Consider the following 144,179-nt stretch of genomic DNA (forward strand, 5'->3'; position numbering starts at 1 on the left):
TAAATGTTATTTTATCAGAGCAATTACTTGTAATCCTACTCATGATTAATTTCATTATTTTGCTCAATAAACTTTCAATTGTTAAACCTTTTATGCAATATGTCTGTGGTGTTATATTACGTCTGTGGTGTTACTTCAAAACGTATCCGACATTTCTTTCCTTCAGAGCCATTTAATCTTATAATTTAATGTTTTTAGACTGTAAAATGGTTTTAATATTTTAGAAGAAAGACTATAAAGGTAGCACAGACCATTTTCCCAGCCTTTTTTATGTATATACAATAATAAATAAAAAAGAAACAACTCTTCTTTGGCAAAAATAGGGGACAAGATGAACAATTAAACATTTATTTCAAAAAATTATATTTAAAATATCAATGAAACAGAGTCCTTAAAAGTAATTTATTTATTTATTAATTATTACCTAAAGTTGCATATGCCTGTTTATTTAGAATAAATCAAAATGTTACTTCAAATATTGGTAACACCATAGACATAATGGTTGTTTCACCAGTGTTTGATTCAAATTATTAAAAAATCTAAATGTTATTAAGCTTCAATTTTAATTGATATAGAATATTAAACTAATTTTAAATGCATAGCAATACATTTTATTAAAAGAAAACAAACAAGGATTTTTACAATTTCGGCCTCTCATTTGCCACCCCAATTGAAGAATGACCCATATCATACAGCATTCAGAAAAATGCTGCACCCCTATAGTTCCTACGTCTATGGCCCAATGTCGCTACTATGAGCATTTACTACTTTTAAAAAATAAGTGTCAGGAAGCGGGTCGGGTACAATATTTTCTTTCTTTTTTTTTGTGGTCCGAGTTGCGGGCAGGTTAGTTGAAAACTTCGGTCGGGTGCGGGTTGTTTATACATTGACCCGCGCATCACTGGTTCACACCTAAGAAGACAATAATGACCCGCATAATGAGCTTGCATAATGAGCCTTTGTGTGTCACACAAGAAAGAATGTGAGGACAAAATATATATAATCCAAATATAAATTAATGTCAAAAGCACATTTTTAGTAGGCTACATAGTCATACCTGGGAACAAATCCTTATTTTACATCTACCTTGTAAATATATTTTTTGCTATTTTATTTAAAAAAAATTCACATGTAAATCAACAACAATTACAATTTGAACAATATTTCAAGTGTAATCTTTCTTTTTTTAAAGTATACATTTTATCATGCATATTTCAAAGTTAAGGATTCATTAGTTTGATATAGCCTAACTTTACATTGGAACAAACTGTATAACATCTTAGTTTATGAGTTTATTTTTGACAAAACATACTATATATTTAACATATGAGCAGAAACTGGCTAACGAAAGCATATTTGATGTCTATTTTACAGTAAAAACATAGTCTATCCAAAACTAGTCACAACTAGTAGCAACAGCGCGCATATATGCCGTTCATTCATCACACACAGAAACACGATTCATAAACAGTTTTTTTGCGGTTTACAGATACTATTCCATATCGCGATAAGAACAAAGCATATAAGAATAAAAAAAACTTACTACTAATCCTCAACTGGATCCATTGCTCCTCGAAGTGAAACCAGCACTTCTGAGGTAAGTTTCCCAGGATTATTCCTCACAGCCTCGCAAGATGACAGTACATTCATCTGATTAAACTTTGTGTTTTATCGAGCTGATGTGGCCGGTTTGCATGTTTGCATGTATTGCCTCAGATCATTTGCGTTTGCATAGCGCGCGCTCTCCGTGGCCGTGGTCACATTAAAAGATAACGAGCTATAATGAGCTGAAATGAGAACTCGCTCTTTTTATATAGATTATATAAACATAGAATATTTGTTTTAGTTTTGAATTAGATCATTTATTCGTTGAGTTTTGTTTAAAGGAGCATTTCACCCATGGGAACATTAATCTTTATTGAAAGTGGGTCATATATGTAGTCGAAATGTAATATTATTTTTGAATTTGGTGCCTTCTTGACCGAGAAAAGACAGAAAGTAACTTTAGGGCGCGTTTGTATGAAAGACACCAACTCCCACAATGCACCACATTGCAAAGCTCCGCAAGCCACTCCCACTTATCCAGAACGGCGCGTATGAGGTATCCGCCTATCAGAGAAATCACTCTTCCGTCTACAAAGCTAGCTAAGCACCAGAGCTTGAAATTAATTTCTCACAAACATTAAAGTTAGTTGGCGAACTCATTAGTGAATTACTCCTCGTTTGTATTTCTTTCGAAATGGTGAATTATTGCATGGTACCGGGATGTTCAGTCAGAACATATGCGGTGCGGAACTATGGTGGTTCACAACACAAACGTCCGTGTCCTCGTCTGAGATTTCGTCCAGGAGAAATTGGCACGTTGAAATTCTTTGCAGCAGACGGACTCTATCTCTGTGTCCGTATACGCACAGGCACCACTAGTCCGCCCCAGCTCGAGCCAGTCCGGGCTTCTCGTCCGTGACAGGCAGGTCTTCTGCCTCGGCTGCACTCTGCAGAAGCCGCCGGCGCCTCCTGTTCCTCCATCAGCCTCAGCTGCTCTTCGCTATATTTTATTTCGATTGTAAGTGGACACATAAAAAAGTAGACATTTAACAGCTTATTTTTTCATATTTCTTAAGTCTGTATGACCAAAATGACAGAGTATTTTAAGTATATTTTGCTGCTATATAAAAAAAAGCGAGCAAAACGTGCCGGCGCGTTTGCCGAACACAGAGGGTTAATGGTACAGAAATCAAAACCAGAATGGTTTATAAGAGCTGTCAACATTTATTTAACACTTAACATCATCAGCAGTGAGTCAGGTATGCACAAATCAATCAATCTTTACAATAAAGACATTTGAATATAGTTTTTTCACTATCCACAAAAGAGAAAAAAAATAGCCCTCTCAGTAATGTATCAGCATTTTTCAATGAACGTATAAATACAGGCCTCGATGAGGTAAAACTTAGACTCAAGATCTACTGGAACCCCTGTGAGTAATTTAAGCAAATAACTAAGTGCCACTGTAATAAGCTTGCGGAATACACAGAACTATTGTAGGCACAGCTAACAATAACAAGAACAACTGACATGACAAAATACCAAATCAAAATCAAATTTCCAATCAGCCATTGCTTTCTTGTATGCACTAGTGGCATCATGGATTGTGTCACCAATTACCTCTGTTTGAATAACAGAGAGGAGCGTTGCACCACATTTTGGATATGTTAAGTGCAAAGTGTAGTAGTATGCCATTAACACCAACCTCCCGTTTGAGAAATCTTCCTGCGGGAGTGGGTGGTAGACCCGTAATCTACGCGCTGCCTCGGCAAACGCGAGATCCGAGCCACTAGATTCCATATTGCAATGCAGACCTTTATTTGGGACAATTCTTATGGGACAAACAACACCAAATTTGACAGACAGTTTGACACAGAGTGCTTCCTGAAGAGCAAAAAAAAAGCTAACTCTGTTTGGGTTGTATATCCTCTTAATTACAGTTTTTTTCAGTCGCTAACAAGCGTTTGTCCAGCCAGTTGTCACATTTTCAAAACTCTAAACACAATTAGCACAGCATCGGTCTTTTGTGGCCATACCATTCACACATTTCATGTCGTTTTCAAACAATATGCAGTCAGTGAACACATTTCCATAATGCTTACATTTTCTTAACAGACAAGCTATACCTCCCAACAAAACTATGGATTTTTTTTGTAGTATTTACGAATGTTAACACACAACATCCCAAAATAGCAAAAACAATATTCCAAACCTTAGATACAGTATAAAAACCTCTGCTTCTGCAATGATCAGTTCAAAAACAATATATCTCAGCTGATAACAAACAAACAATTGAATAATTGACACAGAGCTTATTTATGTTGGGTAAATTGGGCCAACCAGAGCTGATTCCAGTCTGGCTTAGACTGGCTTAGAGTGGCAGGGGTTATTTTTTTCTATTACATTGACACTTATACAGTAAAAGAAGGACTGTGAGGAGTGATGTTTTTGGAAACAGAAAGAGAAAAAGACAAACACTGTAATGTCTGGAAGAGGAAGAGTAAGAGCAAGGGGCCCAGTGAGAAGAGCAGGCCCAGTGAGAGATGCAGTGAGAGATGCAGTGAGAGATGCAGTGAGAGATGCAGTGAGCCAGTGGACCCTATAATACCGAGCGCATCCTTGCCTTTCTCAATGATCTCCACCAGCACCTGGGTCCAGAGCAGGATCAGGAGGGTGAAAACATGAGGACCTTTGTAATTACCTGGGACAATGTGGCTTTCCATCATTCGCAAGCAATAACAACATGGTTTGAAGTCCACCCAAGACTGGTAAGTCTCTTCCTTCCACCCTATTCACCTTTCCTCAACCCCAGAGAGGAGTTATTTTCTGCATGGAGGTGGACGGTTTATGACCATCAACCACATGACCAGATGTCCCTCCTTGAAGCCATGGATGCTGGTGCAGGGACATCACAGTTCATGATTGCCAAGGGTGGATCCAACATACCAAGTGGTTTTATCCCAGGTGCATCGCCTTGGATAATATCAGATGTGATGTTGATGAAAACATGTGGCCTAACCCTGAAGATCGCAGAGATTAGATACAGTAATTTTGTGCTTTTTGCTGTTGTTGTTTTTTTTGTTCAGAATGCTCTTATGTGTTTCATGGATATTTTGTTCACTGTAAGCAATACTGTAAAACTTTTTCTGTTCTATCATACCGTGTTTCTACTGTACCTCCTGTAGTAAAGAGTAAAAGGAAAAAAACTGATTTGCTTTTTACTGGAATGCTTTTGAATGAGAACATTACTGTACATGTGGACATACAGTTCCCAACCAAGACATTTAGTGTAAAAACGGTGGATTGCATGGTTTGCATGCAAATACCTGTAAAACTGAAACATAAAAGTCTATGCAGTTTTTGTAATGTCAAGAATAGCCAGTATTCTGAAACCTGGTGTACTTTGATTGACTGCATGTACCTTGTGAAAAGAAATCAAGTGTTATTCTTTGACAGAATAATTTCATTTTGAGTCAGATTTCCAGTGTTTTGGTAAAGTTAGTGTGTGCAGAGAAAGATGTGTTCTATTTTGAAATGAAGAGTTAGTATATATTTAACAAAATGTGTTTTTGAGAAGAAAATTAATCATTTGGCCAATTGTGTTTTGTAGGTGTGAGTCTGTGTTAAGAGTTTAGAAAAAATATCTGAAGTATGGGTAAGCGCTTGTTAGCGATTGAAAAAAACTGTAATAAGAAATTAACAACTCTCTCAACTTCCTCAGCGAGCTCCCTCTAAAAAAAACCACGATTCTAGTCTCTGCTCTGCCTCAGCGCGAACGGAACCCGAACCGCCTGGTACAGATGTCTGTCCCTCTTCTCTTGAGAAGAGAGCAGACGAGAATGGAGTTTTCTCAAGGTGAAAAACTCACAGTGTCATCAAGTATCAATATCTTAGACACGGATGCACACACTTACTGAAGCGTTTTCACAAGCCATGATTACCTTTTTGAAGTTTCAGGTTGAAGCGTACAAACAAAACAGTCCCTGAAGACGAAAAGATGTTGACATGTTCTCCAGGCTCCCCTTATATACTTCCGGGTCGCATGGTGATGATGTTATAGGCTGTCGCTGGCCAATTATCGTGATTAGACAAGCGTTTCAGACACCGGTTCACACGAGGGCGTTCCCCTAGCGCTTTGACACAGTGTGATTCTCCTTTCGAAAGGGAACCGATTGTTGGTGAGTGTGATGGCATTGGCTTTATTGGGTGTTCGACACATAGATCAAGCATAGCGGTCTGACGTTTCAACTTCTGGTTCAACCAATGGTAGGACGTAAGTTAGTTCAAGGCTGGATCCTCTTACAAATTTTTACGACGTTTGGAAGTCTGGAGAAATTTGTCTTTAGTAAACTCTCTCTCGTTACTTATTGAAGTTAAACTTTGACTCCTGGTCTTTATTGAGCACATTGGTCTCGTTATGGTGTCTAACTGTAATTCTCCAACATTAGGTTTGGTAACACTTCGGGCCCTATTTTAACGATCTGAAACACAAGTGTCAAAGCGCAAAGCGCAAGTAACTTTGTGGGCAGGTCTTGGGCGCTGTTGCTATTTTCCCGGCGGGATAAATGCCTCTTGCGCCCGGCGCAAATCTAAAATGGGTTGATCTGAAGTAGCTTCATTATTCATAGGTGTGGTTTGGGCGTAACGTGAACTAAACCAATCAGAGAGTCCTCTCACATTCCCTTTAAGAGCAGGCGCGCTTGTTCCATGGCGGATTGCTATTATAACAGCGGGTTTGCCAGCGCACGCCAGGAGCGATTCACAGCCGAGGAGACCGACGTTCTCGTCAGGGCCGTAAAAAACACAGAGAAGTGACATTGGGGATGTTTTTTTTTTTTTTATCTAGATAGATTTTTTTCACATCTTCATGGACACAACAGTGATTTCCCTCGTGTGTTAATGTTTTTCCTTGTAATAATGTATGATTTGCAAAAATGAAAACTGCTGCATGTTTATATTAGAGAATCAAAGTGTATGCGTGTTAACACGCTACATTATGGCCAAGCACGCGCCCTTAAAATACCATATCACTAACGCGCAACGCGCCACTGTCTTTAGACTGGGTTTTTCCTGGTCAGTGGCGGAATTGCTTTCTAAAACTGAAAAATAGCACCAGGGAACTTTTGCGCCGGAACACGCCTCCTCTTTTCGCTGAACCGCCCCCGCGAGCGCAAGTTCATTCCCTAATTTACCGACGTGCGTCTGTGGAGGGAAAAGTCCGCTGTGCACGGGTGCAAAATAGGAATGATACATGCGTTGGTGTACAAAGTCAATTGCGCTGTGTGCAAGATAGGGCCCTTTATTTCGATAGTCGACTTTAGACATTCTACTAACTATAAGTAATTTTGCAACTACATGTCAACTAACTGTCATTAGTGTATTAGTAGACTGTCTGCTTAATATCTGCCAGCACTCTTTTTTTTTTTTGGTCCCCTAACAGATATTATACAGACTAAAAGTAACTTGGCAACTACAAGTCAACTTATTCTCCTAACCCGAACACCTAACCCTAACCTAACAGTCTACTGACAGTCTACTACAGCCTACTAATACTCTAATGAGAGTTAGTCGACATGAAGTTGCAAAGTTACTTATAGTTAGTAGAATGTCTAGTGGACTATCGAAATAAGGTGGAACCTCTTATTAAGAGGTTAATAAAACCTCTTATTAAGAAACCACAATTAGATCCAAATAACCTAGCAAATTACAAATCTTCCATTAAATCTTCCATTTATGTCTAAAATACTAGAAAAAGTTGTGTCCGCTCAATTGTGCTCTTTCTTGCAAGAAAACGATATCTATGAAAAATTTCAGTCAGGATTCAGGCCACATCATAGCACAGAAACTGCGCTCGTTAAAATTACAAATGATTTACTTTTAGCTTCTGACCAAGGCTGTATCTCAATACTAGTTTTACTCGATCTTAGTGCTGCGTTCGACACTATAGATCATAAAATACTCTTAGATCGACTTCAAAATTACACTGGTGTTCAGGGACAGGCATTAAGCTGGTTTAGATCGTATCTATCAGACAGTTACCATTTTGTCCATTTAAATGGGGAAAAATCAAAGATAACGTCAGTAAACTATGGAGTGCCGCAAGGATCTGTATTAGGCCCTCTGCTATTCTCAATTTATATGCTGCCACTTGGTAATATTATAAGAAAACATGGAATAAGTTTCCACTGTTATGCTGATGACACTCAATTATATATTTCATCACGACCAGATGATAACACTAAGTTATCTAAAATGACAGTGTGTTAAAGATATAAAATATTGGATGACGTGTCATTTTCTTCTATTAAATTCAGATAAAACGGAGGTATTACTGATTGGTCCAAAAAACTGCCCACAAAACCTCTTACAATACAACCTTAATCTAGAAGGATGTCCTGTTACTTTATCCTCTACAGTAAAAGACCTGGGTGTTATACTAGACCGCAACTTGTCTTTTGAAAAGCATATTTTAAATGTCACAAGAACAGCCTTTTTCCACCTTAGAAACATTGCTAGGCTACGTAACATGCTATCTGTTTCTACATTTACATTTACATTTATTCATTTAGCTGACGCTTTTATCCAAAGCGATTTACAATTGCCATATTTGTCAGAGGTCGCACGCCTCTGGAGCAACTAGGGGTTAAGTGTCTTGCTCAGGGACACATTGGTGTCTCACAGTGGATTCGAACCCTGGTCTCTCACACCAAAGGCATGTGTCTTATCCATTGTGCCATCACCACCCGTATCTCCACCCGTATCACCCGTAACTAGCTTTTCTGATGCAGAAAAGCTAGTTCATGCATTCATGACCTCGAGACGAGATTACTGTAATGCTTTATTAGCTGGTTGTCCTGCATCCTCCGTAAACAAGCTACAGTTAGTCCAAAATGCAGCTGCTAGAGTTCTTACTAGGTCAAGAAAATATGATCATATAACACCAATTTTATCATCTCTACACTGGTTACCTATTAAGTTCCGTATCAATTACAAAGTATTGCTACTGACTTATAAAACCCTAAATGGTTTAGCTCCTGTGTATTTAAGGGATCTTCTATCGCTCTACAATCCATCGCGCTCTTTAAGATCACTAAATTTGAGGCTTCTGGTCGTACCTAGCATAACTAAGTGCACTAAAGGAGGGAGGGCGTTTTCACATCTAGCTCCTAAACTCTGGAATAGCCTTCCTGATATTGTCCGAGGCTCAGACTCGCTCTCCCAGTTTAAAACTAGATTAAAGACGCATCTCTTTAGCCAGGGGCGGAGTGGGGGACTAAAATCCACCGGGAAAATTCTGACCACACTGGCCCACCACCAGTCCAACGCATCCCATACAATAACACTAACAAAATATAAATACTATATATATATATATATATATATACATATATATATTTTTTTTTTTTTTTTTTTTTTATCTGGGTGAAGGCTACGTCTTTGTGTGGAATTCCTCCATCTGTTCTAATGGCATTCAAGTCTACAGATATAGGAAGGACTAAACGGAAATATTTAACCTGATCACTAGACAAATTGACAATAATGTGTAGGTTTAAAGCTTTTATGTGGGTTCTATTAATAAACAGATGCTGAAATATAACATCATATAGACATTGTAAATACAGGCCTAAACAGGCCATTTAACTGTTATCCATGTCAATCTGTAAATATTAACATGTTTTTGTATAAATCAAAGTAATAGCATTGTATACATTTTGAAAAAGTAACTATGGATAGTGCTAATGCAGTACAACAAGCCAGTCAACCTCTGGAAAACCAGGCACTTTCAATAAATGTTTAAAGAAATATAGATATTTAAGTGCAGTATATGGGTATCAGACCCATAGAGCACTCCAAAAGTTGCCTGAATAAATGTAGAAAAGTATAGACAATGCCAACCTAATAACACACGTAATTAAATAAATGGAAAAACAGGAAGTTTGAATAGGTTTATAGATAACTATTTAATTATATAGATAGTTCCAAAGAGTTCCACAAACCATCTATCCGGAATTTTGAGTAGCCTAGGTTTATAGTGAACTATAGACCTCTGATTATAAACAGAGATACAGAGAGATGTGTCCTTTTCTCAGGGGCACAGATAGTAGTGTCTTTACCACAGGGCCACAGAGTAAGTGTCCTTTGGTGAGGGGATCAAAGAGTAGTGTCCTTTCCTGAGGGGCACAGAGCAAGTGTCCTTTCCTGAGGGGCACAGAGCAAGTGTCCTTTCCTGAGGGGCAAAGAGCAAGTGTCCTTTCCTGAGGGGCAAAGAGTAGTGTCATTTCCTGAGGGGCACAGAGCAAGTGTCCTTTCCTGAGGGGCAAAGAGTAGTGTCCTTTCCTGAGGGGCACAGAGCAAGTGTCCTTTCCTGAGGGGCACAGAGCAAGTGTCCTTTCCTGAGGGGCACAGAGCAAGTGTCCTTTCCTGAGGGGCAAAGAGTAAGTGTCCTTGGGGCACAAAGAGCAAGTGTCCTTTGCTGAGGGGCACAGATCAAGTGTCCTTTCCTGAGGGGCACAGAGCAAGTGTCCTTTCCTGAGGGGCACAGAGCAAGTGTCCTTTCCTGAGGGGCAAAGAGCAAGTGTCCTTTCCTGAGGGGCAAAGAGTAAGTGTCCTTGGGGCACAAAGAGCAAGTGTCCTTTCCTGAGGGGCACAGATCAAGTGTCCTTTCCTGAGGGGCACAGAGCAAGTGTCCTTTCCTGAGGGGCACAGAGCAAGTGTCCTTTCCTGAGGGGCAAAAAGTAAGTGTCCTTTCCTGAGGGGCACAGAGCAAGTGTCCTTTCCTGAGGGGCACAGAGCAAGTGTCCTTTCCTGAGGGGCACAGAGCAAGTGTCCTTTCCTGAGGGGCAAAGAGTAAGTGTCCTTGGGGCACAAAGAGCAAGTGTCCTTTCCTGAGGGGCACAGAGTAAGTATCCTTTCCTGAGGGGCACAGAGAGTAGAGTCCTCCTTCTGAGATGAGTAGGGTAAAAAGTGGAGGCCTTTCAGTATTTCATAAGTCATACCTTAAAACATGAGCTGTCGTCTCAGAAGGTTATTGGTCTCTGCAACCTTGTTTATCACCTTGTCAGTGTCCAAGGACATCAGAATGTTTTTCTCTGTTGCCATGACCATAAATGCTTCCAAGTGCTCTTGGGCGATAGTGCTTCTAAGTCTGTTCTTCACAAATTTAAGAGTAGAAAAACTTCTCTCACAGGCCACTTGAGTAGTGGATAATGTCAAAAGAAATTTGTAGGCCAGTCCAATTACATGGTATGAATTTGTCAGTAAATTGTATTGCGCCAAGATAAGGTAAACATAAATGGCACAATTCTTACACATAGAACAGTTAACATTGACCAATTCTGGTCCTTCTGCATCACATGGTTCTTCTTCATCACCATCCTCTGTGCCTTCAGGTGAATCATTTTCTCTTGAGGTCCGCACCTTGTACTCCTCTATGGGGGACAACTTTAGTCTTTCCCACTGCGTGGCTTGCCAGCTCAGTCTGTAAGATTTCAGTAGTGGCTCTGGCATCAAATTTAATTAAGCAACTGCTGAGGTTTTGCATTGCTGATCCTGGAAGTCCTTTATCTCTTACCTCAGGAAAGTTTTTTGGATCAAGGCAGGCAAAATCTGAGCAAAGCTTGCCACTTATAGCAAAGCGCTCTTGGATACTTTGAGTGACCGTGTCCATAATGACATTGTGTATGGTCACCTCAAAGTCCTTCTCAGCTGCTAAGGGCTCATCTTCTGCCAGCTCTCCTGGCATGATCTTCTTTTTCTTAAACCGTTTTTCAGGTAGTGCTACCTCTACCTCTATCTCACAGTCCTCCTTCTCCAGCAGCTCACCATTAGCCCACACCACAAACTTGCCTGCAGCTTCTTTTATGCAACTAAAGTCTCGTACACACTTCTTCAGCCCATCCTCTGTTCCCACTACGAGGCGGTGTGCGGTCAGGAGATCCATTCCACTTGTCTGGAGGTATTTGGACAGGGGTGAGGTGTGCTCAAAAATCCGTAGGAAGATTTGAGCTGTGAGAATTGTCTCAAATTTTAGGAGACCCTCAATGTATCCTTTGGCCTTGGCTCTAGCAGTAGGCTTCATGCTTCCCTCTAGTTGAATTGCTGTTAAAGTCAAGACTAGATCTACATACATGGCATTGTCAGACCTTCCAAAAGACCCGAACACCTTTGTGAGAGCAGCATCTTTTGCCCACCACCTTGTCTGTCCTATTGGAGAGAGAATTCTGTGTCGCTTGTCTGTGCTGGTTTCTTCCCACTTCTTCATCCGTTTGTAAGATTCCCTTATAAAAACAGCAATGTCGTTAAGGAGAGTGAAAAGCGATGCACTCTGAATTACACTGCCTGTTGTGTCTGCTAAAACTAGGTTTAGGACATGTGCATAGCACCAGACATGGATTTGTTTAGGGGCTTCCTCTGATAGAAAGGAAGAGAAGCCTTTGTAACTGCCCTGCATATTGGCTGCCCCATCTGTAGTGCTCCCTACACAACATGACACATCAAGATTAAGTCTTGTGAGTGTTTCTTTCAGGAGATCGAGAAAATACTGCCCAGTAGAAGCCTCACAATCAACCAGAGCGACCAACTACTCATGGACCACATCTGTGACATACCTGAGAATCACAGAGCATTGGTCTTTGGATGTGATGTCTTGAGTGGTGTCAATCTGGACAGAAAACACAACAATATATTGCAATATCGATTTTTTTTCCCACCCCTAATATATATATAAATTAGTTGCATATGAATAATCCACACTTATGTTACACTAAGACAGTATATCTTTCCAGTAATGTCTCATTCTCCATATGTTGCAATCATTACATTTCCCTATCATATTTCACTAATGAACATCTGCATTTTATTTAGCATATTTACTGCATTAAATCCTCTGTTGTACCTATAACATTGTGCAATGTGTGCACACCTGTACTTGTTGTCGTGATTTCTCCTAGCATTGTCTGATCAACATCATCGCTGGGCTGAGTCTGACTGAATTCTGAGACTGTGTGGAAAAAACAGAACAGGCACACATACAAATTAATTTTTTTACAGCATAACAATAATTGCGTTTTCCCCTGATAGTATAAGCTGCGTGTTAGGGGATATAAAATTCACCCACCTACCAAAAAAAAAAAAAAAAAAAAAAAAACTTTTTTTGAAAGGTCTGGCTGTGCTGCACATGAATTGCAGATTTAACACTAACATTTTTGGATGCACTACTGGTGTAAAGAATATGTATGTGTTCCAATACATTGTTAATGTATTATAATATTTTCCAAAAAAATACAACTCGTTTGACTCTAAAAATATGCAATTTGTCATTTTGTCATTGCAAATTTGCAATTAACAAAAAAATACATAAAATGTTATTTATGTATTTTTTTGTTAATTCGGTCACAAGTAATTTACAAGTGATTAGTAAATGAATAACTAGCCTAATTATTTACAAAACATTCCTATCCTATGCATTCATATATGATAAGTGATATGTTGAACATGTTTTGTAGATTCAGTAATAATTTACAATTGTCATTGAGGGTATAGACAGCTGTCTTCTCTGAAACACCTGGAATCTTTAACCACTCTGTGTGTGCACCTTAATTATGTGGGCAAAACATACAAAATGCAACATAATTTATTTAAACATTTATGAAATCCATTCATGTTTTGTGAATGATTTAGTTAATCATTACTAATCACCTGTAAATTACTCGTAACGGAATTTACAAAACATACAAATTGTTAGCATATCACTTGCTAACAAATTATTCATTTATGAATGTTTTGTATATTTTTATAGTTTATCATAAACTAACCACTTATAAATAATTATTTTTATGTATTATAAAGTGTATATACTGTATTATAAAGTGTTACCAATTATAAACGGGCGAGGTCATTATAGTATGAATACAATACACAAACACTACCTACCTACCACTAATTAAATTAGTCATTATTATTACCAACATTTTACTAGCAGCTTGTGCTAGTTCACGGGCGGCTAGCATTAGCAATAACGTAAGTTACGTTAATGCTTGAGGCCACCGTTTTTCTGGTGAATACCTGCAACACTCTTTGTTGACGACGCCTGATTACGGAATAAATCCGTAATTTTTGTGCACTTTGAGGCATCCTCCTCCAGCATCCGCTTCTTCTTTATTCTGCCCTTTTCGGCCCCTCCATTCTCCTTTCTCTTCTTGCCTTCCATGGTGTTTGTTATCTTTAAAATAGCAATCAACCACGCTAATCCTTTCTGATTCTGAGTCTCTTCTCGCTCTGTCTGGCGCATGTGTCATGGGCCATGCCATTAGACAAGGGGGCAGGGGGCGCTCATTATCTCCCTACGTTTCTGTAAATAGACTTGACCTGCAATCGGTTCATTGGATAAACGTCTTCCCCATTTACATGAGGTTCTGTAAAGAATATGACGGGAGAGGAGAGGAGATGCGTGTGTAGGGCTACAGTGCTGGACGGCGCCCTCCTGCTCCGGCCACTCACGGCCGTTATAATAACTTATATGGGCCGCTCATGAATAATCTATCGACCTTCTGGCCGGCCGGCCGACCGGGAGAAGTCCCGACCGTCCCGATTGCCACTCCGCCCCTGTCTTTAGCCAAGCATTCACATAATGCATCTCATACCTTTTATACTACAGTTAAATCAGATCAAATGCATTCATATTATCAACAGCAGCTACGCTAATTATTTCCCATCTGCCCTTTTTTGTTGTTATCTCGGGGCGCCTGTCCCGAGATAACTCAAATAGAGTTCGTCAGCTCCAGTTATGTATCCAGCCTCTCATGGAGACTTCAGATGCCCCAACGCCTGTGAAGAGACGACTCGACGCCTGTGAAGAGACGACCCAACGCCGGCGATATGTTATGCCCTAAATTTATACATGATTAACTAACTGTATTTTTGTATGTACATTTCTGAAATGCATTTTCTGTAAAGCTGCTTTGAAACAATATGTATTGTGAAAAGCGCTATACAAATAAATTTGAATTGAATTGAATAAGTAACTTGGCAACTACAAGTCAACTTATTCTTCTAACCCGAACATGCACCTAACCCTAACCTAACAGTCTACTAACAGTCTACTACAGCCTACTAATACTCTAATGAGAGTTAGTCGACATGAAGTTGCAAAGTTACGTATAGTTAGTAGAATGTCTAGTGGACTATCGAAATAAGCTGGAACCTTAGGTGTGTATTTTTTTTTCATTTAAATGAACCATTGTGAAATGGTGAGGTTTTTCTGATTTTCCACTTGAAGGGTGTAGTTTTGATTAACTGATTGTTTTCTGATTCTACTTGCATCAATATTTATATGGAGAAAGGTTTCATTTTCTAACTATAGGTAGTCTAAGTAATGATATATTAATGTTAAGTTATTTACAAATCGGTTGGTTTATATGAAGTATTAGTTGTAACACAAAGAGAGCTTCTCTAAAGTGTACAAATCATTTTTAAACACGAATTATTAATTTAATTGAAAGTATTTGAACATTTGCATCATCCTATTAATATGACCAACTTCAAAAATGTTAATGTTCATATATATTTTATTACATTCACAATCATATCCATAAAAAGATTCCTATAATATCTAGAAAAATATACAAATAGATACTGTACCTGTCATTAAAACATCATAAAATAATGTCAGATTTTTCAACTGTTATTAATGATTGACCATAAATAGCTTTGTACCTTAAAAAAGCCTCCATACATTTGATTGCTACATCATCTACTTCTGGATCAAACTTGTTTGCCAAAAGATGGTGTTGCCTCACAATCCATTTCAAGTCCCCAGCTCCATAGACACACACTGACCGTCTGTACATCCCAGTACATGGTGGGTAGGCAGCCCCACTCTTTAGATCTCCTTCATGGTAGCTCCACTTCACTAGACGAGCAATTGAGTTCATGTCTGATTGCTCGTACTTTCTGTTTGGAGGGTTGGATCCTGGTACAGAATGCATCCGCTGTAATGTAGCCCACATGTGCTCATCTGGACTGTATGTATCTTTCTCCCATTCCATGAAATCTTGAATCTCTTCGCTTTTGAAGATGTGATCCACAAACTCTCTTGAAACCACAAAGTAAGCATTCCCTGAGAACATAGGGCTATGTATTGGCGGGGGTGACTTTGTAACATCGGTCCGAGTCACAACATTCGTAACATTGTGATGATACTGCCAGCGCACCTTTTTGGAATTTACAGTCTCGGACTCCAAACTGTTCTTTCCGTTCAGGAGTTTTAGAGACTGAATCATTTCTCCATTGGTTTTAATGGGGAAATCATTGCCACAGGTGTTGAGCAGATACCTCCACTGGACAGGTGACGTGAGCAGATCCTGCATGCAGTTGATGTCTGCTTGAACTCGAGACCAGGAGGCGTAGATCACATTCTCCAGTTTGCTGGCCACAAACACGTTGGTCAGGCAGGACACAATGGCCCTAACTGCTTCTTTAAAGATCTCAGATGACTTCTGGTCCACATGAACACAGTACACATTGTCAGGAGTGTAAATGGCCCTTAAGAGCCTTTCAAACATCTCAATCTTCTCGTGGATCACCATTGAGTAAGCAATGGGGAAATCTTTCTCCTCTTTACTGAGAGAAAGCATCAGAAACCCTCTGTCTCGGATGTAGGATGGACAATCCTTGGTTGCGTTGAGATAGAATGATTCGGATAGCAGGGATGTCTTCTTTTTTTTTTAGGCCAAAAGCTTCCCGAAAATGTCCTTGTCCACTCCGTCCATGTCTCCTTGGATAATAGCAGAACAAGCCAGTAGTTCTCCAACATCCTGCTTTAGTAAGTGATTCAAGACCAGCTCTTTCTTATGAGGACAATTTGCCATTCGTTCTAAATAGATCAGCAAAAAGAGGGACACTGAAATGGAGATTATTTTCAGAATCCTCCGATTTTTTAATCTCATATTCAATTCTTTAAAAATTAGATTTGTCCAAAAACAACTGCCAGTACCAGTGAGGTATAAAGCATCTTGTGACAAGACAGCAAATCTTGTACAAAGGGGAAGGGTGGACTTCTGGGATAAAGATTAATAGTTATTGCACAGAGGCGATGTGAATATCACCAACCAGGAGGGTGTGTATTAAGGTATTGTGTATCACGTCTGGTCGCTTTGAAGAAGCTGTTTGTTTTGTTTTATTACCAGATCTGTAGCCTGTATGACATGGATTTAATATTCCTTAACTTCAAAGGCTTTTATTTTATCACTCTATTGTATAGTAATCTATATACTATATCTATATTACAGTTTTTTACGATCGCTATGTCGGTTTTTTCAATACATTTAACAATTTTCCTAAACTCTTAATGCACCAACACACCTAAAACACACAATTGGCAAAACGGTTAATTTCATGCTCAAAATCACACATTGTAAACTAAACTCCAAAACTATTTTTTAAAATACAATAATACATTAACAAAATACATTATGTCTAACAAAACACTGCAAACATGTTTCAAAATCAAATAATTATTCAAAACACTAACACATTTTGTCAGGAACATTTAGTCAATCAAAACACAATGACAAAAAAACACTAACATCAGCTGAATTTACAGAAACTGCATTATGTTATGTGTCAGGTCTGCCCTTATACAATAGACAGTATATTGTATTGATCATAGATGTGTTTTGCACTGTAGTTTCTTTTGAAGGCTCTCTACATTTTTGTTTTGTTGGGTTCAGTTACAGTAATACATGCATTTTGTTTCTTTTGCTGCAGAAATTCAATACAAAAAAAGAATGACCATCTCAGAGTAGCTTTATGTACAGTTTATGAAGAAAAAAAAAGACAGAGACAGAATTGCTGCAGTAAAGACTTTATTTGCACAAGGACATTACTGCAAGATATACCTCTCCATTGTCCTGGTCCTTGCCCCACTCCTCTCCCTTGTCCTGGTACTCGTCTTCCTCTCACTCGTGCAGGCTTTTCTTTCTTTCTTTCTTTTTCTTTCTTTCTTTCTTTCTTTCTTTCTTTCTTTCTTTCTTTCTTTCTTTCTTTCTTTCTTTCTTTCTTTCTTTCTTTCTTTTGCTCTATATTGTTCCTTTTCCACACAAGATCAGCCCAAAGAGTCCTCTTTTATAACATATGGTCATGCGATTGAGAGAAACTCAACACCTGAGTGTGCTTCCTAGATGGGAATCATAACTTCAATAAGCTGTTTCTCAGTAGCAATGGAATAAAATACAGGGAATATTTGTGTTTCAATTCACAATATGAACAGCTGTTCACTTTGACTTTAGCCAATATAAGTTATGTTTAGAACATGATGTTATCTGTTCTGACATGCAGTGTGAAAGCATTTGTAAATTTGGCAGTAAAATTACATTGTTTTGGTATTGGTTGAGCTTGTGTGTAAAAGAAGTTCAAGCATTTTAAATTTGTGTTAACTATATGCATTTTGTGTCAAAGCTACAAGAAATGTGTTACTTGTATAGCCTACAAAGACGGATGTTGTGCTAACCGTGTTAAGAGTTTAGGAAACTTGTTAAATGTATTGAAAAAACTGTCATAGCGATTGTAAAAAACTGTAAATCAAGATGCATTTACTAGATACGTAAAACAGTCTTGTTTTATATTAAGTGAGTTTTCGCTTAAGAAGCAAAATTATCTGCCAGTGAGTATGAAAAAATAATCTTGTTTCCGATTTAATTAAGTTTTTTTTTTTTTTTGCAGATAATTTTGCTTCCTTTAAGCAAAAACTCACATAAATTAGATTTTTTTTCTCCATAAAACAAGACATGATATCTTATGCCACTTGTTTAGAAAATTCATCTTGATGTAAAAATTTTTAGATATTTGAACTAGAGAATACTAAGTAAGAGTGTTTGAAGCTGTGTTTGAAATTGTAATTGTGTTAAACACATTGTGCTCATAGAAAACACATTAAAGTTGTTTGCGCTACATGTACACATAGACAAGTGGAGTTTATTCTTCAAAACACATGACTGCTTTACTGTAAGTGGTGTATGCAATAAATTGGTTGAAGGTTGTAGGGTTATAACTTTTTACAACTTCATGTTGCTGTACTTTAATTTGATGACTGTTTGCCTAGAAACAAAGAAATTAACTTTCACTTTTTGGAAAAGGTTACCAAGAAAAAAATAAAATAATAATTGGCATTTGGAACTTTATATTTAATATGGATATTGGATGTATTATGATACAATCTAGCTCACAAATGTTCTAATACTTGTACAGTGTACTGTACATCACTGCTTGTTGTTGTTTTTCAACTTAGAGGAACAAGGGACTTTTTCAATAATTTTAAGCACAAGTTTATCGATTTATGATACAATCAATATTTTATTTGAAAAAGTCAAAAATGTACAAGCCTATTATAGATGTTATGCATGCTAGACCATGTGTCTTGTGTGAAATTGGAATAACTGTAAACTGGTTACAGTTACATGCGTTATGTTGAATTTGTTTGTTTCGTACATGGAACACTGCTATTTCCCATAAAACCACATACAGTTACAGGAGCATGGAATTGCCAAGTGGCTACAATGTGATTCACAATTGCATTATCATTTTTGAAGTGGCTTCTAGTTGATTAATTGTGTAATTGGCATGATCAAGTTTTACTTGACAAATAATGTTATATTAAAATATAACTGAAATCAATTTCAGAATAAATATTTTGTAATATTTTTCTGAAATCATTATGACCTGTAGATTAAGTGAGGTCTTATGTTTCAGCAAATCTGTGTCCAGGATAGGTAAAACTAAAGACTTGTGAATGAATGGAGCAGTAGGCACGTCATCTGAGACCTTTCACTGTCTTGGCAAACTACACTTTTTTTGTACGAGGAAGCAGTAGGCAACTGACTAGAAAGGTAATAGCTAACCCTGCACCCTTTGACTAAGATCAGACTGGCGAATTTGTTTCCGTGAAGATCCACATAAACCATGCGGCGTGTGACTCCATTTGAAATTGGGTCCCTAAATGAACGAATAATTAACATTATGGAATTCCCAGAATAATCAAATATCTAAATCAACAAAGAAATCTAAAATTTTTAATAATCTCATTCTAAACTTTATAGTTATTTGAAATTGGATAAGTGTTTTATTGAAGGGAACCCTATATGTGTGTGTGACACAGGGCGTACAGTGTTTATTAGTGAGCGCTGAGAAGCGGGCACACTTTTTACACTTAAAACACCCTGGGTGTTTATTGATGGGAGCCCTAACATTCTATTGAATTAATAGAAAATCATCTAATTTCACTACCTACTGTAACTAGTCTTCGTTTTTATATTGCAAGTCTCATTTACTTCAAATATTTAAGTTTGACTGCATTACTTCAAAGATATAAGTAGATTCTACTAATTTGTTGACATATTTGAATGTGTGAATAAATTGAAGTTGAATGAACTCAAATGATGAAGTTTATCTCCTGACCACGCCTCCCCCACACTGGGTTTGATGCTGTGGATTCAGGTAATAACACAATTTTGAGTGTGAATTCAAGGAGCTGTTGATAAGAAGTTGGCAAATTTGCTTTAGCCAGTTCTACTGATGTTATTTTCTGCCATTTACCTTTTCATAGTTTTTTTGTTTTCCTCGAGGGACTGTTTGTGAAAAAAGTTTGTTTAAAGGACAGGACATTTTTATCCAATTAGTTAGCTAGTTTTCTCCCTCGACAGCAGATATTTTTTTGCCTGGGGTGTAAATTTGTACAAGATCAGAACAACTTCCTTTTTCACATCAGGCATGTACTGTATGTACATTTAAATCCATTTATTCCCCCCAAAATATACATTTATCCCATCCTCACACTAAAACTCCAGATCAGCAGTACAGTATTTGATGTGGGTTTACATAGACCTGTTCGGAGGCTGATTACTTTATTGACTGCATACTGCACAATTAAAATGTAAACCATGAAGTGCCCTTTATAAGTGCCCTTATAAAGACTAAAACTTCAATGTTTGCTCTTCACAGAAAAGCAACAGCTGCCGTTGACGAGCATTGCTGTTGTTAAAGCTGCCGTTGATGAGCAGCAATAATGTTTGAACTGGACTTTTTTTAAAGTTATGCTGTGAACTTTTCCTTCGAAGCAGAGACCAGGAGATGTTGGGAAATCTTTCAAGCAGAAGTTATTCTTTATTGAGGACTTTGCTGTGCGTTGCTGTAGTCATCCAACTCAAGTCTAGTCTAAAACAGTATACATTGTAATTTATATACATTATAAAGACGACCTGAAGCTACCACTTCAGTGGTGGAAGTTACTGCATAACCTGCTCTTCTGTTACCTTCAATTACTTGAGCTGAACCATCAACAAAATACTCAAATTCTGAATTCTCTGAGGGAGTTTCTTTTACTTCACTCGTAGGTGTGTATGTAAGCGTAACACAATCGTGAGTCATTTCTCCTTCATCCAGGAGGATGGGTTCGTGACTGGCGCACGCTGTAAAACAATGTTCGGGGCTGTGAGGGTAGTTAACCAATTTCCCCAATGGGAGGAGGTGACAGGAGTGACTTTTGCTAGATTCATTTGTGTGGACACTGCATGAGGGCATTTCACGTTTACAGTCTGACCTAACACCATTACTGATGAAGCATGTGCTGTAGGATAACATTTTAGGCTGTGAGTTTACTTACCCCAAAGGAAAACTGAGACAGTCACTTTCTTTTTGTTCTATTAAACAAAAACAAGTCTTTCATCTTTGTTGTAATTTACTGGGGAAATTAAGCACTCACAGCCCAAATGGTTAACACCTCAACAAGCTGCCCCACGAGTTTAATGACGAGGGAAGGGGCTGTTTCAGAGTAGAAGCTGAGCTAACATTGTTAACTTGGCAAAAGTTATTTTTGTTTTTACTACACTCTTTTCTCCAATGTCCATACTTACCACAGTAATAACAACTGCCCTCTCTCTTAGGACATTTGCGTTTCTGTTGATTCTCTGTGTTGACCTTAACCCTCTGGGGTCTGAGGTGTTTTCTGGGTCCTGGAGGTGTTCTGACATGCTCTAACATTTGTGTTTATTTCTGTTACTTGTGACATTTTCATGGCTAAAGTCTTATTACACTGCATTCAGCACAAACTCTGCTACAATAATATGTCAGCAGCATCTATGTAAAATCTTGTAGTTTTGAGATAATAACATTTATGCGTGGTTTGTGAAAATGACAAAAAAATAAGGTCATGAATCCCAAACTGATTATTTCTTCACAAGACTTTAGAAAATTGTATCACGTAGCCTAGAATATTTGCTCCAAAACTATGTGAAAATCATCCTGAATACTCATTCAGATAAAACAATATAATTTAAAATAAGTAAGACTTTAAAATTAAGATTTAAAATTTGTAAGACATGTCTTGTGTAAGAAAGCTTTATGCGAGTATGCGTAAACCACCCATGAATATTGAGTGTTTCACAACTGAGAAAGACAAAGACCCTCCCATAATGGCCCTATTAGGAGCTCTCAGGCACTATGAGGAATCTTGAACAAAGAATGAGGAGATTTTAAAAAAGAATGGCTTTTTGATTGTTTGGATATATTTACAACACAACATAATCCAAAGGTACACAACAAATGGAAAAAAAAGCACATTATTTAACACACTGAACTAAAGACAGAGACTTAACCAGTCACACATTTGTGCCATTCCTAAAACATAGTCATAGGCATATCTCATGTTGAAGTCAGCAGGACCGGTACCAAAAAAAAAAAAAAGCTGTTAACATGCTGATATCAAGAGAAACTAGGGCTGCACGATTTTGGGAATAGCCTACATTTTAGATTTGTTCTGGTTAAAATTGCTTTTTAAAATTACAAACAAAATAAACACACATATAAATAATGAACACCAGGTTTGTTGTGCTTTGTAGGTGCAGGGCTGCATACAATAATAATAACAATAGTGTAGCAGGCATCGTTAAAAAGGAACACTTCAGTAACACTACATTAGAGAAAAATATATTGATTATCATATGTTACTTCAAATGTTTACAATCGATATGACGTTATGAAATGAGATTGGAGTAAAAACATGAAACCTATGTTTGGTGCGTTTTGCGGATCGGCAGTTAAAATCCCATTTTTTTCTCATACTAATGACACATGTACGTTTGTTTGTGTGGAAAGCCCGCTTTTATTAATCAACTGTACACTGTAAAAAAATGTATCTTAAAAAAACGGTCAATGACTCAGCTACGGCTGCCAAACAAAAACCGTAAAAAAAAGTAAAATATCCTAATTTAAATTAAGTGCAAAAAACTTTTAAATAAATGTTCCTTAAAGGGGAACTGAAACGAAATAGGAAGTTAGGGTCATATAACACACGTGTTATCATTGTTATTTGTGGTAGGACAATTAAAACTTTTGAAGTAGTTACAAGGGGGAAAACAGATATCGTAATTTGTTGTTTTGTTACTAGGGCGCGGCCATTTTGATTTTCGACGATCCGTGACGTCACTGGAATGGTAGGCTACCTTGACAGCTCCAGCAAAATGGCATCTCAAGAGGATCACAGATCGAGAGGAGGGTCGTATTGCATTGCACCTGGGTGCCACCATGAGTTATACAGGACAAAGGCAGCAGGCCAAAACATACATTACCATCGTTTACCTCTAAGGAGAAAGGCAGTCCTACAATCTTGGCTAGCAGCCTTAAAACGGGCTAGCCCCCCTACAGCCCCTGGGTTTAGGGTCTGTAGTGCCCACTTCCAAACATCTGACTATGAGGAGAGCTACACTTTTGATTCGAGTGGTAGACTGACGAAGACCAAGTCGAACAGACTCAAGCCTGAGGCAACACCGTCTGTTTTTGACTTCTCTAGCTACAATGCAGGGCAAACCGACAGACCGTCACAGGGCACCATCACATCTAGCACTGTTAGCCGCAGGGAAAGAGCGCTAAAACGCATAAGTCAGGCGGAGAACAGAGAGGTAGGTTTAGCTGTAATCCATGATGCTAAATTAAGTCAAAAACTAGTTAGGGTTAGGTTAGGCTAATCAAGGTTAAAAATGATGATCTGTCTCTCTCAAGCAAATATAACACATCCGATAATACCAAGGACCGAACCTGCTTGCAAAATGACTGTGGCATAAATGTGACCACGGCAGGTCCTGTAAACAATTTCCACTCACCTCTTAGTTGTAATCGTGATGTTCACCTTCACCGTAGGTCATTTTGCAAAATTAATACGACATCGAGGTAATATCCAATGTAAGCAATATCAATCGAACTGTATTGAGAGACGCGGCGGAACGCGCGCACACACGGAACTGTCCTCTTTTTCCTGGACATCTAAAACCTGGTGTTCATCTGGACATTTCTAGATCACCCAAACTGTAATTTGCTTTACAGTCGGAATTCATGCACGTCTTTTGTTTCAATCGGACTGAATTCATTACATTGATGAATCTGAATGTAGTGTTTACATGAACGCTAAACACGTGATCGGGTTGATGTGCGTTTTCATTGCTTAGGTCCCGCATTCTCGCGCGCCACCATTGGTTGGTCATGTACGTAACGCAAACATTTGTTAAACTGCATCATATATATATATATATTAGGGCTGTCAAAAGATTAATCACACCAAAATAAAAGTTTGTGTTTACATAATATATGTGTGTGTGCTGTGTATAATTATTTTGTATAAATACACACACTAGTGTGTCACTTCTCCACTAGTGATTGATTAGAGAGACGTGATGGCCCCAGAATGGTTGGCAAGCCGTCTGTCTCTGTCACATCTTCTTAGTTTGCTGTTTGCTATCGTATTTTTTATCAGCACATATTGTCAAGATGTCTCTGCTTTGCTCGTTTATGATCGCCTTACACTTTTCAACATTCGAATAACTGTGGATATATTGTCTGAAAGACATGATTTGGGAGACCACTGGACTTCGAAACCTCCTCCTTTGCTGTCGGATATACCGGACTACCTGCGCCGTTCACCTGCTGCTGTTCTCCCCCGCAAGAAACGTTACAGGAGACGGGGGAAACGTGGAGGTGCGCTGGTTCGACTCAAGGCTTACCTGACGTCCACCTGTGTGACGTGTCCTGATGGTTGCTATGTTCCTGCTGTTACTGGGCGTCGGCTGACGATGAGAGATCGCTGGCTGCGTCCGGTTTTCCCTGCCCCACGGATTATCTCCGAGGCCCATCTGCTGACGGTACCATCTTCTCCCAGACGGGCTTGGAACTACCGAGGTGGTGGTGTGGTTTTTTCGAATCTGCGCCCATTAGACCGTGTGGCGCCCGCGCCCGCACCCGCACCCACAGCCAGCGAGGATCAAACTCTTTGTTTGGCTTTGTTTAATGTTAGATCGCTTGCCAACAAGACATTTCTCATCAATAACTTCTTCACTTCTCGGGACTTGGATCTTATGTTCTTAACGGAAACTTGGCTCCATGATGGCGATCTCACATCTTTTTCCGAACTTCTTCCTCCCCGATGTGGCTTCTTCAGCTCCCCTCGGATCACAGGTAGAGGTGGAGGACTAGCCTCTGTGTTTAAGTGTTCTCTTCAATGTCGAGAGATTCCGTTTGATAGCTACTCCAGCTTTGAACTGCAGATGTTTGAGTTAAATTGCCGAGTGACTGTTCTATGTGCTGTGGTATATCGACCTCCAAAGTTTAACAAGAATTTTATTCAGGATTTTGCTGATTTTGTGGCTGGGATTGTGTTAAAATACGATCGCTTCTTAATTGTTGGTGATTTTAATATACATGTATGCTGCAAATCCAGTCCGATGTCCAGGGATTTTATTAATCTTATTGATTCTTTTAATCTTATGCAGTCTGTTACTGGTCCGACTCACGAAAAAGGTCATACTTTGGACCTTATACTGTCATATGGTTTAGATGTTGCTGTTACTGAAATATGTGACTCCGGTTTGTCGGATCATCTGCCCATTGTTTTTACTATAGTTGTCCACTGCTCTGACACTTCGATTGTTGCTCCTGCACGCAGTGTGCGTTCCATTAACCCTCAAACTGCCTTGCAGTTTTCTGTTGCTTTTAAAGACTCAGTGCTATACAATCTGGAAGATTTTATTTTTGATGTGGATGAAATCACAAACCTCTTTGATTCTACCTGTACTGAAATACTTGATCTCGTTGCCCCACTAAGGGAACAACGCACTAAAACGCTATCTGAACCTTGGTTAAATGACCATACCTGCTCTCTCAGACGTGCCTGTAGAACAGCTGAGAGAAAGTGGAAAAAGGACAAACTTCAAGTGTCATTTCAAATTTTAAAGGAAACATTACATAAATACCAGGGAGCGGTTAAATCCTCAAAAACTAAATTCTTATCTCAACTGGTTGCTAATAATAACCAGAGGCCTCAGGTCCTCTTTAAAGTGTTTAACTCTCTTGTTAACCCCTGTGAAACTGACTGTGTTGTGCCATCCACTTCGTTGTGTGAAAAATTCTTGAATTATTTCATAGATAAGATTGCTGGCCTGAGTTTTTCATCACCTGCATTTAATAGTGACCCCTCGGTTCCACCTTTACACCAAGCTGTCTTCCATCAGTTTGAGCCAGTCACATTACATGTTCTCACTGACATAATCAAGCAGCTCCGTCCTACAAACTGCCTGCTGGATAGTATCCCTGCTCAGTTACTTAAAGATGTTTTCAATACTGTTGGTTCCTGTATTTTATGTTTGGTTAATGGATCTCTCAACTCAGGGTGTGTTCCAGCAGCTTTTAAACATGCAATCGTGCAACCTCTCTTAAAAAAGAAAAATCTGGATCATTCAGTTCTTTCTAATTTTAGACCCATTTCTAAACTTCCTTTTTTATCTAAAGTCCTGGAGAAGGTAGTTTTTAATCAACTGCAATCATTTCTGGATGAATTTTGTATTTACGAAAAGTTCCAGTCTGGTTTTAAACCCCGCCACAGCACCGAAACCGCTCTTCTAAGAGTATATAATGACCTCCTCTTAGCAGTTGATTTAGGAAAATCAGCTGTTTTAGTCCTTTTAGATTTGACTTCTGCCTTCGATACTGTAAATCACTCTATCCTCTTATCCAGACTCGAACAAAGTGTTGGCATTACGGGTACAGCCCTGAAATGGTTTAAATCATATTTGACAGATAGGAGTTTTTCTGTCCACCTTGGGAATTGCTCTTCATCTGCTGCCCCTCTTTCTTGCGGGGTTCCCCAGGGTTCCATTCTGGGACCCATGCTCTTTTCCCTGTACATGCTGCCCTTAGGGTCTATTTTTAAAAAACATAATATTTCTTTCCACTGTTTTGCAGATGATGTACAAATCTATTTGCCAGTAAAAACCAATGACAAGAACAATATCCAACCTCTGTTAGACTGCTTGAGTGATCTCAAAATTTGGTTGGATCAGAATTTTCTATGTCTTAATGATAATAAGACTGAAATTGTTGTGTTTGGCCGGGCGGGTCATTTTAGTGAATGTGCAGATGCTCTTGGAACTCTAGGTTCCCATATTCGTCCTTTTACCAAAAATTTGGGTGTAATTTTTGACAGTGCTTTTAAATTCGATAAACAAATTAGTTCAGTTGTTAAAACTAGCTTCTTCCACTTGAGACTTCTGGCTAAAGTTAAGCAATATATGCTACGCAAAGACTTTGAAAGAGTCATACATGCTTTTATCACGTCGCGATTAGATTATTGTAACTCGTTGTATGTCGGATTGGAGCAGTCATCACTTCGTCGGCTACAGCTAGTGCAGAACGCAGCAGCTCGACTTTTAACCAAGATTAAAAAACGTGACCACATTACACCGGTATTGGCCTCACTTCACTGGCTTCCTGTTTGTTTTAGAATTAAATTTAAAATAGCATTAATTGTTTTTAAAATCTTAAATGGGTTATCACCTCCATATTTAACGGAGCTTATACATGTCCACACACCTGCCAAAGTACTCAGGTCTTCCGATCAGATGTTCCTCGATGTGCCCAGATCTAGGCTAAAAAATAAAGGTGACCGAGCGTTTTCAGTGGCTGCTCCGAACATCTGGAATAGTCTACCCATTTACATAAGGAAAGCTCAGACTATCGAAACATTCAAGTCTTTGCTTAAGACGCATTATTATGTTTTGGCTTTCAATTCTAGTTGAGCTTTGACATCTTAAACTGTGGGTTATTTTATTTGTACTTTGTGTGTTATTGTCTGTATGATAATTTGTTCTAAAGTCTTTGATGGATCTTGTTAAGCACTTTGGTCAATTACGATTGTTTTTAAATGTGCTATATAAATAAAATTGAACTGAACTGAACTGAACACACAATCAAGTATATATTTAAGAAATATTTGCATTTATATACTATATATACATTTATATAATTTATATTATATATAAATATCAATATTTTATATATAAATATAATATTTTTTTCTTAAATATATACATGATTGTGTGTGTATTTATACAAAATAATTATACACAGTACACACACATATATTATGTAAACATAAAATGGATATACCATGAAATTAGTCATGTTAGAATGTCAGTGCTGGAACTGTACAAGTTAACACTAAAAACAGCATTTACAACCTTGAAACTATATATATATATATATATATATATATATATATATATATATATATATATATATATATACTGTACAAGTATATATATATATATATATACTGTACAAGTTAACACTAAAAACAGCATTTACAACCTTGAAACTATATATATATATATATATATATATATATATATATATATATCAAGGTTGTAAATGCTGTTTTTAGTGTTAACTTGTACAGTTCCAGCACTGACATTCTAACATGACTAATTTCATGGTATATCCATTTTATGTTTACATAATATATGTGTGAGTACTGTGTATAATTATTTTGTATAAATACACACACATTGATTTATAAGGTTCCCTTTTAATAATTTAATATTTGTGTGCATTTAAATAAAATATTGGCTACATGTCTTATTTAAAATAATAATTTTGTTTTACTGTGATCATTCTATTGAAACACATAGCTGTGGCCACACTGTAGCTACCCTTCTAACTTTTGTACACTTCTAACAACTTAATAACACACGCAATATCAGCACTCCCCATCAACAGTCTTGTTGCTGTATGTTGTCCAGACTAGCAAACTAATTTCTTTATTTTACTAGTTTATTTATTTATTTTTAATCTTTATTTTACTAGTTTATTTTGTATCAATAAAGTTATATCAAATTAGATATCTTTCAACAGTCTTGTTGCTGTATGTTGTCCAGACTAGCAAACTAATTTCTTTATTTTACTAGTTTATTTTTTATCAATAAAGTTTTATCAAATTAGATATCTTTCCTCCTCTACTACTTTCTCCTAATACACACTTTGACTATAATGTCTGCACTTATTCTCTAGTTATAAATAGTATTGATGACTGATGCGATGGTAATGTCTCGTCTGTAACGTTAGCTTGAATGTTATTCCTCACTACGTAAATCGCGTTGGATAAAAAGCGTACTAAATGAATACATTTTTATGTTAATGTAAATGTAGATTACAGAAAATGACAGCATCAAACGATCACACGTGAACATTATCTACAATACATCACGATTATACCCTGTTAACAACAAAGTTTCTCAGAACAGGAATTTGTTGATAATGATAACGTGACTGAGGCTACATGACTCGCGTAAAAAAAAAAAACATGACTCGTGTTAGCCAAAGGCTACATTTTTATTTACACATCGTATAACATCACATACTCAAACCCCTGATAAAACGCAGAGGGGAACAGATTTCTGACATAATTGACAGCACATGATGGAATCGGAACCCTATGCCTTCTCCCTAAATGTCCTCTTGCCCAAAGGGTGAACTGCCTGTACGCTGTCAACCTAAACAGTCTGAGAATAGTAAACATGCCATGTTAACCTAGCTTCGATGTCGCCAAATCCTAAAGCCTAAAATATTGGAGGTACATACCTGCTACTTATGGGACGCTCCAGCGTGTCTGCCCTGACGTCCTTTAGAGACATCATAGCAACCTCCAGCACATCTCTCTCACCACATAGCAGTTGAAAGGTTCTCGCGAATGTTATGCATTGTAACTTGGCCATTACGTGATCCAGGTTTGCCTCCTGGCAGCAAATAGACTCCGGAGCGGTCTCCATGGAGCTACAACGCCCGCACTGACACCAGTCGTTCCGACCCACTCGCTCCTGACCCCAAACAACTTCTGGTTCATCATCATCTAACATGCCTTCCTGGAAACCAGGCGCAATCGGCATCTCCCTAACTGGTTCGAATGCGTAGCCAACTGGATTGGCAGGCACAGGTAGTATGTCTCTGTCCATACTGTCATATTCAGTCAGTTCAGTCATAGCATAGCCTACAGTGCTACCATGCCAATGACGTCATCGAACATGGCTGCGCTCCGATAACAACAAATGTAAATTTCAGTAATGGGAAAAACTTCATATATGTTTAGTTTTTTATATTATTTTTGAATTAATTTGTTTACTATTTTAATAACCAACATGTTATCGAATTATATATTTTTATTTCAGTTCCCCTTTAAATGTTTTACAGAAAAACACTGTTATTTTACAGCTATTATCTGAATTATTACGATCAAACACCTTCACTGTAAAAATAAATCTTAAAATGAATGTAAAAAATCGTAATTGAAATAAGTGCAAAATAATTTTACAGAAATCTTCATTAAAACTTTTAACAGAAACAGTTAATTCACATATATTTCCTGATTGTTTTACAAAAAAAAAACAGTTTTCTCTTGCAGTAAACTACATGATTTACTGTGACTACACGTCACTGCATCAGCAACTACACAGTTACTGTCAGTTAAATAAAGCAACACACAGCATTTCATCAATGTTCCCATTCAGTCGGTCAACTCGATACAACACATTACTATAGGACATCGCGCTCTAGCGCCATCTGCTGAAGACACCTTTATTCACGCCTGAAAGGCCAATGACGCATGACGACGTGGGCGGGGCTACCTGTCCACAGCATACAAATGCAGTCGAATGCGTCATTCCCTTTGTTCTTCAGCTCTTCACCATGCTGCTAGAACGCCATCACACCAAAGTTTCGTAGGAAAAACCTGTAGGTGATTCCTGTCGAAAAGTAAACAGAGAAAAGTGTGTAAAGCAATAAGTTTAGCATTGCTAACAAAAAGCTGATACAAAAATGGCTAAAAATAAGAATTCGCGCCCATGTCCAATGACATGTGGCTACTTGTTGTCCGAAAAAGATACTCACGAGCACTGTCTGGTGTGTTTGGGGATTGTCCACGCCAAGCTGGCTCTCTCCAACCCCGCAGCATGTGTACACTGCCGGCAGCTTCGTCGTTCTACACTTAAGCGGCGTGTAGCATTTGTTGAGCGAGTGCTCGATGGTATAGCGGACAGGCAAGGCTTCTGTCCTCTGGTGCTGTTCCCGATTCGGCACTAGCCGTCTTTGAAGAAGCCACAGGGACTTGGGGCGACCGTATGGAAGCCGGGGAAGTCATAGATGATTTTGACAATGTGCCCGGGGTAGCCCCGGGGTTTAATCAGGAACTGGAGTGTCGAGAGGAGGACTCTGTCTCGCTGGAAGCGGTCGAGGAATTCTTTGATGATAACTTCCAACTGGGGCAGGTCGCGTCTTCCCCCTCACCTTCTGGGGCGACGGGTGGAAGTGAGTTCATGGAGGAGCCCTTCATTGAACTATATCGGAGGGCAGCGGCAAAGCTGTCGGTGGAATGGCCAGCCCCTCCCCCGGTTCAGAAAAACTCGCGCTTCGGTGGGTTCTATTTGTTGCAGGTACAAACGGTGGTAAGGACGCGTCTGCCGCTTTACCCCGACTGTTTGGCAGAGCTTACAGCTTCATGGTCAAAACCCATGTCTCCTCTTTCTTCGGTGCCAGGGATGGGTAAGTTCACCGACCTCGAAGGAGCACAAGAAGCAGGGTTAATGTCAGCCCCTCCAATGGAGCATTCGCTTGCGACATACCTGGCTCCAATGCAAAACAGCGGTATCACAGGCATCCCCACGCTTCCGTCAGGACCGTGTAGGTTCTCGTACAGGCAACTTAGCAGGATTTATGGTGATCAGGCCGGCACAGCTAGAACCTTGAGTACTATGTCCTTGCTACAAACTTATAAGGCTATTTGCTTGGGTGAACTCAGTGGGGCCATGTCAGAGGGAAGACCAGTTGACGAGGTCATTGGGGAGGTGCGATCCACGGCTGACTACATACTACGTACAACACGTTGTGCGTTAGTATCCTTGGGTCATGCGATGACCAGTACAGTGGTGGCTCAGCGTCACCTATGGTTGACTCTGGCGAACTTGCCGGAATGTGATCGGAATGCGTTCCTCGGCGCAACGATCTCCACGACGGGTCTATTCGGAGAGGGTCTCGACGCGTTTCAAGTGCGTTTTGAGAACTCTAAGAAACAGGTGGAATCGCTCAGGGGTTCAATGCCTAGAAGATATAATAGACCAACACAGTCAGCTGCACAGCCGAGTTTTAGGGAGTCTTCTCGACCACCACCAGCTAAGAGGCCCGCTGCAGCAACAGCGCCTAGGCCCAACGCTTGGGAGGCTGGGCGAGCGCACACACATCCCAAACAGCAGGTAGGATCAGGAAAGAGAGGCCCGCCTCCAGAAAAAGGGAAGTTTTTCTCCACAGGAAGGAGGAGACGGACAAATTCCTAGCTCGCAATCGAGGGAGGATCATCGGCCTGGAGGCAGCCGCCTTCTTCTCTCAGTAAAAAAGAAACCCTGCAAAAGAGTGGGTTAACCTTTGAGTTCAATTTCAATAAAGAAAAGTTTTTTTCAGCATACAAAGCCTCATGTGTTGATTTGTCAAAACAATCATACGATGCCTCATGTATTGATTTGTCAGAACAATCAAAATGTTTTAGAATCACCAGAAATGAACCATGTATTGTCAAAAGGGGTAAATGCAGAGATATGCCATATCCAGCAATGCTCAGTAAGAGAGGTGGGGGTTTCCCCAATCATGCCGGGGATCATCGCGGTAAGCCTGGACCGGTGGCGCGCATGCGCACCAACACCATGGGTTCTTCGCACGATTCAGTGCGGCTACCGGCTGCAGTTCCTCTCACGCCCGATTCTGGATTTACGGCAGTTAAACAAGCACCTCTGACGTTACAAGTTCAAAATGTTGACAGTTCGTCATCTGCTATCCTCCCTGCATCCCCGGGAATGGTACACATCGGTGGATTTGACCAATGCATACTTTCATGTCACAATTCACCCGGATCACAGAACATTTCTGAGGTTCTTCTTCGAGGGGATTGCATACGAGTTTCTGGTCCTGCCGTTCGGGTTATCCCTAGCGCTGTGCACATTCACGATGTGTGCAGAAGCGGCACTGACTCCGCTGCGTCATCAAGGCATGAGGGTATTCGCCTATTTGGACGATCTACTCCTGGCCACGGACAACAGGGAACAAGCAGTTTCGCAAACACAAGCCCTTGTGACGGATTTCATATCTCGGTTTAGAGATATATTCAATAAAGAACACAGCTATGCTGTCACTTCAAAGAGCCAAAATTTTCGCAGCTGCCTGGGTCTTTTTCGACTGGGAAGGCGAATACGTTTTCATACAGTGTTGAGGCTGCTGGGGTTGATGGCCTCAATAATAGCAGATGCGTCACTACATGGGTGGGGAGCTCTATGTCAGGGGAACTCCGTAAAAGGGGAATGGTTGTCAGCACTGAAAGAGCGTCATATAAATTACTTGGAGTTGCAGGCAGTTTTTCTGGCACTGAAACACTTTGTGCAGCGTCTACGTGGCAAACATGTGTTAGTCAGAACAGACAGTAATGTCGTACATAAACAGATAAGGGGGCACCCGCTCTCTTCCATTGCTGCAACTGACTCAGACACTCCTAATATGGGCCAGCGAACACTTGGCGTCGCTCAGAGCAGTGCATGTGCCGGGCCGCCTGAATGGCGGAGCAGGTCAGGGAATGGCGTTTGCACCCGAGGATAGTGGCACAGATTTGGGATCGTTTCGGCAGGGCCCAAGGTCGATCTGTTTGCGTCCAGGGAAAACACGCACTGTCCACTGTTCTTTTCGATAACAGACAGCAGCGCCCCGCTGGGGGTAGACGCGCTGTCTCATTCATGGCCCAAAACTCCGCTGTACGCGTTTCCGCCGGTAGACCTGATACAGCCCACTCTGGACAGAGTACGCCAGGAGGGTCTGTCACTAAGAGCGTGTAGAGCGTGCATAATACCACATACTGCATGTACTGTACCTGGGTCCAGCCACTCTTTGTTGCACTGATCCCCGTCTAGAAGGCCATGGGCACAACTGGAGAAGGCAGGGGTGTCATGGTCATGGATGTCCTGGATGTGGTTGACTAAACTTTTCCATTTGGCCTCCATGACCGCTGGGTTGCCGTCTGGGGTTGAGGCTGCAGTCCAATAGAGGTGATTCACTATAGCAGGCCTCCACAACTGTAGTTGGTCACACTCTTTTGAAGCTGCATCCAATGCCTTCCCCAGACCTTTTTTAGAACAAATGGTATTAATTGATATGCACTAACAAAAACTGCTTCAAGGTTCCAACAAGGGATACATACTTTTGGCAATGTGCCACACATCAAAATAATGTCGTGTCCCTTCAGGGCTCAGCTCCTCTCTCACCCATTTGGCAACCTAAGGAGAAATAAACAAACTTTTGTGGATGATTGACCTGTGTGGACCACAAACATCCAGCTTCAGTGTAATTCCGATATTTACATTCTATACTGCATTTTTATTGTAAATACCTGGCGATGACGGTCCGTGATCAGCGTTGCCAAATGCAGGTCCTTTCCCCTCAGCAGGCCAACACTGCGCTTGAGCCCTTCAAGCTCACACCATGAGCTGTTGGGGACCTCTGAGCTCTGCAACATGACATAACAGTGTAAGTGTAGAATGCTGGTGTTGTTGAAAGAGGCGTGAATGAACCGACGCGTTGCTGGTCCAGGCATTATGATACAGTACTCTAGTTAGGCAATACACAATAAAGCTCTATGCATCATTGTACTAGTGGAAAGATGTTATATTAAGATACAATCAGTTTACCAAATTGCAGAGTTATTTCTTTGTCTAATAACATCAGGTTTACCTGAACAAGCTGAACATCCACCACCTTGTTTACTCTGTCCTCTATCAGAGAGTAGGATCCATACTTCGCGCAGTGCCCAGGAGAATCTGACCTGGAATTAATTACAAATTTGAATTATGTTTCAAGTTTTTAATAACCAAGGTCTGTAAAGACAATCCACTATGCCATCTGCAAATGCCAACTAAAGCCACCCTACATGATAACAAATAACAAAATCAAAACGTGCAACTGGTCTATGAGCTCTCACACTGGTTTACCTGCAGTCACCAGCAAGAACTAGCCTGCCATCCATTGCCCGTAGGTCACTACAATTTTTTGCTTGATCGTTTTGCCAGGCCTGAACGATTACAGGGATGGTGTAGCGGCGCTGATGGCGAAAGAAACTGCTCGCACTGATGCACTGCAGGCCAAACAGAGTCAACATTCTTAATGTCTGGGTGGCCAAACATCCAGTGAAATGAATGGCCCCACTTAACAGGAGGTTGCAGGTCGGCATGTTCCTGTGGAGCATTGGCTGGTTTTGCCAGAAACGGTGGTAGCCACATGATGCACAGACCTAGATATGTAAAAAAAAAAAAAAGAGTAATCAACAGTATATCAGGATTCAATATAGATTAAGTACTGTACATTACTGGTCAAAGGTTTCATGTTTTCAATGAAACACACATGACCAATACAGTATAACACTCAAATATGATGCCATCACAAACCAACAGACTAAAGCCAGCCTGGTACATACATTGTAAATTAACTGGCAAGACAGTCAGAGCTATCAGATTGTAATTATATATTCTGATTTTCTAATCAGATGGCCTGCTGCGTAAACAAAACCGTACCTGCTTGATCTTAACAAAAGTTCCTTCCTGCTGCATGATGCTACTATCTGACCTCTCACAACAGGCCGGACAGATGACAAAAAGGCCCATCAGCTCCTCTTGGCAAACAATGAATTTGTCAATGCCACTACAACAACAAAAAATTATTTTATTAATTTGGGGGGTCATTCAAACTACAGTAAACAAAAAAAAATTGCATTCAAAATGGTCTATGTTGGTTTTAAATTATCTCACTTGTGGTGGGGGTCACACGTGTAAGGTGGCTCCTCATCAAACAAGTCCTCCTCATCCTCCTCATGCATCGGCTCTTCGGGCACCCACGATGAGTCACTGATGACAGAGGCATTATCATCAACTTCCTCTGTCTGTTCAGGACTAGCGAGGGGAGTGGAGGTTTGTGGGCTGAATGATGTCTGTGTGCCCACGCTGACCATCTTGGGCTTCAGGTTAACCTGCACAGCTGTGGAGAGGCAGTTAACATACCCAAACATGTGACAGTAATGGCATTAATTTAATCAATGTGTATGGAAATGTCCTGCTTGCATAGATACTGGCAATGTTTTAGACAGAATATCTACCCCTTAAAATACCCAAGATTTACCGCGAGACCATCGGGGGGGCTTCAAATAACACTGTCCCAGCGTCAGAAGTGGAGGAGGGCAAGGGCTGATCCCCAGTATCGACACTCTCCACAGTGTCTACACTGTCCACTGTCTCCTGCTGTGGGTACACAAGGGTACACGAGCACATTGCAGGTGTACATGGAAACATTTAATCATTTATTTTCAACTTGGAAGTACTGCAAATTATTTACTTATCATCTTTGAAATTCCAAGACGATAAGAAAATATTCCCAGTCATTTCATAAGTCCATCAATAAAATGGGACGTGTGTGCTACAACTAGTTTCCCAGTGGAAACAATAACCTATGGCACAGCTGTACCAAAATCAAAACAGTGTGAGTGGGTGAGAAAAAGGCTAAGAGGGTTCACAAGAGAAAAAAGGTTGCGAACCACTGACTTAGATTACAGTACAGTGGACCCTGATATGCGCTACTCAATGTTTTAAAAAATACATAAAACACATTCAGAACATATTTGATGATGTTGAAGGTTACTGTTAAATGTTTACACCAATACTAGTGGTAATAAATGTCTAGAGTACATGTGGTGCATAAACTCTATGAGGTAGTGAATTTACTGAGAGGTAGCTAAACTCTGAAGTGAGAAGTGGATAAACTGTTTATGACATTTCAGAGGTGGGCAAACTGCGTTTACTTGCGTTTAGCCTCCACTAACGTTACAGCCCTGGCGACACGGTCAAAAATATGTGAAAGAGAACCGTAGCAGTCTAACAAAATGCAAACACACTATTGTGAAAGCCGCTTGATGATCATCACCACTGATCCAAACACTAGCCATGAAGCTTTCATGGCGATATGGACATTTACTTCAGGGCAATTTTGTTTTGGCTCATATTCGTGAATCACGAAATATGCTCTTCTAATATCAGAGTGATCATGCTTGTAGTGGAGGCTGTCAAAGGGAACACGGTATGCAAAATACACACAGAGCTAGCTAACACGCAGCTTGTAAACATTAACGTTAGCATGATGCTTACCGTGGCAATATCTCGCTTGCGGCAGACGGTGTCTCTCGACCTCGGGACAGGGCAAGCAGAGAGGTTTGCATTCACAGACGGCACGGCGGTAGGAATTAATTTAGCCATCCTCTCACTCTTTAAACCAAGTGAGACCATCTTGGCATCCCCTGAGTGGTAATCCTCCTCCTTGAAATGCGCGCTGCATATTCTCGAGTAGGCGGTGACAGAGCTAGCTGAAAAATCTGCCCGCCTAATCTTGACAAATTGCACCCAGCTTCGGAAGATCCCTTTGTCCTTGGGGAAACAATGGACCCTATGTCCAGTTTTGCTGGAGTTCTTGCACCCGCCACAAACACAGTAATAAACCATTTTGTCTATTTATTATCTAACGTTACTCTTTCTCTAAGCTATCTGTTATGCTATGCTATGCTATCTCTCACTATCTATCTATGCTATGCTATCTCTCACTATCTATCTATCTATGCTATGCTATCTCTCACTATCTATCTATGCTATCCCTCACTATCTATCTATGTTATGCTATGATATCTATCTATCTATATCCATATATTTACTTATTTATCTGACACTTTCACTCTTTCACTAGCTGCTAAGATACTCTCACTACTTGTCTCACTCTCTCTCAATGGTATCAAGGCGGGCCGCGGGCTTTCGTCAAAAGCGAGTACCTCAAGTGACGTCATGCAATGCATTGTGGGAGAAATAAGAATCATCGCTAACCTGTTGCTAACCGCTATAATATCACCTACTTTTCCTTAGTATATTTCTTTTTTGTAATACCCTACAACGTTAAATACAACGGATAACGGTTTAAATGTTTATTACCAACTAGAACATTGCCACTTAAAAAAAAAAAAAAAACTACACCATGGGCTTTAAATGTTTATAACGATATAGGGCCCTATCTTGCACCCAGCGCAATTGACTTTGTACACCGACGCATGTATCATTCCTATTTTGCACCCGCGCACAGCGGACTATTCCCTCCACAGACGCACGTCGGTAAATTAGGGAATTAACTTGTGCTCTCAGTCGCGGTTCAGTGCAAACGCTCCCTGGTGCTATTTTCCAGTTTTAGAAAGCAATTCCGCCACTGACCAGGAAAAACCTAGTCTAAAGACAGTTCTACCAGAAAGACTCAGGAGAATTGATTTTGTAACATAACCATTTATTTAGAAGCTCAGCAAGCATCAGGTTCTTTGGCGTAGGCCCCGTTCGTAACTCGCATTCAGAGGGTACGGAATCTGCGTGTCCCGCCTGAAGACGAAGGCAGGGACGCAGCCCACCCCCAAAGATAGGTGGAATAAGGATCCACCGGAACAGGGCCCACCCCCAAAGACGGTTTAACCCTCTGGGGTCTGAGGTGTTTTCTGGGTCCTGGAGGTGTTCTGACATGCTCTAACATCTGTGTTTATTTCTGTTACGTGTGACATTTTCATGGCTAATGTCTTATTACACTGCATTCAGCACAAACTCTGCTACAATAATATGTCAGCAGCATGTATGTAAAAGTTTGTAGTTTTGAGATAATAACATTTATGCGTGGTTTGTGAAAATGACCAAAAAAAAAGTCACTGAAATAATGTCATGAAACCCAAACTGATTATTTCTTCGCAAGGCTTTTGAAAATTGTATCACGTAGCATAGAATATTTGCTCCAAAACTATGTGAAAATCATCCTGAATACTCATTCAGATAAGACAATATATTGATTTAAAATTTGTATGACATGTCTTGTGTAAGAAAGCTTTATGTGAGTAGGCGTTAACCACCCCGTTTCACACCTGAGAGAGACAAAGAGCCTCCCATAATGGCCCTATTAGGAGCTCTCAGGCGCTATCATTACATTACCTTGCACAAAGAATGAGGAGATTTAAAAAAGAATGGCTTTTTGATTGTTTGAATTTATTTACAACACAACATAATCCAAAGATACACAACAAATGGCAAAAAAAGCACATTATTTAACACACTGAACTAAAGACAGAGACTTAACCAGTCACACACCTTTCCTTTCCTGAAACATAGTACATACCTGTTATTTCCAAGGTGTTTGATTTTTCACTTTACCTCCTCATGCTCATGTTGAAGTCAGCAGGACGGGTATGCTACCTAAAATATATATATATAAAAAAGCTGTTAACATGCTGATATCAAGAAGAAACTAGGGCTGCATGATTGTGGGAATACATTTTAGATGTCTGGTGAAAAATCCTTTTTAAAATGTACAAAATACACACACACACACAAATATACATATATACATATATATATTTGTTGTGCCTTGTAGGCATATACCTGCAGGGCTGAATAAAATAATAATAACAATAGAATAGCAAGCATCGTTAAAAAGGAACACTTCAGTAACACTACACTAGAGAAAAACATATTGATTATCATATGTTACTTCAAATGTTTACAATCGATATGACGTTATGAAATGAGATTGGAGTAAAATCATGGTGCGTTTTGCTTTTCAAACGCACGTCGCGCGACTGACTCAAACTCTCACAGCGTGTGCAGGGAACATTCACTGAAGCATCATTCAATGGCAATGTGAAGTTTATGCAACAATAACACTAACTAATATAATTCAGAATTATTTCTTACCTTAAAATCGTTCATCAGCAGAGGACTGATGAAGTTTGCCGCTTTGTTGTTGAGGTAATGGGCGCGTTCGCGCAACGCATGGACAATTTGCATCTCTATATGTTTTGCGCGTGTGGGTGTGGTCACATTAAAACTAGTGAGGAAGGGTTAGAGAAACTGAATATCTTGTTGGTTTTATACAAATTACTTAAACAGAGAATATTTGTTTTCGTTTTGAATCAGATCATTTAAAACTACACACTTAAATGATTATAAATATATAGAGCTCACAAATGTGTGACAAGTATTCGCTGAGTTTTGTTTATGTTTAGAGACGTGCTCAAGAAAAAAAAGTTCACGAGACGGAGAGGCAGAAAGCACACCGTGTTTAATTTCTTTATTTTACTTTATTTTGTTTTGATTGTAAGTGGACAATACAAAAGTAGACATCTCACAGATTCTTTTTTCATTTTTATTAAGTCTGTATGACCCTACCTGACAGAGTATTTTAAGGTCTATTCAGCTGCTATGTGAAAAAAATCGCGCAAATCACGCCGGCGTGATTGCCGACCCCAGAGGGTTAAGAATTAAACTCACCGGTCGTGAATCCTGAAGTTCCTAACAAAGATAGAAAAAAAGAAGAAAATATGTTAGATTTAGACGTGTACTATTTTGGGTTATAACACGAAAAACCACTAGCCGTCGTAGGTCCTGACACGATTTTCGCAGCTACCGTGACAACGGACATATGGCTACTGCTATCTAAAGATGGTACGCATGGATCGAAGCCATCTTTAGATAGAACGCATAGGCCACAGGCCATCTTTTAGTAGGACACATGGGCCACAGGCCATCTTTTGATAGAACACATGGGCCACATGCCATCTTTTGATAGGACACATGGGCCACAGGCCATCTTTTGATAGAACACATGGGCCACAGGCCATCTTTTGATAGAACACATGGGCTACAGGCCATCTTTTGATAGGACACATGGGCCACAGGCCATCTTTTGATAGAACACATGGGCCACATGCCATCTTTTGATAGAACACATGGGCCACAGGCCATCTTTTGATAGAACACATGGGCTACAGGCCATCTTTTGATAGGACACATGGGCCACAGGCCATCTTTTGATAGAACACATGGGCCACATGCCATCTTTTGATAGAACACATGGGCCACAAGGCCATCTTTTGATAGGACACATGGGCCACAGGCCATCTTTTGATAGGACACATAACCACTAAACGGACCTGGGCCGGGCTCATTCTTTCCAACGGCCCAATACCGGAACAGGTTGGAATTACGGATCAGAGACAGATCTGGGCCAGCACTGGCCCAGTACAGTTATTAATGCCATGAGGTGTGGTGCGGATCTGGCCCAGATCCGCGAGTCATATTTCACATCTGGGGCTCATCTGGCCCTGGTCTGTGATTCACTTAGGCTATCAGACAATTAAGGCTCAAAAACCACACAATTTGTAATTTTCAAAATATTTGATAATTATAATTGATTATAATATAATTATTTTTATTTAAAAAAGGCAAAAGAGAACACAGCATGAACAACCATCTGTAGACGTGAATCCAGATGCACAAAAACAAACAAACAATACAATCAAGTGAGAAAAAAAATAATATGGTTAAAGATCAATGTTAACCAAGTAAAACCTAATGTAAACACTGCACATATTTACTGCTCATTAGTTGGGTGCCACCCCGGCAGTCACAAGCCAGATTAAACCATCTGCTTGATTTAACAGCATCTCCGTCTCCGTGTCGGTGGCTTTGTCAGACATGCGATTCTTCCTCACTGCTCCTGTAAAACGTACAAAAAGCACACAAAGCAAAGAAACAAAGAGTAAATATTAGATTTAATATTCAAAGATTACATTACTTTATTACATGACATAAAATGCTTCCACACATAAATAATAATAAATGTGATTATGTGACTAAAATGAATGAGAGAGTGGTGATATAGCCTAGGTAAAGACTGAGTGAGAGGCATACTTACGAGCCATTATGGCCTTGGTTGCCATCTCACTTAATTTTTTTATTTTTTTTTTATTGTCCTTTATTGATTTGGCTATAGGCTACTGTCGGCAAAAATCCAGCAATCAGGCGCTGTTTGACAGTGTGTCATGATCAGTGACAGTGATCACCGATTCCTATTCACATTAGTTGTGGATGTTTAAAACTAAAAGAACATACTACCGGCTAACCGTAGCCTAGCTAGCTTGTCTGACATGTTTTAGGTTGTCAGAATGTCAGTGTAAACTTTTGTCAACTTTTTGTTTAATATAAATATTTAACAGACTATAACATCAACACGAGTTTACTTTTATAATGCACTTACTACATTTTACTTGTATAATAGACTTACCAATAATCACAAAGCCGGTGCAGCCTGCAGTCTTCCACTCGTATGCCTGTCAGATAGAGTTGCGGGTTTATGAAGAAAAAAAAGCGTTCCGTTAGTTGAGGCGCGTCCGGTCTGCGCAGCTCTCGCGAATCCAGGCCCACACCCGCCGGACGGACTCAATTCAGATGTGGCGCGTCTGGTCTGCGCAGCTGCCCCGGATTGGCGCCGCACCCGCCGGACGGACTGTCACAGTCGAAGCTACACACAAGTCTGGCGCAGAGTTGGTGCAGATCTGCATAGTGAGTGCGACTGCTACGCGAATCTACTGATTCGAAAACGGATCTGGCACAGATGTAAATGCTGTCTGGGCCATCTTTTGATAGAACACATGGGCCACAGGCCATCTTTTGATAGAACACATGGGCCACATGCCATCTTTTGATAGAACACATGGGCCACATGCCATCTTTTGATAGAACACATGGGCCACAGGCCATCTTTTGATAGAACACATGGGCCACAGGCCATCTTTTGATAGGACACATGGGCCACATGCCATCTTTTGATAGAACACATGGGCCACAGGCCATCTTTTGATAGAACACATGGGCCACATGCCATCTTTTGATAGAACACATGGGCCACAGGCCATCTTTTGATAGAACACATGGGCCACATGCCATCTTTTGATAGAACACATGGGCCACAGGCCATCTTTTGATAGGACACATGGGCCACAGGCCATCTTTTGATAGAACACATGGGCCACATGCTATCTTTTAATAGAACACATGGGCCACAGGCCATCTTTTGATAGGACACATGGGCCACAGGCCATCTTTTGATAGGACACATGGGCCACAGGCCATCTTTTGATAGGACACATGGGCCACAGGCCATCTTTTGATAGGACGCATGGCCACGGGCCATCTTTTGGTAGGACACATGGGCCACAGGCCATTTTTGATAGACACAAGGCCACGGGACATAATTTGATAGGACGCAAGGGCCACAGGCCACCTTTGATATGCCGTATGCTACAGGCCGTCTTTGATGAAGCGTGTGGCCGCGGGTCATCTTTGTTTGGACACTTGAATTATTGCGTGTAACAGCCGTTTAAACATACACATGGGCCGCGGGCCATCTTGGTTTAGTAGCTAGACCATACTATCATAAAAGTGCCAAGCTGCTTTGGCAAAAACACCACCAACAGTAGATAAATAGAAATTTACCTAGATCATGACTGGAGAGCTTGCTGGGCTTTGAGGATAGATTTTAAATCTGGTCTTATGTAGGACTTGAATGCTGAGGAGGACCATCTGCCCAGGATCTTGATTGCTGGAGTAGGAACGCCACGTTCAGCTACTGTAGTGGCTGCCCCGGTCCTGAAGGAATGCAGCTTTTGCGGACAGCAATACGTCCTGAACCAGCTTAAGAAAGAGGTGCTCCGTTAGGTATGATAAATAGGGGAGAGTGATCTGAGAAACTAGGCGGATTTTGAGGGATTAAATCCTAGATGAGAAGGAACTGGATTTATTGCTAATTTTAGAATTGTAATGTAATGGTTGTATATTTTGTATAATTATTATATATAATTTGGATCTACAGCTGTCCACCTCCGAGGAGATGGATGTGCTGAGCATCGAGTTGAGGGAATTGAAGATTCTCCATCTCAATCTCCTGTGTACAATGAGTTTGGAGTTTATAACTTCGTAAATGGGGCTGCTGGGCGGAGTGGAAGAATCTGCCGAATATATCTCCAAGGGTCCTGCAGATAATAGAGAGAGGTTACAGGATCCAGTTTCATTCTCCTCCACCTCGTTACAACGGGGTGCTACTCGCGTTAGTACATCCCGAGCAGGCTCTGGTAATGGAGCAAGAAGTAGTCTCTATAAGCGAAGGGAGCTATAGAGCTGGTGTACTCGCCCGACAGAGAAGCTGGGTTTTACAGCCGCTACTTTATTGTTCCGAAAAAGGATGAGAGGTTGAAATGTGTTTCTGTGTTAGAAATACTTTATGTAATGGGTATTTTCATTATTAAATGTACTAAGGATGCTTAGGTCAAAGGCCATATATACTTAACCAAAAAGTGCTTAACACAGTAGAACTAACAGTCATATGATTTGCTTAGATCATTACAAACCAATCACCAGAACAAATCACAATGAAGAAGTTGAAAAGAAATTGAGTGACATTGATTTTTACTCAACTGTAGGATATAAATGTAGATGGATCTTTCTATTCCGGAGACTCACTTGGTTGTTGTGACCAGTGATCTCCCGGCCGTGAATAAAACTTAATTTCTACAAAGAGCAACTTGGGAGTCTTGTCAGGTATATGCTGCGCAGCTGAGAAACAGATTCTACGCTCAAAAGACAACAACAGAACATCTACGTGTGATTGAGGTAGTAATAGAAGTACTAAAGATTCTACGCTCAAAAGACAACAGAACATCTATGTGTGATTGAGGTAGTGATAGTAGCTTATTGACGGGACGCCGTCACTTTACTTCAGGGAAGTATTGTATTGTGTTGCAAGTATTCAGGTAATTCAGGGAATTACCTCGAGATTCTGTAGTTATTATTTTAACAACTGCAAGTTGTTTAAATTGTCCGTGGTGAAGAAGTCAGATTAAGTAGGTTGTATTCGTATTAAGAATTTCCACGACACGTCCCATTTTAGATCTTTGTCTGTTGTATCGTGCAGTCATGAAACTCAAGTTCAAGATGCTCACACTCAAACAGATTGTGACTCAAATCAGATCTGAGGACTGGTTTGTCACAATAGATTTAAACAATCTGTATTATAAAAAATGCTATATAAATAAAGGTCTGACTTTCAACGTTGTGTTGCAACCGACACTAGGGGTCCCCATTCTAAATGCCACAACTACTAAACTGTGTCACGAGGCGGTGCAGATATAGGCAAGCCTCCATGTGCCCAGCAGGTGCAGCTACGCTAACTTGCAACCTTCCAATGCCCAAGATAAATGATCATATCAGGGGGACCCCCTCACCTCTTGGAAGAGATCACTCCAGCCATAGGGCCTCTTATGAGTTTTCAAAATAATTTGGTTGTTACACCTGGTGGTTAACATTGGGAAGCGTTTTCATTCTCTATCAAAAAAGAAACTACGTAGACCAAAACAAATAAAATATAACATAAATTTTATAACATAAAATATATCATATAAGTTCACCATTAGGGAACCCCTACATACGGAGCACTAGCCAGATTACAAGGGCTCACCAACAGACAGTGTCATGGTTTGTCGCTATCGTGGCCAAGTACACTTTCAGGGCAGATAGGTGCCTCTCGAGACCCTGCTGGAGAAAGGAAAGCACAGACCCAATGTCACATCTCCATGGGTTTTCACCTTGGGAAGAACACCACCATGTAGTGAAGAGGCGCCACTTCAAAACATACAGCTGTATGTAGTAGAGGGGGCTCTTGCCTAAGTAATCGTGTCTATCACAGCTGTTTATCACGTGCCTATCACGCCAGGAAGGGGGCAACGCCATCAGCATAAGCTCTGAGTACCAAGTCTCGTTGGGCCAGTTCAACACTGTGACGGGATGGATTATGCTCTATCACGGCTGAAATTTCTGTCAATGGAGTATGAGCTTCTAATATTATGGGTCCTAGTAAAAACACTTTATATTCACTTTATATTCACTATAGAACATTGTTTCCTATGTCATGTATACACAAAATGTATTTAATGATACTTATGCTGATATGCATTATTTGGTTGTGTGCACCGATTAAATAGATGGCGCTGCAGAGAGAACAACTGTTAAAAACCCATCTATGAATTCCATCTACCATTTATCCATATAATAAGTGTATACTCACTCTGAGGCATTACCCAATAGCATCTCAAGACACAGTGTGAGTTCCCTTTCGAAAGAAAACTACATTCACAATACCGACACATAATGTAGGAATACGGCTGTTATGATTCTTATACTAAAACCAAACAAAGACCCAATGCACCCTTCTGGTTACCGGATTATTGGATCAAGTGTTGCCGATAAGTATGCGTCTAATGAACTCAGCAGCTTGGGTAAGTTAGGTAGGTCATTCCACCAGCAGAGAACAGTCCAGGTGAAGTTTCTTGAAAGTGATTTTGGGCCTCTTTGAGATGGCATCCAGAGATGGTTCACTTGCAGAACGCAAGCTTCTGGATGGCATTTAGGTTTGGAGTTAGCCTGAACTGGAACCTGAACCACATGTTCATTTTCTCGTATTTGAGGCGTGGTTTACGAATGCCCAGAGCCTTTTATTTGGTGCTATGAATGTCTATCAAATGCGCCTGTACGTAGCTTATAGCCAATTGTTTAAATTATACCAGATGACGTACGTAGAGCGACAGAAATTTGACGAGGAAGAAGACGATGGGTCATAGATTTAAGTGTACACGATGGCGTTCAATGACTATTTCCGTTTGTGCAAGACAATGAGGGATGAAGGTAAATCTGCAGTGCACATGTTGATATAAACAAACTGCATCGTTGTGTCGCATAGACGTCGTCATTGTCTTGGTGCTCCCTCCCCGTTCTGTGATTGGTTCCCTCGCTGAGGCGAAAATCTGGTCCATGGAATCCAGGCTGCCTAGCAGTGTGAATAAAATCGCGCTGCGCGCAAGGCAGCATGGGGAAACCCAGGCTAGTCTGGAGTAATGAGTTTAGGTAAAAAGGAGCACAGCCAGTGGTTGTTCTGTAGGCAAGCATTAGTGCCTTGACTTTGACGTGAGTGGCAATTGGCAACCAGTGCAATTTTGTGAGGAGAGGGGTGACGTGCTCTCTTCCCCTTAATAAAAGACCACTCTAGCTGCAGCATTCTGGATCAGTTGCAGAGGTTTGACAGTGCAAGCTGGAAGGCCTGCCAAAAGAGCATTACAATAGTCCAGCTTGGACAGAACAAGAGCTTGATCATGGAGTTGTGTAGCATGTTCCGATGGGAAGGGCCTGATCCTCCTGGTGTTGTACAAGGCAAATCTGCAGGACCGAGCAGTTCTAGCAATGTGGTCTGTAAAGCTCGGGCCCCCAGGCCCATGTCTCCACCTTGGCCTGTCAGCCTGTCGCCATCGCCTAAGCAGCCCGTCTGCCCAGAAACTCCGCTGGGCTCCCTCGTCACTCCAGGTCAGCCCCCGGCAGTCAACACCCAGCTTCCGCCACGGACTTCTGGGATTCCGGCTGTGCCTACACCTTGCACCCCTACCGCGTCATCGGGCTCCTCCCTTCCTCCGACCTCCCGGTCGTCCTTGCTTGCCACATCATCATCAACCGAGTCCACGTCGCTGCAGACCCTTGATCCAGCAGCTCAGCCCCAGGCTTCCAGGCCTGCGATGTTGCCCAGGTCCGTCAGCCTCTCTGCTCCGCCGGTTCCTCTACTCACCATGGTTCTGCCTCCGCCGATCGGTCCCAGGGTTCCATCCACCCCCTCAGTAAGGACTCCACCCTGGATCCTCCCACCGTCAATGCCACCATGGTGCCTGTGGCCAACTATCCCAGGCTTTTATCCGTCACAAGCTTCACGCCCTCCACCAAAGCCTCCATCCTCTTTCCTCCTGCTGAACCTTTTGAAGGGGGAGCTTATGTCATGTATACGTTTGTATTAGTACTCATTAGTTGCCATGGTGTCTGATTAGTCCAGCTGTTCCTGTTTAGTATCCTCATTTACCATGTGTGTATATATAAATATATATACACTTCCTTTTCTGTTCAGTCCCTTGTCGGTTCTTGTTTTTGTGAACGTGGTTATCATCTTCTGAGTGTGTTACTAGATTGAAGACATTGTAATTCTCATCATTTTCTTTGTTGTGCGCCTTACTTAAAGGTATAGCGGAGGATCTTTCCTAATTTTAGAAAAGACCCGCCCTCTCCAATTTTTAAAAAAAATGCACATGCGCAACACTCTATTTGCTCCCGAGAGGGAACGCCTACTAGCAGTGATTTTATATGGATTTCTCCAAATAGCATGACAAACTTTACCTGTCTAGTAGAATCTTCGTGACTGCGGCATCAGTGGGAAGCCCAACCTGTGCGACTGCGGCATCAGTGGGAAGCCCAACCTGTGCTTTTAGCGCACGCCAGCGTGTGAACGGCCTTACGTAAACATATCACCAGAATGATTGACACTTAGGTGGACCAATAGTATAGGCTACCCACCCGGAAAAAGAAAATCCTCCGCTATACCTTTAAAGGGATACTCCACTTTTTTTGGAAATAGGCTCATTTTACAACTCCCCCAGAGTTAAACAGTTGAGTTTTACCGTTTTCGAATCCATTCAGCCGAACTCCGGGTCTGACGGTACCACTTTTAGCATAGCTTAGCATAGATCATTGATTCTGATAAATCCAGTAGCATTTCTTTCAAAATGACCAACGAGTTTCAATATTTTTCCTATTTAAAACTTGACTCTTCTGTAGTTAAACCGTGTACTAAGATCGACGGAAAATGAAAAGTTGCGATTTTCCAAGCCTATATGGCTAGTAGGGGTGGAGCCGAACCCGAATACGGTATTCGGAAAGGCACAAAGAAGCTCGTATTAGCTTCGTATTTATTTCTGTTTTGAACCATCATTTATTATAAATTCTAATTGTTTATACTACTAAATACAGCTTACTCAACATCTCAGATTAACCTGACATTGCTAGCTTCCGTTATTGTCAGCACAACACGCTAACTCGCTAGCCTTTTAACGCACCACCCGTGCGCTCAGTTATTTATTTTTCTCTCGCGCGCCCGCGCCTTTGAGTTCATAAAAGCCCAGGTGAGTAAGAATCAGTCAACAAACACGGTGAGTAATGTCTTCTCCTGTTATTGTCACCTGCACTTCATGTCACATGTTTACCATAGCCTTCTCTGTCGGCAATATAGGATTTATATGTGATAAATGCAAGGAGACAGTCAGGCTGACAGAGAAGATTTCAGAACTAGAGACACGCATCCAAACTTTAATCGAGAATAGTAAGAAGAGTGCTAGAGCTTTAGATACTATTTTGGATGCGCCTAGCCTAGTTAATTCTTTACATGAGTCGGTTCCGGCTGAAGTAGAGCCCGTGCAGCAGGGCAGATGGGTGACAGTGAGAGATCGCTCTAGTCGCGGATCAAAAAAACACTTTTCCGTTCCGATAACAAATCGATTTGCCCCGCTCAGTGAAACACCCACTGAGAATTATTCTGATTGTGCCCTAGTTATTGGCGATTCTATTACACGGAACGTGAAAATAGAGACACCAGCCACCATAGTCACATGTTTGCCGGGAGCCAGAGCGCCTGACATCAAAGCAAATTTGAAAGTGCTGGCTAATGCTAAACGTAAATTCTCTAAGATTATTATTCACGTCGGCACTAATGATGTTCGACTCCGCCAGTCGGAGATCACCAAAATTAATATTAAAGAGGTGTGTGAACTTGCAAGTACGATGTCAAGCACTGTAATTTGCTCTGGCCCCCTTCCTGTTCGCAGGAGTGATGAGATAGTTAGTAGATTGTGTTCACTCAATGGCTGGCTGTCTGGGTGGTGTCCACGAAATAATATAGAATTCATAGACAATTGGAAAAGTTTTTGGGGCAAACCTGACCTGTTGAAAAGAGATGGTATTCATCCCTCCTGGGATGGTGCTGCTCTTCTCTCTAGTAATTTGGCTCATAGTCTTAGAGATAAAACATGACAATCTGGGCCTCAGGTCAGGAAGCAGACAGACTGGCTTAACCGACCGTCTGCTAGCGGCCTCACGTCACCAAGGTCAGATCCAAAATAAATCCAAAATACGTTCAAACCCATCTAAGGTTAAAATTTTTTATCGATCTTCAACAAATAAAAAAACAGATATAATCTAAATGAGCAAATGATAAAGCTGGGGTTTCTGAATGTTCGATCTCTTACTTCAAAAGCGCTAATAGTTAATGATATGATTACAGATTATAACCTAGATGTGCTGTGTTTAACAGAAACCTGGCTAAAACCAAACGATTACATTGCTTTAAATGAGTCAACCCCACAAGATTACGGTTATAAACATGAACCTCGTCTGAAACGCAAAGGAGGAGGTGTTGCTGTAATTTATAGTAATATTTTCAAAACCACTAAGAAATCTAGTTGTAAATATAATTATTTTGAAGTGTTGGTGCTTAATGTAAAAATATATAGTGTAAACGATAAATCATGTTTGAAAATTCTGCTGGCTACTGTATACAGGCCACCTGGGTACCATACAGACTTTATCAAAGAATTTGCGGACTTTCTATCAGAATTAGTATTGGCTGCAGATAAAGTACTAATTGTTGGTGACTTTAATATACACAGATAATGAAAAAGATGCATTGGGATTGGCATTTAAAGACATTATAAACTCAATTGGAGTTAGACAACACGTGTCAGGACCGACTCATTGTCGTAATCATACTCTAGATCTAATAGTATCACATGGAATAGATGTTGATGCCGTTGAAATACTGCAACAGAGCGATGACATCTCAGATCACTATCTAGTCTCGTGTAAATTACATTTAGCCAAGGCTGCAAAGCCGACTCCGTGTTATAAATATGTTAGACCCAACACTTCTGCCACTAAAGATTGCTTTATCAATAATCTTCCTAATCAGTTTCATCATCTCAGCATCCCGGATAGCTTAGAAGAACTTGATATTGCAACAGAAACTTTTAACTCTCTCTTTTCCATCACTTTAGACACAGTTGCTCCGCTGCGCTTAAAGAAGATTAAAGAACATAGTCCAACGCCGTGGCACAACGAGCACACTCAGGCCCTTAAGAGAGCAGCCAGAAAAATGGAGCGCAACTGGAAGAAAACAAAACTAGAGGTGTTTCGGATTTCATGGAAGGAGAGCTCGATTGCTTACAGGCTTTAAAAGCTGCTAGATCTGCTTATTTTTCAACCCTATTAGAAGAAAATAAACATAATCCTAGGTATTTATTTGAAACAGTGGCTAAACTAACGAAAAAGAAAGCTTCAAGCCCAGAAGTTTCCAAGCAACACAGCAGTAATGACTTTATGAACTTCTTCACTTATAAGATCGATAATATCAGGGACAAAATTATAACTATGCAACCGTCTAATACAGTATCGCATCAGGAAGTGCATTGTAGTCTCCCTGAGGGAAAATTTTATTTATTCGTTTCTATAGGAGAGGAAGAATTTTGCAAACTCGTCAAATCATCTAAATCGACAATGTGCATGTTAGACCCTATACCGACTAAGCTGCTGAAAGAGATGCTTCCAGATGTCATAGATCCTCTTCTTAATATCATTAATTCATCTTTGTCTCTAGGATACGTACCAAAAACCTTTAAGCTAGCTATGATTAAACCGCTTGTTAAAAAACAGCAACTTGATCCTACAAAACTAGTCAATTACAGGCCGATCTCTAATCTGCCATTTCTGTCAAAGATATTAGAAAAAGCAGTATCCTCACAACTGTGTTCCTTTCTTGAAAGAAATGATATCTGCGAGGATTTTCAGTCCGGATTTAGACCGTACCATAGTACCGAGACAGCTCTCGTTAGAGTCACAAATGATTTGCTCTTATCATCCGATCGTGGTTGTATCTCTCTATTAGTATTACTGGATCTTAGTGCTGCATTTGACACCTTTGACCACAACATCCTTTTAAATAGACTCGAACATTATGTTGGCATTAGTGGAATTGCACTAGCATGGTTTAAATCATACTTATCTGACCGTTATCAGTTTGTAGCAGTAAATGAAGAGATGTCTTATCAATCACAAGTTCAGTATGGTGTACCACAAGGCTCAGTACTAGGACCGCTGCTGTTCACTCTGTATATGCTACCATTAGGAGATATCATTAGGAAACATGGAATTAGCTTTCACTGTTATGCCGACGATACTCAGCTGTATATTTCTTCAAAACCTAACGAAACCTACCAATTCACAAAATTAACGGAATGCATAGCTGATATAAAAAATTGGATGACTAGTAATTTCCTACTACTAAATTCAGAAAAAACAGAGATTCTAATTATTAGGTTAGGAACCTGGGTGTGCTCTTTGATACCAATCTTTCATTTGAAAGCCATGTGTCTAGTATCTGTAAAACCGCTTTCTTCCATCTTAAAAATATATCTAAATTACGTCATATGCTCTCAATGAATAATGCAGAACAGTTAGTTCATGCATTTATGACCTCAAGGCTAGATTATTGTAGTGCTCTACTGGGTGGTTGCCCTGCACGCTTAATAAACAAACTACAGCTAGTTCAAAATGCAGCAACTCGAGTTCTTATTAGAACCAGGAAGTATGACCATGTTAGCCCTGTTCTGTCAACAATGCATTGGATGCCTATTAAACATCGTATAAATTTTAAAATATTGCTGATCACTTACAAAGCACTAAATGGTTTAGCTCCGCAGTACTTGAGCGAGCTCTTAACGCATTATAGTCCTTCACGTCTATTGCGATCTCAAAATTCCGGCCAGTTAATAATACCTAGAATATCAAAATCGACTGCTGGCGGTAGATCCTTTTCCTACTTAGCACCAAAACTTTGGAACAGTCTTCCTACCATTGTCCGGGAAGCAGACACACTCTGTCAGTTCAAATCTAGACTAAAAACACATCTCTTCGGCCTAGCATACACATAACACATTATAGACTTATATAATTAGGCTGCATAGTTTAGAACAGCCGGGACCGGGAACACTTCCCGTAATCCTGATGTACTTGGTACATCATAAGAAGGATGGCGTCTACGCTAATATTAGTCTCTCTGTCTATCCCGAGGTTTACTGCTGTCCACCGGAACCAGGCCGTATCCAGATCTGATGAAGGACCAGCGCCAGGACACGACGACGACGACGCTGACCTGAAGTGTCAACCAGTCTCCCCTCCTCTCCACTCCGACTTCAACCAACCGGAACTGGTCAAATACTCTGATTCATTCTGAACTTCATACACTGTTCACTCATTGGCCAGAGGAGAACTGGCCCCCGACTGAGCCTGGGTTCTCCCAAGGTTTTTTTCTCCCTTCTGTCACCTGATGGAGTTTTGGTTCCTTGCCGCTGTTGCCTTACCTTCTGGCTTGCTTAGTTGGGGACATTTAATATTCAACAATATTATAGATCTGCCTTAAAGGTGGACGATGATGAAATTATTTTTTTTGTATTTTCATGTTATCACTGTGAAGCTGCTTTGATACAATCTGTATTGTAAAAAGCGCTATATAAATAAAGATGACTTGACTTGATTTGACTTGACAAGCTCTCGAAACTCCACCCTCTGTGCCGGGAGAAGCAGCTCATTTGCATTTAAAGGCACACACACAAAATGATGCATTTTTAATGACCCTCAAAAAAGGACAACTTTAACACGCTGTAAAAAATTATCTGTGGTGTATTTTGAGCTAAAACTTCACATACACACTCTGGGGACAACAGAGACATATTTTACATATTATATACCACCGCTTTAACAGCTATTCATTCAAAAATATTTTTCACATCAAATCTAAACGCTGAATATTTATCTTGGTGTGAACAGGTCTGGGAACATAGATCCATGTTTTCATTATGCACCATATACATCTGGGGAGTTATAGGACTCTGGAAACATAGGAATGACTCCCAAAAATGCAGCAGGTAAAGATATTGATTTGACAAATGGATCTACAATTATTTAATAGGGTTGTTGTGTGACACTAGCTCTCGGACAGTTAGCAATTAACTACCTCCTACCGTTTTCTGGTCTAAAACTGTGGTTCCTTTGCTAAAACCAGTTTCCTGTCAGTCATCTTTCTCTAAGTGTTTATAGGTGGTAGCTTAGCTGGCATTTTCATTTAGCAGCTAAAAGGCAGAAGAGGAACAATTCTTGTAATGGCACGAGAGCTTAAAAGTTGGTCCTTTTGGCGGGCAGTATTGGCCGAGTTTGTTGGGATGACCATTTTTGTTTTTATTGGTATAGCCTCTGCCATTGGAAACAGGCATAACAGATTTCCTGACCAAGAGGTTAAAGTAGCTTTAGCTTTTGGTCTGGCGATTGCCACACTGGCTCAGAGTTTGGGGCATATCAGTGGAGCCCACTTGAACCCAGCTATTACTTTAGGACTTTTGGTTAGCTGTCAGATCAGTTTCTTCAGGGCCTTCATGTATGTCATTGCCCAGATGTTGGGAGCTGTGCTGGCAAGTGGCATTATGTTCAAAGTTAGCCCTGACCCTGAAACAACACTGGGGCTCAATATGGTAAGTTGCTTTATACAGAATATTACATTTCAACCACTAATACTACATTCAAAATTGTATTACATTGTTAGTTGTCATATGGGAATATTTTAGTAACTATAAGTTACAAAAAAAGTTTTTTTTTTAATCTAGCTGTGATTTTGTATGTTGATTTCAAACTCAAAATTGTCTTAAGCTAGAATATTTTAATTATTGTTTCCTCCTTTCAGTTTCTTTCTTTCTTTCTTTTTATTTGGGTCTGCTAAAGGGTTCTATAGAGTCTTAACTTATAAACTATAAGTTAACGTGCATTTAAAATATTAGGAAAATGATTAACGTAATACATTACATAATACATTTTCATAAGCTGTCAACCCAATAAACAATGTAAATATTTTCCAGGTAATATTTTAACAATTTGCTTCAGTGCCATAACAAAATAGCACAATTTTTGCTCTTTCATTTTTATTTCATGATTGTTTTACTGTTTAAATTTAACTATACAAATTCTACAATATTTAATGGTATAGGCTCCCTTTGTAACCCTTTTCCCCATGTAGAGTGACTACACTCCCTGCTAATGGGGTAAATGTTTTAGATGAGCTGTCTTTTTCTTCTGACAGTAATGGTACAAATGTTCAAATTTCAATCATATGTTAGGAGGTATTCTTGAAATCACAAGTATTATCTTGTCTTATGATTGTAATATGACAGTAGTAGTAGCATGTTGAACTTTTTGCATCATTACAAGCTAATCCAAAATGTATTTGTTTATTTGTCTTGTAGCTGAGTAACGGTGTGTCACAGGGACAGGGATTTGCCATTGAGCTCTTTGCAACCTTTCAGCTGGTCCTCTGTGTCTTGGCCACAACAGACAAACACCGGACGGATGTCACAGGCTCTGCACCCCTAGCCATCGGACTATCAGTCGGTTTAGGGCACCTGGTAGCAGTAAGCACTTGATAATTGACTTTTCATCAAGCAAACGTAAATGATACGCAATGTTCTTAGATCAGTAGATTTCAACACGATTCTGCATGCATAACCTTATAAGCTCATCATTCTCATCCGCAGATCAGTTACACCGGCTGCGGCATCAACCCTGCTCGATCTTTTGGACCAGCCGTTATTCTTGAATCCTTTAAAAACCACTGGGTACGTTCGTACCTCATTTTATCAACAAGGTTGTTGTCAGAACAAATTGCAATTGCTGTTTGAGTAAAAACTAAAATGAATGGCAACTTAAATGCTTTGCTGAGGGTAGAGAATAGTCATTGTATGATTTGCTTATATTTGACATAGTATTACTTCTTCAAAAGCATTCATAAGGCAGAAAATAAAACGTTTGGCTCTTTTAGATAACTTGTTCTTTTGCGTACTATGTGTAAAATAAAAATTTGATCAACTGTAACAATTATTTCCTTGTAGATATACTGGATCGCACCCATGGTCGGTGGGGCGGCTGCTGCTCTTGTGTATGACTTCTTGCTCTACCCAAAAAAGGAAGCGTTTGGCAAGCGTATGAAGGTCCTGAAGGGGACGGCTGATCCGGACGCCTCGGCGACAGAACCGCTAATCGAACCCCGAACCGCCAGATCTGGGTCTGGTCAGTGGCCTAGGCCCTGAAACGTGTCTTTAACCTTCATTAAATGTCTACATACATTACCAAAATATACAACATCATTTCTCTTGTTGTTGTTGTCCAAATGATCGTTTTGTCGGCTTCTTCTAGTGTCTTACTCTGTGTACCAGCATCGTTCTGGCTAAATTGTACTTGCACGGCTACTTCCAACACTTCTAGCATCTCAGGGATCTCCTGTAACAGCATTCAGCGCACTTACACACTTATTCTTGGGGCAGGCCGATTGTTTTTGCTTCACGGGCTGGCAGTTGATTGAATAAATTAATCTTGTTTTCAGCATTAACGTGACTTATCTTGACTTTTGAGTTTGCCATAATTTTTCTATCTATAATTTCCTATCAATTCTTATGTAATCAGTCTTAAATAGTAACTTGCTGGCAGCCCTATACTGTAAACATACAGTTTTGGTCATGAGTTTACATAAACCTTGCAGAATCTGCACAAAATAATAATAATAATCATTTTAACAAAATAAGAGGGAGTATAAAAATTACTTGTTTTAGTAGTTCCATGAATAAGCTATTTCACATAATAGATATTACATATAGTCCACAAGACAAAATAGTAAATTCATTTACAAAATGTTCATAAGTTTACACACACTTGATTCTTAATACTGCATGTCTCTTTACCTGGATGATCCATGATCTGCGTAGTTGTCAAGATTCCCTTAATTGTCCTGAGCAGTTAAACACTGTTCGAAAGATCCTCTAAGATGTGTTCGTCTTCTTTGGTTTTCCAGCATCTTCTGCATATTTGAACCCTTTCCAACATTAGACAAAATAAGTACAACTTACTCTGATCATCCTGTTGCTACCCTTCTTATTTAGTTAAAATTATTAACCTTTTGCGGATTATTATGACCACAACTCCTCTCTCAGACATTGCAGCATTGTTAGATTGTGGTTGTTGAAGACCTCCATGTAATACCCAGAATATTTCTTCTATGTTTGAAAATGTCTGGACTGTGAACAGTATGATTTTAAGGCGCCATTTTACAAATTAGACAATTAGACAAGAACCACGTTATGTCAAATTGAAAGTACAGAAGTTTCTGTGGCACTAGCATATCACATTTGTTCCCCAACCCTATCCCCATCTGCCATTGATTGAACAGATGGTCCAGTCAGGCTGTTTGGTTAGAGGATGTTGTTATGCCGGCCTAACTGGGATAATCAAACAAACACAGCAAAGCTTCGAAGAAGTTAAAAAGCCACAGTTTCAACACATTTCAAAAGTCTCGCCTTCTGAATGCTTAACTCCAGCTGTCTCTTGATATTACGCTGGGAAAGAGGAAAGTGTTTTAACATGTAAAGAATTAAGCATTTGCAAATCTGTAGCAATATGTGCTCAACATTGCACTGAGAGGTTTATGAGAACACTTCTGCAAAGCAGTTAACAAGTATAACCAAACCGAGCCGATGTCAACTTCTGTATCACCTCCAGACTAACCGACGCTAAAGCTGTCACACTAGTCAGCATTTTGTGGACTGCCACGAATTACAAAGAATTGAACAAAACTCTTTGTTGGACAATGCCACAAACTGAATGTCTCGGGCTGTTTGCTCTACTAACTGTCGACATAATTGAAATGAATATATCCACTAGCACATTTTGAAAGGAATTATTTAGTTTCCTTTTTGGCGCAGTCAGATGTATTGCATGCATAGATGCTGCTCACGTGGGCATATATCGTTTTAATGAGCACAGCAAAACATCAGATATCTACAATAAATATATTTTAGGGAGAGCATTTCACTTATGATGAATAATCATCAATGCTTAGCATCGGTTTTTAAAACCACTGAGCAAAACTTCTTGGCCGGCATTCAAATGTTAATCATAACTTGTGGCTCGGTTTCATTGGAAAACTATGATTTCTGTTTTATTGTCTTATGAGGTAGATAAAAATGAACACCGTGAAGGAGATCTGACTTATTAGACATGCAGATGGCTGTTTAAAAAATCTGTTTTAATCTTCTTTCAAATTATTTTTGACAATATCTGTATATCTGGTAATCAAGTGTAGTGAAAAATGGTTTCCAACGATTGTAAACAGCACGATCTAATGGACAGGTGATGACCAAGGCATTCGACTACCTGCTCCCTTTACTCAAAATACTTTTTGGGGCCTCAGCCATAAAACATGTTGCATATTTGCACACGTAGTCTCTTTGGCAAGTGTTGCAAGTAATTGTAAAGCAATCCTGATGAATATTTGTGCAGAATCTGTCATGGAATGCAAATACTTGTTTGTGAAACTCTAAGTTATTAGCCAAAAAATTATTAATTTAAGTGAAATTATTCTTGTGGTAAATTACCATTTTTGGATATGTTCTGGTTTTTGTTTGACAGACACAGACTATCCATCTTTCCATCCATTTTCCAAACCGTTTGTCCTCTGCAGGGATGCTGGAGCTTATCCAGTCATTTCAAAAACCATGAAGTGATAATGGGATTTTTAGTTATTTTTTAAACATTTTTAAACTTGCCCACTCAAAGATAAGAAAAAAGAATAATAATAATAGTCATTCTGCAACTGAAGAAAAATTGTAAACCAAATGTGTTATGAAAATGTGCTGTCTTACGAGCTTTTAACTTCCCCTGCAACCTAAACACAGAGAAGAGTTTATACTGGTGGCTTTGCTGAGGGTGGAGTGACACTTTTGAACAACATTTATCAAGTGACAGAACTGCAACACCCAAACGTTCAGTTATCAGTTTCCTCACATTGTGCTGATGAGGCATCAACAAGCACACACTGTAGATCTCCTCCAGCACAGTTTGCATTGCTTGACAAAAGCGAAATGCAAAGCAAACTCAGTCTCAGGGGGACTGTGAGTCGAGGGAGGGAATTTCAACTTCACAATGTAGAGGATTTCCATCTTTTATCCATCCAAATGCTATGCAAATTTCATACATAAATATAGTGGGAATCTGTGGGTAAAAAATAATAAAAAATAGACCCCCACCCCCCAGTGAGTCCCACTAACCCTAAAGGTGTCTTGAGCAATGCGAGCATGAGCCGCAATCTATAGGAGAGAAGAATGGGATCGGGAAAAGGTGGATTCAAACCTCCATCCTTACTCTCCACACCACTATTCATGTAACACACTCTTTTTTATTTTCCTTTCTTTTTGTTGCCAAGAGTGTAATTTCAGGGTTTGTTTGTTTTTACAGAAATAAAATAAAAATGCATAAAAAAATCTGACTTGTTATCTGACTTTGTCTTTTCTGTTTCCGTTGCAGGAGGTCTGGGAGCTGAGTAAACATGGATTACAGAACAACCAGGCAAACTCCTCTCTTGACAGATTTAAGTTAACTGGATACCCAGCAAGCAATAGCCGTCATTTTTTGATTTTACAGCAGCTTTTGATGTAATAGATCATAGTCTTCTCATAGCCAAACTCAAAGCATATGGTTTTTCACACTCAGCACTAACTTGGGTGCATAGTTATCTTTCCAATAGGACGCAACAGGTTTATTTTAATGGTAGTCTATCTTATTGCTTAACAACATCATGCGGCATAGCACAAGGAAGTTGCCTGGGTCCACTTTTATTTTCAATATTTATAAACGATTTTCCATATATTTTTAGAAAGGCTAGTGTTGTTATGTATGCTGATGATGCTACTTTGTTCAATGCAGCATCAACATTGCCTGAACTCAATGAGAATCTTCAGCATGAGTTAAATACAGTAATGGACTGGGTGAAAAAGAATAAATTGGTACTGAATATTTCCAAAACTAAATGTATGATATTTTGCAATAGATACATGTTTCCAAGTATCACCCCACTTAATCTGCATATAGAGAGCAATGTGGCCGAGCAGGTTACCAGATTCACACTGCTGGGTGTTAGACTAGATCATTTATTATCTTGGTCAGACCAGATTGACCACATTGTCAGTAAGAAGGGCAGGGGTATTGCTATGTCCAGAAAATGCTCTGTATATTGTCCAACTGCTACATTGAAAAACGTCGTCCAAAGTCTCGTTCTGTCTCACTTATATTACTGTCCAGTAGTTTGGAGTAGTGCGGCCCAAAAACATCTAAGAAAACTTCAAATTGCACAGAATAGAGCAGCCAGAGTAGTTCTGCACTGTTCTTTTCGCGCCAGTGTGCGGGAGATGCATATTAAACTATCTTGGTTGACAGTAGATGCAAAAGTAAAATATAATCTTCTGTTGCTCATGCATAAGGTCATGGCTGATGAAGCATATAACTTTATAAAAGAAAAAATATTGTTTAGTGGATATGGTCATGAGCATGTGACACGCTCAGTCAGCAACAAGATAATGATTACTCCTAGTCCAAGATGTAATTTTATGAAGAAAACTATTGTATACAGAGGGGCTGTAGAGTGGAACTCACTTCCATCCAGCGTCAGGGAACTCAAAAATAAATGTTCTTTTAAGAAAACAATAAAACAGAGATTACAGGTGTGATAGTAGGCCTACTACCTATTTTATTTTCGCATGTTTTGTTTTAATTGTTTTGAATTGCATGTTGAATAGATGTTGCTTTTTGCATAACTGCATAATTTGTACTCTTTTCAAATGTGTCATGGTAGCTAATATATATCGTATAGCTTTTATAGATTTTATTGATGTATTGATTAATTGAATTTTGTATTTTTTTGTATTGTGATTTCAGTGGACCCCAGGAAGATTAGCGACCACCATAGTGGGAGCTAATGGGGATCCAAATAAAACAATAAAACAATAAAACAATTTCACCGCCTCGGTTAACTAAAGACGCGATATAGTCCGGCTATGAGTAAACTGCTTCTAGCCAAAATAATCTTGAATTTAGTTACATGTCGTTTTTGCCAAAATAACTTGTATGATATTCCAATTCCATCATGTAAGCAAAGTCAACAGTGATTACAAGGTGTTTGGTTTCATTTCTTTGACATGTTATATGCGTAGCCTGTGTGTCTATTCTTGGGCTATGGTTAGACTTCTATTACATTTTCACTGACAGCCCACATTTTGCCTTGTTTTAGCCTAGACCTCAGGGCTGTGTTTGGATGCCTATTAGACGTCTTTTAAACGCAAAATTGCTTGCTGGGTATTAGTATTAGCTCTTAATGTTGAAGAAATTGATCTGCAGATCAGTATAATATTTTATTTTTAAGTAATATTAAATATATACATCATAAATATATAATTCTTGAAATTAGATGTTTAAAGTCCTATCTCTGTTGCCATTATTGGAAATTATACCTTCTTATACCCTAGTGAAAAAAAAGTATACTTTATTGTATTTGAAATATATTCCCTTTTTCAATAGTACATTGCAAATATACACAAAAAAAATATACTATCTTTAAATATATTAAAAGTATATTAGCATCATGCTTTTTATCTATTTTTATAATACAACTTTTAACACACTTTAAAATAATAGTACTTTAGTATATTTTCTAAAAATATATTTAAAAGCAAGCACACTTTTAACATATTTCTAACAAGTGCACTATAAGTACATTGGTAATAAATATATGCTTAAATACACTTTTAAAAAATATGCTAAAAACAAGCATACTTTTAATGTATTTCTAACAAGTGCACTATAAGTACATTGGTAATAAATCTATGCTTAAATACACTTTTAAGAAATATGCTAAAAACAAGCATACTTTTAATATATTTCTAACAAGTGCACTATAAGTACATTGGTAATAAATCTATGCTTAAATACACTTTTAAGAAATATGCTAAAAACAAGCATACTTTTAATATATTTCTAACAAGTGCACTATAAGTACATTGGTAATAAATCTATGCTTAAATACACTTTTAAAAAATATGCTAAAAACAAGCATACTTTTAATGTATTTCTAACAAGTGCACTATAAGTACATTGGTAATAAATATATGCTTAATTACACTTTTAAGAAATATGCTGAAAACAAGCATACTTTTAATGTATTTCTAACAAGTGCACTATAAGTACATTGGTAATAAATATGCTTAATTACACTTTTAAGAAATATGCTGAAAACAAGCATACTTTTAATATATTCCTAACAAGTGTGTAACCCACCCAATTAATTGAGGCTGTGTTTTCATGTATTTTCATGTATGATTTTATATTTTTCCTTGCCTAATGCATGAAATGTTCAGACATATGTTTTATTATAATTTATTTATTTTATTATTTTGTTTTTGCTGAGGGCCGAAACTAATAAAGAATTGCGTCGATGGGTGCTGACGTCACATTCGCGCCAGCTCGTTGAACAGAGAGATATGTGAGCCACATGTGTGGCTATCGTTTATCTTATCCATCGTCGTCAATATTCTTCTAATTTTATGTCTGAACTGTTTTATTGCATTAGGTAAGTCACAATTGTTTCATATTTTCATAAATAATGTTTAAGTTTGTGTTTGTTCATATAAGAAAATGTGGATGGTTAATGCTGTTCGTAATCGAGTATAAACTGGGCAATACAACACATGTAAAGTGTTTATGCTGTATTAGTATACTTGTTAAACCTGTTTACACATTTATGTTATGGGAATAATGTATTAAGTTTAAGAGTTATATGAATGTTTTATATGCATTTCGTGATGGGTGCTGACGTCACATTCGCGCCAGCTCATTGAACAGAGAGATATGTGAGCCACGTGTGGCTATCGTTTATCTTATCCATCGTCGTCAATATTTTTCTGATTTGATGTCTGAACTGTTTTATTGCATTAGTTGGCTTGTTTCAACGCTCCGTGGTCGTGTTGGATTCGCGCAGTGAGGCAGAAACGCGCTGGATTCCTATGTGGAAGAATCGAGTCATCTTGGCGACTCTTTCACGAGGAAAAAGATTCGATTTGTTCATCGTTCATCCCTGCAAAGTCTGTAGGCATTCACCTTCAAACGAACTGAATTGAACTGAGTCAATTACATTTCCATCTACACAAATTTAACTGAGTCAATTACACTTCTATCCAAATGAACTGAACTGAGTCATATTCGCACGAACTGAACTGAGTCCATCACACTGAACTGAGTCAATTGCATTGCACTCAGACTTCATCACACTTACAAGGTTGAATTTAATTATTTTATTTTCATTTTATTTGATTGTCATTGATTGAATGGTATAGATATCTCATGTGATGTGTACAAAGTGATGCGTGCCTATGAAGTGAACAGCGAAGTGAGATTTCAGTGTACTGTTCAGTGAACTGATTGTTTCATTCATTAATTTCATTATTATTCATTAATTCATATTTCTGATTTTATTTCATTCCTTTGGTTCAATAATTTTTATTTTTATTTATCTGTCTAGTTAGGATTTTAGACACCAGTTAGTTTAAATAAGTGCAGTCACACATTATAATTTTTTAATATATTTTTTTATTAATGCAAGGTGTGACACCCCGAACCCAGGACTCCATATACTTTAAGTTGTGATTATAAGTATTTGGTGAGCTCAGACCCTAAGTAGATATTTTTCCTCCTTTTATTTTATGGTGTTATCCTATTAATGGGTTACAAGTGCACTATAAGTACATTTGTAATAAATATATGCTTAAATACACTTTTTAATGTGCATTTGTTATTGAAGACAAAGTGTGCTATTTGTAGTATTTGGATTAAGCCAAAGGTATTACGGAGAATATAATTTTTACTCAAACATAATAGACTTGTATATTGCTCGTAATGATTTTGTAATGTACTTGTAACACAGATAAAGTACACTTTATTATCACTAATCAAGTATGTATCTAGTCCCTACACAGGCATATACTTAAAGTATACTAAGTATACTTGAAGTTGTTCCAATTTAGTACACAAAAGTACACTAAATACACTTAAAGTTATGCTTTACTACAATTTAAATACAACTAAAATATACTTAGTACAAAATTAGTTGTTTCAAAATAGCACACTTAAAGTTAACTAATCCTTAACACACTTGAAGTATACTTATAATTAGTGTGGCTGCAAGTATACTTATTATTTATTTTTAATATATTTATGGTATATTTCTTGTATGTTTCGAAGACACTTGTAATTAATTTGTAATGTACTTGTAACACAAATAAAGTACACTTTAATACACTAATCAAGTATGTAACTAGTCCTTACACAGGCATATACTTAAAGTATACTAAATATACTTAAAGTTGTTCCAATTTAGTACACAAAAGTACACTAAATACATTTAAAGTTATGCTTTACTACAACTTAATTACTACTAAAATATACTTAGTACAAAATTAGTTGTTTCAAAATAGCACACTTTAAGTTAACTAATCATTAATACACTTGAAGTATACTAATAATTAGTCTGGCTTCAAGTATACTTAACATATTTTTTTTTCACTAGGGTATATATATATATATATTTTTAATCAATTTAAAGGTAATGTATCTTGCAACAAAAAAAAGTGAGTGTTTCCATTTTTGATTGTACTGTTTACATTAAGTCTGTATTAAATAAAATTTTTAACATTTTAAACCAGCGGAGCTTCCCACACAGAGAAGATCTCCTGCTCTGCTTTTTCTATGTTTATCATGTGACAAATGTGTTTGACCATTGCGCTTGCTCATGACGCTGTGTTCTGAAAACATGCGCTCAAGTTAAAATAAGTAAAAAAAAAGAAAAAAAAGAGAGGCTTGATTTTTTCCAGAACGTGTGATCTTTACTGAAGCACACAGAAGACCAGTGGCCCACCTGATCAAAAGTTATCCATTTTCCAAAGATTTATTAAATAATTGTATCTACAATAATAATAATACTGAATGTATACTTTTTTATTTAGTTAAAAGAATGATTAAATGCTAGTTTTCATGGTCAATCACAGGCGATCTAGTTTTCCCTCTCCCATATCATAATGCTTATCAAAATTAAAATTAAACTGGCTTTAATTCGTCAGTTTCTGTTCGTTCGACAATGTTATCTTAAGATCCAAGTTCCAAATGTAAGAACTGTGCGTTTGTGGAGTTGAATTTGGAAATGGCGAAGTAAATATCAATCAATTAAATCAATCAAAGCCTAGCTATCCCAAATGTGCTTCAAGAAACCAAGGCTAGCAATGAATCCAGGCGATTCCTTTAATGGGATCTGACAGAGACAACTGACTATAAGGTCCCTCGTCTCAGACTAATGCTCAGGGGTGTATATATATGGTGGGGGTTCTGTCAATTTTTAAATTAAATGGATTATCAAACTTAAAACAACACAAAGAACATCATTTTTCAGGTATATGTTGCCAAAATAATTTATTTCATGAAGTGAGAAAAATATATAAATCCAGAAGTTTCGTACAGACAAATGTGTAAATTTTACCCTTATTAAATGTAATATTAAAAAAAAAATTAAAAAAAAATTAATAAACACAAACTTTATGATAAACTGTTTGCATATTTTCTCTTGTCAAGTTGGTTAATTTTATATAATTTTAAACCAGATTACAAAACTACCACAAGCATTATTAGGCTGTCTGTTTAGACCCGTTTCTGTTCCACGAATAATAATTAAGTTAAATAAATGAACTGATACTGTATTCCAAATGAGTAAAACAGTTCAAAGATGTATAACTGTAACGGTCACCAGCTGGAGTGCCCTTGAGAGCCACCAGAGGGCACTCCATATCAGACTATCACTCCCTCACAAACTACATTTCCCAGAACTCACTGCCCGGACTCATCATCACTGATTGCATTCACCTGTGTCTCATTACCCTGTTAGTAGGGTTGCCAACCGTTCCGTATAATACGGAATCGTCCCGCATTTGACACATAAAAGTCTTGTTCCGTATCGAACCGATACGGAACGCACTTTGTTCCGTATTTTTGAGAATCAATTCAGTGCAAATCCATGACAGACACACACATAGCTTCTAATATATGTCAGACTATGAACGAAGACATTTGTAGGTTATGATAAGAAAAAAAACGACGGTGCGTGCGGTAGATACTAATTTCTCCCCCTGTTTGTCTATGATCAGCATAGCGTTTTTAACATCATCAGAGAATGCCCTTTTAATTGGACGTTTCAGTCACTGTGAGTCATGTATCGTAGCAACGATGACGACAAGTGACAACAGCGGGAAATGTAAAAATGACTACCTTCCAGCAGCCGGCGAAAAAGAAAACAGCTGTTCCTCACTGTTCCTTATTTCCATTTCAGAAAGTTGGCAACCCTACCTGTTAGTCTCAGCCTATTTATACCATGTTCACTCATTCACTCTCTGCGAAGTTGTGTATGTTGTTGCACTGCATTTCCGAGCGTTTTTCCTGGTTTCATGTCTCTTGGTTTTTGGATTTCTTGCCTGTTCCGTAGATTACTCTTTTATCTCTGACCCCTGTTTTGTTTGTTTGTTTGTTTGTTTGGACTGCCTACCTTTTGTTTGTTTGTTTTGACCTATTGCCTGTATATTGGATTACGTGTCTGGATTGCCCCTTAATTAAAGTCCAAATCAATAGATGTATTGCTCAATATTGGCAACCGGTGTTTGTGAGTGCAACTCCCCAGATCTGAAGCCCAGAGAACCTGTGGTCAATCCTCAAATCCTGACCGCCTCCGAGCGCTACTGAGGGAAGAGCGGATCGCTGTCGGTCAGGGTCAGGCCCAGAAGCTGATATCCAGCACGCCAGAGCCTATGAAGAAGGCTCAACACTGTAAACATTGTCTCTTTGCATATATTGAATGTTTTTGACAATAAAAAGCCTTTGAAACTTATTAAATGCTTATCATTGTTTTCCAGCATACCATGGAAACATGTGGAAAAAAAATCTACTTTTTAAAATACTTTTTGTAGAGCTCTGTAACGTTATCATGTATTTCCTGTTGCTTCATTGGAATGCCAGAAGCTTGAACGCTAATGGACAGGATTTAAAAAATAATATAAATATATATGTATATTTTGCGAATATGAATAAATCTCATGATGTCATCTGTATACAAGAAACATGGTGGTTATGCAAGTCTTAGGTTTTAAGATGAGTAGTTATGAGGTAATAAGGAAAGGGATTATGGTAAAGTGGTGGAGGATGTGCAATATTCATTAAAGAGAGTTTGATAAACAGACGTAAATAATAAAAGTAATACAGAATGAGTATAGAATGGATACACAGAGGACAACCAGAGTATTAAAGTTATCCGTGTTCAGAACTAACAATGGATATTTTGAAAAGGGCCATGGAGAAATGTCAAACAAAAATGATTATGTGGTGATTTTAATGCTCACAGTGGTATTTGGGGTTAGCAGTGTTTCTGCATCAGTAGCTTGTAAATGTACAGTATGTTGACAGTATCTAAATATAGAATAGACAGTGGTCATTTTCCAGTGACCTGTGATATAAATATATGTAATTATTATGGTGCTAAGTGGGCATATAATAATGCAGACTGGGAGAAACTCTGAATGCTATGTGAACATTTCACTCATCTTTCAGTAGAGGGTAGTGTTGATAACAGTTATTTAGCAAAGTGGTGAATGGCTTTCATTTAGCAGCTTCTCAGTCTATCCCACCATCATGGTGTAAGCTCTCGGCATTATGCTAGTGTTGTTCTGCTACCATTGTGGGATTTCCCATTTATCCGAAGTGTTTTGAGTTTTTGTTGATTTGTGTTGACAGCTTACATGAAAGGATACATGTAATGGAAGACAATAGAAAGGCAGCTATTACAAATAAAGAAAAGGTCATTTCCGTTAACGCTAAAACACAACACAATGAAGTGCAACATTCAAAATACAGGTAAAACACCTGTAAAAATTAATACGGAAAATTCCATCAAATTAATACAGTGCCCTATTTTTATGGATTTTTTTTATAGTGCGGGAACCGGCAAACGTTCAAGCAAAAGTCCAGGCCTGGTCCTCTCTCGTCCTTCACTGTCGTCACTCCTGTTATCCCAGGTCACACTAGCTCCTCCGTGAGGAACTCGAGGCCACCGCTGTCACTCTCGCGCCGTACCCGCGGCTCTCGGCCCCGTCATAATGATAGTTGGCTATGTGTTTGGATTCCTGAACATGAATAGATGGAAATGAGGTGGTTGATAAACTGGCTAAGTTATCACCAAAATTGCAAACAGTAAAAATGAATATCCCATTAAAGGTGCAGTGTGTAATTTTTAGCGACATCTAGTGGTGAGGTTGTGAATTGTAACCAAGAGAAGTTACGGTGGCCGACAGGAAGTGATGTCGTCGTCTGAGACAACAGAGTAGCCAGTTAAGCAATGAGGTTTCTTTACAAAGATAAATTAGGTTTACATAATTATTCAGTAAAATGATTTGTTATTGCGAATATTATTGTTATTTGTTCATCATTGTGTCAGTGTTTTATTCGCTGATTTTAGCAAGCTCCTTTGCACGAAGAACAACACATTGGTGTGTGTAGAGAGAAACGGCTCGTTCTAAGGTAATAAAAACATAACGGTTCATTATGTCTTTATACACCACTGAAAACATTATGTATATGATATTGCATTTCTGTCAACATATCCTCTTAAATATTACACAATCCACCTTTAAGTAAAGCTGTGGGGAAGCGCTTATAAAGAGATAAACGGTGAAAAATGGCCAGAACACTGGGAAATAAAGGATACAAGTAAACATAATATCCAGAAACCGGTTGGTTGGTAAAGTGGTGGGGCAGGAACCAAAAGGAAGAGGCAGTCATTACTCGGTTAAGGATTTATGGGCACACCGGACTAAATCAGACACTCAGGTAAACAACCAATATGGCAAATTGTGATTAAATGGGATCAGGGGCCGTATTCACAAAGAATTTTAAGGCTAAAAGTAGCTCTTAACTGGCGAATTTAGGAGCAACTCCTAAAAATAATGGGCGTGTCACTCCTAACTTTAGGACTCCTAATTTTTTTCACTAAGAGTAATTCACGAAGCATTTTAGCCCTAAAAGTAGCACCTAAGTCTGGGACAGCTTAAAATAAGTCGAGAGGACTCCTAACTCACTAAGACCTATTCACAACGGGTCTTAAAATCGCCGCGCGACGCAGTGTATTGGAGACACTCAATGACACGGAGTTATTACAAAGATACCGCCTTAACCGTGAGGGAATACTGATTGTTGTGGATCTTGTGAGGGATGCAATAACAGCGCCAACTAATCGCAACTACCCAATCAGTGCCGAATTGAAATGTTTGATAACACTTCGCTACCTGGCAACGGGGAAAATGCAATTGAGTAATACACTCTGTAGACCCCATATTATTCGACAGTTCTTTTTCGACAAAGTTTTCCTTTGGACATTCGCCAACTCCAAAGAAACAAAGCCAGCTTTATGGATATTGCCGGTGTGCCCGGAGTGGTCGGTGCTACACATATTAAAATAATGCACCACGTCAGGATGAGGACATGTTTGTGAATAGAAAGAAAACCCACTCAATACCCAGATTGTGTTCGATGCAAACTTCACAATTCTCGATGTTTTATCCCAGTGCCGAATTTCCCTTTTATTACGTTTTTTTTTTTTTCAGCACCAACTGGGCCAGCAGTAGTAACTGATCCTGCGTCCAGTTGGGCTTTCTTTTCCGTTTTGGCGAGTTCATAATCTACCGTCATTCAACTATTACATTACTTTAATAGGAGCAACATTTCCTTGCTTTAACTAGTCTATTTAGGCTAATAGGATGTAAATTAACCAAGCAAGTGTTAATGCAAGTGTCGTTTTTCATTATTAGGCAAGTAGCGGTTTTCATTAGGGTATTAGGCTACCTTGATTTAATTTAATTTAATTCACAACTTTTCTCTCTCTCTCTCTCTCTGCCTTTTTAGAATTACACTTCACTGGGGCCTGCACAAACATGTCATTATATATGCATTTCGATGACATTACTATTATTATTTTGTGTAGGACACAGACATATTTAGATGTCGTAATTCCATGATTTGGTGCATCTGTGTTATGGTTCATTCGCATGATGGCCCTGTCATCTAGCAACCAATCACCGTGATCATTGCGAGGAAGCTCGTGCATGAGAATTGACGTCATCCATAGCAACGAAGACTCACTCTTAGTTTAGGAGTTGTCATTTTTCCTTACTAAGAGTAGGTCTGAAAGGCGTTGTGAATAACTTTTAAGAGAACACTCCTAGCTAAAATCTTTTAGTGCGATTTAGGAGTACTCCTAGTGTTAAGATAAAATTCTTTGTGAATACGGCCCCAGATTAACATGTGTTGTTGGAGTGTATAGGGCAAAAATAAAAAAGATCATCAAAATATTACTGTTAAAAGCCTCTTAGAAGGTAATTTAAAGACTACTTGGATAATAGAGAGAACTTTCTTTCTTTCTTTCTTTCTTTCTTTCTTTCTTTCTTTCTTTCTTTCTTTCTTTCTTTCTTTCTTTCTTTCTTTCTTTCTTTCTCCTTCTCCTTCTTCACACTCCAGTCTGGTAGGTGGCGGTAACGCGCCTCTAAAGCTGGTTGCCAACCGCCAATCAAATCAGAGGAAGAAGAAGACGACTTCACCACTAGCGCCCGCCCCTTAGCTTACGTCAGTGACAGACTTCCCCGAGCTGAGGTTAGTAGTTCACAGTGCTTCTCATATTTGCACTATTATAAATGTTCAGGGTCATTTCTGTATTGTTTTTTAACTTTTCAACTGGTACAGCGCTATTTGTGCGTGGTTTCTGGCGGCCTTCGGATAATTTGTCCTCAATTGTCTTTATTTATTTATCACGTATTCGACCGTATTCGTCATCACATATTTGTTTTTTCATACATTACGTTTTTCGTATATAATTACGTTTTCATATCACTTTTTAAAATAAATCCAAAATGGATAAACAGTATGAATATGCACCTTTTTCCTGGCGAGCATACTGTGTTTTAAATTATGGGAGGCACTTTCATTTTGGGGAAGTTCCACTTAAAAAGACTGAAACCAATCAGTGCAAATCATACGTTTGCGCTACAAATATTATTATCTGTCAGTTTGACTGAATTAACTGTTTTTTTCAGACGTCAAGAGAATAACGTTACTTTTGGTATTTTAATGTGACATGATATAACAAGAATATCTATGGCAAGAGCTCTTTTCAGTCGCTGCTATTTGTTCGGTAACACTTTACAATAAGTTGTTATTAATTAACATGAATAAAGAATGGACAAAACTTGTGCAGCTTTTATTATTCTTAGTTACAATTTACAATTGCATTAAAATCAAAAGTTGAATTTGTTAACATTAGTTTGCACTGTAAACTATTAACAAACTACTGTATTTTTATTAACTAGCATTAACAAAGATTAATAAATAATGTAAATGTATTATTAATCTCATTGTGCCCAGTTTTTGTAAATTATTATTATTATTGTGTTCATAGAGTGAATGCTTCGCTGATTGTTTACAGTTCACTGGAGTTACTTTAGGATAGGAGTGCTGCGGTAATGACTTATTTTTGTGGGCCAACCTGGAAGTTATCATCACCCTGGTTCCCTCGACATTGGCTTTTTTTTGATTATTGCAGAAAATAAGGTATAGATGACTTAACAAAAGCTTATGATTCTTATGTTTTGTGACTTACCACTTTTATTAATTTTGGAGCGTAAATACAATTGGCAGAAGTCAAAACCCTAGGCTAAAGGTAGGCTATGAACTGCACCACAGTCACACTTCAACATCACCGTCACTTTTCAGTCTTTTTTTTTTTTAAATCCCTGAAAGTTATAATAGTTTGCAAGATCACAGTTATAAACACAAGAGGCTGTGGAAGCAGATTATAGTGAGTAGAAGAGTTTTACCTGTTCAGAGAGGCTAGACCCTTTTTACAGTAAAATCTTGAAAATAGGCTTTCCTATTCATTGAACATTATCATTTACATTATTTGAATTAGGGACGGGCGTTTAAAAAAAATATTGCATTAGAATAAAGGGCTTAATGCGTTAAAGGGCTCAAACAACAAATATTTGTTTATTTAAATGACGTTTAACAAGAAAGACGTTTTTTATAAAAAAATTGTCAACATGTAAATACACAACACAGCGGACACTGGTAAACACACAACACAGCTGACACAGGTAAACACACAACACAGCTGACACAGGTAAACACACAACACAGCTGACACAGGTAAACACAACACAGCGGACACAGGTAAACACACAACACAGCTGACACAGGTAAACACACAACACAGCTGACACAGGTAAACACACAACACAGCGGACACAGGTAAACACACACAGCTGACACAGGTAAATACACAACACAGCGGACACAGGTAAACACACAACACAGCTGACACAGGTAAACACACAACACAGCTGACACAGGTAAACACACAACACAGCGGACACAGGTAAACACACACAGCTGACACAGGTAAACACACAACACAGCGGACACAGGTAAACACACAACACAGCTGACACAGGTAAACACACAACACAGCTGACACAGGTAAACACACAACACAGCGGACACAGGTAAACACACACAGCTGACACAGGTAAATACACAACACAGCTGACACAGGTTAACACACAACACAGCTGACACAGGTAAACACACAACACAGCGGACACAGGTAAACACACAACACAGCTGACACAGGTAAACACACAACACAGCGGACACAGGTAAACACACAACACAGCTGACACAGGTAAACACACAACACAGCGGACACAGGTAAATACACAACACAGCTGACACAGGTAAATACAGAACACAGCTGACACAGGTAAACACACAACACAGCGGACACAGGTAAACACACAACACAGATGACACAGGTCAAAACACAACACAGCTGACACAGGTAAATACACAACACAGCTGACACAGGTAAATACACAACACAGCTGACACAGGTAAATACAGAACACAGCTGACACAGGTAAACACACAACACAGCGGACACAGGTAAACACAACACAGCGGACACAGGTAAACACACAACACAGCTGACACAGGTAAACACACAACACAGCGGACACAGGTAAACACACAACACAGCGGACACAGGTAAATACACAACACAGCTGACACAGGTAAATACAGAACACAGCGGACACAGGTAAACACACAACACAGCTGACACAGGTAAACACACAACACAGCTGACACAGGTAAACACACAACACAGCTGACACAGGTAAACACACAACACAGCTGACACAGGTAAACACACAACACAGCTGACACAGGTAAATACACAACACAGCTGACACAGGTAAATACAGAACACAGCTGACACAGGTAAACACACAACACAGCGGACACAGGTAAACACACAACACAGATGACACAGGTCAAAACACAACACAGCTGACACAGGTAAATACACAACACAGCTGACACAGGTAAATACAGAACACAGCTGACACAGGTAAACACACAACACAGCGGACACAGGTAAACACAACACAGCGGACACAGCTGACACAGGTAAACACACAACACAGGTAAACAAAACACAGCGGACACAGCTGACACAGGTAAACACACAACACAGCTGACACAGGTAAACACACAACACAGCGGACACAGGTAAACACACAACACAGCTGACACAGGTAAACACACAACACAGCGGACACAGGTAAACACACAACACAGCGGACACAGGTAAATACACAACACAGCTGACACAGGTAAATACAGAACACAGCGGACACAGGTAAACACACAACACAGCTGACACAGGTAAACACACAACACAGCTGACACAGGTAAACACACAACACAGCTGACACAGGTAAACACACAACACAGCTGACACAGGTAAATACAGAACACAGCGGACACAGGTAAATACAGAACGCAGCCGACACAGGTAAACACACAACACAGCTGACACAGGTAAACACACAACACAGCTGACACAGGTAAACACACAACACAGCTGACACAGGTAAATACAGAACACAGCGGACACAGGTAAACACACAAAACAGCTGACACAGGTAAACACACAACACAGCTGACACAGGTAAACACACAACACAGCTGACACAGGTAAATACAGAACACAGCGGACACAGGTAAACACACAACACAGCGGACACAGGTAAACACACAACACAGCTGACACAGGTAAATACAGAACACAGCGGACACAGGTAAACACACAAAACAGCTGACACAGGTAAATACAAAACACAGCTGACACAGGTAAACACAGAACACAGCTGACACAGGTAAATACACAACACAACTGACACAGGTAAACACACAACACAGCTGACAGGTAAACTCACAACACAGCTGACACAGGTAAACACACAACACAGCTGACACAGGTAAACTCACAACACAGCTGACACAGGTAAACACACAACACAGCTGACACAGGTAAATACACAACACAGCTGACACAGGTAAATACAGAACACAGCGGACACAGGTAAACACACAACACAGCGGACACAGGTAAACACACAACACAGCTGACACAGGTAAATACAGAACACAGCGGACACAGGTAAACACACAACACAGCTGACACAGGTAAACACACAACACAGCGGACACAGGTAAACACACAACACAGCTGACACAGGTAAACACACAACACAGCGGACACAGGTAAATACACAACACAGCGGACACAGGTAAATACACAACACAGCTGACACAGGTAAACACACAACATAGCTGACACAGGTAAACACACAACACAGCTGACACAGGTAAACACACAACACAGCGGACACAGCTAAACACACAACACAGCTGACACAGGTAAACACACAACACAGCTGACACAGGTAAACACACAACACAGCTGACACAGGTAAACACACAACACAGCTGACACAGGTAAACACACAACACAGCTGACACAGGTAAACACACAACACAGCTGACACAGGTAAACACACAACACAGCGGACACAGGTAAACACAACACAGCGGACACCGGTAAACACACAACACAGCTGACACAGGTAAACACACAACACAGCGGACACAGGTAAACACACAACACAGCGGACACAGGTAAACACAACACAGCGGACACCGGTAAACACACAACACAGCTGACACAGGTAAACACACAACACAGCGGACACAGGTAAACACACAACACAGCGGACACAGGTAAACACACAACACAGCTGACACAGGTAAACATACAACACAGCGGACACAGGTAAATACACAACACAGCTGACAGGTAAACACACAACACAGCTGACACAGGTAAACACACAACACAGCTGACACAGGTAAACACACAACACAGCGGACACAGGTAAACACACACAACACAGCGGACACAGGTAAACACATAACACAGCGGACACAGGTAAACACACAACACAGCTGACACAGGTAAATACACAACACAGCGGACACAGGTAAACACACAACACAGCTGACACAGGTAAACACACAACACAGCGGACACAGGTAAACACACAACACAGCTGACACAGGTAAACACACAACACAGCTGACACAGGTAAACACACAACACAGCTGACACAGGTAAATACAGAACGCAGCGGACACAGGTAAACACACAAAACAGCTGACACAGGTAAACACACAACACAGCTGACACAGGTAAACACACAACACAGCTGACACAGGTAAATACAGAACACAGCGGACACAGGTAAACACACAACACAGCGGACACAGGTAAACACACAACACAGCTGACACAGGTAAATACAGAACACAGCGGACACAGGTAAACACACAAAACAGCTGACACAGGTAAATACAAAACATAGCTGACACAGGTAAACACAGAACACAGCTGACACAGGTAAATACACAACACAACTGACACAGGTAAACACACAACACAGCTGACAGGTAAACTCACAACACAGCTGACACAGGTAAACACACAACACAGCTGACACAGGTAAACTCACAACACAGCTGACACAGGTAAACACACAACACAGCTGACACAGGTAAATACACAACACAGCTGACAGGTAAACACACAACACAGCGGACACAGGTAAACACACAACACAGCTGACACAGGTAAACACACACAACAGCGGACACAGGTAAACACATAACAGCGGACACAGGTAAACACACACAACACAGCTGACACAGGTAAACACACAACACAGCGGATACAGGTAAACACACAACACAGCTGACACAGGTAAACACACAACACAGCGGACACAGGTAAATACACAACACAGCGGACACAGGTAAATACACAACACAGCTGACACAGGTAAACACACAACATAGCTGACACAGGTAAACACACAACACAGCTGACACAGGTAAACACACAACACAGCGGACACAGCTAAACACACAACACAGCTGACACAGGTAAACACACAACACAGCTGACACAGGTAAACACACAACACAGCTGACACAGGTAAACACACAACACAGCTGACACAGGTAAACACACAACACAGCTGACACAGGTAAACACACAACACAGCTGACACAGGTAAAAACACAACACAGCGGACACAGGTAAACACAACACAGCGGACACCGGTAAACACACAACACAGCTGACACAGGTAAACACACAACACAGCGGACACAGGTAAACACACAACACAGCGGACACAGGTAAACACAACACAGCGGACACCGGTAAACACACAACACAGCTGACACAGGTAAACACACAACACAGCGGACACAGGTAAACACACAACACAGCGGACACAGGTAAACACACAACACAGCTGACACAGGTAAACATACAACACAGCGGACACAGGTAAATACACAACACAGCTGACAGGTAAACACACAACACAGCTGACACAGGTAAACACACAACACAGCGGACACAGGTAAACACACACAACACAGCGGACACAGGTAAACACATAACACAGCGGACACAGGTAAACACACAACACAGCTGACACAGGTAAATACACAACACAGCGGACACAGGTAAATACACAACACAGCGGACACAGGTAAATACACAACACAGCTGACACAGGTAAACACACAACACAGCTGACACAGGTAAACACACAACACGGCTGACACAGGTAAACACACAACACGGCTGACACAGGTAAACACACAACACGGCTGACACAGGTAAACACACAACACGGCTGACACAGGTAAACACACAACACGGCTGACACAGGTAAACACACAACACGGCTGACACAGGTAAACACACAACAAGGCTGACACAGGTAAACACACAACACAGCTGACACAGGTAAACATACAACACAGCGGACACAGGTAAACACACAACACAGCGGACACAGGTAAACACACAACACAGCGGACACAGGTAAACACACAACAAGGCTGACACAGGTAAACACACAACACAGCTGACACAGGTAAACACACAACACAGCTGACACAGGTAAACACACAACACAGCTGACACAGGTAAACACACAACACAGCGGACACAGGTAAACACACAACACAGCGGACACAGGTAAACACAACACAGCGGACACAGCTAAACACACAACACAGCTGACACAGGTAAACACACAACACAGCGGACACAGGTAAACACAACACAGCTGACACAGGTAAACACACAACACAGCTGACACAGGTAAACACACAACACAGCGGACACAGGTAAACACACAACACAGCGGACACAGGTAAACACACAACACAGCTGACACAGGTAAACACACAACACAGCTGACACAGGTAAACACACAACACAGCAGACACAGGTAAACACACAACACAGCTGACACAGGTAAACACAACACAGCGGACACAGGTAAACACACAACACAGCTGACACAGGTAAACACACAACACAGCTGACACAGGTAAACACACAACACAGCGGACACAGGTAAACACACAACACAGCGGACACAGGTAAACACACAACACAGCGAACACAGGTAAACACACGTTCTAGAAGAGTTTTTGCTAGAAGACATTCTGGTCCTGCTTCGGATGATACGATGCCATCAAGCGGTATCTCTCGTAATCAGTCCTTCACTGACCAATCAGCGTTCATAAGCAGAATGCTAGCGTGTTATGGGCAACAACAACTCAACCTGTAAGAAATCGAAAGGACATAAGTACTCGTTCATTCAACTTTCGACCTATAACCCATGTTGAACTTGCAAAACCTACAATCACATCTGAGATTTCTCAACGGCAATCGGGTGAAAGAGACACATTTAGCCATCTAGCTCCATAGACTCCCATTCATTTTGCACTCGAGCGATCGCGCCCAGTGGAACTACAACCAAAATTCGGTATAATAGGACTTAATAGGGAGTGGCCAGGCTCTCCGTAGACGGGCTCTGGCTTTACATTCGGTGACAGTAGAGCTAAAAGATAAAAATGGCGTCTGAAAGTTGCGTCTGGTCGTCAGTTTGTATGTAAATGTACATTATTGATCAACGTTTTCCACTTATGATGTAATTTCTTGCAAGAAATTACTATTGCAGTAGTTAAATATTACTAAAGCTCGCCCTATTTTACTGTTTACTGTTTTATGAGGAACCAGTTTGTGCACAGTCATTGCCTGATATGACAGCGAGGAAACAAGTCACTGCCTGGATTTTCTAGAGCAGATGCGTTTACTCACTGATCGGTCTTCATCACGCGACCACTAAACAGCAATGTGGATTTGAAAACAGTTGAATTGTAAGGTAATAATTATTTACTTATTAGCTGGTAAGTATGCGGTGACGTGATTGATACGCGTCCTTGTTTGATATGTGTCCTTGTTTTTAGTTCTAATATTGCAACCAGCAGCCATATCCTGAACGACGTGCTAACATGCGTGAGGGGTGAAAATATGTTGGATTTTTAGGTAATTATAAAACGTGCTGGAGACGTTCAAAATGCGTTTTGTGTAGTTCGTTATCTCCCAAACTTACTAAGTACGTTTATTTTGTGGCTTAAATTACGGTACTTATAGAGTAACATGTTTGGCTTGTCAAAAATGTTACATTCAGCCATCACAAATGCATCGACCTTTAAAAATAAAGTTAATTTTTTTACCAGGAAAGGAGTGGTTTTCATGTGGAGTTTTTTATTGTCATTTACAACTAAATATATTTTACTTAAACCTGTGGAAAAATGCAGATCCTGTGGTAAATAATAGTGAAAAATCACATTTTAAAACTGTTGCTCCATTATTACCCCGTAGCAGATTTTGACTTGCATACAAAGCATAAACAAAGCAGCGCTTGCTTATGAATATCAGTCATGTTGATCACTTTCTTCGTTCCAGATGTCTCATGTTGTTATGAAAATATTAATGTATTGGAAGGCTCAGGTAAGATGACGTACAATTAGACCAGCCTTCTGTGTCGTCTTGACGTATTTGCTCGCTTCTAGACTATCACTTTGCTTTTATTCTCGTGAACTGACCTGTTTGCTAAACTGAACAGCCAATCAGAGTGATCTCTCTCATCGAGGGCTCTACTGCAGATTCGACATGCTGGATTGGGCGACCTGCCGCCGCCGTGAGCCCGACTAGAGCCGTCGTGTGGAAGACACCGCAGAATCTGGCCCGGCAGGCGCTCACGATGGCCGACTGTCAGCTTGGTGTGACACGGCCCTTAAACTGGGACTCTTATTCTGCCTGACTGGAGACAGACATACTGAAGACAGAGCGGTTTGACCAATCAGATGAAAGGTGCGTTTCAGCGCCGACCACGTGCAAGAATGAAATATCAAAGCTATTAACCGAAAACCACCAACAAAAAAAGTAGAAATCGAGCGGTAATCTCATTTTCCGTTTGTTAAACTAAAGAAAACTTCTCGGCATTCCTTTTCAGATAAGCTTTCAAACAGGTAAACGCACCTGGACCTCTAGCATCTGTTTGAAAATTGCTGAAATAAACATTTAGCAGGCAACGTGTGATGAACTTCAGAGCAATTTTTTAGGGATGCACGATATGTAAATTTAGGCCGATAAACGATAAATCTTTGCATTTGAAATCCGATAACCGATATATTGGCCGATAAATCTAAATCCAAATTTTTATATAATTTTTAAGAGCCTGATTACAAAAACAAGTCTCACCATTAAAATCCATGTCCCAAGCACACAATTATAATGATGTTTTCTTATTTTAATTTTATGTAGCCTCGTAGGCCTATATGAAACCAAAACCATCATGACGAACAGCATCTGAAGTTTCTCAATTAAAACCAGATAATCCATTATTTATCGGCTTTAATAAATCAGCCAAATTTACTTATCGAGCCGATAACGATAACATTAAAAATGAACATATATATCGGCCGATACTGATATGGTGGCCGATATATCATGCATCCCTACAGTTTTTCTTTAGTGTTGTTTGTTTGTGTATAATTGTTCCAATGTTTGTTAAAGTTAAAGATTTAACTGTGGTTAATGAAACGGTCTCTCATCTCACTATCTATTAACAGCCGCAGAAAAAACTATTTATTTCATGTCAATAGTCCCCATTTTTACTTAATTTGTTACGCTGATGTTGACAGATCACATGTAAATTTACACTTACTGTTCATTTGATTGATGTCCATAGATTGAGGCAAACTATAAAGTCTGTGATAAAACACATTTAATGTTTTCAACAATAAAAACAATTACAAGATGTGAATATGTTTTAAAGCAAATAAAATAAATGTACATTTCGATAGTTGGATCGATGAACACAAAACATGCTTAAAATGTGTGGATTACTGAAAGCATCAATTTAATTAAAAAAATTGTGTTTGCAGATCTGCTCCTCCCCCAGCAATTCACCAATAAAAGAAGAGTTTATGAAAAAGCATGGAGAACATTAATGATCCTGAACCCTGCAGAATAAAACAGGAAGATATTGAAGAACACATAGGTTGGTGTTTATTCTTGACTCTTCAGTTATGGTTATACAACTTCAAGTAGTTTATCAGATTTAGGATCAGAAGAGCAATGAAATAATGATTACAATGGTTTGAGGTGTACTGGTACCTGTGGTTAAAGGCATTCATTTTATCAGAGCAGATGTCACTAGAGACATAATATAAAAAAAATAAAGGCTAATATGAACAGGTACTGTTGTTTTGACTCATTGAAAACAATTGCTTTAAAACTGCATCTCAGTTTTTTGAAAACTGCTTTTTTTTAATATATGAACTTTCATATTAGATCTGATGGAAGCGAATAAGGAGATTGAAGAACCGAATCATGTCAAAACTGAAGAAACGTCTGAAGAAAGTGACTCATTGGAAGGAAAAACCCCAAAATGTTTCTCCTGCCCTCAGTGTGGAAAGAGTTTCTCATGCGAACAAAATCTTAATTTTCACGCAAGATTGCATAGATTGCCGCACACATGTGATCAGTGTGGGAAGAGTTTCACAATTAAAGGAAACCTTACTGAACACATGAAAATCCACACCGCAGAAAAAACACACTTGTGTGACCAGCGTGGGAAGAGTTTCCCTCAAAAAGGAGACCTTAATGATCATCTGCAAATCCACACTGTAGAGAAGCCGAACACACGTGATCAGTGCGGGAAGAGTTTTCTACATAATGTAAGCCTCGCCGAACACGTGAAGGTCCACGCGATGGAGAAGCCACACGCATGTGATCAGTGCGGGAAGAGTTTCTCTCAAAAGGGAAACCTGAACGAACACATGAAAGTCCACACTGGGGAACGGCCGCACACATGTGATCAGTGCGGGAAGAAATTCAAACTAAAAGTAACCCTTAAGGAACACATGAAAATCCACACCGGAGAGAAGCCGCACAAATGTGACGAGTGCGGGAAGAGTTTCAGGCGAAAACCGAGCCTTCAGGATCACATCAAAATCCACACTGGAGAAAACCTGCACTCGTGTGATCAGTGCGGGAAGAGTTTCAGAAAGGCCGGCGTTTTTAAAGTACATCTGCGTACGCATACTAGAGAAAGACCTTATAACTGCGATCAGTGCGGTAAAAGGTTTTTCAGGGCAGACGCCCTGAAGGACCACGTGAAGCTCCATACAAACGAGAAGCCTCATGTGTGTTCTTTGTGTGGAAAGGGTTTTAGACAGATGGGTAATCTAAAAATACATCTGAAAAGACACAGCGGCGTGAGGGATCACACTTGCTCGAAGTGCGGAAAGTCCTTCATTCGAGATTCTGAACTGAAACTGCACCAGTCAGTCCACACCGTAGAAAAGCCTCACGAGTGTTCGCAATGCGGCAAGAGATTCAAACGGCCAGAATATCTGAAAATACATGAGAGGATCCACACTGGAGTGAAGCCGTATCAGTGTCATTCGTGCGGAAAGAGATTCACTTATTTGGGTTCTCTGCTTGGCCATACGAAAAGCACATGTCCGAAATGACTACCGGATGAGTAATTTATGTTCACATCCATCCCGATGCTGCGTCCACACCAAACATGGCCTGATAACATGCAATAAAGAGCAATACAACCTCTCGTAGAATATATTTCACCCACACGGCTGAGATTGTTATGGCTCTCTGTCTACATCATTTTATTTTTGATGTCCAATGTATAACAATCAAATTTAATTTGTTCTGGCCAGCTGATTTGCACCATATGTTCATCTGTTTCACTTAAGCCCCTTTCACACAGAGATTCGGGAAAATACACGGATAATGTGATCGTTTGATTTTGGTTCATTCACACTGCCAGTGATTTTCCGGGACCTGTGAGTGCGTTCACACACATCCCGGTAAGATCCCGTAATGACACGTGACGTCAGGATGAGACGTGTAACGTACCCGCCGAAAACATGTACACTGGCGCATCGCGTACCGTTCCACAAAGCTGGCGAGCGCTCTCAGCTTCAGCGCGGATAGTAAGGAGCTCCTGGTCTCTCCTTCAATCCAGTTGGCATTGATCCTGGCTTTTGTTCACACAGGGCGCGTTCCGGGAATGATCCCGGCAATGTTACTAGGTCCCCAACCCGGGATCGATGCCGGCATCAATCCCGGGACGTGTTTGCGTTCACACAGAAGGCACTCTGGCAATTTCGCCGCAATTTCCCGGGATAACGCGCTGTGTGAAAGAGAATATAGTTAAGTCTGAACGATTAATCTCTAAGGGGGTTCAACACTTCATGCTTTCGGCCGTTCATTTACAGGACCGCGATTTGGGGGCCTGAAACCGCAAACTTTTGAAAACGGGTTTCAAAGTGCAAGTTTTTGAAACGATAACATTATTGTCGCCATGTAAACTACAAAACCGCGACGAATTTGTGAAAATGCCGACTTTATGTGCATGCATATTACGTGTTCAATCTATAAGTGTTTCTTTACAAAGTTGCATCGCCAACTACTGGCCTGGCAGCAGAATACAGCGTTTTTAGTCATTTTCGTGGATCATTTTGACAACTTAGCAATCTGTGCGCGAAAAAACTCAAAGGAAAAATTTGTACATTGTTGTTGTGTACTTGACATATGTACTAAACATAACAAATTGAAACAACATCTCACGCCCTCCACAAGCTTGATACAACCAGCAGAAAGAGAAGCTGGAACAAGGACAAGCAGATCAGAGTGCAATTTTTACAATAACATTCCTTTCATATTTGTTTTTTATATGTTTGTAATTTTTAACAATATCTGGCACGGTTTTGGTAATGTACGTTTTCGCATCACTGTGATGATGTCACAACTAGCGTTCATAGTCATTGTTGAGTTTTTGTTTATTTATTTTTATTTAATAACATGCATATAAACAAGTACAAATATTACACAAAGACTATTATACAAAAACATGAAAAGAAATGCATGCATGTACAGTCTGAATATCTTTCTGTTTTCTCACAGGCAATATTGACTCAACATAATGCATTCCTTCCTTTTTAAAACATAATGCATAATGCATTACTTCCTTTTTAAACATTACAAAACATTGTTAATATTTTGAGAATTTGCATTTATGTATATGTAGTTTAGCCAATAAGAAAATAAAATCAATAAAATATGTATGAATTTGTTTGTCATTCTGATTTGAATAGAGACCCAACAGCATGTTTCTACTGTGAAACAAAATTTATAATCAATATTTTTTTAATAATAAAGTCAAGTTACTAAAGAACAGGACCAAAACAAATCAGCCATTATCGGGGGCAAAGAACAAAGAAGACGATAAGACATGCCAACATGGCTGGGAGTGTCACCAACTCCAGCAAGGAGCAATTAAAGACATTTAAAGATGAATTTAGGCGAAATGGCAAAAAAAAATCATAAACATTAACTAAAAATATGATTTAATGGATTATCACTTTCAACCAATAGGTGGCGCAGTTACGAAATTGATGTGGTGTGGTCAGAGTGAAGTGACAATGACACATACATACAAAGTTTGTCAAAATGTCAAGGCGTTGCAGAGATAAAGCTTCAATAGTCATTTTGGCAGCATGCCTCAACTTTGCTGCTGCGGTATACGTAAACGGTTATGTCTATCGTCACGAAATCCATAGCTTTTAGTCGGCACGGTCTGGAGATGATACGATTAGATTTTGGAAAATTGGACAAACGGTCTCGGAGATGGTCGAAAAATTGGGTTTTAAAGAAAATAAAGATGGCAGACAGGAAGTGTGGCTGACTATGGTAAAATTGATATCTATGTTTTTAGCATAACCCAAGGAATCTATTAAGACCTGTGTCATTACAATAGGCAAATTTATTCAAAAGCTATTAGCATTTTTGGACATTTTGTTATAAATCACAAGATGGCGCTGCCCCGAAACTTTTTAAGTACCTTTCAAGGCATGATGCCGATGACTCCTACCGAGTTTCGTAACGATATGCTAATGCATTAATAAATTATTACATTTTATATCACAGTACTGTATTAAAGTCAATGGCAATTTCATGTTTTGTTCTATTATAGCGCCAACAAGAGGCACAATCCCACTATCCCGTTTTGGAGTTATAGACATGTATAAACACATAGAAAATGACCCACACCTGACTTTGTTTGCATTTTATGCCACTTACTATTAATATTTTGACACTTGGGAATTAGCATATTGCCAACGACCTATGTTTCCAAACTTCTGACGGTGGTTTCATCTCGATCGGTCTAGCGGTTTCGAGAATATTGTCAAATGTTTATCAAGCGCTAAATCACAATGCTACACAAACCGTAAGGCGAAACTTAGCATGTTTGGTATCAGGAACCTAATGAGATAACTCGTGTGAAAATAAGTCAACCACACCCAGACTTAAGCATTTGAACATTTCTGGATCAAACCTTCTCAGGCTCATTCAGGTCATCGTACTGATGACCCATATCGAGTTTCGTAACGATGCGTTCATAAAATACAGCATTTTGGTACAAAATTCAAAATGGCCGACGCCTGGTCGGTCGATATGGATTTTTTTTTATATCAGTCGACTTGGCATGACGTCCTGAATCTATTGATACCACTTTTATGATTTTTGGACAAACCGTTCAGAAGTTATAAAAAAAAAAAAAAGGCCTTGACTAGCTTGTTCAGGTGTGTTTGATCAGGGTTGGAGCTAAACTCAGGGCATGGCCCTCCAGGACTAGATTTGAGGAACCCTGGTGGGTATTTAACAAGTTGTCTAATCCAGTTAGTTTTGAACATATTTTTTAATGTGCCAAAATCTAAGAAGTTAAGGCCACCATTTTATATAACGCATGCCTCCAAACAAAATAAAAGAGCATTTTATTATATATTCTGATCCAAATGAAGAGTCAGTGCTTCATACTGATCTTGTTTATATTTCATCACATTTCATTTGTAGATCAGATCATTTTCTTCTGACAAACTGGTTATGCCTCCAACGATATTTCTTTCCTCAGCTTTCCAAGACTTGACCTGTTGGTTGCCAAAAAATTAACGTTATTTTTATGTCTATGTGTTTTTTTTATGTGCTTTAAGACAAACCATGTGTACATTTATGTCAACACCATTGCATCAGATTAACGTGTGATCGTCAACCAGTGGATCTCTGTGCTGAGTGAGTGGAGGCGGGGATCATTTGCATATTAGATACAACCAGAGAACCTGATTGAGACACACCCTATATTTGTATTATTTAACATGATTATATATTGAAAGTTTGTGTAATATTCCAAGTTTGCAGTTCACTAGTTTTACTCATTTTGAAGAAAACTGTTTTTGTGCAAACATTATATAGCGCTTTATACAGTACAAAGGTTTCAAAGCAGCTTTACAGAGATAAACAGGAAAATAACGATTCAGTGATGCAAACAGAATTCAATTCTGCTGTAAAGCAGCTCAAAAAAGACAGTAGAAAACAACAGTCATTATTCAGTTGAAATTAGTTCAGTTCAATGACAATGCATAAATTATGAAATCAGTTCAATTCATCTATAAAAGCTCTGGAGAAAACAGTGATGTCCTCCATCCAGCTCAGTTCAGCTCTCATACAATAGTGTATAATATAATAGCAAATAATATCACGAGTAAATGTCTTCTCACATTAGTCTAGACTGCAATAGCATCATGTTCACACAGAGCCTGCTTTCTCCTAACACGGGGACAGGAGAGCTGTCGTCAATACATGGGGAAACAGTAACTTGCGTTTCTTATTTGAAAAGTAACTCAGATATTTTGATGTAAATTTAACAGTAGGCTAATGCATTACTTTACTAGTTGCTTAAAATAAATCTGAAAAAGAATAAAGAGATTAAAGAACCGCATTGTTGTTTATCTGTCAAACTGGTATATTGAATATATTATAATGTGAGACACATTGCATCAGATTGCAGGGAAAGAAAAGAAAGATCGGAAGAAATAAATCACGACTCCAGTAGGTGGAGATATGCACATAAATGTGTATCGCCAGTAAACGAAGAAGAAGGAGACCCGGAAGTAGAACGAGACGGAGACAAAGCGCCAGTGAAGAGTAAAGATGTCTCCTCCGTCTCTCTTCGACTTCACCGAAGCCAGAGATACTTTTACGGTAAATTATTAGTGGAGTGTCATCATAAGTAGTAACCGGTGTTAAAATAATAATGTCTCTCGTCTAATGTAATATAACACCTTATCGTTATACATGTTTATGATTCATTGGGCCTTTTGGACACTTAACGTTAACGTTACATGTACAGTAATTTGTTGGTGATTGCTTTGACTATGATGATGTTTGTGAATGCCATGGTAATGCCGTCTTACTATTTGAAAAACATGGTATTAATGGTAATAATAAAACATGGCTACATGGGCAAAATAACATTTTCACTATACTATAATAAACTTTATTACTTTGGTATTATTATTATTATTATGATTATCATCCATGTAATGTCATCATGCTGTTATTGCTGTTTTCTGTGTGTTTGCAGACTGCCACTAAAAGTGCTGTAGACATCAGGAACTGTAAACCCCTGACCAACGCGTTCAGTCATCTGCCTGGAAAGTAATAATTGCTCTTTATCAATATCACCATGCTTTTATTTGTGCTGCAGGGAGTTGGTTTATTACGCTTGAACTCCAGTGATGTGTTTGAATGTATATTAGTTTTATAAGTATTGCTGTTGAGATGTGTGATTGTTCACAGTGAAACTGAGAAGAAGGCCACTCTCGATCAAGCCCTGCGTGGAGTTCTTGAAGAGCAAATAGTGAGTCTATCTATGTGTTATTTATTATCATGTTCATCTTGGAATATTGACATACGTGCAATTATTCTGCGTATGAGTCCGACGATTGCGTTTTATTTTGCAGGTGAAGCAGAAAGTGAATGTTGAAGATTTCCTTTCTCTGATCTACATCAGTATAGATGGCGTGACTGAAGGTACCAGCTCGCCTGTTAGTCTGCACACACACACACACACACACACACACACACACACACACACAGTATCTGCAGGTCATCAATCTCTCGTGTCCACACAGGCATCTGCTCTGCCACCACTCCTTTTCTTCTGCTGGGAGACGTCCTCGACTGTCTTCCTCTGGATCAGTGTGACAAGATCTTCTCCTTTGTTGAAGAAAATGTCTCTACATGGAAGTCTGTAAGTGTGGAGCGTTTAGTTGCTATGCTTCGTTTTTTGTGAGTCATAGATATAAAGCTACTGCCACCAACAGCTCAAATGTTAACACGTTATGCTAATAACTTTTAAGCCGAGTTGTTGTCATTATTGTGCCGTGTTGGCCATTCTGGGTATCAACAATTCAGAACTTTATTGTAAAATGCATTATTTACAAAGAAAAGAAAGCACTGATATAATAACCTGGCTGATTGAGTTTTAACATATTCCACAAGATACACATAAACGTAGAGTTCATGTGCCTAAGGGATGCTGACAAAAGTAGGGTAATGCCACTTTTTGTTAATGGATATGGCTATCATAAACTAAATGAGAAATGTACAACATTTTTAATGCTTTTAAACCAGCTGTCAAAAATAATCCTCAGAATGGTTTGTTCTGTGTATTTGTTTTGCTGTATTTATGTGTTTGCTCTTTCTTTCATGTTCAAAGAATACGTTTTACTCCGCTGGAAAAAACTACTTGTTAAGAATGTGCAATGGTGAGTTTCAAGTTTATTTATATAATAAACACACTATCCAGTACAAACAGCTTCAAATCAGTTTTACTGTAGAAATCTGTGCAAATGTTTCTTAAATGAATCTTAACGTTTATCTAAGCAGTCCTGCAGAGGATAATACGGTGTCTGTGAATACGGTTTCTTCCTGGCTTTACAGAATACTGTCAATATTTTTTTTTAGCAAATCAACGTTGCTTTAACTCCTCAATATAAGTTAAGCCATTTTCAACTTTTTTTAAATAACTTGTACAAGATTCAACTTGTTTAAGTTGAAATTACTTAAACGTCGAAGTTGATTGTACTTAATTTAAGGCAGCAACTTTATTTAATTGATTGTATTTGTTAAAATGTAAACACTAAATTGACGCGCTTCAGCTGGTTTCTCTGGGATGCAGATGTGGCTGTGCTGACATCATACACCGGTGTAGGTGGTCTACCAGTTTGTCGGGGTTAAAAAGAAGGCTCTGTAATCCAGATTTAAACATGTTTGTCCGCAGACCTCCTCAGGAGACTCTCCAAGTCCCAGAACACCGTGTTCTGTGGCCGAATCCAGCTGTTTTTAGCACGTCTCTTCCCTTTGTCCGAGAAGTCAGGTATACTTTTTCACATTAGTTGTTTTCTCAGTTCTTTGCTCATCGTCGGTTGTTTTTGACAGGTTTGTCCTCTGTGTTACAGGACTGAACTTACAGAGTCAGTTCAACCTCGATAACATCACCGTGTTCAACAAGAACGAGCAGGACAGCACACTGGGACTGCAGGTACGGTTCTGACTAGTGTTGGGCTTGGTTTACCGGTGAGAAGATGATGTTAAAGACCCTCTGTGGGGAAAGTGGAAGTTGTTCAGAGTGTTTCTGATGCTGATTGTTAGAAGGCTGTCTGACTCTGAGACGGTGAACATTAGCAACACATTATTAGCTGTTTGATAACGTAGTCTAGCAAAAGGCTAATCATATTAATTACTGTTAGTGTCCGACATTGTAGAAAGCGATACATAAAACACATTACCATTCTGATAGATGGACTTGTGTGCGAGCATTTATAATGGAGAAAATAGACAGTTTCTAGCGCGATTGCAGCAACTTCCATTTTTATTTCAGATATGTTGTGCCAATTCCCCAGGAAGTGATGATTGTGTTCTCTCTCGAGCACATGGGGTGGTTCATTCGCAGATGTTTTATTGATATTCCAATTGTCCACATAAGTTACATTCACATCTTGAATGGAAACAGACAGTTAGACGCCTATAGAGGGTTGTTCATCAGATGTCACACATGTTTTGTGTGTGTGTATTCCCAGCATGCAGAAGTTAAGGAGGATGGCATGGAGGTGGAGGAGGGAGAGATGGGTGATGAAGATGCTCCTGCTCCGTGGTAAGAGAGATTTGTGCTACCAGTCAGTGGCTGCTTCTGAAATCACATACTTCCCTACTATATAGTTGGCGGAAAACCGTATGGGACAAAAGTAGTGTCTGAATTCACAGTTCTCATATAAGAGTAAGCAAAACGTGTTTATGATGGACACTTTACTGTCCCATGAGGCCACAGGAGAGGATTTGTGAATGGCAGTGAAGTGATGTAACTGATGCCAGTACGTCACATGATAATGACATCATAGAGGATGTAGTAGGTCCAGATATCATTCATACTTTGCGAGCGCTAATAAAGAACGATCCCTATAGCGAGTAGTTACTGGAAATGGAGTGTGTGATTTCGGACGCAGCCCAGGTCTTGCTTTATTTAGCCTGTTATCAGACTCTTATTGATTAGTCTAATTCAGAGGCTTTTGTTTTGTAGCTCCATTCCTATTGACTACAACTTGTACAGGAAGTTCTGGACCCTGCAGGACTATTTCAGAAACCCTGTACAATGCTACGACAAGTTCTCATGGATGACTTTCCTTAAGGTATTTGATTTTTATTTATTTATTTATTAATCCAAACCAATATAAAAAAATCGGTTACACTTTATTTTAAGGTGACATTAGCCGTGTTTCCATTACCCTTAAAATTGCGCAATTTGTGAATTGAAAAATACGCCCAATGGACACATGTCAATTTCGCATTTATCTGCAAAAGTGTTTGCGCTCGCATGAGGAGGTTTTTCAGGCAATTCGAACAAGAAATAATTAGCAAAACTGCAATGGAAACAGTTTTTGCGCATTTGCAGGTCACCTGACGTACGATGACGATGTGTGGACAGAATACGAGACAGAGTTCTTTATTAAATTAATAAAATAATTATTTAGAATCCAGTACAGGAATACTGGATTCTAAACCTCAAAGAAACGCCACAATCAAGAGCTCGAAGCAGACGAGGGAGAAACACTCACAGTATAACGGTCTTTCCTTGCTATTAATGATGGATACACACATGCGCCTCCTTCTATTAATAATAATGGCAGTGCGGTGGCTGAGATGCGTAAACCTACTAACATCCGTTGCCAAGATTTTTGGAACGATGTATCGCAAGAGGAAAAAATTAAGTTTTAGCCGCATAACAACGGTTAATGGAAACACTGTCATTTCTCAATCGTTTTTTGTCGACATTTAAGGGGAAAAAACGCAAAAGTTTTGCACAAATCTGTAATGGAAACGCGCCTATTGTTACAGTGTAATTACACAAACAAGTACTGAGTAATATTAATTAACTGTACTTACTATAGAGTTATGGTTAGGGTTAATCCCTTAGATTATGCATAATTATGATGTTATTACTACAGTAAGTACATGTAACAACGTCACTTTAAAATAAAGTGTTACCAAAATCTCTTCATCAAAAGCAGTCCTGCTGTTTCATTTTATGTAAATATTAGTGCTGGGCAACGATTAATCCAATCCAAAATAAGTTTGTTTACATAATATATGTGTGTACTGTGTATAATTATTTTGTATGTACATGCATACATTTAAGAAAAATGTGCTGTGTAAAATATTTATATATAATCTATATACAGTATATACATTCAAATATTTCTTAAATATATACATGCATAGCATGTGTGTGTATTTATATATACAAAATAATTATACACAGTACACACACATATATTATGTAAACACAAACTTTTATTTTGGATGCGATTAATCGTTGCCCAGCACTAGAAAATATTTTTTATGAAGGGCAAAGTGGTGATAGTTCATGAATCGACTCTTGAAGAGTTTGCACTTACCCTTTTTCTGGTCAAGCTTCTCTTAAAATGTGGTTATTAGATCTCATTTTAAGTAATTTGTCTACATTTAGAAGTTTAACCATTGAAGACCGAAGAATATCCACACTGGGATGTGCTGAACTATATCTGTGGTGGCTCTGATAGGACACATGTGTGAGCTTGAGGGGAACTGACTAGAAACAACTGAAAAGGGAAAACTGACAGGATTGGTCCACATGCATCTTGTTTTAATGTGTGTGTGTGTGTGTGTGTGCAGTATTCAGACGAGACTCTAGCTGTGTTCAAGAGCTATAAACTGGATGACATGCAGGCGTCGAAGAGAAAGATGAAGGAGATGAGGACCTCCGCTGGAGACCATGTCTACTTCGCCAAGTTCCTCACCAGTGAGAAGGTCAGTTCTTCCAGTCTCTCAATCAACTGTTCAATAAAAGGAGAACTCAGTCATTGACCTGATAACACAAGTTCCCATCTCTCTGCAGTTGATGGACCTTCAGTTGAGCGACAGCAACTTCCGCCGACACATTCTGCTTCAATACCTCATCCTCTTCCAGTACCTCAAGGGCCAGGTCAAGTTCAAGAGGTCGGGGAACCCGCACGCTTCTCTTGTCGAGCTGTACAGATACGTCAGTGTCAATAACAGCGTTTTCTGCTGTGTGTCTTTAACCTTTGCAGCTCCGGCTGTGTTTTGAATGATGATCAGTCTTTGTGGATCGAGGACACAGCTAAACTAGTCTATCAGGTTAGTCTTAACCGTACGCGTCACTGATCTGACGTGTGGGGCACATGTTAACCCTCTGGTGCGCTTCACATGGCAGTCTATTTTAATATTGTATACGATAATGTATATTTTAATTTGATCTTTTTTTTTCTTTTTCGTATTTTGTATTTTAAGTGGATTTTATGGTGCTCAGTTATATTTATGCAGTTGTTATAATCCATTTATTCACTTTGAGCATAGACCTGAAAATGACATTTCCAACTTCTACTGTCATAAAATCTTGAATGCTTTGGAGCACAGACTTAAGTTTGGTCTCTTTTTAAAGACCACACTTGGCAGATTATTGCTGAAAAGAAAATAGTTTTTAAAAAGTGTTTTAAAAGTTATGTTGTGAATGAATGTACAAAAATACTTTTTACAATTTTTCATATGAAATGTATATTTTCAAAACATGTTTTACTCTAAAACTGCGAGAAAATCAAAGCCATAAATCTAGACAAGTTGTGTTCCAAATTTGAGCTTGATGTCTCAAAAAATTAGCTTTCAGTGAGATCTAGTTTGGGCTGCAGTACCAAAAGTTTCCACTAGATGAAATTCGTCTCCCATTCATTTCCAATGACCGCAAGCACAAGTGAGACTTTTTTTTTTTTTCAGGACCATTTAACCTTTTTGAATCGTGTTTATGATTTTGTGTGTTCACACAGCAAGTGCCAAACACTTTACCAAGTTTCGTACCATTCCGAGGCATGTAAATAAGATATTCCCAGGGTCCTGTTTCCCAGATTTATATTGGCACATAATGAACACTGAAAAAGAAAGTGTCCCATGTTCCCCGGTTCAATGGTCTGTTAACACACGGGAAATGTAGTCCTGACCTTTTAAAAAGTTTATCTGCAAAGGCCCTATCAACTTTATAAACTTCGAAGCCTAACCTAAGGAAGCAATGGCCTTTTGTGATCCTATTACTCCAACCATTTAATACTGAGAGCCATGCAGCAGTGCTGAGGAACAGAAAACCCCTCTGACTCGTTCCACGAGATCCCGCGTCATATTGAGCAAATGTAAATACAGAACTTTTTCAGGTTCCCTCACTATAAATGTACATTAAAACACAGCATCTGTGGTTGCTTGGACTTTGCCATAACAAAACATGGGAGCAGCATTTTAAGTTTTATGGAAGTGAACTTCAATTTACGGTTAAAAAAACACATTTCATTAACATATAGGCAATAGGACCGTGTTTTCTTAAGAACCTCGGGAACACCGAGGAGTGACTTCTATATTAATCACGCCGCTGTGTTATTAATTGCAGTTGCTGAGAGAAACCCCTCCTGATGGGGACAAGTTTGCATCTATGGTTGAGGTGAGTAGTGTCTATAAAGGTTTCAGCTTTCGCTCAATACTATCTTGTGATGAATGCAGTACATATAGAAAATGCAGATTTGTGCTCAAAGCTTTTCATGTCATCTTCATTTATGAATTATGTCTCCAACAGCACATCCTAAACTCAGAAGATAACTGGAACTCTTGGAAAAATGAGGGCTGCCCAAGCTTTGTGAAGGAAAGGTATTGGATAGAAACGGCTTTATCCCATTACACACAAGATACACACTGCATTCATGCGACATTAATGATGACTCCTTTCCTACACTTTATCATGTTGTACTTCTACTCTGAAGTTTACTTGAAGTTACGTATGAATCTGTGAATCAAACCTTCTGTTTGTCTCAGACCCGCAGAGAGCAAACCCATCCGCCCCAGCCGAAAGAGACAAGCGCCTGAAGACTTTCTGGGGAAAGGTCCTGACCGCAAGATCATCATGGGAAAGTAAGATAACGTTTGATTACTGTGTAGCCTCGTGGAGATTGGATTCAGATCTTATTTAGCGTTCCTGCTGTTCTTGACCATCAACAGTGACGAGCTCACACGACTCTGGAATCTGAACCCTGACAACATGGAGGCCTGCAAGTCAGAAAGCAGGTGTGTGTTTGCTGAACACGTGCTTAGAGCAAAATGTCTCGCATTAAACGCATCTAATACGTGTCTTGTTTAAAGGGAGTTCATGCCATCACTGGAGGAGTTTTTTGTAGAAGCGATTGAGCAGGCAGATCCATCAAACATGGTGGAGGATGAGTACAAGTACATTCATCTTTTACTCTCTTACTTCAAAATGATTCCTAACTATACCTCAGAATTAATGAAGTGTTTGTCCTCCCTCAGAGTCGTGCGCAACTCAAACTACGGCTGGCGAGCCTTGCGACTGCTGTCCCGGAGGAGTCCGCACTTCTTCCAGCCCACCAACCAGCAGTTCAAGAGCCTGGCCGACTATCTGGAGAACATGGTCATCAAACTGGCCAAAGAGCTTCCTGTGAGCGCACCTTATCAAACACGTGTAGATCACATTCACACTTGTGCTGACCAATATGGCCGTTTCAGTGGCTAATATTTAGGGTATAGAGTAGCCAATAGGAACTAGCCTCCAGGGTGGACCCCGATGACACGTATGCAGTGCCGTCAACACAGTTTGCCGCCCTTGCTAAATATGTCTTTGGTGTTTATTCTTTGGTTTTTCATTCAAAATATCCACAAAACCTAACCTTTTAATAAAATAATTGAAAGAAGGATATAAAAATGTTTTCTAAATCTATGTATAATATCATTTACATTCATTTGAGACACAAACTCACTAAAATATTTTGCTTGCTATTTTACTCAAATATTCGCTATTTTACTCAAATATTCAGTATTTTATGAATCATAAATGTGTTTGTTTTTCTTCTAACAGAAAGACCTTCCTTCTGAGGAGATCAAAACCGGAGAGGAGGATGATGATGAGAATGGAGATAACCTATTGAAGGAGAGCAATGACAGTGAGTCTGCGGCTCTTTTTTATTATTAAACCTCAAAAGCTGTTTTTATTGCCATTGCCTCCACTGGACTCTGTTCACACTGGACTCTGTTCACACTGGACTCTGTTCACACTGGACTCTGGATCCGAACGGCATTATCAAAAGTGGCGAACAGTAGAGAGAACAAATCACCTCAGTGTAGAGCTTTAGTCCATTTTGTCAGAACTGATATCTACGTTGCAGAGGTACGTTAACATCTTGCCATCAAAATGACGGCCATTTTTCTTAAGATACACGAACCACGCCGCTGCAACTTACTACTACAAATGATGCCATAGCGTGGATGTCATTGACTAAATTTGTTTGATACATGAAATGTTTGTAAGGCGAACTTATATAAGCCATATGGCTTGCAAATCTTATGAAGTATGAAATAACAGCTATTAGTAAAACATACCATGAGTCATTTGATTATAACTTATTTTAAGTATAGCTGAAAGCCTTCCTCCAAACCTAAGGTGGGGAACCGGGTTGGGAAACACTGCTTCAGGGCTTGGTGGCGATAACATATTAAGATTCATGATGACACACCACTGCATTTGTGAAATAAAGCTTTTTTATTTTTGGTCAGAATTCCAAAAGACACTCAAAATGGCCGGTATGAAAACCGGGCGTCGGTTTTCTCTGTGCGCTGCACTAAATCTAAAAAGTCCAGTCTTGTAAGATTATAATTTTATTTTTTTTGCCTATTTAAAATAGCATTTTTCTTATTTCCTTTCCACAACTGCCCCTCAGGTCATGCGTGATGGAAGGTAGTCCGGTTTCTTCTCAATACTAAACAGTGTTTCAGAGATGCAGCCTCACGTCCACTTTGCCATAAACAAAACACTGTTTGCCAGCTTGGCCTCACAATGATCTGAGCCAATTTTCATGATGGACTGAACCGTATAAGACGAGTAGTTTATGAAGATTCGAATTGGAAATATCTTAAACTGTTAAGCATTCAAGTTCTAGGTTTTGTTAATGCTAATAATTGAGTATCTCAAATCCCTCAACTGCTCAATTTCACTTAACACAGAAGTCCTATTTTTAGTTTTTACCATATAGTTTTATGGGCTGCCTAACGATCACAAGAGGGGTCTTTGCCCCTTGTGGCTTCACCCTTAAAAACATGTCATTGCCTGACCCGTGGTTTGCCTTATTTCCATTTGGGCCGAGAACTCCTTTCAGCGAGTCAGTGGAAGTAAGAAATCCACTTACAAGTGTTCACAGGAGACGCACGTGGAGAAACTGCTTTATGAATAGTGCAGATTTTGGACCCGAGCTATTAGTTTGACTCAAAGTGAAATGGTCTTTGTCCAGGTCCCAGCATTCGGAGCAAGGCGGTGACCAACAGTCAGATGGACGAGATCGCGGCCAAGCTCGGCTCCCGGTGGAAGACGCTGGCGGATCACCTGGAGATGAGCGAGAAGGAGATCCGCGTGATCGAGTCTGACAGCGAGGACGTGGAGCTGCAGGCCAAGATGCTGCTGGTGGCCTGGCAGGACCGAGAAGGCCCTCAAGCCACGATGGAGAGCCTGGTCACGGCCCTCAACACTGCTGGGTTCAGGAACATCACAGACGGCCTCAGCGAAACATAACCGTTCTTCTTCCGTTTTAACTATTGATGTTTCTGCTGTACTGCGATGAGTTGTTTACTTTACATTTTTTAAATAAATGATCATTTGAAATGAATCAGTTTTGTTTGTAAAATACACACAAGAGTGTTAATGGCATGTTTATTTGTTTATGAAAAGCCAGTAAACAATAAGTTATTACAGAGGTAACTTCTCTTTGATTGAGTATTTCAGGACAGATAAGTTGACAGTGGCATTTGTTGCATGGCAGCTAGAAGACAGAAGCAGTAGTTGAGCAGAAACACATCTTCTCAGTGCCGTGATATAAATCCACCTTTGATAGATCACCAGATCCCAGTATCACACCACTCCTGTTGATGTTTTACATGTCCAAATCGTGTGGCCAAGAACATCTTTAGAAACCGATCACTGCTTCTGTGGGGGGATTCTGGCTATTGAGCATGAACGCCTTTTCACAGGCTTAAAAAATAGTCGATGCGTATAGAAAACATTAAAAAAAAAGTCCAATAAAAAGGATCAGGTCCATCAATCTACCATCCATGAAAGGGGGAAACACCCTTACCAGACACGCCACTCGAGTTGATGCATGAAGAGTTCAGAAATTAAGGTCGTGTTTTTTAAAGACACAAATTTATTTGCACATCTATACAGACAGTGCTTTGAAAATGGCAATTATGGTTTAAGTTTCTCCTGTGAAACACCGTTACTCGAGTATTTCCAGACGCCGAGGGCCATACAGCAGGACATACGCTATATGCCAGTCCCCTCCACCAGACAGCTTCAGGATGTCCTCGGGGGTCACCACGCTGACCTTGTCATCGTCAAACTTCATCCATTCATCTGTTCAGAGAGAGAGGGAAGCATCAATACCAGACAACAGCCAGAGGATCCAATCCGGATCAAAACTACTGATCAAGGTCTTGAAGAGATCGTTCACCCAAAAATCATCAATTATTCACCCTCATGTCTCAATAAAACACATCTTCAAAACACAAATGAAGATCGTTTTGATGAAATCTGAGATTTGAACCTCATTGGTTCTCATCCATCAAGAGAACATGCTTGAGCTCCCATTTATCATAACTGATGTGTGAGTTGATGAATGTTGATTATGTGTATAAAGAAACATAATCAAGTGAGTAGTTAATGACAGTGTTCATGTGAACTATCCCTTTAAGGAATACTAGAAGCTGTGTTTATCTGCAGTCCTGGTCCTCAATATAGGACATATGTCCTCCAGAAGCAGGACTGGACAACCCCTGCTCTACAGAAATGGCATCAGAAGAAATAAACAGTCAAAAAACTTACCAGGCAGTGTTGGGTAACTCAGATTACTTTTAGAAGTAACTAATTGAAATGTACTAGACAGTTATTCTTCAACGCATTCTCATCCTTGGGCGTCATATATTGACACTTTTGACATTTCGTCTACATCCAACGCACATGGCACCCTTTAGCGTCAATATGAGACGCACAGAGCTTAGTAGCTTTCCTGTAGCTCAGTGGTAAGAGCATTGTGTTAACAACGCAAGGTTGTGGGTTCGATCCCAGGGGATTGCACATACCTATGTATAAAATGTATAGGATAATGCAATGTAAGTCGCTTTGGATAAAAGCGTCTGCCAAATGCATACATGTAAATGTAAAATGTTCGGTTATGGTTGGGTTTAGGTCTGGGGTAGGGTTAGGGTTAGCCCACTAGGAGGCGCCTTCTGGCCCATATCTATCTGCGTCTCATATTGACGCTAAAGGGTGCCATGTGCGTAGACGATATGTCAAAAGCGTCAGTATATGACGCCTTGGGATGAGATCGGGCTGTTATTCTTATAAACACTCTTTCCGTTTACTGCCCAACTCGTGTCCTCGGGATGGAAGAAATGTGGCCAGTGTCCATTAAAGTGTCCCAACAGTGAGTGATTTGAGTGAAATATTGTAATGGATTACTTGTAACATTACCCAACACTAGGAAAGAATGCTATCAAGTCGCGTTTACAGTTACAAAGGCAAAAATAAAGACGTTTTACAAATAATGAAAGCAAAAACTTGATTTGACGAACAACAATACTTGACCTTCTTTCCTTTTAACCCAGCCGACATAGTGGCCAGAAGAGCTGGATCGGCCCTGATGCGTCAGAACCGCTTGCAGGTCGTAGTAGCCGCTGTTGTTGGAGCCCAAGTCTGTGGAGAAGCAGGAAGTGATCAATGTGCAGACGAAACTCACTGAACATGTTGATGTTGATGTTAGTGCTCACCTTCAGAAAAACAGAACGGTTCATATTTTTTATCCTTTGGAGCCCCAGCCTTCTGAACCACCTGTTGAATGACAAACACAATGTTAGATGGCTTTACAAAAAGCCAGAAGCGTTCAGCACGACGTCACATGGCACTTGCTTTCGTCTGCTGTTGCATCTCCAACTTCTTGTCTTCGTCCTCCTTGAACTTTGTCCTCATAGGAAGCATCTTCTCCTGAAGGTCTGGAGTACACAGCTCAAAGACGTCCAGCATAAGAGGAAATTTGACATCCTAAATGCAGCAGAGATGTAAGTTTATAGATATGTTGGTGACAACAGCTGATATCCCCAACCCCTCCTCATAACAGACCTACCTTGAGGACTTTGGCATTCACAGACTCTTTTTCTTTGTAAAAGAACCGCACCATCTGAACCGTGAGGTATGCTGGGAGACGGCTGATTTTGGACTTGAATGCAGAAACACAAAAAGCGACTGTTCATTTTCTTCATGTACGAAAGAGGAAACATTGAACAAAGCAGCATTTCTCCACTGACGCCACAAGAGTAAAACATACCGATTTGATGTAGAGGGCATTTCTTTGTAAGGATGGGGAGAACTTCGTGATGTCCTCCTGTAGCCTCTGGGTATAATGAGAGACAGGTCAATATTAGCAGGGACTGGGAGCACTGGTGGCTCTTCCTGCGTATGGGACGTTCACTCACCAGGCGGAGTCCAGTGGCCAGATATTTCACTTCCTGGTTGATGAAGCAGCTGAGCTGCAGCTGGCTCTCGGAGCCTTTAGTTGGATCCTCGTCCTCAGACTCGGTACATTTCATACTGGACACATAAAGGTTAAGTACCGTAAAAATGTCACATGATCATATCTATGGGCCTGGTGAAAAGTCCAGGAGTCCTCAGACTACAGAACACATTATGCCCAGTCTGGCCATCCCCATAATATAACATTACGGCTGCTGAGCATAATCGTGCAGTGCGATGTAACGCAGTGAAATCAAAAGAGTTGCACAATCAAATAGTCAGCAGATTATAGATCTTTCTGTGCGCATGCTTTGGACGTGTGAAAACAGTGGCCGGGTCTTCTTGCGCTTAAATGGTTTAAAGCCATATTAAGATGCACACTAAAAAAAAAATCGATAAGAGGAATCAGAAAAAATAATAATAACATGTATCTGATTCTTGACCTTAAGTATCCGATTTTCGATTCCCAACCCTAGTAAACATTGAAGAGATGCAGAGTATTGAAGTAAATCATCCGCAGCACAGAAGTACTGAGAGCACACGCTGATATAGTCTTGCACAACAGGCACTTCTCAAAGGATACGTAGTTTCAATTTCAACACCAAAATACTGATCGATGAAATTCTTCTTTTTTGCGGCGGCAGCAGCTCCACCATCACCGTCAGTCTGTTAGTCCAACACAGAGAAACAATGTAGACATTATTTGTAAAATAGTTTTTTTCATACAAATATGATAAAGACCCATTTTATTACACTAAGTTCTCTGCATTTCTGTAATGAAAGTGTTTGAATATATTAGGGTTGTCACGGTACCAAAAGTCCAGTAGTCGGTAGAAATACCAGTGAAATTTCACGATTGCCAGTACCATAGCAAGAACTCATTTACTATTTTATTGAACTATTTAAGAAAAAAAAAACACAAATTTTAATTAAATGAGTTATAATTAAAGTAAATATAAACATTGCTTTACAAACAGATGTAAAGAAGCTTTACAGTGTACACTAGAGATGTCAATTTACACAAATTCCCATCATCGATCGTCGTTTAAATCAACGGTCAATTAATCGTTGGCATTAATACTGCAATATGCGTCCACTGCAGTGTCAAATCTGCGTTTTTAATCTAAATAAAGGGCAGGTGGGATTGTAAAATGAGTTTATGTCATTGATAATTTCATTAAATGACTTATTTAATAATCAAATATAACGACTACATGTCACCAACGGCGCCTCAGATTATGCGAGCTTGTCAGAACGTGTAACTCCTGTTGTGGAAACCCAATGAATTCACAACGATGCATTACAATAGTTCTCTCTATCATGTCATGTAATATGACAGTCCAAATGATAGTTATTATTAGTCGTGCATTGCTGTTTGAGCTTCATGTGCTGAAGCTGAACACGGTTCAGTCTCAACAGTAGCATCCTATATGAGATCAATCAGATATATATATATTATGCCTACACAAAATAAACTATATTACAACTTACATTTGCACAAAACAAAAGGCTGCGAATGCACATGCAAACTTAGTCATGAAGTTGTAATGCTAGCCTTAAATGTCCCAAACAAAACTTCAGCGCGCTCGCTTTTTTTTTTTTTTTACACGTGTCTGCTTTACGCGTTTCACGGTTGAGAACCGGCTTAATCGACGATCGATATGTTATCGATTATTATCGACAATTAATCGTTAGCATCTCTACACGGTTAGATACACACTTCTGTGAAAACTCCCGGTATTGTCAAAAAAAGCTGTCCACACTATCACAAATTAATCTCTTATTTACATCGCGTTACACTTTTGTGGTAATAAAGGATTCACGAGCATGTTGAGTGGATTATGACTGACTTAAACATCTCTGAGTGCATTCATGCGCAACATAAGTCTGTGATTGGCTACAATGATCAACGCTTCAAAAACACGTTGTAAATAGAAACCTTTGATGCTCCTCACAGAGAACAGTGCCAACTGGTAAACAAAGTATCTGTACTTTTGACAACCCCAGAGTGAATATATATACAGTAGCCTTGCCTCTGGTGGGGCTTCTAGTTCTTCAGGCTCTAGTTTCTGCTGAAGGACCCGCATCATCTGGACCCAGCACTCATTGGCATCCTGAGTAAATGGAAAAACACATGCATTTATAAAAACGTTCCACTTTGACAGAACATATTCTGTTTAATGTATTAAGCTAAAGACATGTGACCTGACCTGCTGAAGGTACTGGCCCTGGTCTCCTTTTTCTGCAAACTGTGGGAAGGCCATGTGCAGGAACTGCAGCAGAATGATGGGAGGAATGCTTGACGAGGTCTTATCCATGGACTCATACAAATCCCGCAGAGCTGAGGGAAGAATCAAACACCTGTGAGATTCGGTACGGCTACACAGCTTGACTCTTATGCATCAGCTTGGACACACTGATCCCAAATAGCTGGGCAAATAATGGCGCTTTTCCACTGTACAGCTCGCTTTAAATGGTGCCACCTCTGTTGAGGCTCCAAGCGTACCGTACCGATACTAAGATGTGACGTGAAAACACTGCAGAACACTGATTGGTCAGACAGAATCGTCACTACCAGCGTCACTGTATTTGCGACACGAGACACCAAACCCACTAGATTTAAATAACCAGTAACAGCCACCGCTGTAGCACCCGTTTTTAAACCACTCGCTTGAAGAAAAAAGAAAGGAAAAAAACGTCCAAAAAAGAAATGGCTGAATCGTGGTCAGTGGACGAAGTGCAGACGTTCCTCTCATTGGTTGCCGAGAAGCGGATAAACTAGAACGATAGTCTATCATCACACCCACTTTGAAGCGGCACTAACTGCAGTGGAAAAGCAAACCGAGCCGTACCATGCAGTGGAAAAGCGCCATAAGTAATCAAAGAGTCAAGAAGGATGTAACCTCAAAACTGCTAGTGAAAGTTGATCACCTGCTGTGATGTACTGGGAAGGTGCGTTAGCTCCAGAAGACCGCAAGGCACCAGAATACCTACAGGAGGAGGCCACAGAAACACATTACACCACATAACATCCGTCAACTTGATATGAAGGACAAGCCTGAACTGTACCTCCTGAGAGCGCCTTTGAGCTCAGGCACGGAGCGCAGACACTGCACTGTTGCATTCATGTAGCATGTGTTGCCCAGATTCGTCAATCCGCACGGCAGCTCCATCTGAACATGACAGAGAGAGCAGAGATGATTGCACAGCTGTTGGCGTGTGATTCCCGCTAAAACACTGTGCTAGCAGATCTGTCGGCTGCAAACGTACGGCAGACGCGAGCTGCTCCTCCGTCATGTCCTCCACAAACATGGGTCGCACTACGGGCTCTTCAGGCAGGGCATCAGCGGAGCCCATCATCAGGAGAGTCATCCCCTACATGATCAAAACATCTGTTTAGCTGAAGAGAACGCACAGTTAAAGTCAACATGAAACCATGGAGCCAAGCGACGACCTTCCCGTCTCTCTCTTGAATCCCACACGGAAGAGACTTAAACTGCAGTTCATCGACTGACCGCTAGAGACAGGCCCAAAAGAGACTCAATCCCATAGACCCCCATGTTAAAATGCACAACTTTACAGCGGAAGAAAACATGTTTACAGTCTGGTACAAAAAGTGGTTTTGGTCTGTATAGTTAATTTTGCCCTTCATGGTGGGGGGGGAATTATTTTATAACTCATCCGTTTACATTATATTAAGCCTTAAACCTCTACATAATTAAGGGGCGTGGCCACTTGAGTGACAGGTGGATTGTCGCTGATGTCACTACTAGCCGTTTGTCTGTTAGCGTCACGTCACCTCAGCTAATCCGCCTCTCTGCCCATTTTCGTTTATCTTTAATGCTCTTCAGAAACCTACGGGTGACACTACGTCCATATTTTTTTACAGTCTATGAGCCAGACCTGAGTTTGTAGTGAATGTTAAAGCAACTGTGTGGAAGCTTTTTTTAACTAGAGATATCAGTTTCAGAATTATTCTAATGGTACACCGACTACTAATGAGTCACATGACTTTTGTTTCTTTCCACAGCTCCTCTCTCCTAATTTAGCCAAATACGACTAAAACTAAATCAAAACTGGCTTGCAAAATTAATACGGTATTTTAGTTATTTTTTAGCTCTTTTTAGCCTATTTCATATTTAATTATATACGGTTCAGTTTTTTTGTAGTTCTGCATTACGAAGCGCCCTGGTCCTGGAGGAACGTGGTTTCTCTTCGCTATGTAAGGGCTGCGTTGAGCTGAATGACAATAGAGCTACTCACTCGGAAGTTATCAATAAATCTTGCCAATCATTTTGTATATTGAACTGGAGTTATGGTAATGGGAATGTGTTTATACTCTTTATGAATGGCTGTAACGTTGTCTTTGGTAGTCCACCAAAACCTGTTCTAGACAAGCGCGCGATTGACCGTCAACAAACGCACACAATAAGACCAGGAACGTGTATTAAGGAACTAATTAAATTAAGGTGTACGTATTTAAGGGTTAATGCCGGACGAGGTGTCCATTGTCAGGTGTTCATGGACGACGGTGAGGCGTGAACCGTCCGACGCGCAGCGGAGATCCATTAATACCTGACAATGGACACCTCGTCCGGCATTAACCCGCTTATAACATGTTCACTTGCCAAATAACACATTTTTAAAACATTTGTTTATATTTTAATTAGTTTTACAATCGAAATCTAACGGTTTTAGAACTCCTTTACTAGGTGTCCTACATCACTTTTTAATGGACACCCTGCAGCCAATCAGAATCGAGTATTCACCCAGACCATGGTATAATGTTGGTTAACCTATTTTGGATCATACGTTTCAATATTTACCTATTAGCTGCTGAACTCTAGTTACAGCTCGACTCTTTAAGTGCATTTTCTGAATCTACCACAGGTCAAGATATAGCCACATACTTACATTTTTCAACTTGATGTTGCCCCACTCATCATCCTGGTGAACAAAAAGAAAAAGAAGTCACACACCTGCAATGTAAATAGTCAATATGAAAGCTAGAGATCACGGCCGCCAGCACCTTCAGTGTTCCTCCTTTCACCATGACCTTCTGTCTCTCCGGCTGGACTCCTGTTAGAGCGAATAGCTGGGCTTTGAACACCATGGGCGGCTCCTCTGTGTTCAGCTCCACCGCATCAAACTTCTCCTTTCCCCATTTCACATTCACTGAGATATTCAACGACAACAAGAAAGAAAAATCAAGACACAAAAGAGTGACACAGCAAAATGATTCAGTACCACACGCATCTGCACATTGCTGAGAAGATGTGTGTGTGTTCAGCTAATAAAACTTCATCAGAGGCTGTGTATATTTTCTGCATTCTCAGATGCTTTGGCCTCGTGTGTTTTTTGCTAGTTGAACTATCCCACATCAAAAGAGCACCGAGATACATTCATACCCCAGTTGCACACTTTGCATCTCGTGTTTTAAGAAAATACGTATGGTTTTAATTAAAGCCTGGGTTTTCAAACTATCCCAGGATTCTCCACAGCCAGTGCTGCTGAAATACTCCTCGGCGGATCTGCAGAGAGATGAACAACCTCAGCTTGGGGTTTACAATGCACTTTTTCACATTTATTGTACATTACATTAATAACTACACTTATTACCTTGGTGTTAAAAAGACACAAAAAAAACTACTGAGAGTGTGTTTCTATTACAGCGCCTGAGGGAGTGACGGTACATTTCTCATCTTTCTCTCTTATGTTATGATTTATGTAAACAACCTCACTATAATTTTTCCATTTTTTTTTTAAGTCGTAGAAACATTAGTGGATTTAGCTTTGCTATTGGATCACGGTACTAGTAAACACATCTATAGCTATGTTTCCATCCAAAGTTGCGAATTTAACTTCTGCGCAAAATTGGAAGAATCCATAAAACATTTGCGAATGAAGCAGCGTTTCCATCCCATGTGTTCAAGAGAACATAATCGTCACTTCCTGGGAAATTAGCGCAAAATCAAACAGCCCCTACATCCCCACATGATGTTTGGGAGAGTTTCAAGAACAATCCTCCAAAAACAAACTCCAGCAAACTCAGTTGTCAGAAAAACGGGACCCGGTTCTGTGGTCAGATCAAACTTTAAAAAGAGAATCCACCAGGTGTGTTTGGTGCACACAGGGATAAAAAGCCCCCATGCCCAGGGTTTAATACACCGCTGGATCTTAATGTTGTGGGCCTATTATTTTGCTGGAGGTCCTGGGCTTCTTGTCCGGATACATGGCATCAGGATTCTAGCAAATACCAACAGATAAAAAAAAAAAAAATCTACACCTGACGCTTCTTGTAGAAATCTTATAATGGGCTTTTGGCTGATGGGTTTGGATCTTCCATCAGAACAACGATCCAAACCAAACTCAAAATGTGTGTCTGAGCACAAAATGAAGCCTCTGCCATGACCGTCCCAGTCCCCTAAACTGATCCCTATAGAGAATGAGTGGCTTGACCTGAAGAGAAGAAGCGCCAGCATGGATCTGGGAATCTGGAGAGATTCTGTGTGAGGAATAATCTCTGATCTACAAATCTTGACAATTCCATCCAGCAATTTTTTTTATGTGATATCCCAAAATGCGCATAACAAAAGGTGGATGGAGACATAGCTCATGACAGCCGCTGCTTCTGGGAGTCCCACACATGTGAAAAGGGTCCATAAGGGAAACAGCTTTAAAACCCCTGCTTTACAAGTGGCCCACAAGTAAATATCATCTTTTACTCACCTTCATGTCTTTTGAAACAATACAATTTTATTTCCGCTTTAGATCTGAAAGTGGTTACAGCAGTAAGACATATATAAATAATATAGCTTTAACAAATTTAGAAAAATCTACAACACCAGATTTGCAGCACGGCGGATACAACTAACGTTATTGAGACAAGCCATGCATCAATTTTGATGTCTACGAGCTGTTCTATAGCCAATTTTGCATCAACATTTTTTTTTTATGTAAAGTCTGTAATCCACTGTTCAGTAGTACGGTCTGTTGATTGAAAGTGCTAACGCTATAAGTTTGAAAGGTATTACAATAAAGTGTGAGCCGCCTAGCCGGCATGATAACATGCTGCATCACTAACAACGTTACTCAAGTCTGAACGTTTACATTTCACATCATACATTTCCATATAAAATAAACGCAAAGCCCAAATACAAGTCACACCAGAACGCTTGCTATGGGATTTCTGCTTCTTGTTTAGCTTTCCCTCTGTTTCTAAACCGAAAGCATCCACTGAGGCCTGAAGCTAATGTCTCAAGCTAACGGCGCTGCCTCTTCTCAATGCTCTCTTATCGTTTAAAGACTAACTGTGATTTATGTCAAATCATACTGTGAACAGACCTGTAAATACGGGCATCTTTCTGTTCGCTTGTCCTTTAAACAGCTCTACTCCAAAGGCCGGGTTTTAAGTTGGGATGCGGAAGATCTGTGTGTCTTGTAACTTCATTCAAACGACAGCCCACAATGACGCTGCAACTGCATGATGACCAGATCGATGAGCTCGGCTAGCGACTCACTGAACCTCATGCCAAATTACTATGACGGAGGATTGGGTTATGAATATTAATAAGGCCTTCCTTCTTCTTCTTTTTTGGAGATTTTATTGGCGGTTGACAAACAATGGTCTTCCAGACCTGTCACAGTGAAGCCCTTATTTATGCATATTAATTACATAATGATGAAGGCTTGAATAATGAATATATATATAAAAAAACAGTCCCATTAACTATTTTTATTCACTCGTGTACTCTTTAGACCAAGCCTGCAAAACTACAAGCACATTATACGCTTTAAACTCAGTTTGCTATTGTAAAACAAACTTTATTTGCAAAACTCTACAGTTTTTACATTAGACACTTCATTCAAAAGCTTGTGTTTCATGTGAGAAACCATTTTAAATGCCACTTATTATTTACTGATGACCTGCACCCAATGATGATCATGTGAAAGCACTATATTATATAAGTTATATAGGCCTACATACATTGATCACTTGATCATAAATCAAAACTGTGTTTTAAAAAATGAAAGAAATAATTTTTACACCTTTGACAAACTCCTGTACACTCTACTGAACAAGCAAAATATCAGTGTTTTACATTTTTTGTGGTGTGTATGTTTGTGTAGAGTTACTAACCAGCGTTTATATATATATATATATATATATATATATATATATATATATATATATATATATATATAAATAAAAAAGTTTTGAATGAAGTGTTTGCCTTTGTGTGACGTTTTGCATCTTGTGTGTGTTTTGTGGTTTTGTGTGTAGAGTTTATAGAAATTGAGCCATAGTTTAGTTTCAAAAAGTGTAAGCATTTTTGAAAAACTGTAATGCCATTTGCCAGGTGCCATTGGAGGCAGACCGTTTTCGGGATCTACATTAACATTTACTCGCTTACCTTTGAAACATACTCTAAATCTACTCTAAACACCCTGCACATGTGGCCAGTCCATCACAGGGAATAATATCATAATCTTTTGTGTAATTGCAGTGTTTCTACTGCGAAGACGTAAATAATAGCTAATAAAAAGCAAAATGACATTTACCTCAGGAAAGTTATTCAAAGGCCATAATAGCCAGAATGTACTCTAGAGAGCACATAATGCTAAACATTTGCACTACAGGTGAAACCCGTGCAAAAGTTCATTTATTTCAGTAATTCAACTTAAAAGGTGAAACTAATATATATATATATTGTCTAGTCTATATTATATAGACATACCGCATTGAGGCAGTCATTCGTGCAAAAGTTGCCCAAACCAAGTACTGAGTACATATGCATGATTATACTTTTCAGAGGGCCGACATTTCTGTATTTAAAATCCTTTTTTTATATATTGATTTCATGTAATATTCTAATTTTCTGAGATTTTGAATTATGGGTTTCCACAAGCTGTAAGCCATAATCATCAAAATTATAACAAATAAAGGCTTGACATATCTCACTTTGCATGTAATGAGTCTATATACCGGTAATATATTAGTATCACCTTTTAAGTCGAATTACTGAAATAAGTGAGTTTCACCTGTATGTTTTATTTTTACTTAAAAACTGCTTAATACATATAGCCTATCATTCCTTTTTTTCATTCACTCACTAAAATGTGAAATGTGTTTAATCTGAATGTTTGTATTCAACTGATTTGTTTGAATTCAACTGATTTGTTTGAGTGTCGATTAGCCTTTTATAACCTGAAATACCAATGGAATATAAGCTGTGCTGCCAAGTTTAACCTTCAATAGCAATGTGATAAGTTTAGTGAGAGTGAGCTCTATAGTTCACATATAGTTTTAAAAATGACATACAGTACATTTGGAAATGAACTGGTATTGAATCACATTGAAAGCTTGTGAAACCTAATCGAATTGTGAAATCTGTATCAATGCACCAATTTGTCTTTAGTGTGCCTAACGTTTTTTTTTTTTTTTTTTTTTTTGTCGGCTCTCAAATGTAACAAATGCGATGTAAACGTTTTTCCACAAACAAATGATGTGCCTGTTATAGACTGTGGATATAGCTAAAGTCTTCATTCAGGTTTTGTTCAGAGTAGAGTTTTATAACTTCACATTATAATGTGTGATTTATTTTCTCAAATGTATTGCCATGTCCAGATTTTATGGAATGCAATTATTCTCAAAATTAACAAATGTATGCACAATTAACTTGAAATGTTGCAAATGTATCTTACTATCCACAACCAAATGAACTTTTTTATGTCTGTGAAAGTCAGAATTAAAGAGTAGAGACATCATCAATACTTTCTCTGCAGCCTCCGTGCTGCTTTAGATGGCCTTCCTCCTCTCGCCTGCTGTAATGCCACATGTAGTAAAAACCCTGAAGTGGGACTGTCCTGTAAAGTTTGAAAGTGACGTGTAGCATACAGCAGTGAGTATTGAACACACACACCGTGGACACACACACCCGGAGCAGTGGCCAGCAATTATTGCTGCAGCGCCCGGGGAGCGATTGGGGGTTAGGTGCCTCGCTCAAGGACATGAGTAGTGAGTAGGTAATGAGAGTGAAGAGATTTCCTGGCGCTACTGAGGCTACATTTACACGTGGACGGCTATTTTCATAAACGGTCATTTCACCCCTCTCCGTTTTCAAAAATAACATTGTGCACACACATCATGTATATGCCGACAAGAGCATGACAAACCTGTAGGTGGCAGTGTAACGAGAAGCTCAAGCCCACGTTAGCCAATCAGAATCCCGAAAATAGTCTCATACTGTGACGTCGGCTGCCTAAAACTCAGTCTTTCTCAGTTTACATGCAAACGTGCAAACAAAGTTTTCCAAAATCTCCACTCTGGCCGGAGTTTTGAGAAAGATTTCAGAAAGATTCTGCCAGGCCTTTTAATTACTCCGGATGAGTACAGTTCTTGGAGAGTGGGGATGGGCGTACTGATGTTTCTCCCTGATGACTGTCCGCTGTCGTCTTCTGAGGTCTGATTTGGAAGCTGAGCTGAACCAGACAGTTACAGAAGTGTAGAGGACAGACTCGATGACGGCTGAGGAGAACTGCAGAAGCTCCTGGGGCTGGCGAAGGAAATCTGCTGGGCCTTTTTCACAGTAGAGTCTGTGAGTGTCCAATTTAGGTTACTCAATGGCCTCCTCCATATGGTCTTCCCATGGCACATGAGCTCCACCATGATAATATTCTTCATCACCTCTAACACTAGAACGATGTCAGGTCTAAGGATGGTCTTGAGAACATGCGGGAAGTGGCCAGCCCAAGTCCACTGTCAGCTGCCAGTCCTGTGATGTATTATTGAGCCCCGCTGTTGCTTTTGATCTTAGTTTCTCTCCAGATCTGATGAAGCTGATGGTTTTCAAGAATTTTGACCTGTCGCAGCTGATGATGGACACGTGCGATGGACTTGAGCACTTGATTGTGCTGTCAGCAGTATTGGTCATATCCCTAAAGAATGTGTACCGCAGTTCAGGTCCCCTTTCTTTAGCATAGGGAGCACACAGTGTGTGTGCTCAATATCAAGCGTATCAGCCAGGCCACTGTAGTATGAGTGCATTGTTTACCATTTTATTTATGCAGTTATTTTACCAAATGGTGGTGATATGCCGGTACTTTGCAACAGCTCGCTCACACAACGTCCAGGGCTGCATTTCCCAAAAGCATCGTATGTAGATCGTAGAACCAAATGATGGTGATATGCCATTGCCACCAATGGGCTCTACGATCAGCTTAGCTCACGATGCTTTTGAGAAACGCAGCCCAGGTTATAATCTTAAATAGACACACCATTTGCCCAAGTCCAGGAGAACACCATCCCTTTCTTAATCCAATGGAGCATTGCAGACCTTGTGAATCATCAGCCAATGATATTGCATCTATAATCCATTGTGATGATCTCTGTTTCGATACCAGCATGTTATATATGATGTACTTTTGACTGTCACAATAACAAAAGGAAAAGACTCAGATGCCACGTAAAACAACAGTGTCTTTATTCACAGGATGTTGTGAAAACTTTGAAAATGCAGTCAGCTGGCTTGTTGCCTCGCTGTCATCAGGCAATGACTCTGCAGGCAGCGTGTCCGCATGAAGGTTCCTCACGAAACTGATTTCCGACAGACTGTGTAACTGTCACGACTCTCTGTGATGAACCCAAACGCAGACAGTATATGACACTCAAGGTTTATTAATACACGGAGAACAAGGAAAACAAAACCCACGAGGGGTTAAAACAAGGGCAAGACTGACGAAGGAAGACTAAACTAGACCAACACTTGACAAACTAGACTACAAACTAACAACAGAAACAGGATCAGTAATCCACAAGACAAGGTACTCACAAGGGATTCACAGGTAAGTTAACACTCAGGAAATCACAATGAACCAGCACAGGACAGCAAACACAAGGGGATTAAATAGGGAGAAACTAATAATGACAACAGGCGATACAGATGAAACAATAATGACTAACGAGGAGAACAAGGGGGCGGGGTTGAGTGACGAGACAACACAAGCACACAGCCCAAACACAAGGCCATGTGTTTGCACACAAAACATGGGTCTGTAATTATCCTGCCTCAAGACTTAAAGAAAGACAAGGACTAGATGGCAGAATCATGACAGTAACGGCTTAATGATCTACAGCACACTAGAGAGAGCTTTGGTGAAAACATGAAGTGTTCTCAGTGAATATTTAATGACTACAGTAGTAATTTCTTGCTAGAAATGACATCATAAGTGGAAAACGTTGATAAAAAATGTAGGCTACATTTACACACAAACTGACCACCAACCAGACGCCATTTTTATTTTTCTGGCTCAACTGTCACTGGATGGAAAGCACAGGATTGTGGGATATCAAAGGCAGTGAAGGATACATCTATGCTGCTTTCAAGAATCGATCAGATGAAGGAAAGACCGGAGGTGAAGCTAACATTGTATTCAGACGTGCCTTGATGCCTTCTTACCTGCGTCGGCAGAATTGATCAGTTTTCAGACGCAGCCAGTGAGTGAGATAACGAGGGTAATGGCTAGCAGGTGCAGGTGATTGAGGAGTGTGAGCACTGAGTAGGTGTGAGCCAGAGAGTGGATGATGGGAAGTGTAGTGCTGTGGAGCTGGTGACATTGACAATGACGATGGATGAGATAACTATGGAAGTGAAAAGAGGAAAGTTCAAGAAAGCTACAAGACCAAAGGAGGGGATGAAAAAGCCTGGCACTACTTCTTTAGTTGCAAATGTTATGCCCAAGAAATTAAGAATGGGTTATTTTAATCATGATGTCACAAAGCATATAACAGGTGTTAGTGAGGCCAGCAGGGGGCACTCACCCTGTGGTCTGTGTGGGTCCTAACGCCCCAGTGTAGTGACGGGGACACCATACTGCCAAAAAGCACCGTCCTTCGGATGAGACGTTAAACCGAGATCCTGACTCTCTGTGGTCACTAAAAATCCTAAAATGTCCTTTGAAAAAGAGTAGGGGTGTAACCCCGGCATCCTGGCCAACCCCAATCCTAACTCTATAGTAAGTAGAGTTAATCATTAATATAGTTAATTATTATTACACAGTAGATGCATAATTATTCTGTAACACAGGCACCTTAAAATAAAGTGTAATCGATCTTTTTGATATTGCAAGTTTTTATCTAATTTCCTGAACATCTGCTTCTAGCTCATAAACTCTATTTGGATGGGATTAGTTTTACTTAGAGAGTTGGGGTAAAGTAATTATTACCAGATCATTATCTAGTCTCATGTATACTTCGCTGCAAAGCCGACTCCATGTTACAAATTTAGAACTATCACTTCTGCCACTAAAGATTGCTTTATTAATAATATTCCTGATTAGTTTCATCTCGTCAGCATCCCAGATAGCTTAGAAGAACTCGATATTGCAACAGAAATTATTGACTCTCTCTTTTTCAGCACTTTAGACACAGTTGCTCCTTTGCGCTTATATGCATTCTATCACCCAGATTTTTTTGAAGGAAATCAATGAGATCAGCAGGACTTTTGCCTTCAAAATCATGATTTTCTGCAGTCATGGCATACATTACAGTCAGGGGTTATAGTGGGCCGTAACGGTCCGGTACTGCGTTCCGGCACTTCAAATAAATGAATAAATAAATAGATTCATTAATATTAATGATAGCGTGATGGTAGGCTATTGTAAAAAAAAATTTGTATGCACCGTCAAATTGCAGCCAGCCTGGAGCTCCTTCTGAAGGAGCCCTTCCGCATCAATTCAAAACGTAATATCGCCCCCTGGCCCTACCTTCACAAACACGCTTCCCGACGTTATGTTCCCAGTCACGGTTCTCCTGTCGATTTGAGTGCACCTACGCTGGTTCACGCATGTAGACAAAGTCGTTGTGTTTACTGTTGCTGTTCTAGCCAGAGCAAGTGGATGTTGCAGTGGGGTTAAAAGTCGAAGGTGAAGTAGGCTAATGTCGAATTTCCATAATTTAAACAGGGCAACAAACCCAACTTAAAGAAATAACAAGTGTTAGACCATTTGCAGGGTGGTATGGCTCTCTTCATCTGCTAGTCAATGACGAACGGTAGTTGGCTAGCACTCCAGCTTCTCACTATTGACAGAGACAAAAATGTCCATGAATACTTGTTTCCTAATTGGAAAACACGTGGCTTAGTGCGATAATGAAATCGCAAAGGCTGAGATAATTTTTTTCCGCATTATGCCAGTGATCGCTGTCTTTCTGCCGTGTGGTTTGCGTCTATATAGCTTTCCGTTTTGAATCTCTATTTACTATCATTTTGATCAAAAGTTCGGTATGGAGTACCACAAGGCTCAGTACTAGGACCGTTGCTGTTCACTACATGCTACCCTTGGAAGATATCATGGCATTAGTAGGAAGCATGGCATTAGTTTTCACTGTTATGCTGATGATACTCAGCTCTATATTTCTTTATGCCCCTGACGAAACGCACCAATTCACAAAATTAACGGAATGCATAGCTGATATAAAAAACTGGATGATTAGTGATTTCCTACTACTTAATTCTGAAAAAACAGAGATTCTAATTATTGGACAAAAAACTTCCACACGTAATAACCTAGAGTACTGTCTAACACTTGATGGCTGCTCTGTTAAGTCTTCGTCGTCGGTTAGGAACCTGGGTGTGCTCTTTAATACCAATCTTTCATTTGAAAGCCACGTGTCTAGTATCTGTAAAACCGCATTTCTCCATCTTAAAAATATATATAAATTACGACATATGCTTTTAATGAAAAATGTGGAACAATTCATGACCTCAAGGCTAGATTATTGTAATGCTCTACTGGGTGGTTGCCCTGCACGCTTAATAAACAAAGTCCAGCTGGTCCAAAACGCAGCAGCTCGAGTTCTTACCAGAACCAGGAAGTATGAACAAATTAGCCCCATTTTTTCAACACTGCATTGCCTCCCTATTAAACATTGTGTACATTTTAAAATATTGCTGACGACTTACAACGCACTTAATGGTTTAGCTCCCCAGTACTTGAGCGAACTCTTTAAGTGACCAGGCTGGTCAGGCATGACGTGACAAAGCCTTGGGTCTGGCTGTGTTCCGGATCGAGGTATGATGCTCTCCAGACACCGGATGACAGTCTCCCTCCAGTCCAGTCCGATGGTTGTCTGGGAGGTCGATTGGATGGTTGAATGTGGCCCCGATCCGGAACAAGGTGCTCAGGCTCACGTCATCGAGGGTGCTGGTGACGGCAAGGCGGCAAAAGTCCTTGACAAACAAAACAAGTTTTTGCTCTCCTGAACCATGACGATTATTTTAACCCTATCGTCCATTTTGGGGCGGTCCGATTTTCTGTCACGGTGCAGTGCAGGCAGAAGAAGACGAGGGAGAATAAAAAGTTCCAATGCAAACTTTTACTAACAATATAATACAAACAGGTACTGATAGGCAGAAGGTTCTCACACATTTAGTAGGACGGAGATCGGACAATCAACAAGGCAAAACACAGGGCTTAAATACATGAGGAAACAGATCAGGAAAACGAGACACAGCTAACAAGACTAACGAGGTAAACAGATGTGACTAGTGATGGGCAAATGCAGCTTTGGAGAAGCACTTAGAAGAGATGTTTTGAAAATGGGTTCATTACTCGAAGCTTCAGTAACAGCGACCTCGCCTGGTGAAGTGCCAAGGCTGCATCTAATTTATCCCGGCTAGATAGTGGACAGGAGGCTTTAAGACGAGTGAAATAAATCTAGTGCACTGCATGCACCCACTTATTTGTAAATTTAAAAAAAAAATCGAGTCTTCAAAGAGCCTAATGGCTACACTAATCATATAGGCCTATAATTATAAAGTAGGCTAATGTCTTGAGACAACAACAGAGGATTTTCAAAAAAAACTGGTGAGTATGCTGTCAAGGAATATGCCACCTACTGTTTTGGCCTTCTTCTTAACAGCACCACCCTACAAGAAGCACTTGACCACTTTCAGGATATGGCTGTGTTGTTCATGTCAGCAAACAATTCCAATGCAGTTATGGCAGCAAAGAACACACTGGACCAAAAAATCCTGAAGTCCAAGCCTACCTCTACTGAATGAAACACTTCCACCATAGAAGACATGGAGAGGAGCAGCAACATCAAGACAATATGTGGCAAATCTCCCTTCGCACATTTATTCAATGGTGTTGTAGAGAAGGCCAGTTGCACACAGACGGAGAGTGGTACAAATAATGAATTCTACTGCCCAAGGATCATGAGCATGAGTTTCCTCATGAGCAACTACATGGGCATATTCCGCCTTTGGAGTGACATGTTGCTTGGGGACCTGAGCAGATTCTCCAAAGAGAGTATAAAGAAATAAAGACAAGGGAAACAAACAGCCATGTGCAGCAGTGGTTCTCAATCGTGAAGAATCACATATTACACCGAAAGAGGTTCCTGCGGCCTGCAGATTTCATTACAAAGATGTTTAACTCTCTGCAAGGAACACTCAACATTAGATGAATCTTGATAGTCTGTCTCAAGTTACATCTCCAAAGCAACAGACCATTGAACAACAAGAGGACCAGTGGGCCAAAAGATCCCTATCTGAAAGATCGAAACATCATTCAGGTTTTGATCCACCAGAAGTAGTGCCACAACCACAAAAGAAGCAAAACAATGCAAACATCGAGGATCATTAAGAGGTCACATCAGCCCAGGTATTATGAAATTCAATCATGCCATAAAGCTTTTGTTCAACAAATCAAAAAAGATAAAATCACTGTGCTTAATCATTTTTTGGGTGCGTAGGTCAGTGAGAATGGCAATACTTTCAAATTAAGAACAAAAGATCCTTGTAATTTATTAAAAAGACACAAATGAGTGTGAAAACACTCACGCCACATAAATGGCTGATGGGGGAGGTAAGAAAAAAGTATTTATATCTTTGGGAAATGCTTTGCAACTGAAAAAGAATCTGTGATCTGTTCATACAGGAATATAGAAATGTAAAGATTACAATGTTAAGCCATTGTTAAGTGTTGAATCAATGTCAATGAGGCAACTATAATTTATTTGTGGTCATCTAATGCTATTTTCAAGTGTTAGTGATTAACAGTGACCAGGGACACAGGATGTATGTACTAGACCAGTACACAGCAGATGCAACTGAGCAACTAAGATGCAATTAATGACGAAAGAGACAAAGTACAGAGTATTCTCTCAAAGGTAAACATTATCTGTATCTTTCATTATCATTAATGCTATTGAGCTTTAAATTATGGCATATTTTGTGTATGATCCCCTAAAAATACAGTTTATTGTCATAAATATCAAAAATATAAAAGGTGTGCATACCTGACACATAGATAAACACTTTTATTTATTAATTTTTACACATTTTCAAGGTGATATTTTCCTATACGTGATAACCAACACAGATAATCAACATACTGCCTTTAGAATGACACAACCACACGTGACTGAGCACAACAGACAATAGCCTACATATGTCATTGAATGAATACAATGATTTTGGACTTCCCTGTCGGTATCCGAGGCTTAAATTGATAGTTCACTCAAAAATGTAAATTCTGTTATCATTTCCACTATGCAGATGATACTATAATCCAAGTTAACAGAGTGTGTTTAAGACATTAAAGACTGGATGACCAGTAATTTTTTTCTATTAAATTCTGATAAAACAGAGATATTATTAATTAGACCAAAATCCTCTACATCAGAGGGGTATACAATTTTGCCTTTGCAAAGGCTTTAGACGAAGCCAACACTTGTGAAGATTCCAGATAATGCCAACTTTGGATCATACAAAAATGTCAAATATTATCCTTATATTGTTATTATTACAAGCACAAGCTAACATGATCGTTGTGTCTTGCCAACTGACTTTGACAGGTCTGGTTGTCTCAAAGGAAAGTAGGAAGAGGGAGCTGTATAGTACGTCTTTTTGTTTATTGGAAATGATGAAAACAACAAGATGTGCTTTTCAGCATAGGACAAATTTCGGTTCCCTAGTCCGGCTCTTTCTCTCGCCCATGGACAGTCAGCTTTTATTCCATCTCTTCTGCCTCACTGCAATTGATAACAGATGTTAGTAATTTATCAACAAATTCCCTTACCACTCACTTCCGCCACTCGGGAGATCACATGAAGCAGAACTTCCGCAAAATGTTGTGCCGACACGTTGCAGAGAAGTACTGCCTCGGGGTATTGCGTTTCATAATCCACTATACTGACGAGTACAAAGTGATGCCAACAAGCTGATCGTTCTAATGGCCTGAAGAGATTTGTCCCAATTCTTTCCAAGGGTACCTCAATTAATGGAAGAGGGCACAATGGTGTTTTAGGAGTGGCCGGGGGATTCACCAGCTGACATTATCGGCTAAAAGAAACAGATGATTTAGGGATTTTTGTTGCCTGAGGTGTCCGGCCATTGGATTATGTTGAGTCACCTAGAATTACATTTCCCGATGGCTCTTCAGGACTAAAGCCGCGTATCCACCAAAGCGTTTTTTCACGCGGCTGGCTTTATTTTTCTATTGTTGTCAATGGGAACGCCGCGTTTTTAGAACGCCAGGAGCGTAATGAGGCGCTGAGCGAGTATTTAACGCTCAAGTGCTGAGCGCTCGCCGTTTTTTACAGGTCGCCGAGAGTTGAAGAATGTTCAACTTTAGGTAAAACGCAGCGCTCATCACTGTCACTTTTTAGCCAACCGTCCAATCACAGTGGAGGAGGGGCGGGACTAATACCACACGGACCAACGGATATTCTGTATCATAGCAACGATGCGTCTCAACTGAAAAAAAACTGCGCTGCCAAAACGCTCTCAAGCGCCCGCAGCTCGGCGTTTTCAGCAGAGCGGCTAGCGTTTTCAGGTAGCTAAAAACGCTTTGGTGGACACACGGCCTAAGAGTTGTGTTGTGCCCTCTTTTGTTTGTCAATATGTCCGTGATCCTATAAAAATAGGGATAAGTGCGCGCGGTACTGCTCTACCGGCAGAAAGCTCCCAAGCATATTTGCTGACGCCCGATGGACTGAGAGACCCGGCGACGTCGCTGGACCTGGAGAACAAGGCGGAGTCTTGGCAACGAGCGGCCGAAGTGGAGCCTGGGGGACGGTGGACCAAGGCGACGCCGGTGTGAGCAAGTACCCCGGTGAAGACTGAGGGATGGATGAGCACGACAGAGCCGTAGGGGTGGAGGGCTGGAGCACAGCAGACAGCCAAAAAGTCCGTGGCGATGGTGTGGTGATGACTAACCCAGGTGGAGCCGGTGGGACGAGGAAGCCCGGTGGAGCTGAAGGGACGAAGGTCCTGGGCGCAGCTGAGGGGGTGAGGAGCCAGGGCGGAGCAGACTGTTCGACGGTTCGAGGTGGAGTTGAGGGCTCAGAGGAATGAGGTGGAGCAAGGGAATCCCCATTCCACGGCGAAGCTGGTGACAGAGTACCAAGGCGGATCCGGGATGTTTGGCGAAGCCAAAAGCCTGAAGAAATCCAGCGGAGGCAGGGCCGAGTGAATGGCTGGCTTTGGTGGAGTGAACAGGAGAGGAAGATTGGGTGCGTTGACGGACAGGGATGGTGATGACATACTGTGCTGGACAGAACTTGCAGCGATGACGAAGACAAATCTTTGCTGGATGGGACCAGTGGTGACAGAGATGTTTGTGCAGGAGGGGACCAGTGACAGAGAAGGTTTGTGGGTGGGCAGGGTGGGAAGCACCATCTCTATATTCCAGTCTATAAGCCATTCTTCCTCTTCCAGCTCCATTAAAATTCCCACAGGCACGGATGTACTGGCCGGCTCACACACCTGGACAGACGGGGCCTCATGCTTCTCTTCCGGGACAGACGAGGCTGCTGGCTTTGGCTCTGTAGCGGGCTTAGGCATGATGCCTGTAGCAGGGAATGGCTGGGTCTCTCGGTCTGTGGTGGGCTCTGGCTCTGTATCCGCAGTGGGCGTGGTCGCGTGGCTCTGGGGTGGGGATGGATGGTGAGTGAGACTGGGCGCTGGCGGCAGGATCCTCTTCTATCTCACCCACCGTAAAAGAAGATCCGCTGACCCAGAGGGTGAAGTTGATGTACTCGGCCAGCGTCCAGCAGGAGTTTCCCCGTGGCATCACCAGACGGATCTTGTTGTCCAGTCCGATCCAAAAACCCTCCATAAGCGCAAAATCGTTGCACTGGCTTACGTTGACGAAATCCTCAAACTTCCTCCTCCAGGTCTCTACCTCCCTGAAACATAAAAATCGTTGCCCTGTAGGGTTTGTATGGGCACCCCTTCGGGGTGACATTAATGGAAGCAAGATCCATTTTTAAGTTATTTTTGAGGTCCGGTGTTCTGTAATGATGAAGACGAAAGGCAGAGAAGATCAGATATAAGTCCTTTTATTTAAACTCAACGTAAACTAGACAGCAACTAGACAGAGTGTAGCACGCAATACTCCAACGATACCAGACAACTGAAGTGAGGACACAGGCTACGTTTACACGTGGCCGGCTATTTTCATAAACGGACATTTCACCCCTCTCCGTTTTCAAAAATAACATTGTGCACACCTGTCAGTTTTCAGAAAAGTGTTCGTTACACGAACCCGTGTATATGCCATCTAGAGCATGCCAAACCTGTAGGTGGCAGTGTAACGAGAAGCTAAAGCCCACGTTAGCCAATCAGAATCCCGAAAATAGTCACATACTGTGACATCGGCTGCCTAAAACTCAGTTTTTCTCAGTTTAAATGTAAACGTGCAAACGAATCTCCACTCTAGCCCGAGTTTTTAGAAAGAATTGTTTTCAGAGGCGAATTCTCCATTTGCATACAAACGAAGGGAAATGTCTCCGTTTTTCAAAATTACTATGTACGTGTAAACGGGGCCACAGAGGAACTTAGGCCCCGTTTACACGAGAACGCTCGCGGGTGAAAACGTAAAAATATTTTATCAGATGTGCCCTTCGTTTACACGGCGACAGCGTTTTTGGGGCTTAAAAACGCAAAAAAGTGAAACCCTCCAGAGTGGAAATCTTAAAAACGCTCCACCATCGCGTTCCCGTCTAAAGGGTAAAAACGCAAAAGTCTGCTAGACAGTGAAGGCACCGATCTACTCATGGTGGCTCACGTCGCATACGCGTTTACGTCACAGGCATGCGCCAGAACAGGAAAATAACAAAACATTATCAAAGTAAAATATAGTATTAATTTCATTGAAAAAAAATTATAATCTGTCATTTTTGAGCGACACGTGAAGAGCACCGAGGATTAAAGCAGCAGCTTTACCGTATTAAACATGAAAAACTGTGTCAGCGGCTCTTTCACTTCTTCACATTGCCACCTAGCCGCCTGGAGTGCACACTACATCGAATTTCACACACTTTTGCGTCACCATACGCACGCAGATTTCCCCCCCATAATGCTCATCTAAACGCAGAATAAAAGGTGATAACGCAACGCCACTTTTGCGTTTTCTCTTCAGATCGTTTCCGCGTAAACATAGCCTTAAATACATAGTGATAATGAAAAACTGATGAGTGGCGGGAAACTGAACAAAGGAAACAGGCAACAGATGAATACAAACTAAAAGTCCATGAAAACGAAACTAACTAGACATAATTGTGACAGTTTGAAGAAATGTGAATGTTTTATACTTGAATGTATCTGTTTTATAATGTACTAGAAAAACCCAACCAGGGACAGGAGTTGAAAATTAGCACTAGCTATAAACTCTATATCCTGCGCATCAGTTGCAGGATTTGTTTTGTAACTATGTTTGACTGCATTGACCCTGTTAAATAAAAAGTTTTTTTTTGTGTGTAATTATTATTGAAGCTTGAATTTGTTGTCTTGAATATGTATATATATTATGTGTATATAATATATTATACACACAAACAAACATTTGACTTCTAAATGGCTGTTGGCCTGGTAATATAGACCAGAGAAGCTAATATATATATATATATATATATATATATATATATATATTAGGGCTGTCAAAAGATTAATCACGATTAATCACATCCAAAATAAAAGTTTGTGTTTACATAATATATGTGTGTACTGTGTATATTTATTTATATATATAAAAACACACACAATCATGTATATATTTAAGAAAAATTGGTTATATTTATATATAACATCCATCCATCCATTTTCTTCCGCTTATCCGGGGCCGGGTCGCGGGGGCAGCAGTCTAAGCAGAGATGCCCAGACTTCCCTCTCCCTAGACACTTCCTCCAGCTCTTCCGGGGGGACACCGAGGCGTTCCCAGGCCAGCCGGGATACATAGTCCCTCCAGCGTGTCCTAGGTCTTCCCCGGGGTCTCCTTCCGGTGGGACGTGCCCGGAACACCTTCCCAGGAAGGCGTCCAGGAGGCATCCGGAACAGATGCCCGAGCCACCTCAGCTGACCCCTCTCGATGTGGAGGAGCAGTGGCTCTACTCTGAGCTCCTCCCGAGTGACCGAGCTCCTCACCCTATCTCTAAGGGATCGCCCAGCCACCCTGCGGAGAAAGCTCATTTCGGCCGCCTGTATCCGGGATCTTGTTCTTTCGGTCATGACCCAAAGCTCATGACCATAGGTGAGAGTAGGAACTTAGATTGACCGGTAAATCGAGAGCTTCGCCTTGCGACTCAGCTCTTTCTTCACCACGACAGACCGGTACATCGACCGCATTACTGCAGCAGCTGCACCGATCCGTCTGCCAATCTCCCGTTCCATCCTTCCCTCACTCGTGAACAAGACCCCATATACTTAAACTCCTCCACTTGAGGAAGGAACTCTACACCAACCTGAAGTGGGCAGGCCACCCTTTTCCGACTGAGGACCATGGCCTCGGATTTGGAGGTGCTGATTCTCATCCCAGCCGCTTCACACTCGGCTGCAAACCGTCCCAGAGCATGCTGAAGGTCCTGGTTTGAAGGGGCCAACACGACAACATCATCTGCAAACGACATCCCCAGTTGAGGTCAACAGCTGCCCACCTCCACTGTAGACAGCGTTGGTAGGGCACTGCTTCCCTCTCCTGAGGCACCAGACAGTTTGCCAGATTCTCTTCGAGGCCAGCCGGTAGTCTTTCTCCATGGCCTCACCGAACTCCTCCCAGGCCCGAGTTTTTGCCTCCACAACCAGCCGGGCTGCACTCCGCTTGGCATGCCGGTACCTGCCAGCTGCCTCAGGAGTCCCACAAGCCAACCAGGCCCGATAGGACTCCTTCTTCAGCTTGACGGCATCCCTTACTACCGGTGTCCACCACCGGGTTCGGGGATTGCCGCCTCGACAGGCACCGGAGACCTTACGGCCACAGCTCCGAGAGGCTGCTTCGACAATGGAGGTGGAGAACATGGTCCACTCGGACTCAATATCTCCAGCCTCCCCCGGGATCCGGTCGAAGCTCCGCCGGAGGTGGGAGTTGAAGATCTCTCTGACAGGAGACTCGGCCAAACGTTCCCAGCAGACCCTTACAGTACGCTTGGGTCTGCCGAGTCTGTCCAGCTTCCTCCCCAGCTATCGGATCCAACTCACCACCAGGTGGGGATCAGTTGACAGCCACGCCCCTCTCTTCACCCGAGTGTCCAAGACATACGGCCGGAGGTCAGATGAAACGACCACAAAGTTGATCATCGACCTACGGCCTAGGGTGTCCTGGTGCCACGTGCACTGATGGACACCCTTATGCTTGAACATGGTGCTCGTTATGGACAAACTGTAACTGGCACAGAAGTCCAATAACTGAACACCACTCGGGTTCAGATCAGGGGGGCCGTTCCTCCCAATCACGCCCCTCCAGGTGTCACTGTCGCTGCCCACGTGGGCGTTGAAGTCCCCCAGTAGAACGACAGAGTCCCCAGTCGGAGCACTTTCCAGCACCCCTCCTAGAGACCCCAAGAAGGCCGGGTACTCTACACTGCCGTTTGGCCCGTAGGCACACACGACAGTGAGAGACCTATCCCCGACCCGTAGGCGCAGGGATACGACCCTCTCGTTCACCGGGGTAAACTCCAACACATGGCGGCTGAGCTGGGGGGCTATGAGCAAACCCACACCAGCCCGCCGCCTCTCACCATGGGCAACTCCAGAGTGGTGAAGAGTCCATCCTCTCTCAAGGATGGTGGTTCCAGAGCCCAAGCTGTGCGTAGAGGTGATCCCGACTATCTCTAGTCGGAACCTCTCAACCTCACGCACAATCTCCGGCTCCTTCCCCGCCAGCGAGGTGACGTTCCACGTCCCCAGCGCTAGTTTCCGTGTCCAGGGATCGGGTTGTCGAGATCCCCGCCTTCGACTGCCGCCCGATCCACTAAGCACCGTACCCTTATGGTCCCTCCTGCAGGTGGTGAGCCCACGGGAAGGCGGCCCCACGTCGATCCTTCGGGCTGACCCCGGCCGGACCCCGTGGGGAGAGGCCCGGCCACCAGGCGCTTGCATACGAGCCCCAACCCTGGGCCTGGCTCCAGGGTAGGGCCCCGGCTGCGCCATGCCGGGCGACGTCACGGTTCCTGTATTGTTGTCCATCATAAGGGTTTTTGAACCACTCTTAGTCTGACCCGTCGCCTAGGACCTGTTTGCCTTGGGAGACCCTACCAGGGGCATATAGCCCCGGACAACATAGCTCCTAGGGTCATTCGGGTACTCAAACCCCTCCACCACGTTAAGGTGGCAGTTCAAGGAGGGGTATATAAAGATTATTATATAACGGTTATATATGTATAACATATTTATATATAATATAAATTATATAAATGTATATACAGTATATAAATGCAAATATTTCTTAAATATATACATGAATGTGTGTGTATTTATACATAATAATTATACACAGTACACACACATATATTATGCAAACACAGACTTTTACTTTGGATGTGATTAATCGTGATTAATCTTTTGACAGCCCTAATATATATATATATATATTTTTTTTTTTATTATTATATATATATATATTTTTGTAACCTGTTTTTTTTTTTTTTACAACAGGTTACATGAACTACACAATACACAGTGGTTAAAATTATTGTCAAAACTAACTCTTTATGTATTTAATCTTGGAATAATCCACATATTCTAGTATAATAGTGAGAACTATTATGTTTATTAACTTTAAACATCATTATGTAAAAAAAAAAAAAGCTCGTTATAAATATATGCATACAAATTGAAAAGTGACCCATTTAAACGGTAGCTAATTTGTAGAGACTGGCCTGGAGCTGCAGTCCTGAAACTGATGGCTATGCCGTTCTGCAAGCGGATACTACTACAACACGACCCGCCATTGTACTCGTTTGTGTGTGTGTGTGTGTGTGTGTGTGTGTGTGAGACAGTGAGAGAGAGCTTCTGCGCATGCGCAGTCGGAGAGGTTTCGAAGTTGACTCTCCGGGGTGTTTCACAGGAAGGCGGACATGTTGGTCAGGCAGTGGGAGAAAATCGGGCACCCAGTCTTTTTTTTTTTTTTTTGAATAATAACATCGATTAAAGCTTGAACTATCCTTACAGTTACAGCACAGCGGATTACATACTTTTTATTGGAAAAGTAGAAGCCGGCGCGCGGACTCGGAGATGTTTATTGCAGAAGAACCGTAAAGGATCGTTTTAACCAGGATCTTGTTTTAACTGATCGAAATTTGTAAGGCGAAGTTTTTTTCGCCACTTCTCACTTTGCAGCTGTCAGACTCGTTTGGCCTGGCAGGCATTTATGGACAGAGGCCTGGAGAAACTTCATTTCATGTGGCCGCATGCTAACTCTGCAACGTTTATTTTATCCCCTCTCGTGTTTAGCGCGGATATGATCCGTTCGTCTGTTTTAAAAGAGCTGGTTCTTCTCCACATATCTCCCGAAGCTAAATTAGCTTAGCGCACTGTAATCTGTTGCTGCTGCTGCTTTTGTGTTCGCCAAGTTGTCATGGACTAATCCGACACCTTGTCTTGTTGTTGTTTTGTTTTTGAAAATGTGGCTTTTCGTCCTCTCTCGGTGTCGTACACGTTTCAACGAGAGCGAGAACAAGACTGTGAGACACAAAACGCTGCTTTGATCAAACTAGTGCTTGCTTTGTGAGGGCAGAGGAAGTTAGCGAGTTAATTTGCTAACCTTAGCCAGTAGACTCACATCTCGTTCATACGTCTGAATCGGATCAGTTATGAATATGTCTGCTGGAGAAAGTTTGACAGCTCGCTTCGAGAAGATCGATGCTATGCTGAAGGATCCCAAATCGGAGATCAACACAGACTGTCTGCTGGTGAGTTTATCAGATTTATTGGAACTCTGTTATTGCTTTTATAAGGGGTTTGTTTGGGTAATTGTTACTAAGGTAGGCACAATCTAATATAAATCTTGAAATGCATGCATACAGTACAATAATGCGCTATATACGCTGTAAATATGCAGAACAGCGGAATCATGCTTTATGACATTGCAATGCACGCGCCAGCCTGTGATCACTTGTGTACAAGCCAGACTTTGTAAGCGATGCTGAATTTATTTTTTCTAGATTCTTACTTTTTTGTAACTTCCTTGATTCTATATTTTTTCATGAATTACGATAATTACCGTATTAATACTTGCTATTTCAAAGTTATTCGTTTCAATGTGTAGTACAAACACAGTTGGCCCCGGAACCACCAGATTCAGTTTCTTGTTAAACGAGGGAAAGTACTAGTTCATGCCGAAGTTTTCAGGGTTGAACCTAGACAACCTTTTGGTAACCAGCAGGGTCTGCTTTAACCACTAGGCCTCACCACCCATGTTCCATGCTCAGGTTTTTCAATACACTTAAATATGATCTGCATTTGTACTCTTGAGTTGACCCGTCATGAAATGTGCAATTTGGAAAGTGATTTCTTAAGGAATTGCTGTGAGTTGACACTCAGGCGCACATATTGTGTGTGTTATAGTTATAGTTTTAAATCTTGCCTTACATTGAGAGCATTCTCACTGAGAGCTTCAATTATTAATAGTGACATCAATGACACTTCATGTACACTTTCTGTGTAGTCTTGAGTCTCACAGGCTTTGACAACCACTGTAGTAAATACAGGTCACAGGGTTTCACAGTATAGTAATGTATTGAATCAGACAGCTATAAATTATATATGTGTGTGGGAGTGTGTGTATAAATGCATATTTATACATGACTGCAGCCTAGGGCTGTAAATGATTTATCGCGATTAATCGAATCCAAAATATAAGTTTGTGTTTACATAATATATGTGTGTGTATTGTGTATAATTATTTTGTATATATAAATACACACACATGCATGTATATGTAAGAAAAATGTGTTATTTATATATAAAATAGTTCTATTTATATATAATATAAATCATATACAAATATATATGCAGTATACAAATGCAAATATTTCTCAAATATATACATGCCTGTGTGTATTTATATATACAAAATAATTATACGCAAGTAAAATACACAAACATATATATTATGTAAACACAAACTTTTATTTTGGATTTGATTAATCGTTTACAGCCCTACTGCAGCCATTCATAACCCTTTTCGGTTGATCAATTACAAGTGTGTCTGTCTTTAAAACAGATAGTTTCGTTTCGTCAACTTCAAAATGTAACTACAATATGATTCAAGCAACAAACATTGGGCCTCATTCATGAAACATTCGTAAATATACGAGTAAATATGTGAGTGATTTGCGCGTAAAGAGACCTTCCCGAAAACTCTTCTCCTGATTCACAAATACTTCGTAAACGTCAGATGTGATAGTGAAACGTGTGTGTGTGTGTGTGTTATGAATTCCAATCAGTCGTAAATGGGACGCGCGTGCACGCTCATTCTCAATTACCATAAATTCCGCCCATTAAATCCGACTGACAACTATATATGGGCATCATATTATGACACCAAACGAAGGATTTCAACATGTCTTCTCAAAAGCGAATGAAAAAGAACAATTTCTCAGATGCAGAAATTGAAGTTTTATTATCAGATGTTCATTAAAAACGCCACATTTTATTTTCAAGCGTAGCCTATAGTGGCGTATCAGGTCCTAAAAAAAGGAAGCTTGGCAGCATACAGATGCAGTTACTGGAGTTTTATCTGTTAATCGAACAGTCCCAGAAGTGAAAAGAAAATGGTTCGACATGAAGCGACTGCAAAAAACGAATTAGTTCACTTCGAAAAAATATAGCCCAGCCCTATTGAAAGCAATTAATTATTTTATTAAAGTGTTCCTTTTGCAGATGCTATTACTGGCTCTCATAATAAAAGTAAAAAGAAAAAACATACGTATTGCTATATATAATAATATTTTTTCAAAATGCTGTGTGTAAATGTACCCGATTAGGTGAATTAAAATGCAGCCTTATTAATGAGCAAAACGTTCGGAAGTTAAACGCACTATTTACACGTGGTTGGGAGCAGGTGTAGATTTCTTTCGTACCAACTAACATTTGGAAAATACGAACATTTTAATGAATCCGAAAATTTTACGCCAGAACCACTTTACACACGATTTACACAAAAATTCGTTCTGCTTGTGTTTCATGAATGAGACCCAATGTCTTTATTAACCATCATCTGGTTAAAAAAAGTTCAATTCCAGTAAGTGCGCCACACCTGAACTTATCAACATGGTGTGGACATTAAACAAATGTCTTGGGCCTATTTGTTAAATATCTTTGCAGAAAATATGAAGGCAAATATTGTTCAAACTTATCTAAAACATATCCTATATACCTATAAATAACAGAAAATAAGAAAATTGCTAAATATTTCTTAGCCAACAAGTAGAGATTGAGTTTTAGAGGTCAACCCAAAAGGTCAAGGCCATTCAACAAGACTGTAAGTATAACACCAGTAATAGGCCATTAGTAACAGCAAAAGCTTTGTAAAAACCTGTCACCATCATACAAACATGAAATATGAAACATACAGTAGTAGTTCTTTCAGGTTTTTGCACTCCATTGTGCTGCTTCTCTATTGTTTTTATGTCTGGCTGTCGCACTCGTGTCTTCTGCAGCGTCTCAACCATGAAACGGCATTTTAAAAGAGCGCCGCTCAAGTTAGAAGTTCAACTTGTGTCTAGTAACTTTGCTTTTTTTAGTCATCATTGCATTTATAATTGTAACGTTTGCTAACATTTATTCAAAACTGCAATTACTCAATTTAAAAATAATAAAAGGCAAAACATTAAATTCAAATTAATCGAAAATATCGGCCAGCCATGGTAAAATCTCCTATAAAATAACATCTGTGACACGAAAGAGCCGTTACCACACCGTACGCTGTATTTATGCTTATAGCAACTTGCATTGCATTCAGGTATGCATTTTATCAGTTCATTCTGCTGCTCATGTTGGAGCTACAAGAAGTTATACACTAGAAATATATATATTTTTGTGGTAATTATTGTTTTAGAATATAGGTCTTTGAATGGTTTTATCATACCTCATGCTGTAGTGCTATTAACATGACAACCACATGTCTTCCACTTAATCTGTTCATTTTAATATATGAATAATTCAGCTATAAACAGCACTGTATGGTAGTGTTGGCACGATACTGCCATTTCTGACTTTAATACCTTGAAAAATAGCAATATTCTATTACATTTCGATACCAAAGCTGCCATATAGAATAGATATTGTTATTATTATCTCATAATTTGTTTGATAATTTGGGTAATTGTGTTGATATTGCTTTCACACAGCACAGGGAGGCTTTATTTGAAACTTTGAACTAAATTTACAAAAAAAAAAGACAAGTAAACATCAGTAATAAAATAAGGACAGTCTTCATAGTCTTCATTGTAAAAATGATACCTATCAATGCTTGCAATTAAAGTGACAAAAGTGATTCAGTCAAAAGAGTGATTTTCTCTTAGTCTTTTGTTCTTTGACTATCATGACCGACAGCTGCAGGGTTATTAGGCTGCTGTCACTTTAAGAGCTTCATTTTTATTTTCATATTGGTCTTCAAACTGGCAAACAAGTATTAGTGCTGTACTGGTGCTAGGCCTAAGTGGTGATATCATGGGATAAGTTTCGTTGCTCAATTGCCTACACAATGACGTATTCTTTTTAATAGTAGTCAGTCAACCGGTAGTCAACAGCGCATCCGTCAAGGCCGATATGTTGACCGATATTTGACATTTTTCACATTTCAGCATCAGGCCGATAGGGGTTCTGTTGGGCCGATGTGTCTGAAGCAGGACTTTTATTTTGACGCCGCTGAGAGCGCCTGAGCACAACGCGCACCCATTCTCCGTCTCCATTAGCTTATGATCTCTGTTTAACAGTTTATTACATTATTGGATAAATGAAAAGGTAGGCTATATGAAAAGTATGAGGCCTAAAGCTTTTGATTTTATATCCTCCTCAGTAATAACAAGGAAAACAATAGCTTCTCTTTTACTGTCAACAATCAGCAAATATGCATTTATAACATGTAATAAACAAGTCTTTGAATATCTAATAAGCATTCAGAAACCGTGCAGACTAGTAGAGTGCAGTTATGAGATGTCCTGAAGTGCGCATGTGTATCCTGCATGAATGCGTGTGCTGTGTGTGTGTGACGGTGGGTCTGTGTGAACTGAATGCAGACGAGAGAGAGTCCAGCTTCTCTGGAGGCTCACGGGCGACTCTTGAAACTCTGCGCAGGATCCATTCGGCCACTGTCTCATTCATGTCATTTTCACTGTGTGCTGTAGAATTAGTGTTATTACTGAGTGCCCTGTTGGTTACAGTGTTTACTTCCTTTTATTCATATTTTTAAAGTCCCCATGGTGAAAACCAAGTTGTTTATGTCTATTACCCCTTTTCCACCAACAAGAACCAGGTGCTGGTTCAGAGCTAGAGCTAGAGCCGGTTCGGAGTTGGTTCTACTGACGGTTCTTCTAAGAACCGGTTTGCCTTTCCACAGGCTAGAGAGCCAAAACAGAGCCAGATCTTACGTCACTGTGTATACATCTCATGTTGCCCAGCAACGCTAGCGCGGCAGCGCCAAACAAAAACACACCAGGCTTGTTCGAGATGGTTCGGCTACTCGCAGACCGATCGCCGCGTGACATTAAAGCACTGCGAAAGCGATCAAAAGCACAAGGAGTCGTATGCTCTCCAAATACTCCCGGAGCTCTGATCGGTCCGCGCCGCTCCGATGCATCTCGAACAAGCCATCAACAATAACGGACGTTGCAATACTATGGATCCTCATGGGATTGCAAAAATACATCGGAATCCAACGCGTTCGTGCAGCTCGCCGTAACTTACATAGACGGATATTATAATCGAGCTGCTATTAGCTCGACTAGCTGCTATTTAAAAATGGCGGTCACAAGTTTCTATTCGTCTTGTTGGTCACGGTAACCCCGCCCCCAGCCCCTGACGCAAGCGGTTCTTACTTGGCTCCGTTCTAGACCCTGCAATGATTTGGTGCTACTTAAGAACCAGTTTTACTGGTTCGGAGCTGGTGCTTTGGCGGTGGAAAAACAAAGAACCGATTTGAAACTAGGCTCTGGCTCCGAACCAGCACCAGCTCTGCCTTGGTGGAAAAGGGGTATATGTGGTGATTCTAATGTGTTTCAAGTCGACAGCATTGCTGAGTATTGCATAAACTGCATTGAACCAAAGACACGGTGTGAAATCGCTGGTGTTTCTGACGTCACACACTAGCTTGTAACCAATCAGGTCAACCAGTGGATCTCTGAGCTGAGTGAGTGAGTGGAGGCGGGGCTCATTTGCATATTCATAGAACCGCGAATACTAAATGAGGCAAGGGTGTCGACTAGAGTTACATTCAAGCTATTTTAAGGCATGAAGAAAAAAACTATTTAGATATGTAATTTTGGTTATCAAAGATAAGTTTTAAGGGAAAAATGATTGACTTCAGGGGGACTTTAACAATTTCTTTATAGTGAAAATACTGTAATAGGATTACAGAATCAAGAAGTTTCCGTCTAAAGTATAGGCTAAGTGTCTAATATTTAGTGATAGCCTCAGATGCTGGTTATTTTCAAGCGCTGTCACAAGCAGGTATTGTTGTTCACCACCATGTCCTCGTTGAATGCGCTTCATGTAGATATATGAAATAGGGACATGTGCAAAAAACATATTTTTCAGTTTTCAGGTCCCAAAAGAAAACTACAAATGGCAGTAATACACACCCAGAATGCTGTGTTTAGGGCTGTTCCGACACGTCATTCCTCACAAATTGACGTATTTTCGTAATTGACGAATTCACCGATTCCGAAAAAATACATAAATTTGCGAGCAATGTGTGTATGTGTCTCACTGTTTATGTTTGTCCCTAATCCCCTGTCATGTTTCACAAAACAAGACTGACCTGGAGCAGATGCTAATGGCTAGTAGTGCAGCGCTTTGTTTTTTACGAGTGTGAACAGCATTTTATAACCACTTTCTCGACAAACCCGCGCTGAATGAACGGAAACACACTAGACAACTAGTCATATACTATACGATCATATAATGGGGCTGCAACCAATGATTATTTTGATAATCGATTAATCTAATGATTATAAGAACGATTCATTGACTCACCAATTAATGAGTGGGCGATATGGCCAAAAATATTATCACTATATTTTTTCCATTTCATACGATATATTTATCCCGATATTCATTTGCCATTCATGGGGAAGGAAATGCATTCCACATATTTGTTAGACCTTGAGAATGAATGTAATCTTGTTTTTTCACAATTAACTACTTTTAAAATGTAGGGTCCCATGAAATCCATTTTATTCCCCCTAAATTCTGGTTTCCATTTAATTTTGACAATTAAATATTACAACTAATTTACAACAAAACATTGCATTTTTATTTTTTGTCAAATAAGATGCTGCACAACAGAAATATACATTTAAAACATGTTACTTAGAAATAAAAATATTATCATTACTTTGAGAAATACATTTTAGTATACAGTATATTTCTGTCATCATTTCTTGAAGTTAAACCAAACTTTTATTTTGACAATTTTTTGTGAATATCTTTCAGTTTCTAATCTGGTGAAAAGATATTTATTCAATGTTATCAACATTATATTTAATCTACAACAGCATTGTGAGCATTTGTACAAATTATTTTGGTCATTAACTTTTGAATGCATCATTATTAAGTGTTAAATAATGCTTTCCTGTGACTGGGCAGCCCAGACAGAAGCTACAAGAGTTCACATTGATTTACAGTATATTTCATAAACACAATACCAGTAATAACCAGAAGAAGAAGAAGAAAACCAGCAACAAAACAACATCTGCATAATACAGATCTTCTAAACAAGCCTCGTACAGTCTGGCACTCAGAAATGTCTTTGCTATTGCTGGCTTGACCATTCTGGGACAGATAATGCAGAGATATAAAAGCAATAGATTGGTCCGCTTAATGAAAAAATCTTAAAACATTGACAAATAATTTATGTAACACTTTATTTTAAGGTTCATTTGTTAACATTATTTGAGGGGGTGGTATAATGCTTTTCACAAGATGTAAAATAAGTATCTGATGTCCTCAGTGTGTGTGTGTGTGTGTGTGTGTGTGTGTGTGTGTGTGTGTGTGTGTGTGTGTGTGTGTGTGTGTGTGTGTGTGTGTGTGTGTGTGTGTGTGTGTGTGAAGTTTTAGCTCAAAATACCTCACAGATATTTTTATAACATGTTATAGGGCTGGGCGATATGACCAAAATCTCATATCACGATATAAGTCATCTCATATCCCGATAACGATATATATCACGATATAGTACCTTTTCTGTAAATTCAATCAATTAATAATTTATATATATAATTACTACATGGAAAATACTTTTAGCATATATCAAATAAAAGAAAAGTTGATATATATATATTGAGTATATATTAAGTATATCCTCAAAAATGTTTTATATATATATATATATATATATATATATATATATATATATATATATATATATATATATATATATATAAAATATATATAATATTCTCAAAAAAAATGGCCAAATGTTTGATTAAGAATGTAGAAATATAAAATATGAACGAAATTTAAAACACTTTTCAAAAACAAATGATTACAGGCCCAACATAAAATATTGCTATATAAAATACCAAATGTAAAAATTCAATGGAAGATGTTTAAAATGTAGCAGAAATCAGGGCTCTGAACCTGTTCAATGAACGAAAACAAACAAACGAAATTTTGACAGGAGCATAACCAGAACCGAAAACCAAATTAAATTTAATCGTTCTGAACAGACCGTTTATATACTGTCTATGGAACAGACACGCTTATTTGAAATGGCCATTACCCGGTTAACAACGTTATTTTATCGTTCTGTTAACTATTTTAATTTGCCAGTCAACCAATCATGAATTCAAATAGTACAGACTGAGCAAATGTGATATTGACGCGCATAGCCTATCCAACGAGTGAAATGCCCATGCTCAGCTGTCAGTCATCATTGATAAGTCGCAATGGGAATGCGCTGGCGTTAGTTTTCCATACTGTATGTCACCAACTGTCAAAAAATTAGGCCTACATTTCAGTGAAAATGAATAGCAGGTAATATGCAACTTTTTGTTTTTTGAAACCAGCGAAAATCGCAGGATAGTGTAACATGGATCCACACAACGTCACATCACGCACTTAAAGCGCTTCTGTGAACGGAGAAAACAGAATAAAGCTAAATATATAAAACTAATATATAGGCCTATATGCGAAATATAGGCTATTTGCCTTAAATAATTACAGATTAACAAAACGAAAGGAAGCATTTTGCTGAGCTTCGGATCATGCAATAGGGTCCAAAGTTCACAAAAAGGAAACCGAGATGTTAGAAAAGGTAATCGAGCTTGTTTTCTGTATTTTACGGCTTTACAGTTTTGAATCATTTTTTGCTTCTATCCGTATGACCATAAATTACGGAGTAACGGATTCCTGTTCCTGTGATCGCGCCGACGCTTCACGGCACGCGCACACGTTATTGCATTGCTAACTTGACATAGCAGCATGTTCATTATCAAAATATAATAGTCAACTAAACAAAGAAATTTTACCAAATCATGTTCAGGCTACAGAGGTAGCCCCTCATTTAGGAACGAGCTCCTCGGTTTGTCCTGGCTGGTCCTGCTCGGAAACACCCGGTTCCATCACCCTTCACTCGCCATGTTATTCACGTTTCTGCCTGCATTCTCATGGCGGCGTGTAAGATTGCAGTCCTCCAAATGATGAAAAAAGTTTTGCCGTAAACAATGTTTTTTGCGACACCACGATATGAACGATAGAGCATAATATGAATCGATAGACTTTTTATATCGTCCATCCGATATATATCGTCATATCGCACAGCCCTAACATGTTAATAAAATGGTCACTTTTTGAGGCTGAGCAAAAACACACCTTTTTGTGTCTGTCCCTTTAAATGCAAATGAGCTGCTGCTCCCGGCACAGGGGGCGGAGCTTCAACAGCTTGTGTCCTTTTACCTCACACACACACACACACACACACACACACATGCACTGAAAATGTCAATGTTTATGTTCAAACCGGATTCAGACAATGATGAAGAGACTCAAGAAGAAGAGACAACATGTAGAAGAACAGGACATTTCTGAATGGTTAGTTGATGAATTTATGTAGCTTATGTGTAGTTATCTTCTAGTCATTGATTAGCATATTCTGTCTTGATAATCTATAAATCGTGTTCAGGGGGGCGGGGTTTATGTAAATTTTAGGGTTGGTGATGTCACTAACCCGGGAGGAATGTCGTGTAGTTCATACCAGCCGTTTGTTGTAGTCCTTAAAAAACATTTCTTTAAAATAAAATATCTTCTTTTGCTTTGAACTTTGAGCGTTGCAACTTTGCAGATGTTGTTTATGATCAAACAGCAACATTACACACTAACTACAGTTAGAAAAGGGAAATCATATTTAACCACCCCTTTAATATATTAACTAACATGAACTAACAATGAGCAATACATTTGTTACAGTATTTATTTATTAACAGCTGTTCACAGTGTTTTAACTAATGTTAACAAGTACAACCTTTGATTTTAACAATATATTAGTAGATGTTGGAATTATTATTAACTAAAATTAATTAATGCTGTAGAAGTATTGTTCACTGTTAGTTTATGTTAACTAATGAACCTTATTGTAATGTGTTACCATAATTGAAAATGCTCACCATCATTTTGACAGACAAAACAAGAAAATCCTCTAGGAGGCATGACATGATGGAACGATCTTCACATGACTTTACAGTGTGTGTGTGTGTGTGTGTGTGTGTGTGTGTGTGTGTGTGTGACAGTATGGAATAACTGTAATACCATTTAATCTTGGGCAAATATTGCACCTCTGTGAAGCTGGCAAACCATGTGATCAGGATATAAATGTTTTTTTTTTCTATTCAGTTGTTTGTGCTCATGAAATAAAAGCATTCTGATAAATCCATATTGGAGAAATCAATAGACAATTCGTGAAATAAAATCCCATGTCCTGGCCACCTTTACTAAGCTTATAACTTACACTAAACTGGTGCAACTTGCCTTAAACAAGAATAGATTCTCAGGTTTATATGATCTATCTGTTCTATAGGCGAAATCATTTCCTGCACTGAGATGCTTCATTATGTGGAAGATATTTATATCCGGGGCTTCTGGAGCCCTTTACGTCGTTCAAACTCCCAGTAAATAAACATGATGAACATGAAAAACTCCACCGTCACGCATACATAACTCTTCGGAAATCTCTCGCTCCATTAGACTCCATAAAATAGTTCCTGGAGTCCATATAAAACTAAATATAAAATTAAATTATGTCTACTATTCCAACAACACTACATTATACATGATTATACAAATAAATTGTCACATTTAAATCATGCAGAATATTATACAGATAATATTGAGGATTCGGTGCTCGGGAACCTTTCTGGAAAAGTTGAGGATGAGAAACTCAGTGAATGAATGGTAATGCGGTGTCTCTGTAGATTAGAACTGATGGGTTTATATAAGATCCTGTTAAAATGGCTGTAAATCGGCACAAGTGATTGATAAATGCAAACGCCTTTCAGTAATTCACATTTGTATAGGTGTACGCCTTGTGTTTGCTCTCTCGAAGTGCAAACAGAAAGAGTGGAGTCGCTTTTGTTTCATTCATCTGAAGCTTTCACCTCCGGCCGGTTTCTCCCATGTCTCGCCTGTCCTGCGTCCGCCTCTCATGCCGTCTCTTCCAGGGTTACTTCGGGATCTGACATGTCTAGTGAAGCTGCGGTGTTCAGAGCGTAGCACTGCGTTTACCTCAGGGCAACTGGCCGATCACACACACTCTTTTCCCTGGCCTCTGCTCTGAGCATCAGTGTTTCCAGCGCATGTTATATTTTCCTCTGACTTTACATTCCTGGAGGAACGTGTCAGAAATTACAATTTTGACAACATTTCTCACCGCACACTGACCTAATTCTGATTTTTTTAATGTGTTTAAGTCTTTGTTAGGGCCCGTCTACTCTACAAATGACATCGACTACAGCTTCATTGGAGTTGCACAAACTCTAAGCAGACTATGCTTTGAGGTCTCTAGACAGATGAACATGGTCAAAGTTTAGAGTTATATATCCTCTAATACATATAATACAGTATAAAACAGGAAGTGCTCTTTTAGTTGTGTATTAAAAAGACCTAATAGAAATAACAATTTGAGCAATAACAACAACAAAAGAAAGATGAAGATTATTCATACAATTATTGTCTTAATGCCAGAAATGAATCCGTAAGTTCAATCAGAATAGTAATAAGACACCATAGGGCTGTTGCCAATCAAATAAATCATCATTTTACTAATCCACTAATATAGTCCACTTGAAGGAGTGCATGAAAACAAGTGAGTGGATTTGGACACTGGAATTCGGGCTGCCGCTTGTGCATAGTTTGTGCTTGCCGTTTAATAATAATAATTTGAAACTCTGCCTTGGAAACTACTAGCATGTATAGCTAAACCTCAATTGACCCTTCGCAGGGAGCTTGATTGACAGGTGATCTGACCAATCATACTTCGCCATCCGCCATTTTGTCCGACAAAGCAGTCAGGAGAGTTAGTAGATTAACATGGGAGGATTTGAACTTGAGAAGCGGAGTGTACTGACGCCTTTCCGCGGTTAAAACAACATTCCTTCTGATGTTCATTCATGTTTATTTGATGCTATAAATGAACTAGAAGGAGGAGATGATCGGTTCACGAGCGGCTTTAACTGATGCTCTACAGCAATCTGACAGACACATTAAAGAGCCACAAAACGGTATTTATTGTTTACATTTATTTTAGAAAATGACCAAATTTGAAAGGTGAGACTTTGTTTAATATGTTTAGTATCAAAAGTAACCCGGTCTGTCCTGTCTGTCAGCGTGTTGTCTCCTCTCTGCTCCGGAATGTTTTTCACTGAGCGGCGTAGCTTGTCGGACATAGCGACAGTAACTAAGGGGGGCGGGTCTTTGCGAACAGTCAATTAAACAGTTTAATAATAATTTAAATTAAAAATGAATTTATACCTGTATGATATTAGGCTGGTCCAGCGCGGTTTGGGAAACTGATGGATGATTGGTTCAGCTGCGGGCGGCATCTCCTGGCGAGACGCGGGAACTCTCAGTGCATTATGGGTATTTTCCAGCTGTTGAGCAATGAGCATACATCGGTTGTACACTCATCATTATGGGGTCATTGAGTCATTAATCAGGAACGAAACACCAGCGTGTTGCCGGTAGACATTAAGTGACTTTATGACCTTGTTTGGAAGTTTTTTTGGCGTACCAAAAACAAACCGCGGTGCAGGAATGACGTCACTTTGTAGGCCAACCGGCAGTTCGCGTCACACTGGTTCCCTCGAGAAAAACCCAATAGGATTTTCCCATTGACTTTTGGATTATCGCCAAAAACAAATTCTGTGTTCAACAAAAGTTTATGATACTTGCACGTTTTGTCCATCAATATAATTAGGCTACAATAAAATAAACACAGATGAACACAACTTTTATGAAATTTGAAGCCTAAATGCAGTCACCAGAAGTAAAAAGCTAAAGGCTATAAACAAACTACACCGCGGTCTCACGACTTCAACGTCTCCATCCCCAAGCTTCCGACAACTTTCAGTTTTTATCTAAAAACATTTTCCCAGAGCGTTTGAGTTAGAATAGAGTATAAGAGCACAATTATAATCATAACGCTGCTGTTAAAGCAGACTGAGTTTACCTCGGCTGATGACGTTTATTCCGTAGTCTCGTTAGCCTCTTCTTAGCAACCGCCTTTTTCAAGACGCGTAACAGCCCAAAAAAATCACGAGTGTGGTAATATTGATGTATTGATGTCATAGAATAAACGTGAAAGTGTCTTGAGCTTGTGTTCACACAGACCTTATTTCAGCCTTTTAACAAAAACCCCATTCAAAAAACCCACTGACTTCGGGGCGATGGAACTGAAGTGCTAAAATGCAAACTCGCTACAGCGTTTTGGCCTACGAAGTGATGTCATACCTGCACCACTTAATTGTATTTTTACTTCGTAATAACTTCTTGTTTCTGGAATGGTTGCATAAAATCAGTTTGTGATTGTGGATTTTTGTTGGATGTAATTAAACTGTTTCTAGTGGAATTATCACCATCACATTAAACCAATGCGATTTTTCTTAGACTCAAACATGAAAAAATAAAAGCGGGTCTATATAAAACTATCTACTCTATCAGCTGATCAGTTTTAAACATTGCAAAAGGGAATGGACCAAGAGTCAGCTTCCACGAGCCTTCCCTCTCAAAGAGCTTTTGTCTTCTTCAACGTAAAATGAATTCATCATTTCTTAACTCCTCCGTGAAGTGAAAGCATGTCTTCAATACATCACGCAGATCATTGACAGATGCAGGAAGTGTAACTAGGGCTGGGCGATATGGCCAAAAAAAATATCACAATATTTTTTTTTATATCAGTCGATATCGATAATTATCGATAAATGTCAAATCTTTATTTATTTCAAGTTCAAAGACAGATTTTTACTCCTAAGTGAAAGCTGTAAGTTAGAAACCAGAGCGTTGTGTTTTTAAACTACTCTTTATTGTCAGAACATATCATGACAAACACTTGCCAAACAGGTGAACATTCACAAATCCGAGGTAGAACATTCAAACATTTGACATTTTTCCTTAACAAAATAAACATCTTTATTTCAGTAGTATTAGCTTGAGTTAGGAATAGGATGCAGATTTACTTTATACAATTTATGTTCATTAATAAAAACAGTAACATCTGTTAAAAAAAAGTAACAACATTATTTTTATTTGGTAAAATGTAATATTCTTTAGTTTTATTAAAATTAACCATTGGTCATCCAGCATCGTGCATTTAGATCATGATAACCACCGATAAAATGTAACTTTATGGTTCTATGGTATTTATGAAAACCAGTAGCCTAAATACATTATTAAAAACTGTAATTATATTCCATTAGTCCTTTAATACATTGTCTACATTAATAATATTATACAATTCAATATATATATATCCCACATTTCATGGTGGAGTTAATATTACTAGGCTAACGTTACAGTAACGTTAAATCCGTGGTAAATGATGGGAATGTGTAGACGGAGAAGCTTCTGACTGTATCGTTGCGCACAGTGCTTCTCCTGTTCGTCAGCGCGGTCTCATCTGCCTTTAAACTGGTTTAAATCACTGAGACATTTGTGTTCCTCGCTGAATTCAAGCGCTTCTCACTGGATCTCGTGATTGAGACCGATCAGAGCATAGACATGTATAAAGGCTAGATGGCTCAAGGCGGAGTCAGCTGTGTCGTCAACTTGGCGGCCATCTTAGGTCAGGAGACTGCGCTGCTGCTCCCTGCTGCTGTGGACGGAAGGTGAGTGACAAATGCTCGTAACTTGCTGAATTCTTGACGGATTTACAAACGGTTTGGTTTATTACAAACCTTATTAACGTGGCTATGATTTGTGCTGATGCCGATGTTTAAATTGTAGCTTCACGTTTTGAGAAACGCTTAACATTGCAGCGTAGCTGTGTGTTTCATGGCATCCCTGACGTTTATGACACACCAAGCCGTTTGAAAATCGGTTGAAAATTGAGCAAAATATAGTTATTTCAGCACTACATGCACAATAGACTTTAATGTTATAACTGGACGAGCGGTGCTGTCCTAAGATGGCCGCCGTGTGACGTCGTCGGGTCCCATTGGCTCTCAGCGCCGGTAAGCCATCTAGCCTTTATACATGTCTATGGATCAGAGTAAACGCGTCTGCTCTAGTGAACTCGCGCTGCCGTTTGGACTTTGAGCCGAGCGGATAAACGGTCCGTGTGGCGCGCGCGGTTCAAATGAGATTCGTTCCGCTTTTGGCGCAAAAACATTATCGAACATTTATCGAACTCTTGATATCGTTTTATCGAGAAAAATTATATCGCGATAATTATCGTTATCGTTTTATCGCCCAGCCCTAAGTGTAACCTTCACGAATCTTCCGATCTTTCGAACAGGAGATCCTATAAAATACAGAAATAGATCATAAGCATGCATATTCTTTGTAAGGAAACATTCATTGTAACAGTGATAAGACCAAGAAATGGACAGTCATGTGGACGATAGCAGATTTAAGAAAGAAAGATACTGCTGACTTAAGGTTAAGTATTTGCAATTTTCATCAATTAAAAAATTTAGTTAGCCTAGATTAGAGTTCTCAACGGGCCTGAAAATTACAACCCGACCCGACCCGGCCCGTGGCTTTTAAAGCCCGGACCCGAACTAACCCGACACATCAACATGAATTATCTGCCCGAACCCGGCCCGCGGCCCGACGGCCGTGTATTTTTTTTTCTCATACACGTATTGACCAGCAGACGGGAATTCAAATCAACCTTTAATGTCCACGCCTTTTAACAGTACAAACAACTGAAACAATAAACTTTAAATATATAAATATAGGCTATATAAATATGCCTTAGTCTAAATAAAAATCTTCACACAATAATAAATAAAAAGAACTCAAACATGTACCCAGCCAGCGGGCGGGCTGTACAACATAACCTGTAGAATTTCCATCAGAATCCAGCACCAGTCCAAACACTTTCCAGACCTCTGATTTCCCACTCCTGTAGTAGCGATGGTGAATTCACCTGCGGCAAGTTTACTTTTCACCAACTCCATCTTCTTCTCCAGGCTAAAGGCGTGCACGCAGCGGCGTCAGGTCTGCCCGCACCCCTCTCCATGATGCACGCCACGTTACACGCAGCAGCCAGACTTTCTTTACGGTGAACAGCAGCGATGATTATTATTTTTATTTTTCATTTTTTCACTGAGCGGAAAAGATTAAGCCCGAGGTCCGACCCGACCCGAGTCATTTGCTTATATTTTCGACCCGAACCCGGCCCGACCCCGCGGGTCCCGTCGGGTTTGTCGGGCCGACCCGACCCGTTGAGAACTCTAGCCTAGATATACAAAGAAAACAAGCATAGTCTTCGATGTATGAATTAAATCCACAACATTATTGTTATTTATCTAAGAGCAGTGAGGGATTTTCTCCTTTTCATTTGTTTTCTGGTTAACATTGAAGGGACATTTCACCCAAAAAAGAAGATTCTGTCATCATTTACTCACCCTGATCTCGTTCTGAACCCAAAAGACTTTGTTTAATCTTTCAAACACTTCTTTTTTTAAAAGAGAACTGGGAGGTTTCTGTCCCTCCATTGAAAGTCCAGGTCACCAAAAGCATAAAAGACCCAAAAAGGATGTGTTGTAAAGCAAATCCACATGAATAGAGCGGTTAAACCCAAGTCTAGTGCAGTGATATGATCTCTTTAAATAGGTTGAAGATGAATAGTAATGATCTTTGAAGACAAGCTCCCAGGCCTCTGAACACGACAGTGTTGTTTTTGCCCTTTAAGTTTCCATTGATAAATGAAGTCCTTTGCTCGCCCCCCCTCCCTCCCTCCGGCCACCCAACCCACCTCTTAATACAAGTCCCAGATTATCAAAAAACCTCTTGTCTTGGACCACAGGGTGGCTCCAAGTGTATGCGTGTTACAGTGCCGTGCTTTATGGTCCATGTATATTCTTGTGGGTCGAGGCACAGATTTGCAGTTTGGGGGGAAAAAAAGTTGGTGATTCATGAATAGCAGGACTTGATCCTAGACAAGCAAAGTTTGAGTCATTTGGAAAAATGAAACTTTTGTTGGAGCACATTTTTTTTCCCCTTCCTGAATTACGTAGTATGTCACTAACTAAATTGGCCATTGGATGCGTCTAGAGCAGTTGACAATCTTTTGACGATTTACAACAAAAATATGAATCATTGTTTTTCTAGCTGTTGAAGACTCGAACAGTTTTGACTCGTCATCATGCCTCCAGAGCAGTGCTTTTTGTCCTCGCAAGGCCTTGCTTCAGTGAACAGGAAGAGCAAGGACTTTGCCTGATAGCTTTGTATAATAATAATTATTATAAAACATCCAAAGAATTAACTGTGTCTGTGTAAAGAAAGTACCTGAGACCCTGAGACCAGAACAGGGACTATGTGTGAATTTAATCAGAAACTTTTTTCAATACAGTAACAGAAATTGAGGACGGAGGAATAATAGACCTGGCCAAACTACATTTAATAATCCATTTGATGCCTCAATTTAACTAAACACAAATCCTTCCTGTAAACACCTCAGTTGGTCTTATTGCGCATGTTCTGAAAAAAAATATCAATCTGACTGAAAGAGGTGATGGTGTAGAGCTTAAAATTCATTAAATGGGTTCATATTAGACACATTTGCATTAGACTGCCTGCCTCCAGAGCAATACATTGACGTATAGTTATACTGCACTATTGGTCATGCCCACTGGTGTTCAATCTTTTAATAGCTGACAATTGTACATGGGCTATACATTTAAATTACACTGTGAAGTGGCGTTCGGGACACAGACATTGGCGTATAAAGTGAAATAAGTGCTGCATTATGGGACATTCACACAGGACATTGAATGGAACCGGAACTGGCAGTTTCATACTGACAAGCACCACTCGTTTTCTTCAGGAAATATAAAAAGCTAGTTTGAAAAAGGAAACAAAGTTTATGAAACAATCCTTTTCTTTAGAATAGAAAGTGACTATTTTGCTTCACCTGCCATCAAAATCACATCTAAACCACTTCAACATCCTGCAATACACTCCATGCGTTAGCTGTGCTTCACTGCACATGTGCTTTTGAGTGACAACAGCACAGCTGAGGCTTTGGCCGTTTCTCAACATGCGCCGCCCTTGTTTAAAGCAGGCGTCTATCAGTGGATATGTTGGGGATCCGCTGACACCTGCTTTAAAACGCTCCAGTGTGTATCTGTGTAAGCACTCGGTGAAGACAACATGTTTTTGAAGCATTGATCATTGTAGCCAATCAGAGACATAATATATGTTGAGTGTGTGAACACAATAGCCAATCAGAAACCTATATGTTGAGCTCATGAACACAATGGCCAATCAGAGACCTATATGTTGAGCTCATGAACACAATGGCTAACCAGAAACCTATATGTTGAGCTCATTAACAC

General features: G+C 40.0%; 6 protein-coding genes and 1 long non-coding RNA gene across 10 annotated transcripts in view; 4 read left to right on the forward strand and 3 right to left on the reverse strand.

The window, feature by feature from the left end:
• Positions 1-15,197: 15,197 nt before the first annotated feature.
• Positions 15,198-16,130, reverse strand: LOC306998956 (beta-1,3-galactosyl-O-glycosyl-glycoprotein beta-1,6-N-acetylglucosaminyltransferase 3-like; the record flags this gene model as incomplete). Its single annotated transcript, XM_079613355.1, has 1 exon — positions 15,198-16,130. The coding sequence occupies one exon, from the start codon at positions 16,128-16,130 to the stop codon at positions 15,198-15,200; it is 933 nt and encodes a 310-aa protein (XP_079469481.1).
• A 17,754-nt stretch (positions 16,131-33,884) lies between these two features.
• Positions 33,885-34,420, reverse strand: LOC306999018. The gene is made up of 3 exons (XR_013797699.1): positions 34,325-34,420; positions 34,136-34,211; positions 33,885-34,060 (listed from the first exon to the last, which is right to left on the reverse strand). It is a non-coding gene; the product is annotated as an uncharacterized lncRNA (long non-coding RNA).
• Positions 34,421-53,889: 19,469 nt separating this feature from the next.
• Positions 53,890-60,781, forward strand: aqp1a.2 (aquaporin 1a (Colton blood group), tandem duplicate 2). Of its 2 annotated transcripts, XM_079613441.1 has the most exons (6): positions 53,890-54,310; positions 55,076-55,240; positions 55,364-55,444; positions 55,718-55,895; positions 59,181-59,280; positions 60,664-60,781. In XM_079613441.1, the coding sequence occupies exons 1-5, from the start codon at positions 53,945-53,947 to the stop codon at positions 59,198-59,200; spliced, it is 810 nt and encodes a 269-aa protein (XP_079469567.1). In that variant the 5' UTR covers positions 53,890-53,944; the 3' UTR covers positions 59,201-59,280; positions 60,664-60,781. The 2 variants fall into 2 exon arrangements, with proteins under 2 accessions (XP_079469567.1, XP_079469568.1); XM_079613442.1 differs by lacking the exon at positions 60,664-60,781 and having other exon boundaries at positions 55,718-55,890.
• A 9,620-nt stretch (positions 60,782-70,401) lies between these two features.
• Positions 70,402-83,732, forward strand: LOC306998188 (uncharacterized protein). 2 transcript variants are annotated; one of them, XM_079612060.1, is made up of 4 exons: positions 70,402-70,430; positions 79,232-79,479; positions 80,556-80,671; positions 80,965-83,732. In XM_079612060.1, exons 3-4 carry the CDS (start codon positions 80,608-80,610, stop codon positions 82,146-82,148), a joined length of 1,248 nt encoding a protein of 415 aa, XP_079468186.1. In that variant the 5' UTR covers positions 70,402-70,430; positions 79,232-79,479; positions 80,556-80,607; the 3' UTR covers positions 82,149-83,732. The 2 variants fall into 2 exon arrangements, with proteins under 2 accessions (XP_079468186.1, XP_079468185.1); XM_079612059.1 differs by having other exon boundaries at positions 79,272-79,479.
• A 2,850-nt stretch (positions 83,733-86,582) lies between these two features.
• thoc1 (THO complex 1) lies at positions 86,583-96,876 on the forward strand. Its single transcript, XM_079613781.1, has 21 exons — positions 86,583-86,736; positions 87,119-87,192; positions 87,334-87,394; positions 87,498-87,567; positions 87,669-87,787; positions 88,256-88,304; positions 88,820-88,915; positions 88,998-89,080; positions 89,619-89,692; positions 90,116-90,224; positions 91,747-91,881; positions 91,970-92,070; positions 92,163-92,229; positions 93,521-93,571; positions 93,704-93,774; positions 93,940-94,035; positions 94,123-94,188; positions 94,264-94,347; positions 94,429-94,576; positions 94,994-95,078; positions 96,420-96,876. The coding sequence occupies exons 1-21, from the start codon at positions 86,686-86,688 to the stop codon at positions 96,695-96,697; spliced, it is 1,968 nt and encodes a 655-aa protein (XP_079469907.1). The 5' UTR covers positions 86,583-86,685; the 3' UTR covers positions 96,698-96,876.
• Positions 96,877-97,014: 138 nt separating this feature from the next.
• Positions 97,015-107,318, reverse strand: usp14 (ubiquitin specific peptidase 14 (tRNA-guanine transglycosylase)). The gene is made up of 16 exons (XM_079613782.1): positions 107,030-107,318; positions 104,715-104,860; positions 104,600-104,632; positions 102,956-103,060; positions 102,755-102,858; positions 102,617-102,675; positions 101,896-102,026; positions 101,719-101,799; positions 100,269-100,351; positions 99,649-99,763; positions 99,501-99,566; positions 99,300-99,392; positions 99,086-99,217; positions 98,947-99,007; positions 98,765-98,872; positions 97,015-97,534 (listed from the first exon to the last, which is right to left on the reverse strand). The coding sequence occupies exons 1-16, from the start codon at positions 107,043-107,045 to the stop codon at positions 97,398-97,400; spliced, it is 1,470 nt and encodes a 489-aa protein (XP_079469908.1). The 5' UTR covers positions 107,046-107,318; the 3' UTR covers positions 97,015-97,397.
• A 17,609-nt stretch (positions 107,319-124,927) lies between these two features.
• The window catches only part of rock1 (Rho-associated, coiled-coil containing protein kinase 1), a 77,582-nt gene continuing 58,330 nt past the window's right edge, over positions 124,928-144,179 (forward strand). For both annotated transcript variants that reach the window (XM_079612079.1, XM_079612078.1), the window contains exon 1: positions 124,928-125,876. In XM_079612079.1, the coding sequence (XP_079468205.1) occupies positions 125,778-125,876 (99 nt within the window). In that variant the 5' untranslated portion in view covers positions 124,928-125,777. The remainder of the gene's footprint in view (positions 125,877-144,179) is intronic.

The sequence above is a fragment of the Phoxinus phoxinus genome (assembly GCF_949152265.1).
Source record: "Phoxinus phoxinus genome assembly, chromosome: 5".
Lineage (NCBI taxonomy): Eukaryota > Metazoa > Chordata > Actinopteri > Cypriniformes > Leuciscidae > Phoxinus > Phoxinus phoxinus.

Excerpts from the sequence above, each read along its gene's own strand:
- thoc1 (XM_079613781.1), top strand. The coding sequence starts at position 86,686 with ATGTCTCCTCCGTCTCTCTTCGACTTCACCGAAGCCAGAGATACTTTT. Across the intron at positions 87,788-88,255 it reads ATGTCTCTACATGGAAGTCT|AATACGTTTTACTCCGCTGG; the intron begins GTAAGTGTGGAG and ends TCATGTTCAAAG. Across the intron at positions 94,189-94,263 it reads GCCTGCAAGTCAGAAAGCAG|GGAGTTCATGCCATCACTGG; the intron begins GTGTGTGTTTGC and ends TCTTGTTTAAAG.
- aqp1a.2 (XM_079613441.1), top strand. The coding sequence starts at position 53,945 with ATGGCACGAGAGCTTAAAAGTTGGTCCTTTTGGCGGGCAGTATTGGCC. Across the intron at positions 54,311-55,075 it reads CAACACTGGGGCTCAATATG|CTGAGTAACGGTGTGTCACA; the intron begins GTAAGTTGCTTT and ends TTTGTCTTGTAG. Across the intron at positions 55,445-55,717 it reads AATCCTTTAAAAACCACTGG|ATATACTGGATCGCACCCAT; the intron begins GTACGTTCGTAC and ends ATTTCCTTGTAG.
- usp14 (XM_079613782.1), bottom strand. Across the intron at positions 101,800-101,895 it reads AGGGCCAGTACCTTCAGCAG|GATGCCAATGAGTGCTGGGT; the intron begins GTCAGGTCACAT and ends CCATTTACTCAG. Across the intron at positions 99,764-100,268 it reads GGTGTTGAAATTGAAACTAC|TATGAAATGTACCGAGTCTG; the intron begins GTATCCTTTGAG and ends TTATGTGTCCAG.
- LOC306998188 (XM_079612060.1), top strand. The coding sequence starts at position 80,608 with ATGGAGAACATTAATGATCCTGAACCCTGCAGAATAAAACAGGAAGAT. Across the intron at positions 80,672-80,964 it reads AGATATTGAAGAACACATAG|ATCTGATGGAAGCGAATAAG; the intron begins GTTGGTGTTTAT and ends CTTTCATATTAG.